This window comes from Poecilia formosa, unplaced genomic scaffold (genome assembly GCF_000485575.1).
Source record: "Poecilia formosa unplaced genomic scaffold, Poecilia_formosa-5.1.2 Scaffold6, whole genome shotgun sequence".
Lineage (NCBI taxonomy): Eukaryota > Metazoa > Chordata > Actinopteri > Cyprinodontiformes > Poeciliidae > Poecilia > Poecilia formosa.
Window position 1 is genome coordinate 2,961,012 of NW_006799945.1, and position 140,910 is coordinate 3,101,921.

The 140,910-nt window shown below is 38.8% G+C and overlaps 11 protein-coding genes and 2 long non-coding RNA genes across 25 annotated transcripts in view; 3 read left to right on the plus strand and 10 right to left on the minus strand.

Annotated features, from left to right (window-relative positions):
• The window catches only part of atp6v0a2a (ATPase H+ transporting V0 subunit a2a), a 12,541-nt gene extending 204 nt beyond the window's left edge, over positions 1-12,337 (minus strand). The window contains exons 1-20 of the mRNA XM_007567443.2: positions 11,622-12,337; positions 10,568-10,646; positions 10,299-10,396; positions 9,319-9,456; positions 9,082-9,179; positions 8,260-8,386; positions 8,088-8,170; positions 7,912-8,005; positions 7,630-7,842; positions 5,379-5,529; positions 5,147-5,286; positions 4,895-5,052; positions 4,706-4,796; positions 4,507-4,625; positions 3,086-3,296; positions 2,880-2,999; positions 2,690-2,803; positions 2,324-2,441; positions 2,066-2,237; positions 1-716 (exon numbers count right to left, since the gene is read on the minus strand). The exon at positions 1-716 is cut by the window's left edge and continues 204 nt beyond it. Coding sequence (XP_007567505.1) covers positions 614-716; positions 2,066-2,237; positions 2,324-2,441; positions 2,690-2,803; positions 2,880-2,999; positions 3,086-3,296; positions 4,507-4,625; positions 4,706-4,796; positions 4,895-5,052; positions 5,147-5,286; positions 5,379-5,529; positions 7,630-7,842; positions 7,912-8,005; positions 8,088-8,170; positions 8,260-8,386; positions 9,082-9,179; positions 9,319-9,456; positions 10,299-10,396; positions 10,568-10,646; positions 11,622-11,732 — 2,538 coding nt within the window. The 5' untranslated portion in view covers positions 11,733-12,337 and the 3' untranslated portion in view covers positions 1-613. The remainder of the gene's footprint in view (positions 717-2,065; positions 2,238-2,323; positions 2,442-2,689; positions 2,804-2,879; positions 3,000-3,085; positions 3,297-4,506; positions 4,626-4,705; positions 4,797-4,894; positions 5,053-5,146; positions 5,287-5,378; positions 5,530-7,629; positions 7,843-7,911; positions 8,006-8,087; positions 8,171-8,259; positions 8,387-9,081; positions 9,180-9,318; positions 9,457-10,298; positions 10,397-10,567; positions 10,647-11,621) is intronic.
• A 646-nt stretch (positions 12,338-12,983) lies between these two features.
• nfkbil1 (nuclear factor of kappa light polypeptide gene enhancer in B-cells inhibitor-like 1) lies at positions 12,984-16,212 on the minus strand. 2 transcript variants are annotated; one of them, XM_016679411.1, is made up of 5 exons: positions 15,790-16,212; positions 15,580-15,692; positions 14,382-14,490; positions 13,702-14,311; positions 12,984-13,657 (listed from the first exon to the last, which is right to left on the minus strand). In XM_016679411.1, exons 1-4 carry the CDS (start codon positions 16,061-16,063, stop codon positions 13,731-13,733), a joined length of 1,077 nt encoding a protein of 358 aa, XP_016534897.1. In that variant the 5' UTR covers positions 16,064-16,212; the 3' UTR covers positions 12,984-13,657; positions 13,702-13,730. The 2 variants fall into 2 exon arrangements, with proteins under 2 accessions (XP_016534897.1, XP_007567522.1); XM_007567460.2 differs by having other exon boundaries at positions 12,984-14,311.
• A 9,711-nt stretch (positions 16,213-25,923) lies between these two features.
• On the minus strand, positions 25,924-27,596 carry LOC103148620 (apelin receptor B-like). The gene has a single exon (XM_007567470.2). The coding sequence runs from the start codon at positions 27,508-27,510 to the stop codon at positions 26,440-26,442; it is 1,071 nt and encodes a 356-aa protein (XP_007567532.1). The 5' UTR covers positions 27,511-27,596; the 3' UTR covers positions 25,924-26,439.
• Positions 27,597-39,472: 11,876 nt separating this feature from the next.
• Positions 39,473-40,347, minus strand: LOC107838104 (uncharacterized). The gene is made up of 2 exons (XR_001664169.1): positions 40,217-40,347; positions 39,473-39,914 (listed from the first exon to the last, which is right to left on the minus strand). It is a non-coding gene; the product is annotated as an uncharacterized LOC107838104 (long non-coding RNA).
• A 4,393-nt stretch (positions 40,348-44,740) lies between these two features.
• LOC103148627 (TBC1 domain family member 10A-like) lies at positions 44,741-54,069 on the minus strand. The gene is made up of 9 exons (XM_007567481.2): positions 53,388-54,069; positions 50,730-50,829; positions 50,494-50,601; positions 50,090-50,196; positions 49,401-49,515; positions 49,194-49,259; positions 48,156-48,345; positions 46,578-46,732; positions 44,741-46,493 (listed from the first exon to the last, which is right to left on the minus strand). Exons 1-9 carry the CDS (start codon positions 53,567-53,569, stop codon positions 46,098-46,100), a joined length of 1,419 nt encoding a protein of 472 aa, XP_007567543.1. The 5' UTR covers positions 53,570-54,069; the 3' UTR covers positions 44,741-46,097.
• Positions 54,070-55,039: 970 nt separating this feature from the next.
• On the minus strand, positions 55,040-63,431 carry LOC103148635 (protein phosphatase PTC7 homolog). Its single transcript, XM_007567494.2, has 6 exons — positions 62,883-63,431; positions 60,199-60,378; positions 59,122-59,320; positions 58,014-58,137; positions 57,791-57,920; positions 55,040-57,677 (listed from the first exon to the last, which is right to left on the minus strand). The coding sequence occupies exons 1-6, from the start codon at positions 63,082-63,084 to the stop codon at positions 57,619-57,621; spliced, it is 894 nt and encodes a 297-aa protein (XP_007567556.1). The 5' UTR covers positions 63,085-63,431; the 3' UTR covers positions 55,040-57,618.
• Positions 63,432-65,758: 2,327 nt separating this feature from the next.
• On the plus strand, positions 65,759-70,218 carry LOC103148643 (glycine-rich cell wall structural protein 1.8-like). 2 transcript variants are annotated; one of them, XM_007567516.2, is made up of 3 exons: positions 65,759-65,880; positions 66,319-66,691; positions 66,722-70,218. In XM_007567516.2, exons 2-3 carry the CDS (start codon positions 66,325-66,327, stop codon positions 67,717-67,719), a joined length of 1,365 nt encoding a protein of 454 aa, XP_007567578.1. In that variant the 5' UTR covers positions 65,759-65,880; positions 66,319-66,324; the 3' UTR covers positions 67,720-70,218. The 2 variants fall into 2 exon arrangements, with proteins under 2 accessions (XP_007567578.1, XP_007567569.1); XM_007567507.2 differs by having other exon boundaries at positions 66,319-70,218.
• A 2,689-nt stretch (positions 70,219-72,907) lies between these two features.
• LOC103148655 (calsenilin-like) lies at positions 72,908-84,599 on the minus strand. 6 transcript variants are annotated; one of them, XM_016679531.1, is made up of 10 exons: positions 84,411-84,599; positions 81,183-81,357; positions 77,508-77,510; positions 75,924-76,048; positions 75,135-75,204; positions 74,845-74,915; positions 73,862-73,969; positions 73,679-73,783; positions 73,446-73,508; positions 72,908-73,367 (listed from the first exon to the last, which is right to left on the minus strand). In XM_016679531.1, the coding sequence occupies exons 1-10, from the start codon at positions 84,414-84,416 to the stop codon at positions 73,320-73,322; spliced, it is 774 nt and encodes a 257-aa protein (XP_016535017.1). In that variant the 5' UTR covers positions 84,417-84,599; the 3' UTR covers positions 72,908-73,319. The 6 variants fall into 6 exon arrangements, with proteins under 6 accessions (XP_016535017.1, XP_016535023.1, XP_007567590.1 ...); XM_016679537.1 differs by lacking the exon at positions 84,411-84,599 and adding an exon at positions 76,213-76,215 and having other exon boundaries at positions 78,095-81,274; XM_007567528.2 differs by lacking the exon at positions 77,508-77,510 and having other exon boundaries at positions 84,411-84,598.
• Positions 84,600-90,154: 5,555 nt separating this feature from the next.
• On the plus strand, positions 90,155-100,533 carry trim69 (tripartite motif containing 69). Its single transcript, XM_007567563.2, has 11 exons — positions 90,155-91,362; positions 91,631-91,726; positions 92,319-92,552; positions 93,175-93,197; positions 93,282-93,569; positions 95,370-96,135; positions 96,396-96,491; positions 97,084-97,317; positions 97,940-97,962; positions 98,047-98,162; positions 99,010-100,533. The coding sequence occupies exons 1-11, from the start codon at positions 90,727-90,729 to the stop codon at positions 99,552-99,554; spliced, it is 3,057 nt and encodes a 1,018-aa protein (XP_007567625.2). The 5' UTR covers positions 90,155-90,726; the 3' UTR covers positions 99,555-100,533.
• Positions 100,534-101,569: 1,036 nt separating this feature from the next.
• LOC103148700 (bone morphogenetic protein 1-like) lies at positions 101,570-117,778 on the minus strand. 5 transcript variants are annotated; one of them, XM_016679488.1, is made up of 22 exons: positions 117,442-117,778; positions 117,165-117,309; positions 114,420-114,521; positions 114,184-114,318; positions 113,976-114,093; positions 112,944-113,027; positions 112,274-112,452; positions 112,082-112,187; positions 110,257-110,381; positions 110,023-110,138; positions 108,622-108,724; positions 108,412-108,528; positions 107,657-107,802; positions 107,205-107,400; positions 106,989-107,114; positions 105,401-105,564; positions 105,133-105,313; positions 104,233-104,358; positions 103,399-103,526; positions 103,106-103,319; positions 102,177-102,427; positions 101,570-102,088 (listed from the first exon to the last, which is right to left on the minus strand). In XM_016679488.1, the coding sequence occupies exons 1-22, from the start codon at positions 117,481-117,483 to the stop codon at positions 101,954-101,956; spliced, it is 3,039 nt and encodes a 1,012-aa protein (XP_016534974.1). In that variant the 5' UTR covers positions 117,484-117,778; the 3' UTR covers positions 101,570-101,953. The 5 variants fall into 5 exon arrangements, with proteins under 5 accessions (XP_016534974.1, XP_016534982.1, XP_016534993.1 ...); XM_016679496.1 differs by having other exon boundaries at positions 117,165-117,346; positions 117,442-117,777; XM_016679507.1 differs by lacking the exon at positions 112,944-113,027 and having other exon boundaries at positions 105,401-105,561; positions 117,442-117,777.
• Positions 117,779-119,634: 1,856 nt separating this feature from the next.
• Positions 119,635-135,846, plus strand: antxr1b (ANTXR cell adhesion molecule 1b). Its single transcript, XM_007567619.2, has 18 exons — positions 119,635-119,979; positions 122,576-122,647; positions 122,726-122,797; positions 122,879-122,960; positions 123,043-123,076; positions 123,283-123,362; positions 123,463-123,531; positions 123,616-123,696; positions 123,771-123,831; positions 125,416-125,514; positions 126,982-127,051; positions 127,507-127,585; positions 127,813-127,908; positions 128,021-128,062; positions 128,136-128,228; positions 132,799-132,963; positions 133,893-133,973; positions 134,443-135,846. The coding sequence occupies exons 1-18, from the start codon at positions 119,825-119,827 to the stop codon at positions 134,818-134,820; spliced, it is 1,809 nt and encodes a 602-aa protein (XP_007567681.1). The 5' UTR covers positions 119,635-119,824; the 3' UTR covers positions 134,821-135,846.
• Positions 127,117-131,106, minus strand: LOC103148714 (uncharacterized). Its single transcript, XR_477387.2, has 3 exons — positions 130,829-131,106; positions 129,527-129,695; positions 127,117-127,581 (listed from the first exon to the last, which is right to left on the minus strand). It is a non-coding gene; the product is annotated as an uncharacterized LOC103148714 (long non-coding RNA).
• A 3,374-nt stretch (positions 135,847-139,220) lies between the features above and the next one.
• Positions 139,221-140,910, minus strand: part of LOC103148723 (AP2-associated protein kinase 1-like) — a 28,262-nt gene continuing 26,572 nt past the window's right edge. For both annotated transcript variants that reach the window (XM_016679475.1, XM_007567630.2), the window contains exon 20: positions 139,221-140,910. This exon is cut by the window's right edge and continues 1,415 nt beyond it. The gene's annotated coding sequence lies outside the window, so the exon portion shown is untranslated.

A 140,910-nucleotide genomic window follows, 5' to 3' on the forward strand; every position in this document is an offset into this window, starting at 1 on the left:
AACAGTAAGTAAATATGCAAATAGCAACAAGTGACTATTTTCATTTGGCATCGTCACAGTCAGTAGTGAGAACTTTACATTGTACAATCATTTCTGCAAAGTGCTTTATGGTAAAAGAAATCTCAGTAAAGGGTCGAAATGTTTAATGTGTTGCTGATTATGGACGCCTGCAGCTTTACCTTTATTACATGAAGAAGATAAAATGGCACCCCTTTACTCAATCTCTATGGCACTGACTTGAGCTCTTTAAATACCAAGCATACAAAGCCATTTTACACAGCACAATGCAAATAAAATACATTTAAAAATCACTCAGCAGGTGACAGAAGGTGCTGAGCAGTAACTCATCCAGAAAGTGACAAGATCAACAGAAAGAAACATTGTTTTGTACCTCCGTCTCTCCAGAGGTGTGCTGGGTAGAATAGTAAGGCAGTCAGCACAGGCCGATAGCATTTAAAAACCCATCAAGGTGACAAATGTTGCTACGAGGATGAGCTTCAGTTCAGAGTCTTGAGGGTTTGCTGTTGTCACAGAATGAATCATTCTAACGCTCACTAAACCTTCACAGTTGTAAATTCTGCCGAAGCGCACGTCCACCGCCGCTTTAGGGGGGTTAAAGCAAGCCGTCTTGCTCAAAAACCGAGGGCAGCTGGGAGAAGTCGAAGGGCAGGAATTTGACACCGGTTCCATGGTAGAATTTGTTCTGAAACTCCACCCTGGGATCAAACAGAAAAACAACCAGGAACACTTTAATGTGGGCAGAATAAACACTCATGGTTTCTACATATCTGCCGTATCAAAGTTTTCTTTGATTTAAGCAATGGAGATGATCAGATGGCTTGATGATTAAAATAGAAAATATGATGGGAACTCGTGTCTGGAAATACAAATATTCACTCTTTTTTTTTCCCTTTTCATGCTGATCCATAGCAAGAGCACACATTCATTCCTGACTTTTCAGGACCGCTTAGGTTAGAAACACAAATTTATATCAAATAAAATCCTGTAAATGCAACTATATTTAAGTTTATTATTTAAAAGACTATTTTCCAAACTAATAAGTAACTTTTGTGGTTTTGAAGGGCAGGAAAACAAGCTTCAATAACAACCACATATAATGAAGAGAAATAATTGTTATGGGTATCTTGTAATGTTGTTAGTCCAGATTCTGATGGTTTTTTCTGTTTATATTAATTAATTTAAAGCCATTCTGCATCTCTATTTGATCATCTATGTTCTCAGCATAATTCCATGTCTCATTTTTGGAGTCTCATGTTGTTGATTCTGCATCCACATACTTATCTATATATAGGTTTTAGGGCTGTTGTAAACGAATATTTTAGTAATCGAGGTACTCGAATCATTCGAGGAATCGTTTCAGCCCTAATAGGTTTTGTTGTATATCACTTTTATCAATTTGCTCCTGCATATGTAAGAATGTAGTTTTCTCAATATGTGGCTATGTGTTTTATTCATATCCTTATGTCCTACCCTAGATTTGATCAGGTCAGATCAGGGGTCTGTTAAACAAATCTTTACTAACATTTTAAAAACGCATACAAAATGCTTAGAAAAATCAACATTTTAAAGACATTTTTTAATGTTTTGTCTTTGTTAAAGCTCAAAAATCTAAACCAGAACTTTGCTGTACTTTGTTCAACCTTTCTGTTGAAATCATGGTCTTCCTCGTTTCTCAAATATGTCAGGACACGTCGAAGAATGATATGTTTCCTCTGACTCCCTTATTAAAAATCTCATCTGTCCTGAAAATGACTGAGTTTGAGTCTGGTCAATGACAGAATTCCTACATAAACTTTGTAGCACTTAAATAATGCATTGACTGACAGAACGAGATTGGATTGTTGACGTTTCAACCGGTTGGACAAGGGTCGACCAAGATAAAACTGAGTCGATTCTGGTCACCCGAACAATTTTTCGGCGCATCTTGATTATTCATTTGTGTGCCTGACTCAAATAACTTAACTTATCAATGCTACTTGGTGATTAAATAGTTACAGTTTTAGAAAAGTGCCCTAATGTACTTGCTTACTAAACATAGACTCACCAGTGAAGTCGCAGAGCATGGAGGAACGCCGACAAGCCTTCCATGACCAGCAGGATCGACACAGTGAGCATGGCGAAAAGGCCGAACACGGGGACCAGAAACACCACCCCGACTTTTGTGGTGACCTTGAAACCCAGGCGCATCACCATGGCCCACAGCACCTCTGACAGCTCTGTGGAAATGAAGTGATTTAAGATAAAGAATCGGCAGAAGGAAAGAGGCGAAGGGAGCACGCCGTTATTCTCTGGTCACACTCACGGGCGTGAGCCAAGCTGAGCGCCCACAGGCGCAGGTAAGACGCAGTGTTGGAAATGCAGCCCAGGCAGAACTCTATGGTGTGGATGGCCTGATGCAGCAGCACGTCTGCAAAGTCAAACTGCAAAGCCGTACATGAGATATTAACTTCATTTTTACGATAAAAATCAAGTTAAGATAATCTAAGCATCCTGTTGTTCTCAGAGTTTTAGATCCATTTAACAGATTCAGATGATATTAAATTTCCTCCGCAGCTGATTCTTGTTCTGTCGTCCTACTTTTTCTCCTTCTTAATGTGCAAACAGCATTAACTTGTCGAAGCGGATGGAAAAAAAACAGACGTCAATAAAAGAGTCACTGTTCTCTGACCTGCTTAGGAGCTTCTCTGCTGGTCACTTCATCAAATCCCTCCTCTTCATCCTCCTCATGAATGGACGTTATGGAGCCGTCATCCTCGCTCACACGCCTCACCCTCTCATAACCCTGAGGTGAGCCAGGAAACTACAATGAACCCCTGTGAGCTGAATTAAGACGACCCAAAGTCTTTGACTGGACTTACTCTGCGTCTGCGCAGGCCTTTGCCGCCGCGCTGCTGCCAGTACAAGTAGAGAGGTTTCCCCAGCAGCAACACGGGAACGCACATCACAGCAATCAGGAGAAGGAAGACCTGCAGGCCAGTCTGAGAAATGAGACCGACAAGATTAAACTCAAGCTTCAATGAAAGATTATAAATAAACTCGACGAGTAGACGGTGCCGGAACATGCCTGTCCCGGATACAAAGGCGTTACATCCTTCCCCTGCATGACAAACATGTTGATGAAGTGAATGAGGATGCTGGGAGCCTGGCTGGAGTTGCGTGCACTGAAAGCCAACCACTTGTAGAGAATCATGAAGACCAGGTAGCCAAAGAGACAGATCAGGAAGAGCAGCTCGGGAAGAAACAGCAGATAAACGCTGAATTTCTGTCGGAAATGCCTGAAAAGAGAGGAGAAGGCATAAAAAGTCATAGTATTAGGCTTGACCAAGGGTTACAGAATCAGTATGGCAATATGCAACTTTCCTTGGTTTTAACATGGAAAAAAGGTCGGAGGGGTCTGAATACTTTTGCGATGTGTTTTTTGTGCAATGGTTTGCGAGTAATGTGTCGACCTAACAATGGTTATTAAAATTCTACACAACAGATTTAATTGCTGAGTAATGCAGCAGCCAGCTGGGCTGCTTATGATGGTGCATCCGCTGACAAACAAGGGAATTGGAATAATCTGTTCCCAGCTGGGAAAAAAATCTGATCGTTCTGGTTTCCTTATTGGGTTACAGCACAGTTCCAGTAGATTTTACAGAAAAATGTGAAACAAAATCCAGGATGATGACTACTAGTAATTCGTCATACAACAAACACATGTGTGCAAAACTCCTATCACCGTGATTGGTGGACATTTGTGTGCTGGGTAATGCTGACTCAGGAGGAACAAGTCAGACTGGGAGAACGATGGGCCAACAGGGACATGAATCAGCGGCAGGAAAGTGCTGAAACTAATTAATCAATCCGGCATCAACTTGGTTAAAATTTGGTTGCATAATTGTCTTTATTTCACTTTATCTTTTATTGCTTAATCATTAAGTTACAGTTAGCTCTGTTTGTTTTGTCTTTGTGCATCTACCATAGAGACAAGAAACTAGAATATGTACGATTAAGAAATGACGTACATAAATAAAACTCCAGATCAGGCAACATTTTCACATACTGAAGACGTTCAATATGTCAATAGAAACGAAATTTATTAGTAGAGGCATTCATGGTGTGTCTGATTTTTTTTTTTTTTTGATTTTATATTTTGCATCATATCGCTAGTTCAATTACTGTAAGCTTTGTGTTTTTCCATTTAAAAAAACAACCAGACTATGAGCAGGGAGGAGAAGGCAATATGTTGTAGATATACACAAGGATTATCAATATTATGGGCATGATATAACACCAAAGATGGCAGTTATCATTTTATGAGTTTCAAAAACGTTTTTCTTGAAACTCAAATCATCTTGCAAATCTCTTTCTGCACAACTTTCTTGACCGTCGTAGATTTTACAACCAGTTTCCTTCTCTGCTTCACCAGCATCCAGAGAATCCCAGCTTTTGAACATTAAACAGGTTTTAGATAATTGCATGGGAAAGTGAAAAGCCTCTTACAAGTGGTTGAAGACACTCAGCACCACGCCAAAGCTCATGTGAATGACGCCGACGATGACTGACATCTTCATCTTGTAAGAGTTGAGGAAGGACAGACGATTCACAGCCAGGTTCCAAATCTGATTGAACAAGAAAAAAAAAAAGCATCTAAGTACTCAAGACATGCAGGTGACTGTAGCTTTTGAGCGTATCTACTCACAGGATCAATGCCGAATGGATACGGTCCGCTGAAAACACCACTGACATTCGGGTCTAACGTGAGCAAAGCGTTTGTTTGGACTGTTTTGTTGCTACAAAGTGAAAGAAGTGAGCATGTTATGAGGGATCTGTTAAGAAACTAAGTCTACTGCTCACTGGTTTTTATGAAAAGGTTTAATGTTGTGCTTACGTCCACTGCTGATTGGTGAACATAGCCTTCACACTCCATCCAGAGCCAAATATATTTAGAGACTTGGAGAAACAGTCGTTGTAAATGAGTCCGGTGTAGATGGAGAAAAGTCCCATCATCAGGATGATGTAACGCCCGTGGAAGAACGTCATCCAGATCTGGGATCAACATAAAAATGTAAAAAATGAATTTGATTTAAAAAAAATGATAGCCAACGCTTCATTCAGGTTAAAAGTGAGCATTTATTCCCACCTCATTACTAGAACGCTTCTTCTTCTGATTCTTCTCCGTCAGCACCATCCACAGGGCGAAGAGGCTCATTATCACGCCGTGGCCGAGATCCCCGAACATCACGGCAAACAGGAAGGGGAACGTGATGATGGTGTAAGGAGCTGACAAACCCCACCCCACAAATACGGTGAGTATTTTTTCGGGGAGGAAATTGTGGATAACTTCACTTTCCCTCAGGAAAACAAGGACTTACCTGGGCTTACCTCGCGATAGTCCCCCACCCCATAAGCCTCCACGATGCTCTGAAAGCCTGTGGTGAACTTGTTGGATCTTAAAAGCGTCGGCGGTGTGTCGCTGCTTGGGATGCGGTTTACAAAGGAGGGGACAGTGGCATCTCCTTTCCTCTGATTAAAAATAAATTAATGGGAGAAAATGAGGGATTTGGTAATGACAGACAGTAAAATGAAATAATAGAAATAAAGGAAACGACATCTGGCAGTCTGTCGTATTTAATGTGAGAAACTGTCCTTCCAAAGTGTTTGATGGCCCCTTTTGATCTGAAAACATCGGCCACAACATCTCCTTTGAGAGAAACTGATTTATGGGTTTAGTTGGTTTTAATAAACCAAAAATGCTACAAATGCCCATTTGCTTTTTGCCAAATGTCAGTTCCCATTTCTTTACATTTTACTTTCAAGCACACATATTTTCTTTTAATCTTTTAAAGTGCTCTTTATCAGCAGTTCTCCAGGCTATCTGAATGTTTTAGACTTTGGCTGCTTTTCTTCTCATTTCCTGTCCAGGACCTTATTTAAACTAAATAGTTAAATCGTCTGGTTAGCTCTTATCTCAAGTTTATGACTCAAACTGATATTAATAAAAAGATTTCCAAATGTAGCAAAGAACCTAATCTTGGCATGTGGTTCCTAGCAGCAACCTGTCCCAAAGACAAACTGTTCCCACTTCTTTGGCTGAAGAAGCCAAAATGAAGCCATTTTTTTTCTCTTTTTGCATAAACACAGTTATTCTTAAAGAGTTACAAGCTGAAAACTTGTATTAGAGTAATGATCAACTAAGAGATGACATGTTCCCAGTTAGATGCAGCAATCAATCGGGGAAAGATTAGAATCAAACAATTCTTCCTTCAATCGATGATCTCCTTAGATACTTACAAATTCATTAAACACATCAAAACTAAAAACTTCTACCATTTTTAGCCTATGAATTCATAAACAAACAGTAGCTTAATGCAATTTTTTTTTAGCTTATTACAAATTTGATAAAGGTTTAGAAGATATGACGAATAATTACAGCTATCGCTAGCTACACAATTATTTGTTAAGTTCAAAACTTACGGGACATTTCTTTTGCTATTGTGTGTTCTTGTCTTTAAAAACTGAAAATATTGCTATCATAAAAAAAAAATCAGAAGCAACAGGTCAGACCTCAAAGAAACCTTTAAATCTTTAGTGGATTGGACACCAAAACTAGTTCCAGCCCAGCGGCCCAAATCCTTCTAAACACGGTCAAAAGTTCCTTCAGGGGTCATTCAATAATATTCAGCTGAGAGCTGTGGCAGTCATTGACAGCGGTCGACACTCTGCAGCTTAAACTACAACACAGCTGAACTCACCACACGCTTCGTCAGTTGTAGATTATAGACTAAAACTTGAGACACCAACACATTTTGTTACTTGCAGTTTTATCTCCAGTGACTCTAAGAAATTTAAATAAAAGTAGCAAATTCATTTGAATTCTGCCCTCGCGCCAAAATAAAGAATTGCAGATTGTTTTATCTGATCAGTGTCCCTGTGAGGTTACGCTACAACACAATTCGTTTTTACCATTTGAGACATATTTCCAGTCTAAAGTCGGTTTCCAGTCCGGAGCTCGACTTTTCACATTTATCAACAAAAAAACACTGATCACCTTCAGTTAGTCAGAAACTCTGGAGCGAGGCTCTTAATTAACAATTACTCCTACTTTTTTATGTATTTTAACTAGTTTCCTGTTCATAAAAGAATTTAATTTAATTCCTGAGTTTTACTTTTCTCAAGGCGATCACTCTGTCTGTCCAGACTGTTGAACCTTGACTCTTTAACAAGCTCCCTTTTTTTTTTTTTACATTGCCTTAAGAGTCTTAAGTCATTTAAAAGGCAGCTAAAAATATTCTTATTCAAGATATTTGTTTAAATATTATTTTATCTTTTTCATGTTTGAATTTTTAAGCTTTGTGTGATTTTGATCTGTCAAAAAAATTTGCTTATTTACTTAAGTGGAAACAATACAGTTTCTACAACCAGGTTATTAGATTTAAGAAATTACCTCTCACTATCACCTGCGAGGCAACATAAAATATATCTTAAAAGGAAAAGATTCATTTAAGAGGCTGATGAAGTCAATTTAAAAGTTTTGATTTTTTTGAAAAGGAAATATCTTAAAACAATCACATTTTTATGGCCACATTATTCGCTCATAAACAATCAGCTCCAGGTCAGACTCACCGAACCCTTTTCTAGCGCCCCCCTCAGGTTTGCCAAGTCACTGACGGGACACCAAACCTCGGCAATCAGACACTTGTTGGTAACGTCAAAGCTGCACAGGTTGAGGATGTGATAGATAGCCTTCATCTTTTTCACCTGCACAACCCAGGTGTAGGCTGACTCAGCAGCCTTCTGCAGAACTTGTCTCAAGTAGTCATCGGTGCGATGAAGCACCTGCGGGAGACAACAGTTATTAGGATGTTCCACATGCTCACTGTCCTCTCCAGAGACGTTCGATCCTACGTTGTTGAGGTCCTGGATCCGAGTTCGTAAGCTGTCCAACACGTCTGCGCGTTCCTCGTCATTCTCAGGGTGCGGATATAAGTGGCAGTGGTAACTAGGAGCGACAAGGACAGACGCTGATGACAGAGAAGAATGCATGAGAAACTAAAACGGTAGAACAACAAATGCTTACATACCAGTCGCAGATTTTTTGAACTTTGTGTCCAATTTGGTCTCCCCAAAAGGAGATGAGAAACACAACGCTTTTGCTTATTTCCCCCTGAAATCACGCAATTCAACAGCCTTAAGATATCAGCCGGAGAAACGGACGTAAAGCACAAAAAGTAACTTTTCTAGGACGTGTCTCACGGTGTCGAGATCGGCGAGGCTCTCGTCCACTTCTGTGTAGCTCAGGATCGTGTAGCCTTTGCACACTCTCCACAGCATGCGCTCAAAGGCTTCCACCTTCACCCGCTGGATGAGTCCTGAAATAAAGCTGCACCCAGGAGAGATCAGATTAGGTCCACGACGTGTTTTCCAACCAAATTATGGCATCTAGTGCTGTGGCTAGGCATGGATCAGTTAGCGTTATTCAGGTTTCATGAGCTGCAAGCGAAAGCGCTGGAGAGACTGGAGCTTTATGCTACTCCATGGAGCAAAAAGTCGATTGGCTGAAGGAAGGTGACTGTAAAATATGAAAAGGACATACATTTTATGTCCTCTGAAAATATTTCAAGGACATAAAACATATTAAAAGTGTTAAGCTACAAGAAGCAGCATTCGGTTTCCATGCTCCTCTAATCTGGAACAAACTTTCAGACCTGTTTAGAGCTGCCTTTGACTAGTAGTAAGTGATAGTTTTGATTATGCTATTTGACAAATTGTAATACCGATTGCTTGTTTCATAATTGGTGACTGAATTATGTTTTTTTTTTTCATGATGTAAAGCACTTACAACTGCTTTGTTGCTGAATGTGCTACACAAACAAACTTGACTTGACTTGCAAGTTGCAATAAATACATATTTATAACTTAAATACTTTAATAATTTATGTGTTGTGCTAGATTTTTTTGCAGCAGAAAAATAAGTCAGTGGAATACATTTTGCATGTAGGTCGAAACCTTTGTGTATGTACCACACACATTCAGACTCTCATACCAGTGAAGTAAACATTTGGTGGTGCAGCTCACCCCAGCTTAGCTCCAAGCCTCTGCATGCCAGTGCTTCCTGTAGCCGAGTCCGTCTCCATGGTGGGGAACTCCTCATACTGGGGACCAAGAGCTTCATGCTAGATTTAAACAAGAACATGCCGACATTAGAAGGCTATTGCCATATATTAATCACAGATTACATTAACTATACAATGCCAGGGATGTGTTATTGATCAGAAAAGGAGATACGAGCGACTGAGTTACAATGAGACTCACTCTGGAGCGGCTATGTATGAAGGTCCGGGTGATCTTCAGCATGTGTGTGTATTCTGTGAGCTCCAGCAGGTTCCTCTGAAGCTTGTCTTTGTTCTTCGCCACCTCGCTGAGCTCCATCTCCAGCCTCTGAAGCTGCTCCTGCACAGAAGAGAGAGAACGCCAGCTTAACTTCACATTCGGCAGCACAATACCACGTTCATATCAAATTTGTGAATTAGTTATTTGTCGACAATTCAGGCCTAAACCTCTGTGGCTGTAAAGAGGTGTGCAGGTGATCTCTAAATCTCCAGAAGAGATCCACATCTTAAGCAAGGATAAATTAATATATCATCTCTTTATCTCCTCAACTATATTTCCCAGAATTCTCTAAAAATGTGGGTCTGTATTGAACCAAACGACACTCATTACTAATAACTGTGTCGTAATAACTACCTGCTGTCTTATAATTATGCAGTTGTACGTTTTCTTAAAACTCTTTATTTCTTCATGTCTTGTTGTTTTCCCAACTCAACTGAAAAAAAAAAGCAAAACTATGCTGCTGGATTAAAAACTGGGTTTATTGTTTTTGCTCGTCATTCCTTCAAAAAATAATAATCCTGGGCATTCAAAGGCGCTACTTTCCACTCCTAAAAGTGAAAATAATTGTCACAAGGTGGAAAATTGCGAGATTAAGTGAATTTTCCACTACTGGCCTTGAAACAGAGCTCAGTTTTAAGAAAAAAAAAATGGGATGATTGGCAACAAACCTAATTATGGGTTGAAGAGCTAAACAACAACTTCCAGAGGAGATTCCTCAGTTACTGACAGAAACCAGTATGTTTTTGTCAGGTTTAGATGAATTTCAGAGGCCAGACTAAATCTGAGGCTGAAGCCATAAAAGTCTGAGTATTTTCAGTCACAGCAGGAAACTAAATATAATTAACGTTATGATCTTAAGGGTATAAAAAAGAAGCTGTATACAAGCACTTCTGTACACTTACCATGATCTCCAGGACCTGTCTGGGTGGAGGAGCAAGCGGACTCTCGTCTTCTTGAGGCACGGCGATTTTAGCCTTCTGGATCTCCCTCAAAAGGAAGCCTGTGTGTTTTAAGAAAATTGTCACTTATAGGAAGAAATAAGGCACATCACAACCACTCACTATAATACAAAATACAGTCAGCCAGCAATTCCTTGCTCACTAAACACATAACGTTTTGTTAAGGATGTACGCTCAGGCTGCTTCCACATCCCAGGTACACAGAGACTTACCCAGGATTCTCTCCATCTCCTCGCATCTCTTGATTTCGCTGACGAAGCGCCGCTGGAATGAGCTGACACTGGGGTTGAGCTGAAATCAGAGGAGCACCATTAGTCAGGCGAGGTGGCAGCACAGCACGCGTGTGGAAATATAATTACCGCCACCACAGTGGTTTAAAGATTGGTGTTTAACAGCTAAATTTAAAGATGGCTAAAAACTACGATTCCACAGCCAGATTTTAATTCAATTCAATTTATTTACATAATGCCAATTCACAACAAATGTCATTTAGAAAAATTTACCAAAAAAAACAATAAAATTTCAACTCAAACATGCATAACACATGGAGAACATTTATTGATGGATAGGCCTACGAATGTCAGGGTAACAAATTCTGCTGGATGATCAATTCTTCCAGAAGTTATTGCGATAAATGATAATGTTGTTGTTTTGCGACGATTTTCAGGTAATATAATGGTCATGGCATAATAATGCAAGAACCGATCCTCAGTGATAATTAAACTTTAAATTCTAATCAACATTTAACACTGGAACTGGAAGACGTTTTAAATATCCAAAATAAATCAACAAAACAGCAGAAACAACAAATAAAATGAATTATGAAGTGTCTGTAAACAAAATGGTCTTTTTTTTAAAAATGAACCAAACTGAAGACTTCTGTTGTCGAGGTTTCAGTAAAAAAGAGAGAAAAGATTAAAAAAAATACAAATCATGAAAATGAAAAAAATTGAGCTTGTTTTTAATCTATGATGCAATTGACTGATTTATTGCTTATTGTGACAGGTTTAGATCAGCCACGAAAAAAAGACAGTTGAATGGATGGATGATAAGCAAAACATATGGATGGATGGATAAAACTTTAAGACAGTATAGAGTAAAAAGTGTGGAAACAAATATTTTTCATACTCCATTTCTAGATAGATAGATTTCTAGATTTCTAGATTTCTAGATTTCTAGATAGATAGATAGATAGATAGATAGATAGATAGATAGATAGATAGATAGATAGATAGATGTGCAAACTGTGGCTCTATTTGTACTCACATCTCTGAACTCGACCAGCCCCAGCTCTCCCAGCTCACTGATGCAGTCATATTCAGAGCCGGACTGCAGAAACAATTGCGCCAAGCACATTTCCTCACTCCGAAACACCATTTTTATTTTTTATCTGCCACAGACAGTCAGACAGACAGGGCTGATAATCTTCCTGTGGCCGATTGATCCTGAACACCGAGCTGCCTGCTACAACCCAACGCAGCACATTACAGAATTCAACCAAAGTAATCCCCTTCAGACAATTAACTTACACTGATTAATTACTGTCTATTAGCGACGACTGGTTGAAAAATTGAATTATCCACATTCCGGCTCCTGGTTTCTTTACCCCTCTTTCAAAATAATATCCAATAAGAAAACGTCCAGCGAACAAAGACAGAAGCTCGCCTAAGGAGTCTTATTTTCGCGTCGAGCGATGAAAGAGAAAGGCGTCATCCTGAAGCCACTTCACCTTATACACCTGCCGCTACAGCGCGGAAAGGGGGGAAAACGGTAACCAAGCAACGCTAGTCGGAAAGAACAAAAACGAGCAACAAGGTTAGTAAAAATGAATCATCAACCCGGCGTGTAGACGAGCAAAAGACAGCTTCGCATGTTAAACAAAAATAAGCCCCAGTCAGAAATAGGCTACGGCCTTTATTCGCTCCACGGCAATTGACACAGATTGCGTCTCTGGGTTGCCAGGTACAGTCGCCGCCTCCGAAAGTAAGCGAGTTTTTTGCTGTGATTTAGAGTGCCGCTGTGCCAGTAAGATTTTATTTATCTGAATAAACTCGCCTTCCACAATGTTTTTAAACGCAGTACCGGCTTTAAATGGTAATTTATCGACAACATTTGCAGATTAATTTTGCAGAAGCAGAACCGTAAATCCTAAACTCAAAGGCATTGTCCAAACTAAGAAATATAAAAGGTAACGCTCTTCCACAATAAAAAAAAAGATAATAAAAAAATACAATTAAACGGTAGCCTTCTTATTAACATCTCTGTTGTTTCATATTCGACTTAATCCGCTTTAAGAGCAAAAGTTACGATCAGTTAGTGAAATCAATGTAGTTCATTCCTTTGTCTTTTTTAATTTATGCGGGATTGGCCATAATCTTTAAAGGGGGATGTAGCTCACAAACCTGGCAACCATCATATTTTCTTATTCGGTTCCATCGCCGTAAACTGGCCGACTACAGGCTGTTTTCTTTTTAAGATGTCTTATTCGAGATACTTTCAAAGTAAAAAAAAAAAAAAAAAAAAAAAAAACAAGACAAAACACGTATATCACTCTGCCTAGATGGATAGTAATATAACGACATTGAGCTGTGAATATTTTTGTTTTTCTGAGAAACGATTCAACACAAATGGTTTTTAGATTTTTTTTAATATATTGCAGTCAGGAAATAAAACGTGTTTACAAATATTGCTAAATCAAAAACAAAACACATTTTTTATTTAGAGAAACAGAGCTCTGCACTAAAAGATAGTGTGGAAGTCATCCTCAGTCTTCAATATTCCCTTCACTTTGTGTAATGTAAAACAGACCCTCAGCACAATGCTACCACCACTTTGCTTGACACTTGGTAGTATTTTCACTAGTGATGAGACTCCTCCCAACACTCTCCTTGTTTGTATGAAGTCAATCTTGTCCAAAATTATTTAAAACTAATTTTGCAGAACTTGAAGGACATTCCTCCAGTCCTAACTTCAACTCTGAATGAATGCTTACAAGTTGGAATCATATCAAGAAACTAATACATTTAAATACAATTTCTAATAGTATGAATAATCAAATATCCTGCCAGGAACTTTTTCAAGTCAGTGTCTGGCTTATTTACAGCCATATTTGGTGGGAGTCTCTGTAAATATCTGATCCTGTATGTATGATTTCAACCTGTTCACTCATATATATGCTGCATCATTTTTGCATCCTAAAAAGATAAATCTTTAAGGCATGAAGTGTCCCATCTTTTTAATCTGCCTGTTTTAATCTGAGTGTTTTTTCTTCCAAGGACTCCCTCATTTTACACCAACAATTTCTCTGTGAATTTGAACTGACACCAAGGACTATGTTGCCAGTAAATATGGTGCATGTGATGAGTTTAACAACTTCTAAGCTTTCAGACTCTGAGCCAGGCTGTTGAGTTCCTGCGACAGAGCCGTAACCGTGTCCAGAATCCGCTTCTTGTCCTTCTCCTCCAGTCGAGCCTCACACCGCTGGGCAAACTTATCAGGATGCCACAGCGTCTGCTGCTTCCGGAGAGCCTTGCGAAACGCCGCCTGGTCCTTTCGGTCCACACCGTGCAGCATCACGTCCAGCATCTCCCGGACGGTGCCCCTGGGAGCCGGCCAGGGGATGTCGCCGTAGCTCAGCTTCGTGCCTGCCGACGCCGAGGCGGCTGTGCTGAACGTGGCGGCACATTTCTCATCATACTGCCGTTTCTTTCCCCGCCGGATCTCTTCCTCTTTGCGTGCCGCTCGAGCCAGGTACTCCTCGTGTTCTCTCTGCAACCTTTCGTGCAGCTCCTTAGTGCTTTCCACTTTTTGTTTCCTCTTCTCTTTCTTCCGCTTGGAAGACGAGCTTGCCAGTCTTTGAGCTTCGACGTGTTTCTTGTTAAAATACTCTCTTCTGATACGATCCGCCCAGTCCCCAAAGTCTTCCTCTTCTTCGTCGACAGGTAGGTAATCGTCAGCTGCCAAAGAAAAGCGTCACAGTTAAAAGCAGCAAAATATCGCATCTTAAATTTAGCAATAAACATGTACCGTATGCTCCAAAGGCTTCAAAACATTCATCCTCGCATGCACCGATGAGCTTCCCCATCCAGTCCTCCTCAGGATCTGCCTCAGGTGGATGTCTCATGCTCCCTGCAGCCTGAACAAATAAAGGGAAAGTACATGTAAATATCACCTAGCTGGCAGAAAGACCAACTCAGGGAGTTTGAACGCGATGGTGAAAGTTATAAAATGTCATCTTCTGTTATACTTTTTGCCTATTCAACTTTCCCAATTCACAAACTTCCTAAAGTCCAGTTATTATTATTATTTTCTTCCAATCTGCACCAAATGGGACATTGCTCACATATCTGGTGCTTTTTACAACTAGTTTTTACGTGCAAAACCCTCACTTTATCGAGTTTAAAGCAAGTTAGGTTGCACTTCAGTTATTTCGCACTTAATAAAAGTGAAGGGATTTTATTTCACAGTTTTCTGGCAAATAATGTTCATCCACAAAGTCTTTGAGAGCCATCATCCTAAACTTCACCAAGTCACTATTTGCTTAAGGAAAATCACAAACAGCAGCATCTTTCTTTTGTTGTTGCCTCTTGTTGTCCTTCACTGGTCCAGGAAGTGTTTTTGTCCTCCCTGCTGTGAAAACATGTTGCTGTTGACTTGTCTCCTTTGCTGTTTGGAGTTTTTGTTGTTTTGTACCAAACTTTCTTGACCAGGAACCCTTTCACACCAATATTGGGTGGATTTGTGCCTGCTTTGACTTCTACATATTTAAAGTATGTTTCTATTGCTTACTCACAGTCAACTGCAAAGAAATGTAGTCATGTATTTGTATGGTATGTGAAATGAATGAAGTGCTTTTGTCGTGTTTTTAATATTAGTTTATTAAAAATGTATGTTCCCAGGCTCCCTCTATAAGCTTTAAAAAGCTTCTTTGGAGACCTGATTCACTCACTGTTATTTTGCAATTATGATCTGTGGTTAAGTGTGGTAAGATAATGTGTTTGTAAGTTCATCACGGAATTTGTTAAATTAAGAGAATAAACTCAAAATGAAATTTGGTCCTACATGTTGCTACTAGCAACATAAACCAAAATATATGCAATCTGAATTAGAAAAACCAAGTATAAGATGTAGTTGTGGAGTATTTCATGCTTGTTTGGGCATATATTAATCATTAAAAATAACGTTGTATTTTAGATTAGTATTAAAGTTTTACTAAGTTGTTCACCTGTGAATCATTCATCAAGTCCAGCACGTCTTGCGGTGTAAGCCCAGCTTTGTTTGGGGCATTCAAAGCTTCTGGGCATTTTTTCTTGAGAGGTACGAACAAGTCCTCATAAACTACGAGATAAAAACGGGAAAAAAAAGCTGAAATTAAACCAAACAAAAGCCAGCTGTGAGTATTAATTCTGATGCAGGCAAGCCTCCAGTTCCTCACCAGTTTTCCCGTTTACGAACGCCATGTTGGCGGCGATGTGCAGCGCCGTGTTTCCCCATCGGTCTCTGTGGAGAACATCGGCTCCTCGTTTGAGCAGGAGCCGCATCACAGCGTCGTCTTCCAGCGAGCAGGCTAGCTGCAGCGGGCTCCTCCGCATCTTTCCTTGGGAGAAGTTCACATCAAGGTCCGGGTGCTTTCGGAGGTACGACTTCAGCTTCAGTAGATTGCCATCTTCCACATACCTCCACACCCGGGCCTGTCGGTGGGACACCATTCTGCCAATAAACACCTAGAATTACCTATATCTATTTTTGTATTCCTACATTCAGGGAGACTCTAACCAAACACAGAACTAGGCCTCGGCTTCAGTTTACTGTTCCGTCCGTTAAACACCTCCGGGTTTTCCAGAAACATCCACATCAAAGTTCCGGGGATGTATTTTTTTTCCCCCAGGTCACCACTGGGTGTCCCTGTTAGCCTCGTTTTCTAAGGTTAACCCCCGCTTTACTGTATGCCATTTTGTTTTAGAAATAGACACGTTCTTGAAAGCAGACTGTACTTCATTTATTTCAAACCAGATATACAGTTTTAGCGATCTAAAATGGTATTCTGTCTGTCATGATATTCCTATTCATTTGTTAGTCCACACTTTAATCACGTTTCTCTATGCGAAGAACACTATGTGTATCTGAAACTGAATTTTTGCAATGAAAAACCTGTTGATAAAGGAGGCAAGTTTATTTGAGATATCTAAAATCATTTTAAAAAAAATCCCAAAGTTCCTATCACCAGCTATTTTTGAGTAAGCAAGAAATTATTGATAGTATTTAAATTGTTTAAAAAGTTAAAATTCATCTTCATGAATCACAAGCAGCAATGTGATTACCCTTACAAAGATACACCAACTAGAGTTGCGGGCAAGCGGTGGAGTACACCCAGATCACCAGACTATCACAAGGTCAAGAATGCTTACTTAGATTCGGTTTTTTAATACTTAGACTCCTAAGAGAGGAATTTTTCCTGCTATAACTGATACTTAGAAAAGTATGACAAACAGAAGTTTGATTGTACGTTACAGCACCATTGTGGTTCTAAAATTTCCCACATAATTACTGCGGCACAGACTTGTGACCCCAGCTGTCGCTTGTTGAACTATGCAAACACTGCTATTAAGCCAATTAAACAGAATCGTAATAACATGACAAACTAAATTTATACGCAATTTACTCTCATTTCATTAATTTATGACTACTTGAATAGCCGTTGGTGGGATAAAATGTGACCTTATCAATGCATTCATTCTGAAATTGTATTTCATTTATGGAGATAATCTGATTACGTTATACTTTTGAATCAAAAATCTGGTGTTTCATGATCTGAAATTTGGAGAACGTTGTATTGCTAACATTAACTGCTCTTATTTTTGTGTCTGAATTGAATTAGTTTGCTATGAAATCTGCATTCTAGCTTGATAGGATTAGGCTCATGAAAATAAAAAAAAAACCATTAAATTAGCATGTGATAACACCTATGTGATGCAGCTCACACTTTCAGGATGCAGTTGCTTTCTCAAATTAACACCAGTACCTTATAATACCACAGGAATCCAGACCCTGTATGTTCTCTTATATGCTTTCTGTGGGATTTTACAGCTCAACTTTCAACAAACCACCTGCCAAAGAAGTGTGAAATGAAAAGATAAAAGCCTAATTTTCTCAATTTTTTACAAGTTATAGACTGAAAAAAAATGTTCAATTGACCACCAAAGCACTTTGTAAATCCAATGTTACATGATTCCATACGGTGTTTAAGTTTTATTTAATGACCCTGGACATCATACTGATGAGTATATTGGTGCAGAGAAACAGCTGTAACAGCTGCCCAGCAGCTGACTGACTTCTTAATTTATCCTTCAAGACTGAACAAAGAGCCTCTATTTACAAGAAGCTGGGACTTTATTTTAACATGCGTATTTCATGTCACTCAAAGAACCATTCTTTTTTTTTTTTTTTTTTTACAAATGAGTACAGAAATAGACATATAATAATAACAAATTCTAGGATTTTTTTTTAACATAAACACAATTTGTTTCAGGTTTTGTCTTCAAATGTTCTGCTGAAGTCATTGCAGTCATCTTCAGCATCTGTTAAACTAAAGATTAAAAATGGAGTATGATTTTTGTTTTATAAGAACAGTAATAGAAAATAGTGCTGTGCAGAAGTCAGGATATGAGATTAAATCATTGAGATGAGTTTGACCAAATTCTGATCCTGTTTCATCTATTTATGCTTCATTAGTTTTAGCTGATTAAGTTGTTCATAATGATGATGAATGCTGCCATGTCTGATGTTTTCAGGATGCTGTTCTTCACTGTTCCAGGTTTTACTATTATTTATTTATGTATGTAAGAAAAGCAGTTGGAGACTTCATGGCAGGAAGGATTTTTGCTTTAGAAACTTCTTTGGAAGTAAAAAATTTAAAAAACAATCTCGGTTTATTCAGTTCTTTCAACGGTACAGTATTAACTACAGTGATATAACAAGAACATAAATCAACATGAGAACCGTTTTACTTCTCCTTTAACATAAAATTCTTCATCTGAAGTTTGCAAATGACAATATATTTCTTTCTGTCATGTTAAATCTATGTTTTTGCTACATTGGTCAATTTAATGATCGTTTGTTTAGCACTTCCTGCCATAAAAAAACGTTGCCACGAAAATAGGAGGATCAAACACTGTAATATTTGATTGGGCCAACTTTAACCAGGTGCTTTACATGTTTCACTCAGGGAAAGTGAGACTTTATTGTACCCTGCGCAGAGAACAAAATCAACTCCTTTCCATGTTTTACAATTGGTCTGGTGTTCTTTTATTTAAAAGTTTAATGTTTTCTTCTCTTAAATTAGAGCTGATGTGGCTATCCAAAAAACTGTGGTGGTTAATCAAGTTATAAAGACAATATATTTCACATAAAAGTGATGTAAAGTAAACAGTTGTGATTCTTTACTTTGTGTTTAATGAGAAAGGCTGCGTCACAATTTGTGGTAGAAAGTCCTCCTGATGTTCTAAAGGGAAAACCGGTTTGTCTGATGTTTTCTTTCTCGGTGGGATTATACTGTCTACTCTGGCCGCCCCTCTTTTGTTCTGTTCACAGATGATTTGAAATGAACAAAGTCCGACTGCTGAGGAGGAGCAATGCCTTGTGGGAACCTATGGATAAGGCAAACATTCCTATGCCTTATGAAATTTACCCAGGATGTTTTTCTTTACGTTACAAAAATGGTGGAAAATGAATGAGTACTTATGAAAAATATTGAGTGTTTGTTTATTGAGTGACTACAAATATTGTATCACACACTTAGAAGATAAGCCACAGAACAGACCTGAAGGCAGTACAACGCTGTGGAGCATCACTGAACCCACACTTCCCAATCATGAATACAATTAGCTATGATTATTGATATGTAGCAAATCACAAAGAAACTTGGACAAGGTGCAGAGTCAGTTTACAATTGTAAATCCTGTTCATTGTGTTTAATATACAAATTGAAGACTATTAAACCCAATTTAATGCCCCGGTGTACCATTTGTTCATTAGCAGGCATCCAGAGTTAAAATTTCCATTTGTAGTAGCTTTAAATTGGCTAAATTTGTTGATGAAAAGCTTGTAGGCACTGGCATCAGTAATATTCCTTAACCCAAAAACATTTCATGTACTAGCATGTAGTTCTTAACCAAACATTTGTCAATTTATCAGGACCCTCTGCAGATAATAAGCATGACATCTAATTCAATTCAGTTCAATTCAGTTCTTTTATATAACGCCTGCAAATGTTGTCTCAAATTACTTTACCAAAAAAAACGTTTTAATTTAATCACACATTCATTTCAGTTTATTCTATCTATCAAACAGTACATTATGCTCAATTAATTATTCAAAGTAGATAAGAAAGTTTACAAGGAAACCCAGCAGACTGCTTTGACTAATTGATATCTGCATACATTGAATCAGAATCAATTTACAGAATCAAAGTGCAAGTACTGCAAAAAAACTGTAAAAAATGAAGGGATCCACAGACTCTAAATCTACATCCTCTTAGAATATACATATAAAACATAGTTGGACCCAGTTTAGAGCCCTGTGGGACACACGTTGATTCACAAAATTACTTTTATCCAAATAAAAACAACCACCAGGTAGGCGGTTTGGTGTTTTGCCCCAATGAAACAGTTCACTTCTCTTGCAATGTGGTTTTGTAAAACATCATCTGATGGAAACATTTTGTTGCATAACGTCATAAATCTCTAAAAATCCTTCTGAACTGAACTCCAAACTTATCTGCCTGTTGATAGACACTATAAAGAAATGCTTTATGTCACTGACAGGAAGATGGACTCTCCACAGTGTGACTGAGTAAACACCAGAGTGTTTGTGCACAAAGATTTATGCCACTGTGAAATTATTTAAACAAGTAAATTATCATAGTGGCATCCAGACATAGCGGACAGCAGCAGAATCTTCTCGTCAAGTTATAATAAATGTGGATGTAAAAGTATAACGGGTGCTGTTATACTTTAGTAGTAAAGTTGCACATGTGTAAGATCCAAGATAATCAGCAGGGCACATTGTCATTCTGGACGAGGCCAGATGGAGATTTATTATTTTGTTTTTGCCACTTATTACCTGTAAGGCCGACATCGTTGCAGCTGAGACCCTAAACTGGTTCGGGCCTGTTGGACATGACAGGGTCTCCATTTAGACCTGAGGGAGGTTAGGAGGCACAAAGGCGAGGATAGAGAGAATGAAGGGAGTCTCTGTGCCTATTGAAGAGGATGATCCTCTCCAACCTAAGATCCGGAGACTCCTAAAGCTTGGACTCTTCCGCTCCGTCGGAAACTACGTGTCTTCACTAACGATTGCTGCCTTGTGTGAGCGTCTTTGAAAAGATCTGCAATCTATAGAGGCAGGCAGGGAGAGATGCCTCCAATTAATCATTTCTGGAGGCTTGACTCAGTTTGTTACAGACCACGTTTCTACCTGAATATTTAGACAAAATCACGTTGAACATGAAGCATTTATCTGCAGTTATTCATTGCAGACAGGGTTGAGAGGTGAGCATCTTGCAAAAGCAAACAGACGTCTCTGAAGGACAGGATACCCATATCAGGAACTGCTACCCTGACCACCCTCGGTCTACCTTTCCTGCTTGGCCTGCTGGATCCGTTCCAGGCCGTCAGGCCAGCTTTCCTCTGGGGAGGTTGTTCTGGAAGAGCCGTGTGGCAGGAAGCTGAGGGTCCTCCAAGACCCCTCAGGGGTCAGCGTCTCATCCTTCCCCAGCAGGGTCGGACCCGGCTTCAGGTCCGGTCTGCAGACCGAGTTGCTCTGCCTCTATTGTTGGGACAGGGGATAAATATGCGCACGCTTCCTTTGTCTGTTTTCTGCTTGACCCGGTTTATTAGATTCTGATTTATGATGACGGGGACATGTGTTTCTGACATAAAGTGAGACTGGCCTCCACCCTGCACTGAAACCTGCAGCTTTTTGCTTCCCATTGATATGATAACGAATGATTTAAGGAGGGCTAATAGAAACTCCTTTAGTTTCTGCCAATACATATTTAAGTATCAAGTCTGGCAACGAGGGGCCCACTTTAAGGATGTTTTATCTTTGTGCAACTTTTCCACATCAGCACTCTACCGCCTGCAGCTCTGTTGCGCCTTCGCATTGCCTATTAATAACCTTAACAATACTCAACTAAAGAGCATTTTTATTTTCATAACAGAATAACTAATAGTTCCACTCTGGTTTATCGGTTTGTGTGTCAAATCTCCTGAATTTTCTCAAAGAAGAAAGTGTATTGATCTAAATTCTATGAAGAAAAAAAAAGAGCTTTTCGTTTGTCTGAAACCTGAAATTAAGTTAAAGTTATCACAAGGAAGACTCTTTTTTTTTAATATGTGTTTGTAAAATCTTACAATCTGTTTTTTACTTTGAAGAATCAAGTATAGTTGCTATGGAGACCTCAAGATGCCACAGTTCTCTAACAATAAACTACGCAGCTTTTTTGACCTTCCACATAATCTGCTGTCACTAAATATTCAAACCTCAATCTTCTTCCTCTCCATCTTGCTGATTTAAACTGCTTAATCATTACTCTGTCAGCAGATCTGAGGCACATTTAGCTAACTGGCTGCTTTTTTGTTATCATTTAGTGATTTTTGAAGACTGATGTACATCAGCCTTATTTAAATTCAGATTTTTAGGCTTGTGTCAAGATTGTTTTTCTTCCTCCTGAGGTCATTAGCAGTTATCAGCTGCATGTTAGATACTCAGTACTCTTTCTCTAAGCTAATCCTTTAGTATTTGATTCATAAAAAGTAAGTACAAAACACCTTTGACAGAATAATGGTTTGAACAACCTCCTTAATTTAAGAGTTTATTTTCCACATTTTGTAAAATGTGTTTCTAAATTCTCAAAACTAAATTCTGACTTACTTTATTATGATTGCTCACACTGAAAATGTCTTTTATCAACGGATTAATGAAAAGCTTTTAATTAATTGAGCTGAAAAACATAATTACAAACGCATTTACAGAGAGACAGACAACACTGCTTCAAATCGATACAGAAAATCAGTTTTTGTGGCCTCCACAGAGTGACAGAGCAGATCTAATAAAATCATATTTTCCTCCCAAAAATACCTTTGTGAAATTTTCCCAGCAAGGATGAAAAACACACAAAAACACAATTTATGTTCACAGATGTTTAAAGGCTTACCTGTGACCTGCATGCCCCATCTCAATTTTCCACAGAGAAAACAAAAGAAAACTTTGTGATCATTTCTAAACGCTTAGACAAATACTCAGATCACGTTTGATCAAATGGCACAAATCACTTCTGTAGAGCTGCAGTTTGTCCACTTCATGCCATGTGGTCACATTGGCCTCATAAAACTTGTAAAGCTATGAAAATAATCTGGTCAGATTATCTTTCACAGCAGGGCTCTGTCTTTGATGATAACAGGTGGAGAATAATGTCACAAGACATCCTGTAAAAAATGTCTGCTGCATGGAGTTGCGATACACAAGCTACTTCTTCGAAGACTACATGCTTTGTTTCCTGGTGCGTAATGGTTTGCACATGCAACCGTAAACTTAAATGTGTGTTGTCTGTTCCATGTCTTTTAGGAATTTATGTTATAAACCAACACAAATTTGTGCAGAACTAAGAAGCGGAAGAAAACCTGGAGGTGCAAGGGAAATGATGCATTGTTTGCAACATTTTTTACAAATCAAAATCTGAAAAGTGTGGTGTGCATTTATATTTATTTCCTTGGGTCAATGCTTTTTACAACCATTCCTTTTTTTAACAAAACTTTAAGTTATTTGGGGCATGTATCTATTAGCATAACCTTTGCCAATTCCTCTTTGCAATGTAGTTTAATCTCAGTCAAGCTGGAAGAAGAGATTCTGTGGACATTGTTACTCAGTTCTTGCCACAAATTCTCAATTGGATTTATATCAGGATTTTGGCTAAGCCTTTCTAACTTATGCACATGATTCCGTCTAAAGCAACCCACTGTCTGTCAACATGTTTAGTGTCGATCTGCTGGAAGTTGAACCTCCATCGCTGCCCAACACTTTTTGCAGTCTCAGGTTTTCATCCTGGCAGCTGCCACAGTGTTTCACAGTGGGGAGGACGTGGCTCTCCTGATAACAGATTCTCCCTCCTGGCTGTGAATTGTTGCAGATCCTCCAGAGTTACTAAGGGCCTCTTCGCTGCTTCTCTGATAAATTCTTTCCATGTCTTTCCAGTTTCTTCAGCTGTGTTTTTTCAGAAATTTTTCTTTAATAAATATCAGAGTTCTTGACTGAACAGAGATTCATTTACTCACCGAACTGGATTTTATTTATAGATGAGGAGTAAAAAGAGTAAATATACACACCACACTTTCTTGATTTTTATTTTTATCATGAAAAACTTTTTTTTTTCATTTCCACTTTACAGATGAACTACTTTGTGTTGATCTCACATGCATTCCTAATGCAATGAATTGAAGTTGGTGTTTGTAAAATGAGGCCCTGTAGTGCCAGATTTTAACATTTTATTTTAGCAAATATGACTAAGTTGAATCATATGTATATTTTGAATTTAGAAATAGTTTATAACCTACAAAAGATTCTTTGCAGGTTACTTTTTCATATTGCAACTGGGACAGAAATGAAGAGAGAAGAATGACAACTTTGTTGTTCCCAGTTAACAAAGATATTTTTACTTAATCAAAATGGAGGCTCAGCTTCCTTATTCATATTTACTGAAATAAAGCACGTGTATCCATTTCCATTATTCATATAAAGCCATGCTACCAGGTATTACCAAGAGGAGAAAAAAACAGCAACACCCACTTCAAATCACTGATTAAGGATTAGCCCAATCCCTCTGTCTCCTTGCTGTTGGTGATTATATCCTATAAAAAGCTTATTAATGTCAACTTTGTTTAGTCTCGAAATGTGCTTTAAAGATAAACCTGTACTGTATTCCTGGCTTCATGAAACAATTTGCTTTAACATCACGAGATGGGGGATTGTGTAAAATATATCTAAGTGAGGTTCAAGTACAAGATTACTCAAATACTGGTGCCTGTGTGGCTGCACAGTGGCGCAGTTGGTGGAGCTGTTGCCTTATAGCAAGAAGGTTCTGGGTTCGATTCCTGGCTCCAGTCTTTCTGCATGTTCTTGCAAACTCCATGCAGTTTGCAAGAACATGCATGGGTTTTCTCCAGGTACTCCGGTTTTCTCCCACAGTCCAAAAACATAACTATCAGGTTAATTGGCCTCTCCAAATTGCCCCTAGGTGTGAATGTGTGAGCATGGTTGTGTGTCTCTGTGTTGCCCTGCGACAGACTGGCGACCTGTCCAGGGTGACCCTGCCTTTCGCCTGGAACGTTAGCTGGAGATAGGCACCAGCAACCCTCCTGACCCCAATAAGGGTGTAAAGAAAATGGATGGATGGATGCTGCCTGTGCCTTTAAGCTACTGGTAATTTACACAGAAAATAACAAATTACTAACACAGGAAACGACTCTTGGAGGCTGTGCATCATTTATGGTCAGATCCTACCTAACAGGAAAGTAACGCCGCGTGAAGAGCACAAATATTACATCTTTACATTGTCTTACTTTGCTGTAAGTGAGACTAGAATCTCTTCACATATTTTATAACTGGCATGTTTTTCACTCATTGTTGGCACTGCCTCCATTAACCATTTCCTAGCTAAGAAATCTGAATTTTTGTTGTGTAAATGACCAGTAAATGTAACAATGATTTAAAGGTTGATAAAAATACTGCTCATGTACACTGCAATGACATTTTTACACTGGACTTGATTTAAGCAACTAAAAGACTCTGGACCCTCTCCTTCCAGCCGTTAATGCCGTCCTCCAGGACCAGCTAAACTGGGAGTCCACTAAAAGCTACAGACTATTTTGGTCATCATTCGAGGAATGCATTTTGGTAATTATCACTTCAGATTTTTACATTGTTTGGGAGACTACCAAATACTCCTGTGGCTGATCCGTTTTAGAAACGTTTGTCCTCACTGGATTGTTTGTGCGAGTGAGTTGTTAGAGGAGAGGGAAACAGAAGTTGAGGGTGCATTTCCTGCAGACATGTGCTTTGATTTCAGCTCTCCCAAACACAATAGGAGGGGAGACGGCCTTCTCCCAGCAATGCCTCAACAGGAAGAAGCATATTTACCGGACAGGAGAAAATACATTCCAGTAAGACTTAGCAAGCCACCAGAGGGAACAGAGTGACACCAGAGAGAGTGTTTGTTTCTTCAGAGCACCTTTTCTTTTAATACAAATCAAAAATAATGTATTTACAAAATTCTTTCATGTTGTTGTCAGGAGGAAATTCAGAGACATTCACCATCCACACACACAAGCACACAACACATAACCTCACACTGAGATGACTGTCAAAGTAGTCACCTTTTAATTGGACCTTTCACCAACCTGAAACCATTTGTCAGCTGCCATCTGTTTGTCTGTCTGGTCTGTCTGCAAGCAGCCAGATCCCCTAACACTCTCCCCCCCCACCCCCCCTCTCTCTCTCTCTCTCTCTCTCTCTCTCTCTCTCTCTCTCTCTCTCACACACACACACACACGCAAATTTACAATTTACAACATCTTATCTGACTCCAACACCTTCGCTCCAGACTGGCACTCCCTTCCTACATGCTCACTTGGAGACGTAACGTAGCCAGACATGGGGACGATACCACCGGCTGATCCGGTGGAGATCACTCCTCAAGTGCTCACTAACGACAATAAGAACAGCGGCGGTCGAGTCCAGTTCAAAAAGTCCACACAAGAACAAAGAGAAATTCATGAGCATTCCAGGATTTTCCTCAAATAACACAGTTTCATGCATTTTTCCTTGTTGTTCAGTTTCACTGGCCTGCCACTTGAAGAGAGTCTGGAGTTTCTGTGTGATTCAATCCCCCCAAACAACAACATTCACTCCTCTTTAGTCCACACAGTCAGTGGCCTGGAGGGTGGGGGCCTACTGGGCAAAGGTGACACCCTGAAACCGATTGCAGATGATGCTGCAAAGTTTTGTCTTTCAACCTCTTCCCCCGCTGTGGTCACACCTTTGTGGCCAGTGACTGAGCCTCTGTCTTCTGCGAGGACATGGAGCTGTTTGGACTGGCATGCAGGAATTTCTTCAGGTTAAGGAGGCACAGGCACTGAGATCTGAAGCGCAGGTCAAAGAAGGCATAGAGGAAGGGGTTGAGGCAGCTGTTGACGTAGGCCAGGCAGGTAGCGTAGGGGTGAGCCAGCAGCAGGAAGCGCAGGAAGTCGCAGGTGGCAGGGACCAAGTCTACGTACGACAAGGCATCAGCGGTCTTCACAAGGTGGAAGGGCAGCCAGCAGACAGCAAACACCACCACCAGGGTGGTGATGATCTTCAGCAGTCTCCTTTTACGCTGATCCTCCTTACGCAGGGTGTTGAAGTGGCGGGTGACGGTGCAGCCGATGAAGCAATAGCACACCATCATCGCCAGGAAGGGGAGGAGAAAGCCAAGAGCAGAGGAGGAGATGCTGAGACCAGCGATCCACAGGTTCTCCTCCTCCTTAACGGTCACCACCAGGCTGAAGTCCATGGCACAAGATGTTCGGTTGGTTTGCTGATCGTACTTGGTGGTGCGAAACAGAAGAGTGGGGGAAGCCAGCAGGCCAGACAGCACCCAGATGACAGCGAGCGAGGCTCGAATGTGTCGACGGGTGAGCAGCTGGGAGCTGGACAGGGAGTGGACGATGGCCAGATACCGGTCGAAGCTCATGCAGGTGAGGCAGAAGACGCTGGCGTACATGTTGAGAAGCACCACGTAGCTGCTTATCTTGCACAGAGCCACTCCAAAGGGCCAGTGGTAGCCCATGGCGGTATAAACGGCCCAGAGGGGCAGAGTGACCACGAAGGTGAGGTCTGCCAGTGCCAGGTTGCCAATGTAGACGTCAGCAGCTCGATGCTTGCCCTGAGCCCTCCACACAGTGAAGATGACGATCCCGTTCCCTGAGAGGCCAAGGATGAAGATGAGCATGTAGAGAACCGGGATGACGGAGTACGACGGCGCCCACTCTGAATAGTCGCACATAGTGGAGTTCTCTGTCTCCTCGTAGTCGTAGTAGTCATAAGAAGCCGTAGTGAAATCCATTTTCTTCTTTTCTTTGACTTAATTTGAAGAAGAAAAAAAATATTTGTGTAAGGCAGATAGATCCACTGGAGCTGAGACACTGTGAAGTCTGTTGCTGTGTGTGAAATCTACATACCCTTATATACACACCCCCATCCGGGTCGCACCCTCCCACAACTCCTCCCCTCACGCCGATCTTTCCCTCTCAGCACTCAGTTCCCCCATGCATATGTCTCTCCATTCATTTCATTAGTAACTTTACTGGAAAACACACTATTAAGTCACTTTAAAACTTTAAAAATACATTTTGGGTTTTTAATTTGCATTTGAAAAATTACTCCCCAGTGCTGTGCTTGCATAGGAATTCGAAATGACAAAAATGTAAACTCTCTGGGTCCATCTTAAAACATATTTCTGTCATTTGTGAAACTGAGAGCTAATAGGACATGTCTGGACAGCAGGCAGATAGTAAAGCCTGCACAGGTTTCATAAAGAACAGACATTTTAATATCAATAGGGGGCTGTTTTGTTACTGGAGCACCCTCATTTACCAGATGAAAAGGAAAACTGTCGGCATTTCTTTGCCTGTCCTGTTTCCCCTGCACATGTCGAAACATGCTAAAGAACAAAAATGAGAAAAAAGATGCGACTTTAATAGATATCATGTCCTCTTTTGATCACCTCCTAATGAAAATACTAAATAAGTTTGACACAGCTTTGGTCATAGATGTATTTGTGCTTTCAGTTTAGAACTTATTAAAATATTTTTTTTCTGCAGGTCTGCTAAAATAGATAAAAAAATAACCAAATACTAAATATTCTCCTATTATACAAAAAACTATCATGTAAAAACCTTGAAAAAAATTATGCAGAAACTTACACGATTTGAAATATATAGTTTTTGTTGCTTTATGGACTAAAATACTGTTTCTCTTGTCTGGCTTGTTCAAATCACTGAAACTGCTGCATTTTAAAAACATTTTTTAACCTTGTCTGGATAGATTAAAAGAGGGTGTGAACTACTACTATTTCTACTTAACCCTATAAGAAAACGTGGTAAAGCACAACATAATGTGTATTTTTTTATTTCTGGTATCAGATACAAAAAAATAAATAAATTTAATAAATAACCAAAACACAAACCCCTGGAAAGATGGATTTCTCTCTTACCAAGCTAAAATCTGAATTTTATTGTTCCACACTTGGCCCTCAAAAATTAGTACGACTTTAAAAATTACCTAGATTTTTTTTTTAGATGCCATTAGTTTTATTTCAGATTGTTTTTTATCTGTAATTTCTAAACCAAACAACCTGTGTTGCTCTATATTGAGGATGCTGAGAATCATGAACCGTTCTTCTCTCAGGCTAATTCAGACACAACTATCAGGCAGCACAACTGAGTCATTCTGTAAACAATGCCAGTGGGTGAGTGATTTAGAAGATAGCAGGATATTTGTATCCTGAGGAAGAACAGTTTATTAAGGAGAGAGGAAAAACTCCTGTTTGAGTCTGCTAATCAACAGCAGGATATCTGAGCTCCACACTGCTAGCAGCATAGCGACAAACACTGTTTTGATTAGGAAATTATGAAAACATGAAAACCTGACTCGAAGAGAATTGCAAAGTGCAAAGTTAAACAATGTAGCATTGATTGTTTTCTGTATGAGTTTTATTAAATCAATCTATGAATTCTTTGATTAGCTGATAGCTTGAGTGGAGCTGCTAGCATGCAGTCATTAGCTTTACTCAAATGTAAACCAGATTCTCCAAATTTCTTTCTGCCCACTGCATGTAGGACAGTAATAGTGTTTTCTTTATGACAGAAGTTGAAATATGGATCTGGGAATAAAGTAAAAAAAAAAAAAAAAAAAAGATAACATAAGAATTTTTCTGGTAAACCAGTGGGTTTAGCTGTTTTGTTACAAAGCTTAATGTTAGCATAACAAGACTGAGGAATGATGGATGACCTGAGGAGCTGGATCCTTATCCCACCTTATCTACAGGTAATTAGCATGGTGGGAAATTAGCATAAAGCTAGTTAGAAATTAAGTTTATGCTAATAACCAAAACACAAACCCACGGAGCTGGTCTTCTCTCTTATCAAGCTGATAAAATTTATGCTAATTTCTAACAAGCACAAAGCTAGTTACATTCTTTATTGACATTAGTTCTGTAATGTCAATAAAGATCTTTCTATTAATCATTAAGAAAGGTTGCACACAACACTCATCAAAATTGGTACTACTCTACCTTAAAATGCAAAGAAATCTTATTTTTCATAAAGCAGCATATGCATTTGAGTTTTCTAGATTCATTGCTGTTTAATGAGGGGGAAAAAAACACCTTTTATCTTTGTTAACAGTAGTTTCTCAGTTTTATTTTCTGGTCCAGATGGGACTTCTCAAGTCTTCAGCATGCCACATCTCTCAGCGGAGCGGCAACAGTGGCGCCGGGGAACCGACCTTTAGACACAACTACTGTATCACTCAACAATCTTCCCAAGCCATCCCCCCTCTTCCCTCCACCCATCATCCTACTCCTTCTGGCTCTCCTTAGTCATCCTCCTTTTTCCTCCAATTATGAAGATGAGGATTTATTCCTGTCGCCTCTGCTTTCACCAACGTCACTTACTCCCAGACAGCTGTTGTTGTTGCCTGTTCCTGTGATTTGGGCAATGTGAAATCAAATTATTTTTTTCAGTGGCTCCATCCGGACAGCAGAAGATGTCTCAGGGCGCTTTGGCAAAACCGGATGAAAGCAGACCGAAGTGGATCACAGCAGGCTTCCTATCTGTTCTCTGGTGCGACAGGGGCCTGTTTTTAGCTCCCGTCTTTGATGGGGAAATAAAGCACAAGTGCCCTGATGATTAATCCATCTATAAACTTTTTTCCCCCACAGTCTGCTCATTAGAGCTACTGTACATAAATGCACTAAGGTTTAAGTGATGTTGAAAGGCTACTTGTGCAAGAAGAGGAACATATTTGCTCTGCAAGAGTGACAAGTCCCAGTTGGACAAAGCTGGTGTTGTTTTGCAGAGCGGCCGTCCACCAAGTCGCCCAGCATGCCACCAACTCTGCTTCCACAGCATTCAGCTCTTGTTTTCTCTCCTAATTACCCACCTGTGTGTCATATCAATTACTGTTGTTGTTTTCCTCACATGTGGCCTCATGTTGCAAGCCACACACCATTCACACAGAGATAACCTATACGTTTATGTTTGTTTTTTTTTTTTGCTTTTTTTCCACCAGTTGCTGCATTTACGTAAGACTTAAAGGAAAGACTTTTTACACGAGGACAGAAATGAGCAGCAGCAGCAACTTGTGTTGTAGGGCTTTGATCTATTATTGTGACAGAGTTCTCTCTTGTTTATGAGGCTTTTTTTTAGTGAATCTTGTCACAGTTGGGGAGAGTGAGGTGTGTGTTCTTGTTATTTAGGCATTTGTGGGGGTCTGACAGTTGTTTGATGTGCGTGTTAAGCTGTCAGACCACATGTCCTGTTCAGAGGCAGCTGGCTCTTCGAAGTGTGTGTATGTGTTACTTCAGATCTGGAGAACTCTGACTTGAATTTATCTTAAAATTCATGATGTAAACACCTGAGCCAATACTAACAGCTCTCATGCTAATCGGCCTCCTGGGCAAAAATAACAGTCAAATCAAGACTAAAGTCCACTTTTAATTATTGGCTGCTGTTAAAGCCAACACCTCCAGCAGGCCTTAAATGTTCCACCATTTGGGCTTCATTAGCCAATTCACTACATTTCCTTCAGTCGATAAGGAGAACGACACCACGTTGTGGAAAAAAAGCCCCAGGCTCAGAAATGTTCAAACCTTTTCACCACTATATTAAAACAGACTAACTCATGAGGAATTGGAAAAAAATTATATTTCTGAGGCTGCTTCTCAGCAGGGAACCTGATCAGAGTTGAAGAGGATGTATCTGGAGGAAAAACAGGGTGATCCTGGAAGAAACATTGCTAGAAGCTGCAAAAAACCTGAGACAGAACTGCAATGGAACGGATTAAATCAAAGTATACTAGTGTGTTAGAACGGTCCAGTCAAAGCCCAAACCTCAGATCAGAGGTTCTGCTGTTTACAGGACTTCTCTGTGTAATCTGAGTGAGTTTGAGCTCAAGGACATGTACAATCTTCTGTCTCTAGATGTACACAATTGGTACACTGCAAAAGCCTTGCCAAGTATTTGTGGTTTAGTTTCTGGTGCAAATATCTTAGTATGTTTGAAACAAAACTAACTTACAAGTAACTTTTCCAACAAGAAATAAGAGGTTTAAGTGAAAAATTCCTTAATGTTGATGGAAAAAGTACTAGAAACTTGTACTTTCGAATCTTATTTTCAGTGTGGTTAGATATTTGCACAAAAAAGTAGACCAAAAATACTTAGTAAGAGTTTGTGCTTTTGCAGTGCAGAGACAAAACTTGCAGCTGGAAAATGCTAAATGAAATGCTAACGCGGGGAAGCTGCGTACAAATGTATGACATTCTTTTTTTCTTTATCAATATTTGTAAAATAAACTTTGAAAACCATATAGCATTTTGCTGACATCTTCAGCTACATGGAGCTAAGTGTCGGATCTTTTATGTAACGTTCTAATAAGATTCATTGAAGATCTGGTACGACAGAATACAAAAATAACTTTTGCAACACGCTGCAACTTTAGAGCAAATCTCCTCTCAGATTCCCCTTTAAGTAATCATCTTCTAAATCTGGTGTTGACTCATCCACCTCCAAAGCCAGGCCAGGAACAACGCAGGTGAATATATTTGGACCACACTCTGGGGGGCCTGCAGACTGCTGCGGACCAGAAAATTTATGCCACCTAGTCCTTGTGCACAAGCGGAAGTGGAAACCATAAATTGAACTTTACTGCTCACCCAGGGAGGGTGCCATTGTGTTTGTGTTTTTGCTGTAAACCATTCAGTTTTAAGAATGAGCTTTGTGTTCACGCCGGAGAAAATAGTTCCTGCTTTAAAAGCTATCGGCTGTTCAGGTTTTGAACACCAGAAGATGAGTTCCAGTCAGTCTGGTTGCATTTTTGAAGATCCAAGCATCTTTGTGGGAAAATAGCTCGTAAGTTCAACTCAATAGGAAGAAGAGAGGAAAGGAAAAAATTGCATATTCTGGTATGTTCACAATCACAAGGACACCAGAAGGTATTGTGGTCTTCTTCTCTCTCCTTTGACCTCTAAACAACGCAGCAGCAGCAGCAGCAGCAGCAGCAGCTTCCCTTAACACCCCACTAACCTCCTGCCCTGCTGACTGCGACTCAGTTGATCGGGGGAGTCTGTTGATAGAAACCTTCCTGCTTTCAAAATGTTGTTGTCATCTGAGCCAAGTGAAAAATATTTACCGCGAATGAAAGCGAGGAAAGAAGGAGGGAAAACAGTTTTTACATAAAGGTAAAAATAGCTGACGCTTTCCGTCAGGGTTGCCAGTAAATATCTGAGGTTTGCATCACGGCGGGGCGCCTCTTAGGAGACGAAGAGGCGCCCCGCCGTGACAAGTTTCAACTGGAGAGGCTCATTTATCTGACGAAGAAGCAGAGCGGAGACACAAATCATGTCAGATACACTTTGCTTGCACTCAGAGTAGGTGCCGTCAGTGTTTGCGTTAGCTCACTTGTCTGACACGAGATAACTGATAAGTCAGGAGGCTTGTTTATTTGATGATGAGACCAGTGTCACTTTGTGAGATCTGAGAACAAATACAACAACCGGCAAAGGTTTGGAGAGGAAAAAAACAGCTTGCAGCAACATTGTTGTTCCATATTTTGGTTTAATATTTACTTATTGCAGCTTATTGCAAAGTCCTGTATTTGAAATTACTGTATAAATTTTTTACTTCAAATTTAGTATCGCCAGCTTGGATAAACATATTTAAAGGAGATGATATTTAAAACCCCTGGATGATAAAAACTAGTGAAAAGTGTTGGCCTTCTTTCGGATTTCTACTATTTTTCCAAGTTTAAATATTTCAGATTATCAAACTAATTTAATATCAGACAAAGATAACTGGAGTAAATATTAAAATCAGTTATTTTTTTATTTAAGTGGGAAATTGACTATCCAAACAAATCTGCCCTAATCTGGAAGTATACTTATTTATGTTCACTGTAAGGAAAGGTTTAATATCGGATCTTTAGCATCACAGCTTTACTTCTCTCAAAATAAAATGTGTTTAGGTGAGTACAGTTCATATGCTGTGCTGTTATATATGTTTTCTTTACTTACTTACATTACATAAACATATTTTTCAGTTGTTTCCACATTAAACATGGAAAAAATGCTCACAACAATGAACTCTTGTCCACATCTCTTCTCCATTGCACGTTCCTATCCATTCAGTCATACCTTTGACAAACTCATATTTTTTTACTGAATGTTTTGTGAATATTACATAGCAAAAGCAGAGAAATTACTTTGAAACAAACAAACAAACAAAAAACCCAAATAGGAATTGAAGCATTAATTAAATCCCGTTTCGGTGCCCTGAATGCAACACAACCGATGGGAGGGGTGAAAACCCTGGAGAGGTCGACCCGTACATGTAACATAAACTGAGTTATACAGATCGTTACGTTTCTCCGAGCTTCACATGGTTTTTGAAACATAAGACGTCAGTATAGTTTAAAGGCTGCGAGAGGCACACAAAAAGGACACGCCCCCCAGAAATCCTTCATCTTAATGCACAATGAGAAGGCCGTGACTGAAGTGGATGCAACACAATAAGCTATTGTAATTTCAAACCAAAGGTCCTGCTGAACATATGCTTTTGTCATTACTCTCATTTATTATAGCCAATGAGGTCAGCTGCTGATGGGAGTTAAAAAAAACTTTACTGTCTCCTGCACACATGGTGATTAAAACCAAGTCCATTTTCTTTTACCGTAAAATAAAATGTTTAACCTTAAATATATATTGAGATGGGGTAGCTGAGATTTGGACCTGATGGGTTGTTAATATTATTTAGTGAGTTAAAAACAGAATAAAGTTATAAGAAAAAAAATTAAAATACTGGGAAAGACTGTTTTAGTATTACTGGATTCTCCAGTAGAAAAGCTCAAACTACAGGAAACATAATAAAAAAAGGCACCACCAAAGAGATTGAAACTAAAACCACATTTTACAACAACGATGCATGAAAAGAAATCATGAAGAGGTGAGGGTCTGAATAAAACAATAAGCTGCAGACAGAAAACCTGCAAATCATACCAGCATATCTTCCCTGTAGTTAAATGCCTCAGTGAAATCATGAATGTTGAAGATGCTGGAGTGCATTTCTAAAGTCTGATCATCAGCATGGGTTTCTTATAAATCAGTTTTAAATGCTAGTTGTGTTGTTATTTTTGCAGGTTTGAACAAATATAAAACAAACAACTGCAAAACGATTTCAACAAACAAGAGCTGCCTGAACCTGGTTCAAATAAATACCGTATTTTCTGGACTATAGAGCGCACTGACAAATGTTTAAAAAAACAAAAAACAAAAACGAAAACGTACATATATAAACTGCACCGGATTATAAGCCGCTGGTATCTCCTCCGCTCTCGGTTTTCCATAAGGACGCAGCAAAGAGCTAGATTTATTAAGGACCCAGCTCTCCGTTTCCAACGCCGAACCATGGATTCGTTCACACCGAGTTTACGTACAGCGACTATCGATCTGTACTGCCAGATCGATAACCTTCAACTTAGAAGCTGCATCATATGAACTTCTTTGTGTTGTTTCTATGATGAGGGGCTGAGTTTGAAGAAATTTCTCCGTCGTGCCTGCTGCTAGCATGTGCTAGTTCTCAATGAAAAGCAGCACTTTCTTCTTTGATTTCCAATTTTGACTTCCAATGAGTCACTTCCTGCTTCAGAGCCCCCTGGTGGTTGAAGAAAAATCCACAGAAAAGCCGCACCGGACTACAAGGCGCATGGTTCAAAGCTTAGGAAAAAAGTTCAAATAAATAATCCGAAAAATCCTGTACATATTTCATTAAATGTCACTGCCTTTCTTGCAGAATTGCCAAAGTTAATTTAAATTGGCTTGTTCCATTTTTGAGATGTTAAAGCAAATATTCAGTAAGATTGAAGAAGAGGTTTTTAACATCAAACTCATTTTGATGTGCAATTTAGTTTAATTTTACTTTTTGAACACCAAATTCTGTACAAACTTCAACCACATCTCCTTATTCTTTATTACACCCACTTTGCAAACATAGTACAAATATATAGCAAAAAAGACCTTTGGCATAATGCTGCCACTACCATGCTTGATAATTGGTGCTGGTTTAGAGTTTGACTCCTGAATCTATGCAACTTGTTAATGTTTTAAAACAGCTGAATCTTTCTCATCTGAGCATAAACTTTTCTCTGGAATATATTTTGCTCGTCCAACTGCAAACATTAGTTGAGCTTGCAAGGTTCCAGTTTTAGAATTGGGGTGTAAAGTCGGCCTCACCTAGGAAACAGACTCCGGTGTTGCAGCAATTTCTAATTCACGGCAGGTTTGAGGTGTGTTGTTTTGTTCACGTTCAAGATAAGTTCATATATATGACAAATCTGACTTTTGATGTTTTAACCACTCAAAATTGGTTAAGATTTACTAAAATCACCTCAAAACCTGAACTGTTTTGCAGTGTGTGACCTAATTTCAGTTTGCCACGCTGGGGCCGATGTTTACTTTGGCGTTATCATAACCCGCTGATGCTTCTTCTGCACACCATCAACGTCTTATCAGGGCCTCAGCAGCTCTCCTTCGCTCTCACAACCACACAAACACACTCAGCCGTACTTGGGCACAAACTTACACAACTACAGCGCTTCCCCCTTCTCCTCCTCTCCCACTGTGTGTATCCTCTTCAAGCTTCCAGCTTCCTTGCTGAGGAAAAAGAGGACTAGATTGACAGGAAGAGAGGAGACAGTGGGGATGTGACACAACAATGGCAGGAAGTAACTTCAGATTGATGCAGATGAATGAAAAACACCATCGACAATGCAGAAACGACTTAACAAACATCCCATGCAGAGGTAAACACGTAACACAAACAGTGCCAAGGGACTTTTACAAGCCGCGTGTCTCATTATGGACTAAAACAACAAAACATTTGGCAACTTAAGCCACCAAACAGGGAGAATCCAGTTCCAGAGGTTCCACCAGTTTTACTTTGCCTGACCTTAATCGACCTGGTGCAAACTTTTGAATTGTGATGTGCAATTGCATTTTGTGGCAGTAAGTTTTTTTTATTTCTTTTTTCTTTAACAACTGATTCCAGATTCTTTACCCCTAAAGCATTTACAGTCCAACAGTGTAACAGAATGGCTTTATTTGGAATTAGCTGCTTCATAATGTGATAAAATAATAAACAGTCATTTATTTTCATTTATGCAAAGAAAATAAATGAAAAAAACAAAAATAATCAAAAGATTAACAGTGGTAAAATATATTTACATGTTCAAAGGAGAGGATATAAACTTATTTTTACACCCAATAAATTACGATTCATGTTAACTTGGTTTTAACATTCTTTCTTAGTTTGTTATATTCACATCGATAACTAGACAGCAGCATTTTTGTCAAAATGATGTTTGCTAATAAGTCTTGATTTTAAAAATACTCCACAAAATTTTTGATGAGGTTAACCCTTAATGTCGACTATCTTTGGTCCGTTCCTAAACTAATTGTGATGTGTGTTTGAGGCAGTTGTTTAATTTGAAAATCCAGTTGTGCACAAATTGTACCAGATTTCCTTTTCTCTAAATTACACCCTCTTTGCACAGACTGAAACAAACCCATGACATGATGCTGCCACCACCACAGGTTTAGGTCTGAACGCCTCCAGACATATTAACTATCCACTTGGATTCTTTTTGGACAATTCAAATCTCTTTTAATATGAAAAGACAAATATTTCCTTATTTTTACCTCATGTTTTATTAGCTTATTTAATAACTGAGTCAAATTTCTAAATTACTTGTTTTGGTGCTGTGTTTGTAATTTGGCTTGTTTTATCTAATCGGGTCTCTTTTTGTAAATTAAATCTCATTGGATCTCAATGAGACAACCTGCATAAATAAAGGTCTAAGAAAAATACAGAATATTGAATGCTGAATACCTCACCTTGACTTCTCCAAACATACTTCAGTGTCATAAAACACGTCACGTTTTGCAATATTTCATTGAGCCTGAACATGCAGATTTTGGATCGCTTTCTTGCTTGACCCTCTATGCACTCAGTCATAAAAAACATCCATATCCTTGTGTAAATGGAAAATGCTCACTTTTTTATGATCAAGAGCACATATTTGGATTTTGAACATTATTACTAGCTCTAATATTCCAAAATTCATGACCCTGATACATTTTTGGCTCCTGAAAAAACTACCAATAATAAAAAATAATAAATAAAAAATCTTGAGTAACAGATTTTCAGCTTTTGAAATTCAAGGAAATCTCCGCAAAGCATTTTAGTTGGCAGGATGCAGATAATTTTATTTTCAGGAGTTGGCAAAAAATGTGGTTGAAATAAAATCAACAGATGGAAACAATTCCTTAATGATTGGGAAAGGGTTGGATTTTGTCCTTTGATATGCACTGCTTGTCCCTGAGGGGACAAAGCAGGCACTGAAAGTTAAAGCAAGGAAAGGAAGGAGTGAAATGTAAACAAAAAGCTCTATCTGTGTAGGCTTCCTCTTGATAGTATGGCCAGGCACGTACAATAACAAGCAGAGCTCATTCTCTGCAGAACCAAGCCCTTTCACTTGGCTGAGTTTTTATTCCTTCATTATGGCAGCAGCATCTAAACTTTCCATCTCAAGCTGTAGGTTTGTTTATCCTCCTTTATTATTCGTAGATTCTTTCTGTTTTGCACCTCTAATCAGGCGTTTCTTGGAAGAGCAGTGCTGGACATCTGATTCAGGAGGAGCAGGTTTTACTCTCATAAGAAACCCCACGACCTTTCAGAGCCTTAAAACTGCAGCAGTTTTTATGTTTATTGGCTTCAGCTTTAATTTGTATTCAAAGAAACACAACAGCCTGACCTTCTGTCTAATGAGCTTAGGGCTGTAAGAGAAGGCACGGCTTATTTTTTTCTTTACAGGATTGCATGTTTTATAGCCTCAACATCCCACTTAATGATTTCCCTCATGTTTAGCCTTTTATTGTAATGTTATGATGTTTATTTCTCTTTATTGTTTTAATGTGATGTAATGCTCATGTTTTAAAGTAAGTTTTTGGTGGTTTTTCTTCTAAACAAATTGTGTTCACACCAACTCTTGTTTTAAGACGACAGCAGCGAGCTTTAGACATCAGCTCTAGGCTTCGAGTCCAACTAGTCAGGTCTTATATTAAATAAAAACTCAAAAATAGTTATCTGCTGCAGGTAACCTGAGAAATTCTGGACTCAATTTAATTGATTTTAATATATTTATGTCTCCATACTGAGGTAATCATGGTTTGAGAATTAAAATGCATGTCTCAGTTTTCATCTCCAGAAAAGAGAATAAAAAAAAAAAACTTTATCACTCTACTTCCACAATTATGATTCGGTTTTTGTGCAGCAGTTTGAATCATAACTAAAACTAGAACATTTGCATTTCTTGCAAAAATGCAGTTTGATTTCGGTAAGATGAATCTTTTTTTCCGAAATATTTAAAGTGAAGTGCAAAAAACTTACTTGAATGCAGGAGCATCAGGAAAAAAAGGCAAAACGGTGCAAATTTTCTTACAAAGCAAACTTCAGGTTAAAATTTATGACAAGAGTGTAAAATTGGAGCAGAACCAATGCTTTTAATGCCAAATTGTGATTGCGTATTATGCTGAAGAATCTAAAGCTGAACTGGCACTTTGTCTCAGCCGTTGTTGTTTCTAAAGTGCTTCATAAATAAGTAAAAGTTGTAGAAGTAATGAGATGTAATGGAAGAGAGCAAAACTCAAGTCCAGGATGGAGCAGAAGGGAAGACTAAAGGAGGAGAAAGGGAGGATGTGATGTGATATGAAGATCTAATCTATTAAAATGTGAGATACAATAGCATATACAGAATAATAAAGAAGAACAGGAACACCTTCGACCTATTAAATCACACTTGGCATAATTTGTCCAGCTGGGAGTAGACGTACAAAAAGATCCGGGGGATCCCCAGCTGGAACCAAACCAGCGGTTCACTATCATTTCCTGCTACAATTTAAAACCCAGAGTCCAAAAATCTGACGGATGTGAGCTCATTAGGACCGCAGCTACCGTCAACCTGAGAAGGACCAAGAAAGAGCGCACAAACTTCCTGCCCACCGTCCACAAAGAAAGCATCTGTCTGACCTTTGACACCTTCCGCTCCGCTTCCTGTCCCACACGTGCAGCCGATGCCACTTCAAACTTTTCACCGCAGCTTCTGTCCCCAAAACACGTGGAAGGTCACAAACAGGAATGCCTGCAAGGTTTGAGCTCTCAGTTACTCTGAGTAAATGTCTGTGAGGATTTAAGAAAATGTTTTCCTGTCTGAAAAACATGGAAAATCTTTCAATGATAAGGATTTCAGTTTGAGGTAGTTGCTCTTTTCAAGATAACCTCTCAGTTATACGACACTTAAGAGTTTTTTTTTTTCTCTAAATTGTTAGTAATCCTACTTTCATGCTCTACTTTTATTTTCTCTAAAATTTCAACGGCTTCCATTCCTCTTTGTAACCATGTAACCTTAATTGCTCAGAAGAAAATCCCATAAAGTTTACTCACGGTGGGTTTTTAGTTTCAAAACCCCCTGACCTTTGGCCCCTCTAATCGGGCTGGGGGCACGATGGGGGGCGGCAGGTGGGGATAAAGCTGCAGACCTTCAGTCCTTGTTACCGAAAAGCTTCAAAGGAGCTTTACCGCTCACGATGCCAGACTGTAATCTCCCAGACGCTTCACACATATGGCATCATGAGATCATCCACCTCGATGTGTTCACCACACCCCCAAAAACAGCAACAGAGAATAAACAGAACTCACATGCAGGGTGTACTCTTACTTACAGTTTATTTGTGTATGCCGTGATAATTATGGACCAACATTAATAGATACTTTTTAAAATCTGGTGGTAACGGACATTATGTGTAACTCAAGAAGAGGAGAGTTTTTTTTTCTTTAGAGTTCTCTATGTTTTCTGCACCTGGAAAGAAGAGAATAATCAAACAAGGCAGTTTTATTTATAGTGACCTTATATTATAAGTAGACTGTTTGAATTAGGTCTTCATGCTTCTGGTATACTGACATGATGCAAAGATAGAGAAGGCTTCAGCGTTTTTATATAACCTTAAAGAAGTTAAAAAAAGACAAAGTTTAAAATATAATTAATGGGACCTGGAGAAAATGAAGAGCCTGCTGCACTGAACCCCATTGAAAATCTCCTGGCTATTCCACCAAATATTGATTTCTGAACCCGAGTTAAAACATTAGTATTGTTGTTTCTAAGTGAATATGAACTTGTTTTCTTTGCATTATTAAAAAAGCTCTGCATCTTTTTGTTATTTTGACCATTTCTCGTTTTCTGCAAATAAATACTAAGTTGTTGCTTGGAGTTTCAGAGACATGTCAGCAGTTCATAGAATAAAAGAACAATGTTCATTTTACTCAAACTTATACCCATAAAGACTAAAATCAGAGAAACTGAAGATTTTGCAGTGGTCTCTCAAAAAAGTGATCAACAGGAAATTAAGCAAAGAAAAACAAAACAAAACAAAAAAATACACAGCTTATCACAGCTGATAGAGTGATTTTAATAGTTCATATACATTCAACAGCCCGGATCTCAATCCTATAAACAGGTTGTGGGTCGATCTATAAAGACGAGTGAGACACTTGCCACCAGTTCTCTAAGGAGGAACTGACCAAACAAGCTATTGTGAAAAAGGTGTGGAAGATTTGACCCAGGTCAAATGTTTAAAAGACAATTATTCCTGATACTGAGCAAATATGTGTAAACTTTTCAAATAAAAAAATGTTCTCTGACATTTAGCAAATAGAAATAATTTTGCTGATGCTAATTAACCTAAAACAAGCAATAATAGCGATACAAATATGCGCATGTGTCCTTTCATGTAGTGCATGTAAACTTGTGAATTATTGCACCTTTTTATTTGTTTTCCATTTGTTTTGCATTAAAAATATTTTACAATGTTTTAAAAACTGGTATTTTTAGAGGAGCGTGTTTGCTTTTGGGTGCCACTGTGTTTTGAACTTTACTAAAGTTAACTTTTAACCCCAGTGAAGTATTTCTGCTTTCGCTGACTTCAAAAGCTTATTCATGATCCAGATCTCTATATCTGGACATTGTGGATCATATTTTGCTGCACCAACAAATCTAGCAGCAACACGTTGCCTCAAATATGACATCCTAGTTTGGCTGTTTATGTGTTATTAAGATAACACATATCATATGTCGCATGCATTTCTCCAGTAAATGTGCTGAATACATATGAAGATGGCAATTTAACATTGATTTCCTCGACTTTGGTTAGTACTGTCTTGCTTAAATAAGCAAAATATTTCCTAAACAAGACTCCAAAATGACTCCAAAACCTGTGTATGCAAGTTTGGTACACTAGAAATTAACTCTTTCATGCATGAATTATGATCCTTTGTGTCAGGATTTTTTTTTTCCAACATTTTTTTTTGTATTATTTTCTTTAAAAAAGGTAGGAATTTTTTTTTTATAAAAAAGGTTTTTATTTTATTCTATTTTTTGATGATCAATTATAATTTTCTCCAAATAAAAAGTTGTTATTTGAAAAATACATCAGTAGTATTGTTCTTTAGGGGTTATCTGAGGTCACAATATTTTTTTTGGAAGGAGGGACCAGGTGAGTTGGCATGCTTGTTTGTCTGTCGGCCATATTGGATTTAACAAAAATAATTTCTTGCATTTGCAGGTGACGGCCAGTAGTTGATGGTGTATTTTATTATGGATTAGTGTCCACTTCAGTGGTCTGTGTGCATTTATAACATAGAAATCCACAAGAAGCACAAGAGAATGACTTTTAGATAGCTGTCCACTGTGGTGACCACTATGCATGAAAGCGCTAAAAAAAAAATGTTTTCAATTTGACCTTTTGGAACTAATATTGGAAAAAGCAAGAGCTACGAGGAAAGCAACTCCACAGCTCCGTTCAGTTTGTTTCTGAATGTGGTTTTGGGGGTAATGTCTGGGTCACGTCTCCACCCCCATCTCTGCAGATTAGCCATAAAGACTGCCTCCCATTCAACCCCCCTCCCAGGGTTTTGGGTCTAGCCAGAGATGTTGAGCACTGCAAAAGTTGAAAACAGACAGGTGGGGGTCGAGAATGGGTTTGATTAAGGGTGTGGTAGGGACAAGAGAGGTTTAAGACAGTTTGTATTGTTTGCATAAGCAAAATGCAGAGAAGTGAAGATGATGAGAGGAGATGAACAAGGATGCCACATTGACAAGCATCCTTTAGCAATATGTGTGTAAAATTCTTTACAGGAATTTAAAAAAAGGCAACAAAGAAGTTTTGAAGGAGGAATTTCACAGAAGGAAGCATGGAAGACATTTATAATCACTTCCGGTTGTTGGGTGTGTCAACATAAAATCTTGTTTTTAATATTGTTCGATTCGCACGTCACCAAATGTCTCGAGAGAAACTGCATGAAAACACTGGGAGAAACCTTCAAGCATTTAAACGACAGGAGTAATCCAGTAAATCCAGATAAACTCAGCGGTGCTGGAATGTCGCTGATGGGAGGGAAACTTAAAATGTTGGCTGTCGCGTTGCTGGACCACAGCTGAGGTTTGTTGGTGGACCGGGCAGAATAAGAAGGCCTGTATGTGCGCGGAGGACTCCATTCAGGGACCAAAGGCTGATGGCTGCGTGACGAGCTTCAGACGGCGCTGTGGGAATTTAGCCTATTTGAGATGCAAATGCCTCAAAGAGCTGAAAGAGAGGGAGGAACAGGTGTCCGAGGAAGTGTGCTGCTGCAGCACTGGTGAGGGAGGGAGGGCGCTGAATGATAACACAGAAGCCATTCAACTGCTGGCTCCTGTCTTTACTTGACTTTTACCCCTTGTCTTAATTTCTTTTTTTTTTTTTTTATCAGCAATGCATGAAAAGAGATGGATGTGGGGTGAGCTGTCATAACAACTTAAATACCAGTCAGTGGAGAAAAGATGAGTTGTAAATTGTAAAAAAAATAAATAAATAAAAAACATGATGTTTTCACAATGGAAAATCTCTTTAATGGGACAATATATAAGATTAAGGGGGAACTGTGTGAAAAGCTGCAGAATGTGAGAATATGTCTTATTCCAGGTTGTGGGACAAACTAAAAGATGCAATCAGTATTTTATCTGTCTGTTCGTGGCCAAAATGTAAAAATGGTGTAAGACAGCAGCTGGCCTTTAAATGAATAAACAGCAAAATTCTTGCAAAGCATCATCTTTAAATGCACAAACAAGTTTCAGATGATAATGCTTCAATGCTGTTTTTCTAACTCCACTTCACCCAGAACTACAACTTCAGCACATTAAAAATCAGAATGTGCTTTTTGCAGGTTCTTGAAGTTGGTAAATTATACATTCTCCAGTAGGCAAGCTGGAGCACAAGAGTTTTGAAAATGCATAAAGTGTACGTGCTGAGAACGTGATGGCAACTTATCCAAGTTTGGTACAAGCCAGACTCCCTGTTGATTGGAGAAGCGCACACGTCTCCAAATTGCAAACACAGGAAATAGGCAAAAGCACAAGACAATACTGAAAAGTCATATATTCAATTAAACCTAATTCTTATGTTTGTGGTGTAACTAAAAATTAAATAAATCAGTGTAAAACGAAGTTGATTGGATAAAATAAAATAAAATTTTTGATTAAGAGAATAAAGTCTGCATATAAATTTTTTTTTACTATTCTGTTTTCTTTTCCCATACAAATCAAAACCTTGGTAAATATTAATACAAAGTAGCATTTCACTACAGAAACTATACTTTTTCCTGTAATGCTGCTGGCATTTAGACCTCTTTAAATATTCCTTGGTACGGAACCATATTATGTCGATTTGAATCATATTTTCTATGAATAATTCTCAGATGATCAGTAAATACCACATAAATGTTAAAATGGAGCTGGAAGCTTTATGCTTTGTCCAGCAGATAAACATTTGGCAAAATGTAATTGATGCTCTGCACATGAATAAAAACACCAAATGCTTTAAATTTAAACAAAAACCTTCACTTTTTCTTGGAGAAAAGAACCACAAAACCACACAAATGCACTTTTTAAATTTGTTTAAAATTAACAGATAACCTTAGTGGCTTGTACAATAAAATTTCAGACATAAGACAATGGATATTTTGGTACATCAACTTACATCCATTAAAACAGCTTGTTGGACTGGCAAATGCTGCTTGCATAAAACTTCATTTGAAACTTCGTTCCTCATTTGACACCATATTATAACAACAATAATGATAATGAGGTACAACACTAACATCTATCTGATTATCAAAGGTTTATGGCTCACCAGATCAATAGTGACTTTGCTGTTGCAGATTACAAATAACAGCTTTTTATCAGTTCTTGCTTTTAAATACAACTTTTTAAAAATATATAATTTTAAACTGAAGGAACTGCAAACTTTAAAGAAGCTCTACATTCTCATACATTTGTCCCCTTTTAACAAATTAATGTTAACACTTTGAGAAAACCAAAACCCTCTTCTCAAATATTTAAAACATATAAACAACAAATCTTTGGCATACTGACACAAAACGCCGCTGGTGATGAACCTCGTTCCTCCGTCTGAATGTGAAGTTTTACCCCAAGAGCGGCTCACTGCTTTGGCTAAAAAAAACAGCGTCAGGTCGCCCCCGTGTGGACAAGAAGAGCAATTACTGATTCATAGAACCAGCACATGAAAATGGGCCAAGCAGACAAGCTGGCAAGTGTTTGTCTGTGAGTTAGTGTGAATTGCTGAGAGATTGGAAACGTAGTGACTCGTCAGGGCAAAACCGAGGAAGAAAAGGTCATTAATTAATGAGGGCCAGCTTTAGTCCTCAAGGGCCACACCTGCCTGTTTTAGAGGAGTCTCTACCCCAACATAGCTGATTCAAATGGTCCAATTACCTCAAAGTATGGTAGAGGTACTCCTAATGAACTATTATTTGATTTATGTTTGTTGAACCAGAGAAATAACTGAAATATGCAGGATGACCCTTACGAACTGACTTCGGACATGTAGAATGAATGAATACCTCTTCCCATGAATTGCTCATTACTGATGTGCATTTCAAAATGATTACTTCTACAATTTAAAACCTTGCCCCCTATGCTTACATAGGCAGCAATATTTTAGCATAAAATACATTTAAATACCTGCAAAATCCAAAGAAACCACTAAAATTTAAGCTACTTAAAACCAGAAGTTTCCTGGACGCTATTTGGTCTAGTGAAATGTCTTAGCCCAACACCTGAGAAGTCTGTGTTGTGTCTATAAAGAGTAAAAAGCATTTTCCACTGCTTCTGCAGGGATTTAATGTTTATCCTGTCACTAAAACTGTGAAGTGGTTCATGCTGAAACAGAGTGTCGTGGAATGATTCATGCTATGAACTGGTGTAAACCTGGTCTGGTTAAAGGTACGTGTCGTGCTCGGCGCTGCTCAGACTCTCTTTGGACCCCTGGGTGGTCGTGTGATGAAGGGTTGAGGACGGATCACTGAGATTAACGATCCCGTCTGGTGGCAGGACGGTCGTCGTGTGCCCGTTTGCCTTTGCGGCCTTTTTACTTCCCTTCACTTCGTCTCCTGGCACCGCTTCTGTTTCCGCCGCCAAAGGAGACTCAACGATGATGGTAGGTCTCTGTCTCAGCTCCTGCCGGCTCGGAGGCTCGGCAGACATTATGGCCTTGGCGCCGTGCATCCTCGGAGGGGACTTGCAACTTAGATCTCCGCGACTCTCCTTCCAACGTCGCAGCTGAGCTTGGTGTTCCTTCTCAATGTTCTTCTCAGACACCGGTAGATCGATGATCTGAAACACACGGGTAGCGGCGACGTCTCAGATTCAGGAAGACGGGCGATCGAACGAGTAAAGGTTACAACAGAGCAGCCCTACCTCCTGCACCAGGAAGCCTTCACGTGTGTACTGAGGCTGAATCTTTTTCAACAGCTCCATCGTCTCGTATAAACCTTGGCAGGTCTTGACTTTCTCTTGGGTTCCTAACATGCATTTCAGGAGAACCAGGCCCACTCTGAAGAGGATCTTCACTCCTGAGAGCAGAAACACCAATCAGAACACAACACGTAATTACATCTGCAAATGTAGATTGGATAAAACAAAAACTCTTACAAAGTATGTTTGGTCTAGTTTCTAGAGCAAATATCTTGGTACTCTTGAAATAAGACAAAAGTAACTTTTCAGCAAGATATAGGAGTTTATACTACTTAAAATTAACTCCTATATCTTGCTGAAAAGTTACTTGTCGGTTAGTTTTGTCTTACTTCAAGTGCTTTAAGATATTTCCATATCAGAAACTAGAGCAAAAATATCCAAACAGTGTTTCCATGTTTAAAATGACACAGTCCAGAACTTCAGTATAAATTTTGGTTCAAACGATTATTTTATTCCGAGATGATTGTAAAAGCCACAAGATGTTTAAATCAACTCTGTTTTTTTTTTGTTTGTTTGTTTTTTTGGCTCTTCTCAAATTTAAATCTCAAAACTGTTTTAAATAATTTTTTTTCAGTGAACATTTCAGTCCAGATTTGACCACAGCTTAAACAGCGTTTGCCTGTGACCACAAGGGGGAGCTCTCTTTCTATAGGATTGACATGCGAGTAGGCACTAGAAATAAAATATCTTCCTCTCATTAGGTATTATTGCCAACCCGAGAGTAAAATGGCACCCTGGGTGGTGAGCCGTATCAACCCCAAAAGGATCTCTGATGTCCTCATGCAGCTGGACTCATGGAATCGCACTTTAAAATCTGAGTTGTTTCACTCAAATTCATGAAATTTCTAATTCTGCAAAAATCTTCTAATCACAACTGAATCAATGTTACACAGTTTAATCTTAAATGTAAAGTATTGTTTTCACTAAGACTTTGTTAAAGACGCTAATAAAGGTTTTTGAGTTGAATGCAAATAATTAATTTGGGTAATTTTTTTTTTACTACAAATGTACAACCCTTTAAAGTCTTGGGTGTTTTACTTTAAACTGAGGTTGTTTTTCCTGCATCTATTCAGGAATGTAAAGAAGAATTTTCCATTTCGGTGAAACAACAATTGGGTGTGGATGACTGACGCTAAATACAGTGACATTTACATACTGCTTTTGAATATTTCTGCATTTCTAAAAGTCTGAAACACAAAAGAAAAACATTTCCTGGAAAACTAGACAGATTACCTGAAAACTGAAAACTACGTTAAAGTCAAGACAAAATATGCTGAACTTTAGTAAACAATAAAAGCCCTTGTTAAACATTACATCAGTGTGTTTGCTTGCTCGCTCGCTCACTCGTCATTTATTACTAAGACACTAAAAATGCTCTGAGGGCGTGGCAGCAAATTCATCTGTGACTGTTTTCACACAAACAGCCAAAACGTTTTCACTCCAAGTGTGATATCATTACTGCTACCTAAAGGAAAACAAAGCGTTACGTTTCTTTAACTTTTTTCTCCCGGGGGGCCTCACCCTCACAGAGGAACATGTCCCAGACCCGCAGCACAGAGGACCAGGGCAGGGTCCGGGAGAAGGCGCACATAAACCACTCCGTCATGTACAGGATCGGCTCCAGCTTGTGTTTCTTTAAGTGGCGGTGAGCCACGGGAGACACCCCCCGCAGCAGAGCGTACAGGATCTCCCCGTCGAGCTGGATCGCCTCCTGTGGAGGAGACGGGGGAACAGCAGTGAGCAGGCGGGGACAACAGATTCCTCTGTCTCCGCCTAATCTGATTGTCTGCTTATCCCTGTCCTTGGCTCAGTCACCACCTTGTGTTATTAGCTTGTTAGCTTATCAGTATCCAGTGAGAGAAAGAGTCGCCTGACAAGTCTGACGGCTTCTATGGCCGCACATACCGTAGCATAGCAGCATAGCAAAAATGTTCTGAAGCTGGTGTTTGTTTCACTGGAAAACTCTGACTGCAACTTAAAAACATGTAAAATGACAAACTCATGTCTTTGACGGCAAAATGTAATGTTTCAGTTGTTGACTGTGTGTTCTACGACTTTGTATTTTGGGGTTTTTATGACGTGCAGCACTTTGAAATGAAAATTTGATTTAATTTTTATTTCTGACCTACATGCGTATTCTGTGTATTTCTAGTAATAAGCGATCATCTCTTTGTCAAATCGCAAATTTCCGGTACAATGCAAAAAAACACAAAATCGCACCAAATACTTAATGACTTGTTTGAAGTCAATAATTCCTTAATATTGACTAAAAACTACTTGTTATAAGTGAAATAATCTGCCAGTGGAACAACACATTTTTACTTATATTAACATAGGACAAGTGTCTCATCAATATTAAGGACTTATTGACTTTAAAATGAACTCCTATACTGTACTGAAAAGTTACTTGTGAGTTAGTTTAGTTTTATTTCATTTGTACTAAGATATCTGCACTGGAAACTAGACCAAAAATACTTGATAAGATCTTGAGTTTTTGCATAACGATGGACATGCTTTCAGGTAACGCCCCGCTGTTCCTCAGGTAGCTCTGTGACATACCAGCCCCGTGCTGTAGTATCCAGGAAGGTATTTTTCACAGATCTGCACAAGAACCCAGAAGGCATCCTAAAACAGAATAGTGACATCAGTGTCAAATATGAAAACCAAATATGGGGGGGGAAAAACACACACACTTTAAATAGATTGCTTGTAGATACTTTTGAAAGAGAAAAAAAAAGGGATCTTGAAACATTAGAGGATGTTCACCTCAGCTGGCATGTGCATCAAGAGGACGGCAGCAACGGGAGCCTGAGCCTGACAGTAACCTTCGTCAGGTCGGTGGAGAGTGTAAGCTTTCAGGACGCGAAACAGATCCTGCTGCCTGCAGGAAAAAAACATGGACGATATCATCTTTGCAAGCATATCCGCTCAATTTTCCACATTTCTTCATGTTACAACCACATGTTTGGTGCTTTTTATTTTTTGTTGCGGTAAAAGTCACGTAGTATAAAACCATCTGGTCAGATCAGACCATAAATGAGCTTCTTAGCTTACAAGTGTGGCAGAAAACTGACAGCACACCACCTGCACAGTGAAACACGGTGGTGGCAGCATGATGCTCTGGGAAGGTTTTCCCACAGTGGAGAGGGACTGGATGGGAGTATGGACAAAATTAAATCCAACTCCCAACAGTTTGATAAGCCGAAATAAACACCTAGAGCTACAATGGGGAGGCTCTGGTCCAGTCAAAGTAAAGACAAGGCAAGACTTGAAGGTTTCTATTCACAGAATCTTTCCATCCAGCCTGATTGAAAGATTTGCAGCTGAAAATACAGCAGAAAAAGCTAAACAAATCCAAGACACACTTTTCAGATTCATATATAGTCAATCGTATAAAACCTCATAAAAAATGCGCAGCATTAACACCAATTCATACAGTAAAACAGGCAACTGACCCATGACCTCCTCTGGCTGCGAACATTTCATGAAAAGGAAACTGGCGATGAAGATCCCTCTCGATGACATCGACCCATTTAGGATCTCCTGGCTGAATGTCCAGCTCCTGAAACGCATCGGTTCGTGACATGTTACAACTTTAAACAACCTTTAATGTTCTTGTAATCTGAAACAAACAAAAAAAAATGGAAATGAAGGATCATAATCTCATAACTGCAGCAGATCTAGTCAAATGCAGACATTAAGTTTATACACGAGTTCCTGCAAAAGTTCCTCATCGTAATGTTGATTTTTCCCGTGCAGAATAATAAAAAAAATGACGTTGCATGGCATAAAACGATGTTCTTCCAGCTGGGTTGATTAATACATGTCATAAAAAGGCAAGCATGAATCGTGCACCGACCTCAAACCGGCCCTTGTTTTGCTCCCGTTTTACTTTGGCCCCAGTGAGGTAGAGCCAGGCTCGGCCCCGTAAGGAGGGAGGGATCCCCTTCTGACAGCGCTCTTTCACCTTTTATCCAACAAAAACACATCCAATCACTCAAAACTCACGCATGAAGTCATGAGAAACCCTTTTCTAAAACAAACAGAACTAGATTTTCTCATAATCTCTTAGCGGATTCGGTGTGCGCATCGGACCTTGTTGTGTTTTTTGGCCATCCACTTGTCCCAGCTGTTCAGCATCTCCAGCCATTTAGCTTCGCGTTGCCTCAGCACCGCAATGGGGACTTCTTCCGCTCTGAGGAGACACAATCCGTACAAAACAGCGTTCAGACAAGCTGGCTGCGGCTCCTCTGTCCTCTGCTGTTGCTATATCAGGAGAATCCCGGTCTTCCTCGCACATGCAGGAAACTTTCCTCAGGAATCTGAGCGAGGTGGAGGGAAAACAGGAAGCTGAGGGGAACCTTTCCCCCAATTCAGCTCATCGCAGTTTCATGCACAAAGATATCTTCCCTTTGGAGCGGTGCAAGTGAAAACCAGCGTCATCCAGATACACACTTACAGCTCTAATCAGAGGTTTACATACACTTACAATGAGCATGGATGCTATAAGGCTCTTAATGATTTACCTTATCTTTTCTTTTGCCAGCTTGTTAAAGAACATTTAACCAAATATCACGTATTGAGTTCATTTATCAGATTCAGCTCTTCATTGTCCCACATGGGGACATTTATTGCACAATTCAAGGACGGGTAGGACATAATCAACACAATTATCACACTAAATAACAAGGATCATTGTAAAATGTTCCAAGCTCGGTTCCAAGTTGATTAAAAGGTTTAACTATGTTTGGGACAAACATCATTTTGATCCTGTTTGGGTCCATAATGAATATAAACTAGTGTTGATAAACAAAACATCTAAGATGCTTGCTCCATAGTCATACTGAATGTTAAGAGACTACAAAAAGATGAAATGCATGAAAATAACTGGTGTATGTAAAGTTCCAAATCATCTAGACGGTATTACATTCTATCATTAATAATAATAAAAAAAACAAATAAAAAATGCAGAATACTGTGTTGCCTATGACAGACCAGACTGCCAAGTCTGATTTATTATTGATCGTTCAGGTCTATATTCAGTTTAAAAGCACATTTTTAAGCTATATTTGTATTTTCGGTGAAGCCTCCAAATGTCAACTTTTCAAGAGAAGACTGTTTCATTTCAAACTGAAAAGCTTCTAATTATTATTGCTCTTGTGACTTTAAAAAGAGGGATGTCTGACATGAAGCAGTCAAAAGGTTTCAGAATAAGAGGACTCGTGTAGAAAACAGACGCCTGAAAGCTTTGCAGCTCACGTTAGTTTGCCTTCACACTGAGGGAGAGAGCTTGAACAATGCATAGATGAACAATAACCAAGTGAAAGGGAAATACACCACCCTGAGCTGCACTACAATTATCCTCTATTGTTTGCATGAACATGCAGAGGGAGGATCTGCCACAATGTTCAGCCTACAGATATAATCTGATTTCCTGTCCTTCCTTAGGCCATTATGATACATCTTCCATTTGCTATCCAGAAACACAGGAGTAATGAATTAGTTTAAACATGATGTTTTTGATTTTTCTCGTCCTATAATTCATTTAAAAATATATACATATTGAAGAAACAAAACTTGTCCAGGAAATAAATGGGGAAATGCTATATTTTGGAGTTCTTAAGCCAAACTTTGGAAGATAATCGCAAATGTAAAAAATCCATTCAATATCAGAACAGAAATCCAGAATGCTTCTACAAACATTAATGAACTCTACTGTTGGGTCACGACAGGCGCATTAGGACATTTTCTTTACATTAAGCATGCAACGGTCAACTCTTAGTGATATTATTGTAGTGGAACCGTTTAGGAATCTGCTGTAAGTTAGCCATTAGCACTCAGACCATCAGTGTTTCACAACCCTGGTCCTCGAGGCTCATGTTACCCCTAACCTGCGTGTTTTAGATGTTTTCTTGCTTCAACACACCTGATTTCAGTTGACAACTGATTAACAGGCTTTTCGCTGAACTGCATTCATCTGAATCAGGTGTGTGAAAGCAGGGAAACATCTTAAACATGCAGGGCAGTGCGCCTGGAGGAGCAGAGCTGAAAACGCTACATGACCAGATGTAATGAAAAGTCCAGCGTGTCTAAAAGCATTCTTGGCAATCTAAGTTTGGTGCAAAAAGTAGAGGCTGTCTTTCAGGAACTGAATAAAAAAATCAAATCCTAAAGCATACGATGACATTTTGGACAATAACTTCTTCCACTGTTGCAAAAAATATTTGGTGATACCTCATTTCTGTTCCAACATGTCTGTGCACTAATGTGCACAGAATGGTCAATAAAAACATGGATGACTGAGCTTAGACAGGAAGAACCTGACTCATATACACAGAGTCTAGACCTAAACCATGATGAAACACCTCAAGAATTAATCAAGAGTGAAGCCTGGCCTTGTCCAGCATCAGTCTGACCTAACAAATATACTTCTGAAAGAATGTAGTAAACAATTTCTCATAAATAGTCTCCTAAACTACATGGAAATTTATTATAGCACAAATAGGAGGACAGACATCATATTAACCCAGATGTATTAAGAATTTTTGGACTCTAGTTGTTGTAGCCAAAATATATATAATCTTTTAAAACACGAAATTAAGATAGGCTACATATCAGTTTAAAATACACAAACAATAACCGTTGTCTTTTTCGAAGAATTATATTCCCACAAGGGGAAATGATCTTTTTTAGCTTCCTCATTCAATAACCTAACTGAAAGTTGGCTGACAGTCGTGCTGAAATGTTACTCACAGTTCTCCGGCGGACTGCTGAGCTCCTCCAGTGAACCCGTACTTGTCCACCTGCGTCTCTTCGGGGATGGAGCCGTTCACCTCTGGCTCCAGTCCATTCGAGCTGCTCTTCCCGTTACTGTCCGTCAGCTTCTCTGTGTTGCCCTGAAGTTCCAGTCCATTTCTCTGCTCCGTTTTTGCCATTTAGACGGCATTTACCTCAGTAAAAGCAGGCGGTCTAGAGAGTGATCTCAAAACTTCAGCATGTAAGTTTAAAGCTCTCCATGCAGACGCCCGCTGGGTTAGCTAACTGCTACAGGACAAAGCTAGCTCGAAGACTAGCTGGTCAACACCTAAACAAACTATTGAGAGGTTATTTTCTTTGCTAAATCTCCGTTTTTGAATCCAAAATGAACGTTACAGGTACACAAACCGATTTCCACCATGTGGTTAAATCCCCAGAGCCTAAATCCAACGACCAGCTCCAAAAACAGAGGTTAAATTAGCTCGATTATTTGTAATACTATCGCCGAAGGTAACATGCTATTATCATAGTGCTGTCAGCTGACCTTTTCTTCTGAGTCTCACTGCTGTCAGCAAGATTGTAGGTTAGCTTTAGGCTACAAGGAAGAGAAACTGGCTGCCTGGAGCAAGTTAGTAAACAAAACATGCACGGCATCCAGTTGCTCTCGCCTTCCACCTACTGGTGAAGCACGAATATTACAACACAGTAATTGTCTGTCCTTTTACACTACAGATATCACGTCTAAAAATGAAATTGTAATTTCTTTCATAATATTATACTATTTATATTTTCTCCCAGTATGAATATATATATTTTTACAGTAAACTGTGCAAGTTGGCAGCTAGTAGTACTATGGTAACAGTAAAGACATAATTATAGTAAGTTTAAATTCTAGTAGTTTATATACAGTGAACTATTATCACAAACCATAAGCTGCAAGTTCTCAAAATCTTATTACAAAACGTTACAGGAAAAGACCAGTAGGGTTCAGGTCAGTAACTTGTAAATCCAAGATGTACTATCTAAACTCCTGAAAGTTTCTTCAAAGTAACCTATAAAGCCCAGGTAATTACCCCTTGACTTCCAGACAAATCAGTGGAAGTACCATATATGTCCTATGAAGTTCTTTGCAAGTTCCCGAAAGTTATGAAGAAATTTTTATAAAAGTAACTACTGAGCCCAAAAAGAGTTCCTGTAGATTTATGAAAGTAAATCTTGAGTTTGACATTATTGAATGTAGTGAAATAAAAGACTAAATAGTTATATAAAAACAAAAAATACATTTAAAACAAAAGTAAACTAAAAATCTTCATCTGATTACCTGATTTGAGTGACGCATCTTTTTCAAGCTGTCATTTTGAAAACATTTTTAAATGGGTGTTAAATTATATTTTTTATTTATTCTACCCAATAATAAGAAAATGTAAATAAAACATAAAACTGTTCATTATTCTGGCATTTAGCAAACAAGGATAATATTGGTAATCCTGATAATAGAAATAATTTTGTCTGATCCATTACCGGTGAGAAAAATAGCTATGCTTCAATAGTGCATGTCAATATCTCCTAATCTCTGTACTGTACTTAAATAATGTACGGAATATGTTCAAAGAATCTCATACACCTTTAGAAAAACAGCACAATTTTAGTATAAATACTAGATTCTTTATTTAAATATTGTACATATTTTAAAACATACCAGTATTTACATAAATTAGACCAGCAATATTACACTGTAGACCTCTAGGCGTATCGGTCACACTCAGGCTAGAAAGAAGACAATCATACCATCAGACTGCAGAAGCACCTTGAGAACGGCTTAACATGAGATAAACACGAGAGGCAGGAGGGGAGGGAGGGGACACTTCATTTACATCAAACACCAGGGGAAAAAAATAGACACCAGCAGACGCAAAACAAGCTCGCAATGACAGGAAAGGCCTCTTGATTTACAGGTCTGGCTTTTAAGGCTGAAACTGTGATCATCCTTATTTATGTGAAAAGAGTAAAATGGTGCTGGCAGCAGAAGAAATACAAACCGAACCGGGCAGGCAGCAGGAAAGTGATATTCAGATAACCTGTTTTGTCTTGACAAAAGAGGATCGGTTAGATCCAGACGATGAAATTTGATCATGCATGACACAAACATTTTTAATTGTTCTACTGCTCCCTTAACAAATAGCACAATCTGATTAAAGTTTAATGCATAGCACACAAAAGAATCAGCTGGGACTGTACCGGCAGAGTACCAATATTATGATCCCTGGTTCTTACAGTGCGTCTTATCGGGCAAAATGGCTTTCCTTTTTTGGTTGCTTGTGTTGTGCTTACAGCTATCCGGTCACTTCAAAACACGCCAACCTAAAGCCTGCGACGAATGTGAGACAACGGTAACATACTAAACGTCACTACCAACGCCGCTGCTCGCTGCACATGGATAACTTACAGTACTGCTTTTTGAACAAAGCACTGATAATATACATAAAGAAAGTGGGTCTTTGGTGCACATGCTTTAAAACTGACCACTAAAGATTTTGTCGAGGAGTTTGGATGAGGCTTTAGACTAAAGGAGAAACTTGAATGGATAGTGCAATCTGTTTTGTTTTTATAAGTCCAGTGTATGCATTTACTCCCATGCATGTGCCCTGTGTTGCATTAATGTGAAAACTGCAGAGTGAGACAAGAGTAAAATATCCTATCCTATTATTATAAGAAAAGTATTGAGTGTTTTACTGCTTTTGAGTAGTGATTTGACTCAATGATGAAGCCAATTAATTGCATGTATGTAAATGTAGATATGAGCTAAAAATGTAGTTAAGACAAATGACAAAATCAGACCAAATACAAAAACAAAAAAGCAAACATATTGAAACATGTATTTGTATGCTTTAAATATTTTTCAGACAAAATAATGCTAAAAAAAGTATTTTTTTCTTTCAATGTACTCCTGACCCATCATTGCAACTACAAGCATTCCCAGCTGCTCTGAGATAAATATCAACATTCAAGACTTCTCACACATACCACACTCGTATTTTAACGTCACTCCAACCACTCAGCGGATGAAAAGACACGGCAAGCCGTTTCTGTATATATCAAAATATCATTGATATGCAGCATTAGGTCTACTATTTATTTCTTTTGCGTTGCTAGTTCAGCATTTGGCTGTTTTTTTGTTTTTTTTTTTAAGTTTCCTGTCTTACCAGTACGACAGATTTTGCCACCAGCTGGCAAAAATAGTTAATAGTATTACATTTTCCTGAACTACTGCTGTAAATTAACCCAGTGTGAGGAAATTAAGATTGCTCTCAAGCGTATTAGATGAAATACACAAACTGCTTGCCGTACTGATAATCCTTGCAAATATTTTGTTCGTTTCAGCAAGTGTGGAAGTGATTAAATTAAATACAAGATTATCACGTAGGCAAAGAAATGTGTTCATGAATGACTTTATATCCTACATGAGTTACCACAAGTTTATCATTCAACTGACAACAAAAATATAATCCTAAAAAATAACCAAAACAAAATATTTACAACCCACCACGATGTGCGCATCAGCAGCTTCCTCGGCTAAGTGACAACACCAGCTTAACCTTACCGCAACATTTTAACAAGCGTTACACTTTCGCTTTCACAGGTTTCTCGGACATTCCCAACCCCGAGGCATCAAAAAGCAACTCCCAAATCGTCCTTCTCAACAACACTCATTTCCCACACAAGCATCCTCAAGCTAATATATGTGCTTACTTTAACAGAACATGGGAGCAAAATAACAATGTAATAAAAGATTGACAGGGAGGTTCAATGACCTTCTCACAATATATCTGAATGCATGGCTTACTCCTTAATAATGTCACATTTATTGAAGCATAAGGGCCGCTGTTAAGAAAAAACAACCCCCTGTCTGTTCTGCTTCAGTCCCCTACAGTTTGTCCGATGACAACGTGTGAGACACGGGGAGTGATCTCAGCTCCTGCTGCATCATGATCAACATGAACATACTTTAGCTGCCTGCTGCCCGTACGCCACTCAAGCACCAAATTAAAACAGCGGAAGAAAAGAAAAAGAAGCAAACGTGGAGTTCGGCCACACTGTAAGGAGTGCGAGTTGTGTGGGTGGGCCTCCCCCCACCCCCACCCGTCAGCCTGCGGGGCATGATGGGAGGGCTGCAGGTGGAAGACTCAGGCAGGCGGCAAAGAAGGATCAGTCCCAGAGTAGCACATGTTCAGTCTGTATACTCAGCCACTATAGACAACAGCACCGTTATATCATCTGGTTTTCCTCCTGCAAAAAAGTGAAAAGTTTTCAGTTCAGAGAGTCCTTTAAAACCCTGTTAGTTTCGTTTTACAGTCTTTATTAACTTGTGCACTGTACGTGCTGCAAATTAATGTCCTCACCTCTTACATTCAGACCATTGTCACAGGCAAACTGTGCAAAAGGAGACATGTAATTTGGATCGTAAGCTAGGTCGTGAGCTTGCTTAGCGATACTTTGTGCAGTCTGCAGTACGCTGTCGTAGTTTGAAGTCTGAAAACGAGAAATGTAGAATCATTAAAATGTGCAAAGGGTTTTACTGTGTGTCAAAAAAAATAAATAAATAATGTCTTCCAGAAGTGACACCTTGAGTTTTTTTAGCTCCTGAAGAATCATGTAGTCTGGCATGTTGTCAAAGAGGCCGTCTGTGGCTGTCAAGATGATGTCACCGAGCTGCACGTCGAAAGATGAGCTGTCGGCTGCTTCAGGACTGGAACACAACAAGAAAAGGGAAAAATATGTAAAGAGGCAATATTGATAAACTGATAACAGAGCATTTGGAGTTACTCTAAACAGGAAGTACCCTGTCCTGAGTGTCTATGCAAGAAGTAGTGAGACTTCTGCTCACTCACACCATAAAAAGGGGTCATGTTTTATATCCTAACAACACAAGGTACATGGAAGCTATCTAAAGAGTCAGGTAATGACACGCTGCAGCTATAAATCTACATTAAAATATGTTTAAAACCATTAAGAACAATACCTTGCAAAAGTATTCATTCACCATTTTAGGGGACATTCCTACACGTTATGTTACAACCACAATCTTCTGCAAATTTTTGGAGTATTTAATGTGACAAACAGCACAGTTGTGCAAAGTTTGCACAAATAAGTTCTGAAAAGTGACAAGTGCATTGCAGACCAAAACTGTGTACAGCAAACTTTGAGTGTGTCCCTAAAAGCTTTGTACATATGTTCATTCTTCTTTGCATAATAGCTCAAACTATCAGATTGGGAGAAAATCCTGTCCCAAATCCTTCATCCGCCCAGACTTTGACTGAGCTATTGCAAGGCATCAATTTGCTCTCGAGTCCGCTTCACGCTGGAATGTGAACCTCGTCTCCTCCTCTAACTAATACTCATCCGACCTGTCGGCTGAGATGGACGGCCGTCTCTGAGAAGTTTTCCTGTTGTACTGCAGTCTTTCCATTGTTTTGCGAGAGCTTGAACAATGCTCTTTAAGATGCACAAAGTCTGGGGTACTGTTTCACAGTCCAACACCAGTTTGACCTTTTCACCTTTTAAGGGTGCAGACAAACATGTGGAATGTTGCACTGCATCGAGATTCTTGGTAGTTAGTAATTTAGGATTTTTTTTGTTATAATGGCACTCTGTTACATTTCACCTACTACTGAACTTAAAGAGGCAAACTAAAATATGCTTTGTATGAGTCTTTTAATGTAAAACTACCAACCTGTCACTGAGCACAACTCCCTCTGCTCCCGGGGGAGCGATGGACAGCTGGAAAGGCGTGTTAAAATAGTGCTGCTGCTCATCTGAACGATGGACCACCTCTCCTCCACGCACCACAAGGAAGCCCGAGTCTCCAAGGTTACACGTGTGAAGCTGGTGACTCCGTCGATCCAGAACAACAATGCAGGCTGTACTGCTTCCTACAAACACAGGAATAAGACAATCATAAGGTTAGAAGTGTGCAAATAGAGGAAGCTGTTGTAAATGAACATTAGATAAAAAAAATATATATATTCAAATCAACTGTGAGTCAAATCAAACTGGATTCTTCTATTAGTTACTGCAATTGTGTTGAATATTACTATTATTATTGGGTAAAATGGAGACAAAAACAAGGGCACAGACTGTGCTTGCCTCTCCCAGATCACACTAACCTTGATGAAAGAGGGTCGAGTACTAACCTTGTCACAGGTTCCTAAAATATAATTAGAGTCTTTGACAAATGTCACAGCAGTCATTGGACGCTCACACTGGCCCAAAATACTGAGCCTCAAAAGAAATGTGACCTTGGTCACATGTTTGACTTGACCCTGCATTTCAAATCTTTACAACCACTCAGCCTTATCAATTACAGATGGATATGTGACCTATTTAGACCTCCGCAAGTGGAAACTTTATAAACTTTGCAATTTCAGTCCCCCACGCACCACAGAGGGTCAAAAAAATAGCCATTTAAATTATTTAAATGTAGGCATAAAACAAGAAACAAAATGACACAAAAAGAACACAAGCTATGAAATTCATCTAGAAAATATCTGTGAAAAACACTGAAGCACCTATAAAACCTGTGTAATCTGCTAAAAGTTAGTATTGCTATTCCTCCAACTTTTAGAGGAATATAGCGAGATAAATTCAACTGTTTAATGTAAAATGCTATGCAGGCCTCTCAGCAGCACTGCTACGGTCTGACTCATACTGCAGCTATTTAAGTATAGCTTCAGCGCAGCTCACTCCACAGATTACTGCACAACTCCCTGGTGTACCGACTGTTCAGGCGATTCTGAATGCGAGTACTCACCCAGCAGTGGGACCTTGTTCTGTAGCAGCTCATAATAGCCAGAGGTGAGAATCCCCACTGGGTTAGAGGGAGTGAAGCGTCCCTCCTTCACCAATCGCTCACACGTTCTCATCAAGGTGGCAGAGAATTGAGACGGGTCAACACCGTAATCACGCCAACCGCCTACGCCATCAGCGACACCTATAAGACAGAGAAAAAAAAGAAGAGAATTACAAAAATCTGATCTTTTATACTGGAAATTAAGTCAGAAAATATGCCTTTACAAGGCTTTCTTATATTCATGTTCCCTTAACTGGCTGACATCTGGTTATTTTACAACCACAAATTTATTTATTTTTTTATTTGGATTTTAGGGCTAGACCAAGTCAAACTTGTGTATTACTGTAAGATTAAAGAAAATGAGACATAGTTTTAAAAAATATCTAACAAGAATCTACTTCTCTGAATCAGAGCTGTGCAGAACAACCTTTTTGCAAGTTGCTTAGATTATGTCTCTAAAGTCTTAACAAGTCCAGAGGTGGAACGTTTTATCCACTCCTTTGCAAAACAGCTTCAGCTCGTTAGATGAGATGGGGAGTGTCTGAACAGCAACTTTTATGAACTACAAACTAAATGGCTTCATTGTCGCTCTGGGAGTAAGTAGATGTTTTTCTGCTAAAAAGTCAAACACCACAACAGTCTCTTCTGTCTAGAAATTATATAGTTGTCCTATATTTAGCTCCATCCATCCAGAAATCAACTCGGAGAACAGCTGTATTCATACTGAGATTAAAATAGCACAAGTGGGCTCTAACCAATTAGGTGAAAAGGTCCCCCCTTATTGGGGTTCTACATGTGTATAATTGTTTACATTGAGACATTTGAAGGAAAACGCACCATGTGAAACTGAAATCCTTCAGGCACAATTCTACTTGACACACTATAGACCGACTTTTGTAAAACTGCCAATCCAAAAGTACCTTTCATTCTCCTTGGTGCTGACTGGATGTACCACAATGAGTCAAAATTAGGAAGACTGTGGATATTAGCTTCTGTGGTAATTCAAGGATGGATTCCACTGTGCATTAATGCCTATTAAAGTATATTTATGTTCAAACTATTAAAATAGGCTGTTAGACGCAATTTTAGAAAGGGTTTCAAGTATTCAGTGAAATTGGTCATTCGAAGGAGGTTGTGGTATCGTGCTTCACTTTACTGGATTTTATTTTGTAGTGTCACAGTAAAAGCAGCTGGGGAAAAAAAGCACATCACACTTGTCATATTCTTACTGGAAAATACATTTTACAATTTTCTTAATCTTTACAATTATACCCTACTTTCTGTTGGCCCGTTGTTACACCACACCTTCAAAAAACAAAACAAAACAAAAAAAAAATAGATGGAACATATTTCCTCTACTTTATCTTGCACAAGTATTAGCAACTGTTTTATGAAAGCAAAACTAAGCTAGAACGTGGGTTTCCTCTAAAATTCACTCACTGTTAGCGAGAACAGAAAACAAAGCTCCAACAGCAAAACAACTCACATTACCCACCTCTAGTTTTGCGCATAATCTGATTAGCTTTTTTTGCACTACTACAGAAGTCCATAATTACATGACTGCACATAGAGGTGGGGAGAGTAATCAAAAACTGTACCTCAAGTAAAAGTAGCACATAAGTAAAATGTAGCCATTAAAAAAAATAACTCAAAAGTAAAAAAGTATTTTTCGAACTTTACTCAATTGTAGCAATACTTCATAATAATATTTCTCAAGTAGAACCAAAACGTTTGCTGTAAAAATACTCCTAGAAGTATTTTTTTTTTCTAAAAAGTTACTGAAGTAAATGTAACTTTACAAATGTAAATACACTGCTCAAAAAAATAAAGGGAACACTCAAATAACACATCCTAGATCTGAATGAATGAAATATTCTCATTGAATACTTTGTTCTGTACAAAGTTGAATGTGCTGACAACAAAATCACACAAAAATCATCAATGGAAATCAAATTTATTAACCAATGGAGGCCTGGATGTGGAGCCAGACACAAAATTAAAGTGAAATGTTCCCTTTATTTTTTGAGCAGTATAGTTCCTGCCCATCCCTGGCTGCACATTGCTTTAAACCACGTGGTCTGTGCAGTATTCGGCTCGTGTTTACCCTCGTGCCGGTGAGGACAAAACGCATTGAGGTAGCAAGCTGCTGCTAGCAATATGGCTGCCTCCACGCTCAACCATTCTGACCTCTGCAAGACATTGTAGTGCTCAGTCCGATGGTTCTTTAATTGAGCACTTTGCAGTCATATTTAGGCGTAACACAGTTTATTTAAATCCCCTGATATTATGTATTCAATTCTCAGCTTTATCGCTGTGTAGCCATGGTGGAGCTAATCTAGGTGAAAGGTCATATGGTGTTTTGAAGATAAAAGATACACACAATTAGAACATAACTGGACTCCGGTTTATTTTTTCTATATATGACATCAGGTGATTAGTGCATGCCAATATGCTACATTCTGCTAGCTGGACACGAGATGAATTTGTCAAGTTCCTATAAAAGCTGCAGGGGGCAGATAGAGTGGGGGCTGTTTTGTTTTCATCCGAGTGGTCTGCACACGTGCGGGCTGGACCACTGAAGGTCACCCGATCACAGTCGTGAGCCGACACCTATTTGACAGAGCTTTCCATGCCCGTGACCTTACCCAAAACATCGGCGGTCCTGTGTCGCGCTATGAAGCATGCGTCATCCCCGTAGCACATCCCTTTTTTCAGGATCCCTTTACGAAAGTCTTTACCAAAGCCATAACTGGCGGTGATCAGGCTGTAGTCCCGACCGTCTGTCTGAGAGAGTCCGCCCAGGACAGCCCTGGCTACCAGTCTGCCATAAGACAATACAGATAACATCCCCCAGCAAGGAGAATCTCTGTCCTGATTAGAGGCCGAACACGCTGTTCCTTTCTTTCTCTCTCCAACCAGCCCGACCACCTGCCTGCAAGTCCTCTGATCACCGGCTGTCCGTCCTTATCCGTCCATTAGCCTCCAACAGGCCCCACCACAGTGAAAATAAAGTAACCGCGGCTGATTCTCTGAACCGTCACCCTTCGACCTGGCTGCTTAGCGTGCTGTTTATGTCTCCGGTGTGCCGTTCTCGCTCACTGCAGTTCCTCCACTGGGCTCTCTCCTCACCGACATGTTGCTACCGGACACAAAGCTACGAGAACATACGGGTTTCTGACCGTTTACAACCGCTGCGGCGTGCGTCACAGCTGCGTGCCTACGGTTGGCTCCTCCCAATACGCATGCGCCGCAGAGGAGAGGAAAGGAGCAAAGAGCAAAGGTCAAGGACAGAGGAAGAAAAGAAGCACGAAATTATATTTCGTGAATACTCCAAAATTCAACTTATTTCTGATAGGAAATGAGGCATTTTATTTACATGCAAGTTGTTTTTTGTTGTTGTTGACTTTATTTTTTTTGTTGACTTTACAGGGTCAACAAAAAAAATTCTTCCTTCTCACATTTTGCTACAGCTTCAACTCAGGACTCAGACCTCTAAATGCTGATATGACTTCCAGTTAGAAAAAAAACAACTTATTAGGTACCCATGGATATGCACTTCAAAAAGGATGATGATGATGTTCAAAATAAAGTATCCAACTTAAAACCTCTGTTCTGAAGTGTATTGACTTAGTTTTTGCTACATTTCTCCTTTTCTTCCCTCTCAACTTTCTGTCATTGTCACAAGAAAAGGCTTAGACTACGGTAGTTTAGGTAATTTCTCACTGGTCACTGGAGAACTAACTGATAACTTGTTCTCTTTATTTTTCTACTACATCATTTATTTCAACTTAACTTTTGTTTTCTGTTGTTTTTCTTTCTATAGAAGCTACACCTGGTCTGGTGTTATGATTGGCTTGGATTCATTCCTGGAGGAGGGCATTGGCTGATGATGCTGACATCATTTTACCAGTCTGCCTCTCCTGCTGTTAAACGTTTTCTTTTCATAAACAGAAATGTGTGGTTATAATAGACATATTTGTCAATAGATTAATTTTTACCTTTTGAATCCAACATAAACATTTTCAATTCAAGAAACCAACAAACTGTTTATTTCTAAATCCATTGTCTCCCTCTAGTGGACTATGGTTTCTTGCTGGTTAGTTGTATAATTGAGTTTTGAGTGATCTTGTTCTAGCTGTGGCTTCCCTATTTCTCACATGTACAATTTTTAATACTGGGAATGTAAATACATGGGAGTAAAAAACACCTGGTAGCAGGCCAGCCAGTTGTGGAAAACAAAAGGTCCAGAACAAAAGCTGGAAATCACCAAAGTGCACAAAGACAGATGTTTGAATGGATCTTAAAAGTGCACACACTCCTTGCAAAATGTTCAGGACAAGAACAAAATGAGATTAACTTAAACCTTTTCCACAGATGTTATGACAAAACAAATCAGTTTGTTTTATTATAAAACAAACTGCTAAAATATAAATGTAAAGAATAAAAAAATGTGCACAGTCCCAGTTGTCCAAGTGTGTACATAACTAGAAGAAGCTTCTTTAGATGTTATAGCACTCTATCAGCATTACCCATCCTGACTTTGCAATTTTTGCAAATTTACCACATCCTGGAGATTGTGATGATATCTCTTGTCCAAAGTCTTCTTCAGATTTTTTGTCAGTTCCAGTTCTGGACTCCCATTCCAAAACTCTAACTTTTTATTCCTGCAGATTTTTATCTGGGATGTTTGAAAATCCTCAAAATACTTTTGGAAACAATTTAAAAACTGGTCTGCATATAAGGTTGTGAAATTCCAATACAGATTTTACACTGATTAATGAAAATAATAAATGTTTGTGTTTTTTTATTTTTATTTTTTTTTTTACATATACCATTTTTTATTAAGATGTAAATAAAACATATGGATGGTTTGAGAGATGTCAGTGTAATTTTCTACCAGAAATAAATTTCTTGGTTGGATGAATTTTATTTGTAAATAATTTGGCTGTGTGACCAGATTTTCACATGTCGTCACTGCTATTCTGACGACGTATCTCTGAGGATGAGCTGCAAGTTTGTTTGTTTTGTTATAAACAAATCACGACATAAATGACTTCACCGGTGTTGTGTTCTTGCTTGTAATACAGTAAACTGTGAGAGAATGGGCAATAACCGGAAGTACGTCCGTTCTGCGTAACGGAACATAACGGTTGTCAGGATGACCAAGTTCTAACACAGTTTTCTCAATGGTATCGCCTTCAGACCGTAATAACACTTGTCAGTATTTCATATATTTTTGTAATATAGCTCTGTAGAAATGAACTATGTCGAAAATATTCATTAATGTTATATATTAATACTGATTGAACGTTTGAATGTTGACAGAGGTTGACCAGAGATGCTGCTGAGCATACATATTCTGATCTCTGTTGGCATCATAATTCAAACGTTAAACACTTAGTTCAAAAATATTTCTAAAACTCAGCATATGTGGCTTTTTGATGGCTTTATTTCATCGAAGTTACTACAACTTATTCCCGCCTTCTCCCTATTTTCCCCAAATGGTGCGCCCCGTGACAGAAAACAAGCGCACCCGGAGAACATAAACCCACCCAGATCAGAAGCAGCGGCTACAGGCGGAGAACAACAAACGCAGTGTTATTGAATTACGAAAGAAGGGCAACCACCAGCCATCAATTTACCGTAAGTAAATCTAAGATGTGTTACCCTAATCGTGCTATGTTTGTTTTCATGATTTGCCCCTAATGAGGAAATAAATCGATGCTGTCAGTTTTGTTATGATAAGGACATAATACATTATGCAGTGGTGGTTACTCAGTGGTACGTCCTTAGCAGTTATTATATGCTGTATTTACCAAACACAGATCTTTCTGTTTGTACTCAGCCAAAGCGTAAAAAAGCAACGAGATTGATCTGCTTCGAGGTAGCCTACTTAAAACTCAGTTATCACATTAAGGCCATGTATCAAATTAGGCCTACACTTTCTATGGAGTCCAGTTATTCAGGGTGGCTTAAATATAAAAACATCCCTTCATATTGTTCAAAATGTTATAAAAAAAATAGAGCGAGCTATATTTGTTTTGTAATTTCTAATTGCTTTTTTTTACTTCTCTCCTTAAGGCTGTGATGGGGTGGTTATTAAAAATTGGACTTCTGTCCCTGATTATTATGTTTCTGCTGAATTTTGAATCAACTTGTGCTAAAAGAGGCGGTGGTAGCAGCAGCAGCAGCAGCAGCAGCAGCAGTGGAAAGAAATCCACAACGTCCAACCGAGGAAGTGGAACCCAATCAAAGCCATCAAACTCTCAGCCCGGAAACTACCCTGGACAGCAGAGCCCCAATCGCAACACCAATCCATATCCTTCTGGAGGGAGTTACCCGTACCCTGGAAGTAAGAATACTAATCCAGGTGGGCATAACAGGCAAAATCCACCAAGTTATCCAGGAGCAGGGAGCAACCCAAATCAGTATCCAGGAGGGAATCCTGCAGGAGGTTACCCTGCAGGAGGTTACCCTGCAGGAGGTTACCCTGCAGGAGGATACCCTAATCAACCAGGAAGAGGAAATTATCCAAATCAAAACCCAGCAGGAGGCTACCCTGCAGGCGGATACCCTGCAGGCGGATACCCTAATCAACCAGGAAGAGGAAATTATCCAAATCAGAACCCAGCTGCTGGCGGCTACCCAGCTGGTGGATACCCCAACCAAGGCAGAGGAGGGTATCCTAACCAGTACCCTGCTGGAGGGAATTATCCCAATCAGTACCCAGGTGGTTACGGCGGTGGATACGGTGGTGGTTACGGCGGTGGATATGGTGGTGGATACGGTGGAGGAGCAATTGGCGGTTACCCTAACTGGAACCCAAATAATAAAATCCTCAGCCCAAGGTTCGGTGGCGGAGGTTATGGATATGGTGGCTATGGCATGGGAGGATCTCCTTTCTCTCGTTCTGTGCAGGGCATGGGAATTCAGCCCAAATCAACAAGCTTTGCCAAAAAAGCCATGGTAGCAGCAGGTGTCGGTGCATTAGCTGGAATGGCCGTTGGTTATGGGCTAGGGCGCTTCCCTCGACCACATTTTGCCTTCCGTAACCCCGAAGAAGAATACTATTACAACAACTACATGTACCGTCGTTATGGGACCAAGTCAACGGATGAGAAAGACTATGGGCGGGACTATGTCTACAAGCCTCCTCCACGGGCCAAGACCTACGAGAACTACATGAATGAGTGCATGAATCGCACTGACCTCCTCAAAGACCAAGGCTCATCCAACAGTGGAGCAACTGATGAGGATAACGACACCGTGAGCATTGAGGAAATTGGGTACCCATCCCTGATCAACCAAGTCAAGTCCCGCCGCTGCGTGGAGGAGTACATGAAGTACTCTGCACAGTTCATGGAGGAACGAAAGTTTGAACAACAGCAACAGCCAAGAGGTAGCGCTCCTATGAGCAATGGGGTGGTGCAGCTTTTCACATCTGGCTTCGTGCTTCTGTCAAGCATGCTGCTACTGCAGTGAGGAAGAAGAAAAGGATTCCTTTCAGCCACATCCCAAATAGATTTCCCCTGCTTCCATTATAGCTGTAACAGTAACAGCCTGTGTATCGAATCTTTACAGTCGAAACGATAGCTTCTAGATTGTTACAGTCAATTTTTCTGCCAAAGTAAAGTAATCTGGATTAAGTTTTAAATACACTGCTTTTCAGAATATATTTAATTTACTGCATTTTTGTTTTTAATCCTTAATGCTTGGTAAAGAGCAAAGCAACTGATGGAATTGATGGTATGAATTATTAATATTGAAAATAGATATGCTGTATTGTTTGTCAAAATCTGTTTGAGTAAATTCATTTGTGGAGTGATTTCTAAATTATGTAATTAGTGTAATGTACATCTTTAAGAGGAATCCTTTTTGACAGAATATATTCACATTTTAGTTGTTGAGATTTCCCTTTTCTCCTCTCTTGCAAGACTTTGCTCTTACATAAGTTTGTGTATGGAAGAAAAATGGAGGTCACAGCTGTGAGGAAATGGTCCAAATAAACCAACTCTTTGGACTGGAAACACTTGACTGCCCTCCTGATCCCACTAAAGCCAAATCAACACTCAAGGGAATAAAAAAAAAGCAATTTTTGCCGAGAGGAGTGTTATAAAGAAAGAATACATACATATTCAATGTATGTATGCATAACAGTGTGAGACGCACTGAGAAATTAGAAAATGCAGGTTTCAATATATAATTAGCCCTGATGATTTTCTGATCAGTGAATGCAGCAAATCTAAATACCTGGTCAAGCATTCTTTTATGTGCAACTTGATTTTGTGGGAGGAAGTTGGATGTATTGAACAGTTTTTGTTTTCTTTGGAAGCCTATGATGTTCATTCCAGCAGCAAAAGAGAGATTGAATGGTTGTACTGGTCATTCACCATGTTCTACCTTTTTTTCCTTCTGCTCAGATGAATATAAAAAACACAAATTGGACATTTTGACACAGTAAATGGGTAAATTGACTTGAAACAAGCAAATACCCGAGTTATAAGGCTGCGAGGTTTTACAGCAAAGTGTCTCTCATGAAAGATGCCGGATGTAGAAATGCTTTCAAGTCTTTACTCAACTTCCAAATTAGGTTCACATTCGCAATAGAGTAAACACAGTTAGCATTTACCAGAGCTAATGGCTAATATTAAATACTAAAGATGATTTGAAAAGTCAACTCCACAGTCATTTTGTCTTTATTTTAAAATACGGAAATCTTGTTTTACAGCATGTCTTTGCTTCTAAATCTAGAGAAAAATCAGCTAAATTGGTATCAGTAGATCAAGGTTTTGCAAAAACTGGAAAGCGGAAATAAATTTGTAATCTGCACGTCTTTATAAATTAGCTACAAATTCAGAACATATAGCCTAGAATTATGAGATGTTTCCCCTATGAATGTATGTGTGAACTGTGTGGAAACTGTGTCAACTCTCATTACAAGTAGTAGTTGATTTCAAACCCCCTGCACTGCAAAGGTCTGAAGACTTTCTGTAAAAATGACTTTCTTTCTCAGCTTTATCCATCTCAGACATCTTGTTTGACTTCTGCCAGCTTGCTGTAACTTCCTGTTCTTCATCTTTTAAGTTTTTGATAAAAAAATAAAAAAAGGAGAGATCAGTTTGCAATGTCACTATGCTTCCTGCAGCTATCGTGAATGCTTTGTGCGCTGTTCGGTAATAATGTTGGATGCTTTTAATCTGCACATTTAGAACATTTCTAGCTTCATAGTTGCCCCAGGTAATCCCTGAATATTGTGTATCTTCAGAGAGAAAGTGGAGGCAATGTTGCTGAGAAAGTTGTATAATATACCCAGCATGAGTCGTTAGTTTTATAGCATTATTGTCCCTGTGCACATGGATATATTTATCCCGGTCTACCTTATTGTTGGAAACCTAAGTCATCGGCTGTTTGGTCTTGATTTTGTACAAATATATTCCTGAATGCATCTGGATTTTTCCACACAGTGACAGTCATTTTTCAGGCCTTGCTGACTTTGTAAATTTATTTGTTTTTACTCTAACTTCTATTGTCACAGTTTAAGTACAGAATCTCATTAGAATATATCTCAGTAGGCGTTTCTGTCCTCAAGATGAGTTGAACAATGTTGTTAAATGATTCCATTTTTACTTTCTAAAAACCAATTGTTCTCTGTTTCCATAACTGTCTCTATCCCTGTGTATGATTGTTTTTTTTTCTATTCATCATCTTTTTACATTTAATAAATAAATTCTCTGCTTGACTTTGACCAGTTTTGGTGAGTAAAATCTATCTGAATAAAACTTTGTCTTCAGAGCATGTAGATTTCTTCTGCTGAATATCTGTAAAGTGCACTTATTTCCCCTCTGGATATTCTTTTGTTGGGTTATCACATTTAAATGTCAAATGGCAATTGTTTGTCATCATTTTGACTCACAGGTGTAAACATTTTATCATAGCTTGTCATGGATGTTTATGTCTTAAATAAATTCACTTCAAAAATTATTCCTGTCTTAGTATACAGTCAGATCTGACTTAATGTCTTTTATATCTCATTACAAAAGGGTTATGAGCACTGAAAGAAAACACATTTACATGAACCAAAACGTTACTTATTTTAATATCTATTGATTTGACTTTTTTCTATTTTTATTTATTTATTTTACTATAGATTAAAGAATCGTTATTTACCATCCGTAGTTCAGTTCAGATTTTGCAAATAATTATAATTTAAAAAAAAAAAACAGAGTACATCTACATATATTTAAAGCCAAATATGAGTTGAAATGAACAGCAGAAAAAAAATTTGAAATAGAAAATTTGTAAGAATTCTATACAGTGTCAAAGGAAATGGGCCTTTAGTTGCATGGATTGATGGAACGACAAAGCAAAAAAAAAAAAAAAATCTCTCTTGCACTATTTGTTTGACTGAACAATTAGTTGTGACAGGGATGTTCATTATTTGGGGACTAAAGTGTGGAACTTTCTATTTACTTGATGTTATTCCCAGAAAACCATTTACTTTTATGAAGCTGGTCATTGTTTTAAATGCAATCACTGAAATACTGGGGGACTTATGTTTGTAGAATGTACACAAGAATATACAGTGATCATAGAAAATCTGACTGTTGTATCAGTCCGGAAAAAAACTTATGCAGCCATTTTCTTGCGTACGTAAAACAATCAGACCACACAATGCAAGAAACAGCAGGAAGGATTCTTTATTGAAAGCTTTACTTGCTTATTTCACTTCAGATCAGGGCTCACAATAAGCGGTGATTAGATTAAATGTCTCTGATCCAGCTTACTGTAAGAAAAGGCACCAAAAGTCCTAGTCTGAAAAAAAAATGTGTCCCTGTAGCAGGAGCAGATCCTCTAACAAAGACTCTCCAGAGAGACTGGTTGTTGTATCTTTGGGTTTCCTGGTAATGAGGCTGTTGATGTTGTTCTGTCTTGTGGTTGTGGTGGTTTCCAGTCCCGTGCTTTGGTTTGCCGAGGAAGCCCAGCCCGTACCCTGTTCCCGTTCCTCCCAGCATGCCTGCTGCTGCCGCTCCTGCCCACTTCAGGCCCTTCTTGGAGAGGCCTCGGCCCTGGGAGGGGGACGCTTTGTCACCATCGCCTTTACCGTGACCTCGGGAGCTGCCTCCTCGCTTGCTGAGCGAACCGGGGCACAAAGCAGCTGCGAGCAGCATCACTACCCAGAATGAGAGAAGCTTCAGCCGAACAGCCATCACTGGAAAGCTGCAAAAAAAAAGTGTCACAGTTTGAACAAACTTGAAGGATGTAGCCTTAAAATTCAAAACTACTTTAGTTAGGTTGGTACTGAACTCTTTATTTGTTTCTGTGGATGACAGAGGGGACATAAGTCTGTTGGCAGGTGTTCAAACTGGCTTTTGATTTATTGTTACTACACAAACAAAGTCATACGCTCCCCTCTGCTAACACAGCAGAGATCCAGAACCGTCCACCACATGCTCTGTCAACACTGGGATTAGCTGAGGGTTCTGTGATGCAGATTTCTCCTTTTCATATTGGAGTTGTCTTCTTCTTATCAGCAATTAAATATTATATCACATATAGTGCATGTAATATAAGAATAGAATAGTTATGAAATTTAAAAAAGTGAATAGAAGAAGCTGTTTACAGCCGTCTGTAAACAGCTGTAAACATTCAGACCTCAGACGTGGTGCTGCTTTAAAACTGAAAACTTGAAAAAGGAAATTTTTACCATTTTCTAATAACTTTAAAATAGAAACATCTTGAGAAATTAGAAGTGCTCTTATTTCCCATATTTGTAGTTTGATTCTATTGGATTTAGCCTTTGTGATGACAGGATGAGTGTAATAATTGTTTTTTTTTTTTGTTTTTTTCATTTAATGGGGAAAAAAAAAAAAGATACCTTACCTTTCTGTCTTGTTCCACAGATTGGTTCTGATGCTGAAGCTGTGGACTCTTATCAAGCAACACTTACAGTGCAGCAGAGCAGCACTTTGGCTTTCATTATCACCTCCATACCATCACCCAGCATCCAGTTAAGCCCCGCCCCCCAAAACAAACTCATATGTTCAACAACGGGCCTACAGGACAGCCTCAATGCTTCTGCTGATGCAGGTGTTATCCACCACCCCATTATAGGATAAATGAAAAGCTGCTCCATGATGTGGGCTGAAATATATAAAACCATTTAGTAAAATAAATAATTATTTGAAATAAGTTAATATCTTTAAGGCCAGATTTACATGACAGCTTGTGAGAAGCGATTAAAACACATAACTTCCATCAAGTCGCCTCATTGAGGGCGAGTATATCAGACAGCAAAATGGACTTTAGACCCAAGTTTAGCGAGTCAATCAGCAGCAAATACTATTGCCCTGATCTGAAGTGTTTTTATTTTTTTATTTTTTATTTTTTTATTTTTTTAAATCTTACAGAACAAGATGGACAACTGCTGTCTGGAGGAGTCAGGAATTTAAATATTTTTCAAGCCTGGATGAGTATTGGAAAAAATAACATGGTGTAAAACAATATTTGTATTTCAAAAACTGACTTCCTCTCTTTTCCATCCATCTAGGAAATTAGTTGCACATGAGAAGCATGTGTGCAAATTTCCTCCCAAAAACACAGTTTAGAAATAAAACAGGCAGATATGCTTCCCAGTTTAAACATAAAAAAAATCCAGGCAGGACACCACAGCAAAGTTTAATCACCACAGTGTTATTTCATAATAAAGTATTCTTACGCACTTACATTTTAAAGAACATTAAAAAAAACAACAAAAAAAAAACAAAAAACAACAACAAATCCTTTGTTTGCATCCAAAGCGTTTTTATCACATGCTTTTACATTCATGTGCATCTTGAAATGAGGGCGCTTTTACATAGAAATAAACATTCTCATGCAAAGAAACAGCTTTTAAAGTGATGTGGTGGATACTGCACAGTTCTTTGCATGTTCACATTTTACAGGAATGGTTGCCTAGTTTATTTAAACATGTGCCCAAAGTGTTTTCTTGCCAAAAATCATCTCCGTTAGAATACAATTGGCATTACTTCAGCGTAAGAGCTTGAAGGAGGAAGCATCAAAAGGTCCAGTTTTCTTTACAGAAACTAAATGACGTTCTCAAAGAGCTGCATGGAAGCCATTATATTTTCATCCTGTTGAGAGAAAGAAAAACAACATGGATTTAGACGATTATTACCGAGTCAATTTTGTCAGTCTGTTGATCACTTTACCTTTTGGCAGGTTTCTATGAATTCATCTATTGTCACCACTCCATCCCTGTTTCGATCCATTTTCTAACAAGTCAAAAAAGAGATTTGTTCACTCAAGAAATGGAATAAAAGTGGGCATTAGAAAAGCATTTTGATGTTAAGCTAATTTTGAGGGAAATCAAAACTCCTCTGACCAGAAATAGATGTAAAATTTGGATGCAATGATAAAAGAAAAACATGTTGTTTTAGTTCACCTGGAAGAACTTCTCCACATGCTCAAACGGAGAATCATCTCGTACGCTGGGTAAGGTATACCTGCCCATCATGTCATATATGGAGGTCATTATCGCTAACATTTCCTGCAGGAGAAAAATGAAACAACAGATGAGCAACAAACTACAGTGTATCTAGTTTGGGAACTTTTTTGCAACTGTTACCTCCTTTGTAATGTAGCCATCTTTGTTGATATCATAAAGATTAAAAGCCCAGCGAAGTTTCTCTGTAACAGAGCCTCGAAGCAAAACAGACAGACCTAACACAAAGTCCTGTGAAGGAGATTGAAATGTTTTTCCTTAGTTGTCTATAAGCAACAAGGCCCTGCAAAAGAATTCATCACTCTTGGACCTTTCCACCTTTTGTCAAATTACAACTCTGTACTTTGATGCATTTTAGTGGGATCTTATACAATGGACCAACACAAAATATTTCTTAACTTAAATCACTTCTAAATTGTGATTTAAGTATTTTATGCATGAAAGTCTTAAAAGTGTGGCAGATGTATGTGTGCAGACCTGCCTCAGAAGGAGTGGCCATCTGCTGCATCCGACTGCTTAGAGGCAGCAGACTTTAGACTGAGGTAAAAATTTACTTGCAGCATGACAAAGACAATAAACATACTGTACCTCCACAGAGACAATGAAAGGATACAGCTGCAAACACACCTGAATAAAATGGCTGAATTATCATGAATTTACTAGTTGATAAAATTGTTTTGAAGCAGATCCATATCCAAAATCCTGACATTTGAGACTTTTGGTTTAGATTAAAGCGTAATCATGTTTAATTAAGAGTGGCCTAGTCCAATCCAGGCCTTAATCCAAATCAGAATGTGTGGAAATAATTTAAAGCTCTCAAAAGTTCTCTATTCAATCAGACTGAGCTTGAGCTATTTCAAAGAAGACGGAGGGCAAAAATGTTTTATATGTTCCAAGTCTGTGCAAAACTAGTGGAACCTACAGATCATACGACTCTCTGCCACACAATTTGCAATTATTTACTGCTTTGTGTTGGTGAAGCATATGCAGTTTCTCTAAAACATGTTGAATGTAACAAATGCTTGCTTTAATACTTTTGCAACATCCTGGATCACTACTTAAATAGCTGTGAATTTAATCAAAGCTGCAGCCGCTGACACACTCACCACAAATCGAATGGAACCATTTCTGTCTATGTCGAATGCGTTGAACAAAAAATGAGCATATCTGGTTGCGTCTGAAAGAAAATACGATATTAAAATTCAAAAACTAATGCCCTGGTTTGACAAAAAGTTATGTACAGTATATTCTCATGGTACGGAAAACAAAACTGTTATGCTACACTGTTGGGTTAGGAAAGGAAATGAAGGAAAAATTACCATATGAAATGCACCTTTGGAATAATTATTTTAGTGTTTACATTTTGCATTTTAAAATTCAGATTATATATGGTTACCTCCTTGAGGGAAGAATTGTGAGTAGATGGTTTTGAATGTTTCTTCGTCTACTAACCCGCTGGGACATTCCTGTTGACAGGGAAACAAGTTTCTATAATGTGTTTAGTCAACAACAACAACAACAACAACAACAACAACAACAAAACACAACCCAAGAATTTAAAGAAGGTATGCATTATTATTATTATGTATATTTCACTTACTTGATTAATCATCACTGAATTATTTTTACTTTTGAACAGATTGACCCTGCCTCCTCTGGCAGAAATGTATAAAAAGTTTTCAAATAAATTGATCTGTTATTGAAGTGGCACAATCTCCCGATGAAATGTTTAGAAAACTCCTTACTGTGAGTTTGGCACCAAAATTCACACATTAAAAATTAATAATTAGAACCAAGAGAATTCATACAGAACAGATTTAACTTTTACATTAGTAACCCATAACTTCAAAATGAGGTGACTTCCCTTAGCCACTGTTCATAATAGGCAACACAAGAGAACATACAACATCAATCACATTAGGCAGATAGAGGTTTATTTTCACAACTCATAAAGTGTTAAGACAGCTAAAATAAATGCTGAAACCACTAACTTTAAGGGTGCTAGATATATTTTAATCTTAAAGTTTTTTGTTGTTTTTTGTGCAGATTTTTGTTCAAAGGTGTCAAAAATTGTGTGGAATCTGGTAAAAAAAAAATAAAAATACATTTTAAAAGTTCCCCACTCAAAAAAACAAAACAAACTGAAATGTAATTACACACAAATATCTAAAACCATTTGCCCTACATTTTTGAAGCCTCTGTAGAGCGACTGCAGCTCCTTCCTGGTGAACTGCGTCTGGGCTTGGAGCTGGTCGAGGCCCTCTGGCTGGTGCCGCACCATGGAGAGCTCAAGGTCACTGTCGCTGGTGTCTGCCGGACAGAATCAGACAAAACAGGGGGAGGACAGGAGAAAGAAAAGAGGGAGGAAACAGCGGTAAGACCAGAAAGAAAGAAGAAAGAAAAAGAAAGGAAGGAAAGAAAGACTCGGGAAGAAGGCAAAACACTGGAAAACCAAAACGAGAAAAAGCACCCACCATCTTTTAGGAAACATAACAGGAAGTTGAGAACGATGGCGGAGAGAGAAGAAAAGAGGGATGAGAAAATGGATGAGAGACAGAGTGGCATCAGACAATGAACAGTTTGAGACGAGAGCAATAAAATGAGATTAAATAATTTCTTGAGTTTGAAAGAGTGGGGCAAAATTAGGGGAGCATGTAAAAAAAAATTATGCTGATATGAATGAAAATAATTTATGAGTGCATAAACACAGCGAACCTCCTCATTGTGGACACCTGGCAGTCACACACTGATACTCTGGCCTAGGTCTTTATTTTGGATTAGACTTTCTTTGCATTATGAAGGACAAAAAGTGTCACAATTACATAAACGAATAGGGTGGAAATGCCACTTGCTCCTGTTATTAATATGATTGGCAACTTGTGACTTGCCACACAGTTTAATCAATCATTCACTCCATTTGAGAAACTGCAATGCAGGACAGCAAATATTTAGTGCCAAAGTATCACAATAAAATAGATAAATAAGTCAAAATGATTTGCACAAAATAAATAATGAATTTGCAACTTAAATCTTGAAATTTAAATAATTAAAGCATCAATCACTCTGAATTACTTAACTGAAAGTCCTATTTTACAGCACTAAGCCATAAATTTAATTTATTTGGACAAGGTGAACATCTTAAAGAAAGTGTTTCGTCTGCAGGGTAACCACTCAAATGTTAAAGACTACTTTATGAACAACAGTGACATAAGGAAATATGAAATAATAATATTTTCAGTTGATCTTCACATTTTATATTCAGTTTTTCCATTTAATTATCTATGACTTTTTACAATTTATTAAAAATATACATACTTTATATAATTTTACTTAAAACACTACATATATAATGTATTTATTTGACATTATTTATGAACCACGGCGATTTGAGTAAAAACTATGCATATACAATCAATAAAAGTATTTATACTTCATAGATACTGCAAGTTTCAATTAATAAGTTTTACATTTAGATATTTCTACATTTATTGTTTGGCACATTGAAATAATTCTGACTTTATACACCTATAATTTATGGAACTGATTCATGTCCTGTTTTGATTACAATATATCTAAAACATTTCATGACATTTCTTTCACATCTGTGACCTTGTATCACTTTTGGCACATGATGTTTGCTAGGTGACAAGTAGATGTCCACAATGTAAAAAAGGTCCAGTCACACTAATACAAACTAGAGTGAAGTTTAGGTGGATTACACTAATCAACGGGAGGAAATTAATCTGATGATGATGATGGAGCTACTCACCGTCTTTACAATGATTTCACACATGAATAGACAAAGAAGAGGTGAGGAAGATGGTGAAGGAATGAGAGGGAAAGAAAAGAAATATGAGACAAAAATGCAACTTTTACCAGGCGTGCACATTAAACATGTGCAAATAAACAAATGTTTATAATTAAGAAAACATTCAAAATGTAGAAATACAAAGATACATTCTGCAGGAGACTTAAGTGGAAATGTTTTATTAACAAAACATTTGGTTTAAATCAGAAAAACTCTATAAATGTAATAAGGTTGTATCGTTACATTGCAACTCAGTTAAGAAAGACTCAAAATTTACCCTAACCCTCTTACCTTCCAGTGACAAAGGCTCCCAAATCCCAAACTGTTTGAGAACAACAAAAAAAAGTCCAACAACAACAGCAATGGCAATGACTCCCATTCCTTCTAAACCCATTATTCACAAATATTAGATGTCAGCTCTGAAAATGCTGCTGGAATAAAAAAATGTAAGCATAAAAAATAAATATATTAAAAGTAGTGTCTCTTTTTCTGAACTGACAAATCTATTGATCCACCTTTTTGTTAGAAAAATATCACCTGCTGCCTACCATCTCCTTCATCCATCTAGCTCCATCAGTTCATCAGAGACATTGCACCAGCATCAGCAGATACGAACTGATTCACGCCACTGACCAGCCGACAAAAAGGATAACGCATGAATGAGGAACATCCTACTGCCCAAGTTTGACAAGTTTGACCGGGGCGCCTCAGTAAAAATAAAAGTCAGAAACTCCGATCACCAAAAAAAAAAAAGTCCAAAGTTGTCCTAATTTGCAGAAACATCCATCTGAGCCTCATTTCCAGGTTTAGCTCCAGTTGTCTGCTGTGAAGCAGGTGTGTACATGTGGTGCCACTGAGCATAGGAAGTTCTTTACTAATGGCCTGTGACTTTATGAGCCCCGTCATTTCAGTGATGCAAACTGTAAAACCAGGCATTGATCCACATCTGCTGATGGCTGGGATTTGAGTAGCACTTAGTGCAAATGAGCCTGTGTAATGCTGCCCGTATCTCCACACTTGGTCAGTGATAGACTCAGTAAGTAAAGTGGTTTTAATCACATGCAAGCAAATACCAGACGTTTTTGACTGGGTGTTTTTCTAATGTGATTAAACTGGATGGTGGAATATCCAAGTTGTGAAGGTTTACTTCGGAAAAGTGAATACAGTGCTGCATTTATTACCAGAGGTTGAATGGTTGTATAAATAAAGTATTTTAAACACTTGCACAGACGTTTTGATCAGGTAGGTTGGCAACACAGTGCAAGTGAAGAAGAATAGTTCGCAACTGATGAGTCTGCAAAACTTAATGGACTCAGTTTAAGCATCGGAGAGTGCTAATCAATCGATGGGAGATGAAATATTGGTCAGAGAAAGTGTACAGCATATGCATTTTGACGCAGGATTTATGTAACTTTGAAGTTTCACCAGTATTGGTCAGCTAACTTGTGAATCATCCAGTAAAAAGTATGCTAAACTAAAAAAAACCCTGCCAAAATCCCAAAGTATATAATATTTTTATAGCATTTTAGTTGCACAGATGCAAAAGATCTCAATCTCAGTTTTGCTACATTTATACAGAATTTTGAAGATAGTGCCACGTCTTAGCTGTCACATCTAACCACAGCTATTGCTTTGTCGAATGTTCTCACCATCCTGTTCTTCTTCCACCTAAGTTTTCCATATTATCTTTACCAGCTTTATTTATAAAGTATTACTAAAGCAAAGTGCTGCACATAACTGCCTGCATTAAAAGGAAAAACATAAAAAATATGACACGAATGATAAAAGATTAAACACAATAAAACTAATTGAAATGAACAAGGCCAAACTAAGTCTTTACTGGTTCTCAATACTGTTGAGTTTAGCTGCTTTGTCTTTCAGCCACCTCAAAAGAGAGATACAGTAACTGTTAAATATACAGGATCTGAACTTATATATGTAAAAAATAAAGCAACAACGTGTTGTTTAATGTACCTTAAGTGCTGACCCACCTGTTCTTCTATTAAATACAAATGGAGAGCCGTGAATTAAACATGCAAAGATACAGGCAGAGCAGTCTGCGGCCTCATCACCAGGATTTAATGACTGCAGAGAAAGCAGCATTAAGGCTAATCTAGTTTATCAAGCAGTCGCTTCTCATCTCATAATAAACTTTCCTTTTGCTGAACTTTTGGGTTTCTGGTTTTATTTTATTTTCACAACACTGCCTTCCACAAAAAAAAAAAACTCAAGAATTCAACATTTCAGTTTCAAACAGATTTAATTAAACCTTAAACTGAAAAGGACAAAAAGCAAAATAATGATTTGTTTCCTCTATTTTCAAACGGACAAAACAAACCTCTAGGGCTTCCAAAACTTTAGCCTTTTGGTTTTTACTAGCATGCTTTTCTTCCTATATCTGGTTCTGGACTGGTTCTTTTACTCTGTTTCAGTCCAAAAGATATGGTTTTCTTTCTGTTGTCTTCCAGTCAATTGGCCTTGAAGATGGAGAGTGAATTAATAGATGCTCTTAAGTTTACAAACCAGTAGATGGCGACAAAGTAATTATAATGTGAAGGAACGTTGTCACGCAAAAATAAAACTTTACATTAATTTTGTGCAGTTCAAGTTCCAGATTTGTAAATCTACTTGTAGTTATATAGTTTTTAGTTTTTGAAGACACTTTAGAGGCTAAACTGTTAGCCGATTAGCAGCCCTGCGTTGTTTTCTTGAATGTATAATTTCTCGCTGCTTTTAAGAGTCTTGTAAAAGTATTTATGATCCTTTAACTTGATCACATTTTGTCCTGTTACAACCACAAAGTTTCACACTTTTTATCGGGATTTTACGTGACAGACCACACTATAAGTGAAGTGGAAGGAAAATGTCGTAGTTTCCAGTTTTTTCACAAATGACAAAAACTGAATCAATGCGCAATATAATTCCCTTTAGTGGCAATTACAACCCATATTTGTTGGTAATGTCTTCACCAGTTTTGACCAGTAGGACACATGCAGAACAAAGCCTAGTTTGCAGATGTAACGTGACAAAGTGTGGAAAAGTTCAGGGCGTAGAAACACTTTTGCCAACCTCTATAAGTACTGAAGATGCTGCTAAGTAAAATTACATGGAAATAGCAAATCAAGGCAAATGTGATATTTATGAGACAAGGGGAGACAAGTCTGTGTCATCATGTCTGCAGAGAAGCATGGTGTCAATAATTTAAATCAACCAAATGGGAGTGGCTTGGTAAGGACACATTCAAATAAAAATGAGGAGCATACCTTTATTTTTTTTTTGCTTAAAAGGAAAGAATAAAAATGAACTAACAGCAGTGAGTTAAGAATGTAAACTGAAGTTTGTTTGCTTTTAATTCAGGAACTCTGCAATTCATTTCCTGACAGAAATAAGTTATAACTTAGAAAAGGTTGGATTAGATACCAGAAAATATTTTTCAAAGCCCTTAATACTGAAAGTGAAGGAGGATGGTGAGCAATGTTGAATTTAAAATAACATCTGAAGCAGATCCTGCGACATTGATGCATTGTGTATGAAGGTGTGCACCGCTACTGTAATATTCCTGCTCTGCAGTCTGGCCTGTGATGTTTTATCATTCAGGGCATCAGTCTGCTCTTATGTCCTCCCTTGTGTCTCTACCTGGCCCTTGCTGCTTGGTGCTGGCGATTATCCACTTGACGAGGCAGCACTTCATCAGCGATTTGCGTGAAAGTCGGGGTCTCTGCCACTTTGAGCCCTCTGTTTGTCCCCCCGGGCTGGGATCTTTGCCGTTGGCGTCAGGGAGCAAATCGCCGTCCACAGTCTTCTTCTCTGCCTGCAGAAGAGAACCAAACTAATCTCCTGATTTGGTGTGACTCTGCATTAGCACATTAATTGACTATTATTTAATTAAAGGTTGCTTTGATGTGATATTACAGAAAGTTGCCGAGGAACCCTGGTGATAACAGCTTCTCCATTATCTTTCTTACAATTAGCAGCAGATAATATTCTGATGGTTCTGGCTCTGAAATGCATAACCGCTCCCGTTCTGCAGAAAATCTCTCAGTACTGTCTTCAGCTACCCTCATTGCACTTTTACAGAAACTAAACTAACGCATGTTGAAAACAGCTCTTTATCACACCGCAGTGAATGATTTAGTGAACAGAGGGAAGAGATATTTAAGAATAAATTAAAATTCCCATTAATGACATGTGCAATTCAATAATTTATCTTCCTTTACAGAGACTGAAGCAACTGAACTCAGTTTCTTTATATGGTTCTAGGTCTGTCATGACAACACATTTTACTGGACAATAAGTTGTCCCAAAAGTTATTGCGATAAGCAATACAATTGTTGTTTTGAGTCCGTTCTCATGTAATAACGCAAGAGCAAATTCTCAAAGGTCAATAAACTTTAAATTCTAGTGAACATTTAACACTGGAACAGAAAAAAAACATTTTAAATATCCAAAATAAATGAACAAAACAACAGAAACAACAAATACAATCAATTATGAAGTTTCTGCAAACATAGCTGCCCTTCAAAGAAATGGTCAATTTGAGACGAATACACCAGACTGAAGATTTTGTTTAAATTTATCACGCTATATTGGTTTAGTGCTTACAGGTCTACATGGTCCAGAATCAGAACAAATCTCAAAGCACTTTGGGAGAGTCAGTGCAAAGCTTCGGCTACTACAGCCACATCATTACACACAAAATCTGGGTGTAACGATGGACTCAGTGTCATGAAGTGGAGTGTTTAGTGGTGAGGAGAAACGCGATTGGCCCCAGGTTGAAGTGCAAAGATGACGGTTTAATGGAGATCAGACAGGACACAAAAAATCCAGGCAGCACAGGTGAGCAGCGGCAACAGCTCTGACTCTGTCAGCAACTGGCACATGCATTCGACAACTGAAGTAAAACTTCTGATAAAAGACGAGGACCCAACAGGGAACAAGAGACACAGGTGGGTATAAATACACAGGGACAGTAATCAGGGGAAACAAGGGACAGTTGGGAATAATCAAGGGGTAGATGAGACACAGGAAAAATCCTCACACTCTGACCTGAACCTTCAGAGACACATAGGAACAATTACGAAGTCAGCCTTGTGTCATTTAAAAAAAACATTCTGGTATTAAAGGACAAATACCCCAATAAGATCTTGGGAAACTCATCCATGAGTTTATTTTAGTCACATTGATTACTGCCACAGTGTCTTCTCAGATGTGCCTAAAAGAAAAATCAATGAGACAGCTGCAGCTGATTCAGAACACTGCTGCTTATGTTCTCACCAAACCAGTCCTCACGCTGGCTCCCTATAGCTCAAAGAATAGACTTTTATTAGTTTATAAATCACTGAATAGCTTAGCACCAAAATACAGTATGACTCTGTTGCTATTGCATTAATCTTCCAGATCTCTCAGGACTTCTGGTTCAAGTCTACTCTGCGTCCTCAGAACAACATACGGAGCCGCAGCATTCGGTTTTTATGCTCCTCTGATCTGGAAAAAGCTTCCAAAAAAGCATCAAAACGACTGAAACAAATCTTCAAATCAAAGCTAGAACTCCACTTGTTTAGAGTTGCTTTGGATTGATGTTAATCATTTTTATCTGGATTCTAATTGTTCATTATGTTCCCATATTATTCCACTGCAAAATAATGTATTTTTCTTTGATTGTCGCTTTATGTTTTTATCATATAAAGCACTTTGAATGTCCTTGTTGCTAAAAATGTGCTGTATGAATGAGATTGCCTTGTCTTGATTTAAAATAATAAAGCTAATGTTATGATAAAAGACAAAACTGCTGTTTGAGCGTCTTGGTCCCTTTTTTCACCCTGTCTGAATACAGAGACAGTGCAGCATCCAGTGTGGTGCTCAATAATTTACACACCTTTAATCTGCATCAATAAAAGATCAAAGTTACAGCTGCTGTGTTGAGGTGTGTGACGACTCCGGCTTTGTGAGCGACGAGTAAAAGCGATGCTTGATGAACCCTCCAAATCTTCATGAAAGGTAACCATCATGCACCTGTGCAGACGTGCATTCATGCCACCCACACGATTACTCTTAAAAATGCATGAAGAGCAAAGTGAAGTCTCATGCATTTATGCAGCGCAGATCCATGTGAATAGTCTGAAAAGCATCTAAATGCCTTAAGTTTTGCAATCAAAATTTATTTTCACGTCAGCAACATGTTTTGATGTCATGATAATGTTTGTGCTTAAATGTAGAAAGTTACATTCTATGTGCTACAGAAGAAATCTATATTTTTCTGCAGCTGCTTTCCAGGAAGCTTTAGTTTAAAATAGAGAAAGGTTTATCATCAACAGACGTGTTGCACTGTGACATTCTCCAGGAAACCATCTGCAGGGTTATGAACTCAGTGGGAAATGGACCACTGCTGATCTTCACATATGGTGCAGCATGGTTTTGCCCACATGGAGTTTCTGTCACGATCTCTGTCGCCATATGCAGACTTTCAGTTTCTCATTACATTTCTTTTTTATTATTATTTTTGCCTCTGCATTCTGACATGTTTTCACTTCACTAATCACGAATTGGCATTTTAGTCTTGTTTTCAGATACTTTTGAACAAAACATCTGCCCTTGAATGAAATCTCGAATGCAACACTTTTCTTCTTGCAACTTTAAATTCGAGCACATCCACAATAGGTTTACACTTACAATGTTTTCTAACTTTTTATCGTGAAAAATGCACCACTTTAGGTTGTATACAAATAAGTTTGCGCCTTTATTTTGAAGTGATAAATCCCAAACCAACACAGGGCTCTCATAAATAACTAAAACACCCATTCACATGCTGCTTGAATCTCAATCGGTAACACGTAAAAAAAAAAAAGTGATAAATTCCTCCTGTACCTGCATTGCGTCTGGATTTCAGATGCTCCTTTGAAGAAAAGTCGCTTACAGCAGCCCTCCTCCTCCTGACGACCCTCACTGAACTGCAGCAGCAGCTTCAGCTTCATCAGACAGACAGCGGATATTTAAAGGAGGAGCAGAGCCGCTCACACGCCGGAAAGCTGTGACAGTCATATGGTGAAGCGCCAGAACGGGACAGGAGGAAGGGAGGCGTGGATCAGGTGTTTACATCATGACAGATGTTATTAAAAGAGCCAGATTACAAGCTGTGTGGGAGATGTGGGTGTAGACTCAGACAGTGTGAGACTCTCTGAGGAAATTAAAAAAAAGGAATTGCTGTAATCTTGTCTACATTAAATAAGACAATTCTCATTGCTCCGACAGTTTGCTAAGATTGACAGCTTTTTGTTTTGTTTTGCTTAGCCTTGTTTATGTGCTTTTGTTTTTAGTTTAAGTTGAAGTCGGGAATATTAAAGTACTCATATAAGAATATTGGAGCATTTCATGCTTTTCTAGACTGCAAAAGCAACAATTTTTCTCTTTTTTTGTCTTATTTTTTGTGGTGTTAAATCTCTAACATAACCATTTTATTTTATGCACAATTTCTGAAAAGATAATTGATGTGAAATATTATTTTTTAAGGTTTCTATTATGTGGATTTTCAGTACTTTATCATAATTTCATAACTTCTGTTCCTGTTTTTTTATTGTTACATTAGTGAGCATTGGAAAGTGTTTAAACCTCAGATCGCAACACTTTAAAACAGAGTCTTCGTGTGACTTCCGACAAAAAACCCACCAAGCACACTTCCCTTCATTTTAACTTTGAAAGGAGAAATTGAATCTGAATCGGGGAACATTCTGTGCATACAGTCAGGGTTTCATGTTATCTGGAAGAGTAAATTAATCAGAGTACAGGAAGCTTCCAAAAATACTCTGAAACTTTATCTCGAACTGTGAAAGTGGAGGATATTTTCTGCAGTCTGTCTATAACAAGATGAGGACTGTGAGCTTTGGTAACAAGCTGCAGGAAGAACATTATGCAGCCATATTTGACTTTGTGAGCATAAGTTAAAAACGTAGGGGTAAAACTAGATGTGTCCTTCAGTTTCAATAGAAATGTTAATCAGTAAAGTTTCCTCAATGTCTAGGATTAACCTTTTCCTTGTATGCATGACTTGAAAACAGTGATCCACACATTAAATGTTAGAAACGTCATTGATTAACACTTGAAACTTAATTTTGTGATGGTTGTAAAATAATCAGAAGGCAGTAAAAATTTTATTAAAAGTTATTAAATTTAACTTAAGGATTCCAGTATGACAACTAGGACCGACTCTATCACTCAAGCAGTGATTAAACAACCAGATAATGGAGGCGCCAACAGGTGTTGTATGAGGTAAGAAAGTAATATTTTTATTTGACATTTTTACAAAATGTCTGATAGATTATAGCTACATTTCTGAAATGCAGCTCAACCCTCACAAGGACAACATGACTGATTATTTGGAGAAAAGTAAGACTTGAAGAGCTTCACTAAAAATAAAGTATTTTAGTTCCATGTGCCTGTACACATTGGAGTAAAAACGCTGGCCCAGAGAAAAAGATATTAAGGGTTGTCTGAATTACAGCTATAGCCATAAATTGGATTTCTCCACTGTGGCAAATTTGAGATTGTTGTGATCGGTAGTTTTCTGTGTCTATTTTTGGGTTTTTTCTGTGTTTATTGTGATCCTGTTCCCTGTCAGTCTCTGTGATGTCCTGTCCTCCCTGTCTTGCTTGATCCCAGCTGTGTCTCTCCTGTGATTACCCTCCCAGTGTATTTAAGTCCACCTGTTGTCTCTGTCTCTTGTCGGGTCCTCGTCTTTGTTAGCGTCTAATGTCGCATGTTGATGCTCTCCAGTCGTACTGATAAGTCCTGGTTTGCTTAGCTCTTGTTTTTCAGTCTTAAGTTATCAGTTGCTACCGGTATTTAGCTGTTGGCTAAACTCTCTGCCGTGCCGCCTGTTCTGGACTGTTTGAGCTTCTATCGTTAAATTCATCATCATCTTCATCACAACCTGGGTTCTCTGCGTCTCTCCTCACCACCTCTCAACCACCACGCATGACAGAGATGAACTGGGATCCTTAAATCCCTTGACAAAGTGCCGGTTTGTTAGGTTCCCATGCTACTGCTCTCAGACATTGGAAATAAATCACCATATAAACTTCACTTCTTTAACTCAGAGTAGAGACTTTGCCATTACAACTTCTGCAAATCTAATGCCAGATTTCAGTATTTCATCTTCGTCAGTCCAGCAGCTTTCAGCTTTCTTCTTGTCTGCTTTGCACTGCTGTTGTTTTTTCCATTCATACTTTTTTTTACACTTTCTCAATTTCAGTGTCTTGTTATTGGATTTTATTAGGTTGTGACTGTGAAAGAGGAAAACAAGTGTTTTGTTTTCACTGCTGTTAACCCAATCTGTAGATATTTGTATGCAAAACAAGCATTTATCACAGCCAGTAAACCCATTTTGGTTATCAGTTTTAAAACACTGATAACCAAAGTTATTAGAGGTAGAGGGCTGCTGTGAGATTTACTGCTCAACATATACATTTAATGTTTGGCTCCAAATGTTTTCTTTTTCTATTTATAGTCAAGAAAACAATGTAAGGCTGTGTAATGACATCTCTAGCACCATTCTCCACAGCGAGGGACGTGTTCAAACTCAATAACGTCGAGATGTGCGTCCTCCTACAGTTTCCTCTCTTTCTGCAGACAGCAAGGTTATTTTTAGCCTCCAGTTTCCCAGGTGCCATCCACACCAGCTCTGGGTTTAATTCAGGGTTTGTGTTGTGCAGAACAGATGTGCTCTGGGAACGTATCCGAGTGTGTCTAAAGAAGATTTTGTTTTATTTCCTCTCTTCTCATAAATGTTGGGCTTTTCTCTGAACCGACATGCATGACTGCATCTGCACATATGGCTGCTCATTGTTTTTTTTTTTGGTTGTTTTTTTTTTATCAGAAAGTACTTATCTCATGAGATTAAAACACTCAGATGTAACTGTATGTGTTGATATTTTTGCTATTCATCCAGGTTGATTAAAATGTAGATTAAAATAAGGATATTGATTAATTGAACTGGAGATAAACTGCAGACTTTTTTCACTTTTAAGTCATTTTCACTGCTGCCATAAATAGATGTGCAGCATTGCAACACTTATCCAGTGAAAACTGAAGACAACAATGTTTTTTTTTGTTTTTTTTATTTTGCTCATTGTCTGGTTGATAAAATCTTTTTAGCTTTGTCTTTATTGAATTTTATAATTCAACCCAAAAGACAGACCTCTCCACTTGCCTTTGTTGGCCCACTCTTGGATTTTTTTTTCCCCAGGAGGATGATAGAAACTATAATACAGGAGCACTTTGATTCCTTAATTAACTTCCCAGCTCTAATCCCCTCCCTATTTTCATTACGTTCACAAATGTTGTGCTAATCATTAGCGTTAGGCAGCACTGAAGGTCACAGGTTAATCAAAGTACGTGCTGTTATTTCGTTCCCCTTCCTGCAAATCCACAGCGCACGTGCGGTGGAGCAGATAAAACTTTTATATCTTACTGCCTGTCTCTTCTTTCCAGTCACTGCACATCATAACTAATGCAACACACACTGCATGTGCGACCTGATTTTCTGAAAAGCTTCTGCAATCTATGCATCAGGTTGGAATAAAGAGACAGAATGAGCATGTTTGGCTGTTTTTAAAAGCATGAAGCGTCAAGATGATTTACGCTGGATTTTGTTTTAACTTTGTAGATATTGTGCATAACGAATGTTGCATCTGGATTGCGTCTGTGGTAAATGGATGAAATACTTTATTCCAATGAGTTTAGGAGAGAAAAGGTCATCCCAAGATCAGTTGCCTCTTTATCTGAATGCCCCCTTAAAACTTTCTGATTGTATTCCTGCCTCAGTGCAACGCAAAGAAATAAGAGAAACTATAAAACAAAGTAACAGAACAGCTGTTCTTTATGTTGCAACTCAAAAATTCAGGACAGTGTAAAAAAAAAAATCCTACCTCTGATTTTTCTGAGCCACTTAAACCTGAAAGTTTTCCGTCTCTTCGTTTAAAAATGTGCAACAATTGTTGGATACAAATGATTGTTTTATATTCTACCTGTGTGAGAATGATTACAATTGGAATATCTAAACTAATACAGAATTAACTTTCTCTGATCTCCTTCAAAAAGGAGTTGATACTTTAAGTTACATTTATGTCCCTTATGTAAACAGACTCAAAATCTGTGAAAAGTCAGTTTCGAAATCAGTTACCTATCTCAGATGATGACTTATGCTACATTTAAAGAATCAAGGAGGATGATTATGAATAAAGATATTTATTTTATCAAATTAAACATGCAGTATGAGAGATATTTAGTTCAAATCACTATTAAATAAATTACAAATCCTATTGTAGTTCTCAGTTTTAACACCAGAGGGCGCCACTGAGCATGCCATCCTTTCATAGGGGCTGTAGTGAGCCAGCGAAGGGGTTGTCCTGCAAAGTGTACACTTAAAGGAACTTCCTCTTGGACAGACGTGCGTGAGGAAAAATAATAAACACAAAGCACTTTCTGAAAGTTTCTAGGATGTGAAACAATGTGAAACCTGAACCAAAACACACACCTTTGAAAAGAGATGGCTTACAGTTTTATGGTTCCCTGTGGTTGTTTCAGGAACAATATTTCTGTTGATAATGTCTCCACCATGAACAGAACTCAGTCCAGATATGGCTGAATCTGAGAGAGAGGGACAAGTTGTTTTAGATGTCCACAAATCACAGATAATTGATCATTATTGGCAGAGATGTGCTTTGGAACATTGCTATTTGATCAATCAAAAGATCAAAATTTAAAGCTTATAAATTAACATTTATTATTATTATAAACAGCACACCAGAAAACATACAGATGATGTTTTGCAGGATTAATCAAAAATCTGCCTAATCAGCTTAACAAGTATTCAGCAAAACAAAGCCTTATTGGTGTAGTCTCAAGTTAGCTGACAAAATCTGATTCTGAGTTTACTTCCCAGAAATATGTTTACAATAAACAAACACTGACCGACTGAATTAATTTACAGAGCCTGATGTAACATCTTGCAATTCTGGTAATTCTGCCGGGTTTTTTTTTTAGCTTGTTTCAGAACAAACTTTATTTAACTGAACCAACGCGATCGAAGCCTCAGATTGTGTAAACCTCACGCAATGTCGTGCAAAAATATTAATACAGGAAGTTGACATTATGTAGCATTATATCCACAAACTTCTCTAAAGTTTATTGGGATAAACCAGCAAGTGGCATGCTAGTAAAATAGAAGAAATTGTTTTCCAAGACTTTTTACAGAAAAAAAAAAAAAAAATCTAAAAAGTGCGGTGTGCATTTGTACTTATCACCCTGAGTCGATACTTTGCAGAGCTGTCTGGCTGGTCTGGTTTTTATTTATTTAGATTTATCAGAGAAACAGAGTTGGACTTTTCTTAGATTTATATTTATGAAACAAACCATGCATTGTGTTCCTTTCACTTCACAATTCATTTACCTCATAAAACCCTGAAAAAAAACCCCCAACAAAACACACAGACATTTTCAGTTATATCATGATAAAATGCTACAAGTTTCCAGGGGAATAAATATTTTCGCAAAACTCTACATACGTTAAAGTTCTGCAAAATTGACTTGTATAACTATGAAGTGTTTTGTCATTTCTATGTACAATAACATCCACACAGGAAACTATGATTTCATGCAGGATGTCTCTTTTTTTCCCCTGTGAACTTCACTTCCTGCAGTCCCCCCATGTCATTGTTTGACTGTTTTAATGATATTGTTTAGTCTTGGTTGAGGGTGGAGAGGGCTGTAATAAAAAGATTCAGGAAACCTGACATCCAACATCACACAGAGCTATTTCTGCTCTGTTAGTGGGACTAATACAAATGCACACACAGACACGCATGTCGCACAGTGAGTGGATTTACTTTTTTGTGGGTTATAGAGTTCAGAGAAACGGGAATTTCTGCACAGACTTCAGGGATCAAACAGGCCAAGAAAAGAATATCTCTGGCCCGCCTCAGTTTCCTGACTATGTGACGTCTGAGAGGGGAAGAGGGGGGCGAATGAGATCCCCTTTGCTATCTGTTCCTGAGACTGAGCCTGCTTCTGCGCCTCCCACTTCATTTTCCCAGTAGTCAACAGGAAGACTGGAGGCCAGAGAGAGTGGTCGCAGTCTGCAGGAGAGGAACGTCCAGGGTCCAGCTGTAGTGAGAACAAAGGCAAAGGAATGAGCAACAGCCAGAAAGAAGTGAAGAAAGTCCAGTCAGTTTATCTGCAAAACTTGGAGAGACTTAACAAAGGGACAAAGTCTGAGAAAAAGAGTTGGAACCCCAAAGAAGGAGATTTTTCTGTGAAAGCAGCAATGGAAAAGCTGCGACCTTCTCCCATAGCTGGCCAAGTTGCCAAAAGCTCAGCAAACAGAATCAGCAGAGATCTGACCTGCTCCATATGCTTGGATCTTTTCAAGCAGCCAGTTTCCCTGCCTTGCGATCACACTTTCTGCCAGGGCTGCATCGAGGGCTACTGGACGGGGCCGCGGGGTCCCGGCCAGGGGGGCACGGGCTCCTGCCCTCAGTGCAGGAAGGTGTACCCCGGGAAGAGCTACCGACCCAACCGCATCGTTGCCAACATTGTGGAGAGCTACTGTCACGGTTTGGAGGAGAGCGGGAGCACGGGATGCCTGGCAGATGCGGGGTGTGCGGAGAGGGCTCCTGCTCCTGTCCCACACTGCAGCAGGCACAGGGAGGAGCTGAAGCTGTACTGCGAGGAGGACCAGGAGCTGGTGTGTTTGGTGTGCGGCGTGTCCCAGGAGCACAGGAACCACACCATGATGTGTGTCCAGGAGGCTGAGCAGAAATACAGGGTGAGTTCCTCTATGATCGCGTCTTCAGGTTGCTATTATTCAAGTTTATCTGGAATAGTGGGGTCCAGGTTTGCATGCAATACATCTGGTGGCAGATACTTTCTAGGCACCAGTGCAGTAGATCAAGTGAAACATGTATTTTCTTTTCCTGTCAGGTTTGCAGTTTGTTGATTTCTCTGATGCCCCCCTCCACCCCACAAAAGCCAGTGAAAGTTGTGCCATTGTGTTTGCAGTGAGTCACAGTTGTTTTGCTGCGTTTCTCCTGCAGGGATTTCTCAACAGCTCCATGGATTCCTTAAAAGTGGAGCTCAACACGGCGCTGCAGTGTGACAGGGAGGCTGAAGATGAAGTTAAAAAGCTCAAGGTGGGATCAAACACAAACGAAAACAAAATCTTATTTCCAATCACCGATGTTCCCTCATTTCTAAGTCTTTCAATACTCAGAGGATCATAAATTTTGAGGCTCTGCATCCAATCCAAAATTGCTTTAAGGTATTCAAATAATGAAGGCTATAAACACAGAATAAAGCTTTCTTAAGTCATCTCACACTGCCTTTGCAAGTGTTATGAGTTAGCTCCTAAAATTGCTCACTTTTTTGTCTTTTCACAAATAAAAGTCTCAAATCTGAAACTGAGACTCAAAGCACATTTACTGAGTCTAAGTGTTTTCCATTTGAACTAAAGATGACCAAATGTAGTCCAGTTTTGTAAGAAAACTTTGAAACTGGCTGTTAGTTTTGCACCAGTAGCCTGCACGGCAGATGCTAACGTTAGCATAGTTAGCAGCTAATGGTTGCCAACGGTTAAAAAAAAACATTTTCCCTGTGAGAAACAAAATATTTCAAAGTGCCAGAGGCTTATTTTATGCTTATACAATATTTCTGACGCACACATAATTTGCATAAAGCCTTTCTCAGTTGAGTCCCTTGCTAAAGTCTGCCATCGTCCGTTCCCAGGACCACACGGCCGATCTGAAGCAGCGCATCGAGGCCCAGTTCAGCGACCTGCACCAGTTCCTGTACCAGGAGGAAAAACTCCTCCAGGTGAAGCTGAAGACGGAGGAGCGCAGGGAGCTGATCCGCCTGGACGAGCACAAGGCCCTGCTGTGCGTGGAGATCTCCCGCCTGCAGAGGGCCGTCCACGAGATAGAGGACAAACTCAAAGAACAGGACCCGTTCATCTTGCTCCGGGTGAGTTCAGCCGTATGAAATTCATGCACAGTGGAGAACAACTCATCTGGAAGTTATTACCAGCATGATGAGTCAGCCGCGGGGCCGCTTAGCGTGGAAAAAAATGCTGAGCTCTTGGTTTCAATAAAGTTTTTTTTTTTTTTTTTCTAAATCTGTTTTTATATGAGGTGGACAAAGGTCTCATTTTTGCCAAAACATACACTTCTGCGAATCATTTTAAACGCCTCAGACATTCCAGATTTGATTGAGCAGAGTTTGCGTTTCATGTTTGTTAGAGGCCTTACACACGCTTGACCATATCAGATGAATATCAGCAACCACTTAAAAACAAAAGACTCTAGGGCTCAGAGAGTTCAGACAGGACGCAGGCCAGTAATCTCACCCTCTCATCTGGAGAATAAGGGACTTTAGCTCAGGCACGTTGCCACTCTATCTCTGGCTTCAGCTGCGGGACTTTCCCCAGGCCACAAAGATCCCGCAGGGTGGGACTGCATGAGCTCAGACGTTGATGTAATGTGGAAAGAAAGATTTCTCTACTTTAAAATAAAAAAAAACTAATTACCGGTCTCTCTCGCTCTCTGTGTGTGTGTCTTCCTGTGCTTCTTGCTGCTCCTTGTGTTAGAGCATCAAAGCCCTTCCCCAGAGGTGAGTGTGAGAAACTTTTGGATGTGTTTTCCTTGGAAAGATGTGACTTTATTCCCTCCTTTCATTGCTTGATGTTGTTGGCAGGCCTTCTCTCAAGTTTGAGAAACCGACTTTTACACCACCAAGTCTGTGTGAGGGCCGCTTTGCGGGGCCTCTGCAGTACAGAGTTTGGAAGTCTATGAGGGGAAGCCTTTATCCAGGTAATGCATGCAACACATGGGCTCCTAAACTACTCACCTGCACAGATATTCATCTTGAGAAGCTGAACTTACAGTGTCACACCTGCTTAAGGTTTTCTTTATGTGTTGCAACAGCAAAGACATGTTTTATTGGGACATTATATAAAGAATTAGCTCAGAGTAACACATACTTGTGAAGTGGAAGGAAAATAATTCATAAAATCCACATTTCTTTTGCAAATAATAATCTTGAAAGTGCAGCCTTTTGTTGTATTTAGATTTTTGTTTTTTTTTAGCAGAGCCGGATTTACAAGAATGTGGGCCCTGGGCAGGAGCTAGTTTTGGTGCCCTAGTCAGTTCAGAAAGATTCTTCTTCGAATACAAATTACAATACACTAAAAGATAGTCCTATACATAAATTGATGCATGATTGGTTTTACATGNGAAACCTGAACCAAAACACACACCTTTGAAAAGAGATGGCTTACAGTTTTATGGTTCCCTGTGGTTGTTTCAGGAACAATATTTCTGTTGATAACGTCTCCACCATGAACAGAGCGCAGTCCAGATATGGCTGAATCTGAGAGAGAGGGACAAGTTGTTTTAGATGTCCACAAATCACAGATAATTGATCATTATTGGCAGAGATGTGCTTTGGAACATTGCTATTTGATCAATCAAAAGATCAAAATTTAAAGCTTATAAATTAACATTTATTATTATTATTATAAACAGCACACCAGAAAACATACAGATGATGTTTTGCAGGATTAATCAAAAATCTGCCTAATCAGCTTAACAAGTATTCAGCAAAACAAAGCCTTATTGGTGTAGTCTCAAGTTAGCTGACAAAATCTGATTCTGAGTTTACTTCCCAGAAATATGTTTACAATAAACAAACACTGACCGACTGAATTAATTTACAGAGCCTGATGTAACATCTTGCAATTCTGGTAATTCTGCCGGGTTTTTTTTTTAGCTTGTTTCAGAACAAACTTTATTTAACTGAACCAACGCGATCGAAGCCTCAGATTGTGTAAACCTCACGCAATGTCGTGCAAAAATATTAATACAGGAAGTTGACATTATGTAGCATTATATCCACAAACTTCTCTAAAGTTTATTGGGATAAACCAGCAAGTGGCATGCTAGTAAAATAGAAGAAATTGTTTTCCAAGACTTTTTACAGAAAAAAAAAAAAAAAATCTAAAAAGTGCGGTGTGCATTTGTACTTATCACCCTGAGTCGATACTTTGCAGAGCTGTCTGGCTGGTCTGGTTTTTATTTATTTAGATTTATCAGAGAAACAGAGTTGGACTTTTCTTAGATTTATATTTATGAAACAAACCATGCATTGTGTTCCTTTCACTTCACAATTCATTTACCTCATAAAACCCTGAAAAAAAACCCCCAACAAAACACACAGACATTTTCAGTTATATCATGATAAAATGCTACAAGTTTCCAGGGGAATAAATATTTTCGCAAAACTCTACATACGTTAAAGTTCTGCAAAATTGACTTGTATAACTATGAAGTGTTTTGTCATTTCTATGTACAATAACATCCACACAGGAAACTATGATTTCATGCAGGATGTCTCTTTTTTTCCCCTGTGAACTTCACTTCCTGCAGTCCCCCCATGTCATTGTTTGACTGTTTTAATGATATTGTTTAGTCTTGGTTGAGGGTGGAGAGGGCTGTAATAAAAAGATTCAGGAAACCTGACATCCAACATCACACAGAGCTATTTCTGCTCTGTTAGTGGGACTAATACAAATGCACACACAGACACGCATGTCGCACAGTGAGTGGATTTACTTTTTTGTGGGTTACAGAGTTCAGAGAAACGGGAATTTCTGCACAGACTTCAGGGATCAAACAGGCCAAGAAAAGAATATCTCTGGCCCGCCTCAGTTTCCTGACTATGTGACGTCTGAGAGGGGAAGAGGGGGGCGAATGAGATCCCCTTTGCTATCTGTTCCTGAGACTGAGCCTGCTTCTGCGCCTCCCACTTCATTTTCCCAGTAGTCAACAGGAAGACTGGAGGCCAGAGAGAGTGGTCGCAGTCTGCAGGAGAGGAACGTCCAGGGTCCAGCTGTAGTGAGAACAAAGGCAAAGGAATGAGCAACAGCCAGAAAGAAGTGAAGAAAGTCCAGTCAGTTTATCTGCAAAACTTGGAGAGACTTAACAAAGGGACAAAGTCTGAGAAAAAGAGTTGGAACCCCAAAGAAGGAGATTTTTCTGTGAAAGCAGCAATGGAAAAGCTGCGACCTTCTCCCATAGCTGGCCAAGTTGCCAAAAGCTCAGCAAACAGAATCAGCAGAGATCTGACCTGCTCCATATGCTTGGATCTTTTCAAGCAGCCAGTTTCCCTGCCTTGCGATCACACTTTCTGCCAGGGCTGCATCGAGGGCTACTGGACGGGGCCGCGGGGTCCCGGCCAGGGGGGCACGGGCTCCTGCCCTCAGTGCAGGAAGGTGTACCCCGGGAAGAGCTACCGACCCAACCGCATCGTTGCCAACATTGTGGAGAGCTACTGTCACGGTTTGGAGGAGAGCGGGAGCACGGGATGCCTGGCAGATGCGGGGTGTGCGGAGAGGGCTCCTGCTCCTGTCCCACACTGCAGCAGGCACAGGGAGGAGCTGAAGCTGTACTGCGAGGAGGACCAGGAGCTGGTGTGTTTGGTGTGCGGCGTGTCCCAGGAGCACAGGAACCACACCATGATGTGTGTCCAGGAGGCTGAGCAGAAATACAGGGTGAGTTCCTCTATGATCGCGTCTTCAGGTTGCTATTATTCAAGTTTATCTGGAATAGTGGGGTCCAGGTTTGCATGCAATAAATCTGGTGGCAGATACTTTCTAGGTACCAGTGCAGTAGATCAAGTGAAACATGTATTTTCTTTTCTTGTCAGTTTGTTGATTTCTCTGATGCCCCCCTCCACCCCACAAAAGCCAGTGAAAGTTGTGCCATTGTGTTTGCAGTGAGTCACAGTTGTTTTGCTGCGTTTCTCCTGCAGGGATTTCTCAACAGCTCCATGGATTCCTTAAAAGTGGAGCTCAACACGGCGCTGCAGTGTGACAGGGAGGCTGAAGATGAAGTTAAAAAGCTCAAGGTGGGATCAAACACAAACGAAAACAAAATCTTATTTCCAATCACCGATGTTCCCTCATTTCTAAGTCTTTCAATACTCAGAGGATCATAAATTTTGAGGCTCTGCATCCAATCCAAAATTGCTTTAAGGTATTCAAATAATGAAGGCTATAAACACAGAATAAAGCTTTCTTAAGTCATCTCACACTGCCTTTGCAAGTGTTATGAGTTAGCTCCTAAAATTGCTCACTTTTTTGTCTTTTCACAAATAAAAGTCTCAAATCTGAAACTGAGACTCAAAGCACATTTACTGAGTCTAAGTGTTTTACATTTGAACTAAAGATGACAAAATGTAGTCCAGTTTTGTTAGAAAACTTTGAAACTGGCTGTTAGTTTTGCACCAGTAGCCTGCACGGCAGATGCTAACGTTAGCATAGTTAGCAGCTAATGGTTGCCAACGGTTAAAAAAAAACATTTTCCCTGTGAGAAACAAAATATTTCAAAGTGCCAGAGGCTTATTTTATGCTTATACAATATTTCTGACGCACATATAATTTGCATAAAGCCTTTCTCAGTTGAGTCCCTTGCTAAAGTCTGCCATCGTCCGTTCCCAGGACCACACGGCCGATCTGAAGCAGCGCATCGAGGCCCAGTTCAGCGACCTGCACCAGTTCCTGTACCAGGAGGAAAAACTCCTCCAGGTGAAGCTGAAGACGGAGGAGCGCAGGGAGCTGATCCGCCTGGACGAGCACAAGGCCCTGCTGTGCGTGGAGATCTCCCGCCTGCAGAGGGCCGTCCACGAGATAGAGGACAAACTCAAAGAACAGGACCCGTTCATCTTGCTCCGGGTGAGTTCAGCCGTATGAAATTCATGCACAGTGGAGAACAACTCATCTGGAAGTTATTACCAGCATGATGAGTCAGCCGCGGGGCCGCTTAGCGTGGAAAAAAATGCTGAGCTCTTGGTTTCAATAAAGTTTTTTTTTTTTTTTTTCTAAATCTGTTTTTATATGAGGTGGACAAAGGTCTCATTTTTGCCAAAACATACACTTCTGCGAATCATTTTAAACGCCTCAGACATTCCAGATTTGATTGAGCAGAGTTTGCGTTTCATGTTTGTTAGAGGCCTTACACACGCTTGACCATATCAGATGAATATCAGCAACCACTTAAAAACAAAAGACTCTAGGGCTCAGAGAGTTCAGACAGGACGCAGGCCAGTAATCTCACCCTCTCATCTGGAGAATAAGGGACTTTAGCTCAGGCACGTTGCCACTCTATCTCTGGCTTCAGCTGCGGGACTTTCCCCAGGCCACAAAGATCCCGCAGGGTGGGACTGCATGAGCTCAGACGTTGATGTAATGTGGAAAGAAAGATTTCTCTACTTTAAAATAAAAAAAAACTAATTACCGGTCTCTCTCGCTCTCTGTGTGTGTGTCTTCCTGTGCTTCTTGCTGCTCCTTGTGTTAGAGCATCAAAGCCCTTCCCCAGAGGTGAGTGTGAGAAACTTTAGGATGTGTTTTCCTTGGAAAGATGTGACTTTATTCCCTCCTTTCATTGCTTGATGTTGTTGGCAGGCCTTCTCTCAAGTTTGAGAAACCGACTTTTACACCACCAAGTCTGTGTGAGGGCCGCTTTGCGGGGCCTCTGCAGTACAGAGTTTGGAAGTCTATGAGGGGAAGCCTTTATCCAGGTAATGCATGCAACACATGGGCTCCTAAACTACTCACCTGCACAGATATTCATCTTGAGAAGCTGAACTTACAGTGTCACACCTGCTTAAGGTTTTCTTTATGTGTTGCAACAGCAAAGACATGTTTTATTGGGACATTATATAAAGAATTAGCTCAGAGTAACACATACTTGTGAAGTGGAAGGAAAATAATTCATAAAATCCACATTTCTTTTGCAAATAATAATCTTGAAAGTGCAGCCTTTTGTTGTATTTAGATTTTTGTTTTTTTTTAGCAGAGCCGGATTTACAAGAATGTGGGCCCTGGGCAGGAGCTAGTTTTGGTGCCCTAGTCAGTTCAGAAAGATTCTTCTTCGAATACAAATTACAATACACTAAAAGATAGTCCTATACATAAATTGATGCATGATTGGTTTTACATGCTCCCCAAAAATTACGATATCTTAATTTTCAAATACTTGAGCGTGGCTTATATTCATTAAAATCCCAAAATATTAATACAATTAATTTGATATAGGCCTATGAATTTTATCTAAAGTGCAATGCAAAACAACCATTCATTTAAAAAACAAACAAAAAAAAGTCTTTGGTCTGACAAAAACAAAAAAGTGGCTGTAGACTCCTGCAAGCCCTTAAAATCTGGCCCAGTTTCTGAGTTTTCCAACTAGAAAAATCAGAGTTTTCAAATGTATCTTTTTTTTCTTTTATTTCTAAATTATGCACTAATATGTAAATTTCTTTAAAATAAAGTTTGACGTCGCAACGTGACACAATGTGAGAAAAGTTGGCGGATACAAATACCTTTGCAAGGCGCTGTGTCATATCAAAAAAACGTCCCTCTGCTTAGTTCCAGCAGCCATTACGTTTAACTCCAGTACCGCCAACCCGTGGCTCAGCCTGAGCTCCTCCCTCACCTGCGTCCGCTACCAGACCTTCAACCACACCGTGGAGGACAACCCCAACAGGTTCAACGCCGCCCTGTCGCTGCTCGCAAGTCAGGGCTTCACTCATGGCCGACACTACTGGGAGATCGAAGTCTACAGCAGCACGGTGTGGACGGTGGGGGTCGCCAGGGAGTCGGTTCCCAGAAAAGGAGTCATCAAGGCCCTCCCAGCCAACGGCTTCTGGACTCTCACCCTCTCTTATGGTGTTAGATACATGGCCGGCACATCCCCGCCGACCGTCCTGTCCCTGGAGGAGCCGCTGGCCCGGATTGGGGTGTACCTGGACTACAAGCGGGGCCTGGTGTCTTTTTACAACGCAGAGAGCATGACCCACCTCTACACCTTCAGGGAGACCTTCACTGAGACGCTGTACCCTTACTTCAACCTCGGCTTCCTGGATAAAGTGCACGAAAATGAGCCTCTCAAGGTTTTCTTACCAAAGATTTAATAGCAGGAGTAAGAGAGAGCAAGTGAACATGCCTGAAGTTAAAAATGAGGAAACTAATTGTTGCTATGAACTGACAATAATGTGCAAAAGTCATGAGTTACACATGACCGATTTATATTTTTCTTGCAGTAGGCAAGACTTTCTTGTAAACTTTTTAAGCAGTCTCTACGAAACCTGTAAGATATATCCAAAAAAATAACAAAATCTAAATTATAAAATAGAATTTCAGCAACAAAAATCTGATTTTATAGGAGATATTTGCTAAAACTCCATCATACAGTGGATGGTAAACTGAAGGGTGATGGACCTCTTTCAGAGTTTGAACTTTTTCCTCGTTGAAAAACTTTGGATTCTGTCAATCAGCAGCTGATAATTGTTTCGTTCTACGCTTTTCTTATCATTTCTTAAACATTAGCCAATTAGCAAAATGTGGCCAAAGTTATAGAGAATTAACTGACAATCAACAGCATTTCAAAAGATAACAAGAAAGTCTGACTCTTTGGAAAGAAAATGTGATGAAATCGTTTGGTTTCAAACTTTTATGCAGTATTATATATGCAATAAACATTTGTAAAATATCGTCGATTAATTATTTTCTTTATGTATCCTAAACAATCTGACTTTAACACTACTCTGTATTATGAGTAGCATTTTCTGAAACACACGGTTGAGTTTGTAGGAAGTTTTCCCGCTCCGTGTTTTATTTTTGAGAAGCTGTGCTTCAGACTGTGTATAATCACCTGACTGAGAATGGATGAAATAATCTCTCTCCTGCTCATCTGTACATGTGTATTTTAATTTTGAAGAATTATAAGTGAAAATGTAAAACCTTTGTTTCTAAAAACACGATTGGCTCGATGGTTTGAATCTATGCACTGTGAAGCAGTTCCACTTTTAATTGGTGCCGTCAGAATAAATTGAAAGGAATAAACACCGCATGAATGTCAGATGGAAGTAAATGAAGAAAGAATATACAAAACTTTTAAATAGCTGTAGTTTTTTTTCCCTCTCTGCCTGTAAAAGTAACTCAGGTTTTAAATCTGATTATATCTATATTTAATAATCTGATTCAAAAACTGATTCATGCAAAGCTCGATTTAGTCCACCTGCAGTGAGATCCACGTTTCTCAGCACGCTTGGTAAAAAAAAAAATAAATAAGACGGCTTTAAATAAATTAATCTTTTATGTCAGTAGCATGATCTATATCTGAAATTTTTAGAGAAATAAATAATTTAACATATGTATTTAGCAGATGCATTCAATGTGAGGGCAAATTCCACACTGCAAAAAAATATTTTTAACAACATTTCAGATTTCACATTTGCGTTCCCAACAAATCCTATGCAAATAAAGGTAATTGAAACCCAGTAGAGTGTTAAAAATGGGCCTAATCTTTGACTTCCTGTTTCCATTTGGTGTTGGGACAAATTTCTCTCAGCCACTCTTCAAAATGGGAAAGAAAGTAAGGAATACAATTGTTGATTTTCATAAATCAGGAATTAGCTACAGGTAAAAGTCCAGCAGTTACATATGCACAGTCAGAGAAACATTTATATGGAAAACAGTTTGAGGTCCTAAAAACTCTGCAGCTTATTTTCAAAGCTTTCTGTTCACATCGTTAAGAGTGCAGCAAATGACTGCGGAGGCTGCTATAATTATTCACTGAAAGCATGTTGCTAAACATTAATTACAGACGTCAGACTGTATCATTTTCAGCAATTGCATTTATTTATTTTTTTTTACTGCACAATCCATAAAGCTTTTTTTTTTCTTTCTCACAATTTGCAACTTGTGTTCCCTTCAGCAGCTTCATATTTTCTTTGTATTTGCAGCAGATGATGTCAAGAGATAAAAAACAAAAAACAAAAGGAGATTGGAACTTTTGAGTAAATAAAATCTCTAAATGTCTTTGATTATAAATATCAGTAACGTATGTTTCAGTCAACAAAGCTGACTCAGGCATCTGAGTCGCACTGCATCCATTCACGTTAAAATGAACAAAAACAAAAGAAAATCCAGAAGATGATTTAATTCTCCCTTCAGTGTTCGCAAATGCTTAAAATTACATGATATTCGTAAAAGTTGAAGTCTCCTTCGGATGGTTTTATAAGTCTAGACTCACAGCAAACTATATTTCAATATATACATTTTATATCTCAATCCAGTGTGTGTCTGTAACCAGTTTCTAAAAAGTGAGGCGGCCGCTATAAATCCGTAACTTCCTCTGAAACTAAACAGCTCTGAATGCAAAGACGGATTTCTCCGTATGGTTTCAATTAGTCTTACAGATGTAAAGTATGCAGGGTGGTGTTTGTGGTATCAAGCCGAGCGTTTACCCGTCGCCTGAAAACGGGTGTGACCGTCCGAACGTTGGGAGATGGGAGTCTGCGATTGGGGCCTAGCTGCTGGTGTGTAGCGTGTCCTGGAACTTCGTGCTGGTGTAGCGTGCATGGAAGCCTTTTTTACTGATGCTGTCGTCTGAGTGGAACTTTAAAACGATGGCGTCTCCGGCTGAGTAGACGTCCTCTGGGGCCTGAGGGAACAGAAAACACACACGTGTGCCGTTTTTAAACCCGCTTAGGCATCGAGAACGGGATCAAGAAGATTATTAGAGATCCTACCCCTGATCCACAGTATCGGCCCAGTCTGGGGGACTTGATGTCGGCGCCGTCGTACAGCTCCAAATAATCGTAGCTGCAGTCCGCCTCGTCCTCGGTCTCAAACACTTTGAAGATGATCTCCACGCCGTAGCCCTTCTCGGCGGTGAGCACCCACAGACAGTCGGAGCCGCCGGGGTAGTTGTTATCTCCAAACTGTGCATGAGAGTACAGGTCTTTTGTCTTGACCTCGGCTTTAAGGCTTCCTCCGCATTCTGGGAATCCACAGCCACAAAATTAAAGGGTCAAGACGAGAGGCTCGTAAAAGGGTGGAAAGAATGCAAGAAACACTTAAAATGTCACATTTCTGGCGACTCTTTTCCCCCAGCTGCAATTTACCATTTCAGGCTTTTTTTCAGTACCTTTTTAAGAGACCCTTGGCCGAGCATTTTCCCTCAAACAGCATCTTCTCAGCAGTGACGGTATATTTACAGTTTATTCTGCAGCCCTACATTAGGTCACCGCACTTACGTGTTTGTATCCATGGAGCTTTTATATTTTGTCGAACTCATTAATGTATTTTAGTGATCAAAATAAGGCAGAGCTTTCAAAAGCCTTTTAGAAATGTGTAGTGTGCAGAAATGATCCTGTTATTTTGGTCCTTTGAGTCAATCAACACTTTGTTGGTTCAAATAGTACTGCTGTCCTGCATGTTTTAGATCTTTTCTTTTGTTTTACACACCTGAATCAAAATAACAGCTACCTGGATGTCATCATGGTGGTAAGGTCCCAAAATATATCAGTTTGTGGTTGTAATATGAGAAGTTCAGCAGGTATTTTCCCCCCTCATCTTAATAATTTCACACAAATCTGTTGATAACTTCTTGATTTTCATGCTGCTATCTTTTTAACTAATTGCCAATAAGTGGATGTGAGTAAATTACTTTCCCCACCTGCTCTGTACGAAGCCTCAAATCCTCTCTTTTGCACCGAGTTGTCAGAGAAAAAATGCAGGAACATCTTGTTGCCGCTGGATGTAACCGGGTCGGGTGTTTTGGTGCCACAGAAGCGGCCCAGGGTCGGGGCGCGAACGTCTCTGCCGTCGAAGATCTCCAGGTGATCGTAAGCACACTCGAGATGAGCCTCCATGTCAACCTCGTTAAAAATCTGAGAGGGAGATTTTCAAACGGATTGTAAGTGGGTGTTTTCATTCGTACCGAATCACCGAGTCCGAGTCGCGACCTACGAGTTTGATCCGATGGCCCGGTGTGGTGGACAGAGACCAGGTGCAGGCCTTCTTGCTGGGATACTTATTGGGCCAGTTGGGGCTGCTGATTGTGCCGGACACGGTGTTTACGAAGTGATCGCAGCCAGCTAAACAAAAACGAAACAGCATGTCAGGGGAAAATACTGGATCGAGTAGTTTCTGATTGCAGAAACACCTTTCCCTAGGAGAGCTTAATTATCATGTGAAGTAATGGGAAAAACCAAGAACGCCTCATAATTAAACAGGTCATAAATGCTTCTTTATTCGTAATAACATGGAGTAGTTGTTTTCTGCATTTTGGGGCTCTCTTTAGTAGAAAACATTCCTCAGTTTACTGAGGTTTACCAGTATTTCTTTCTGCACAACTCACTTATTTATTCATCATTTATTTAGTTTTTGCTGTCAAACAAATATTAAATTAAGTGGAAATTGTTCTTTGAAAAGCAGCTCATGCAAAAGACAAAAATTCTGGTTTGATGTAAATTCGCAACATTAGGCAATTGAACTGATTTTCCAGTCTCCAGATAAAGAGGGCTTTGAAATTGAATTCTAACATACATTTCTGTACAATCCATATTTACAGTGTCTCAATCACAGCTCAACACTGAGAAAAAAAATCACACCAGAATGGAAATGTATGACGCAGCATCTGTTGCATGAAGACCAGAAGATGTTTAAAGCAATTTAGCAACAATAATCTAATAATTACAATCCAGTTGAGATCTGCACTGTGACTGTAAATGCTTCATTTTGTTTAACAAAAACAGTATAAATAGTCATCTTAGCATATCAAGTTGATCTGAACTTGCCTACCTTCCTTGCAGTCGTGCTTATTGTCGTGCACCATGAACCCACTGCGGCACTGACACCTGTAGCTCCCAAAGGTGTTCACACATTCGTGCTGGCATCCTCCGTTACCTTTGGAGCACTCGTCTATATCTGTGGAGATGTTCAAAGACTTTTGCTGGATTTTTTTTTTTTTTGTCTTCAGCACAGAAAAATATGTACAATCAGGCTTGGTGTAAACTTGAAGTGAATATGAAACAAAGCCCAGACAGTTTCTACCTAATGATAAGATGGGATTTGTTGTGTAGTGAGTTTATTATGAACCAGTATTGCGAATTCAAAAGGTCAGACTTGGTGACGTTTTGGAGTTTAATGGGGGAACAGAAGTGATGATTTGTTTCGATACTTTTACTATTCAGAAAGCTGAAGGTGTTCAGTTCGGTTTGGTGCTTTCTGACGTGAAAAACTTTTTTAATTAACTTCTTTTCTTCCATATAAAGTACAGGAATTGTGTTGGTGTTCAATTTTTATCTTTTATAGTATAAAACATATTAGTAAAAGTCTATAAAAACAAAAAAAGGAGTATGTTTATCTGATGAACAAAAGGAAAATGTGATAAATGGTACATGTTTTTAAAATAAATATATTTTCTTTCCTTTGTTTTATTTTATATAGTCTTGTAAAACCACAGCGTTTATTTTTTCCTCTTTTGAGAAAACTCATCCATAAAATGCAATATTCTCTAGACTAAATACTCATTTTCAAATAAAAGCAGTAAGGAAGTTTGAATCTGAAAACACTAAGTTGATCCCTTGCTAAATAGTGAATAATTATAAAATATCACACAAATCACAGGCAGAGTACCTGTGTAACGTTTCTGTGGTATTTTCTTGCATCAGGAATTTCTTACGTTGACTGGCTGCTCACCAGAGAAGAAGTGGGCCTTGAAGCCCCTCTTGGACACGGTGTTGTCCGACTTGAACTCAATCCTCATGTTGTTCTGAAGCGAGGTGATAACGTCGGGTTTCTCTGTGCCGCAGAACTTCCCGTGGATCTTGGAGTCGGCGCCCAGCCCACTGCGCACCTCAACGTAATCATACTTACACACCTGTTGCGAAACAACCACAATCACTCCGTCTGAGCGAGAAACGGCAGAATCAACAACACTTTACATGCTGATCTGAGCCGAACCCACGTCGTTTCCTTCCGTCTCAAAGCCGTCAAACACCAGGGTGATCCGGTACTGAACCGGCGCCACCAGTTGCCACACGCAGTTCTTGTTGTGGGGGTAGTCTCTGGGCCAGCCTGGGGTGCTGAGGGAGCCATTGAGGCTGGTGATGAAGCCGCCGCAGGCAGCTGCTGGAGGGAATGAAATGAGAAGAAAGGATTTCAGAGGAAGAACTCATGCATGACAAAGTGAAAACAGTCGCATACGCTTCAGCGATGGCGAGGTTAAAACTCCTGATAGAACTGATAAAAACATATCGATTAACTAGATGTTAAATGGGAAAGCTGGTACTCAGTGCATTTTACTGAGTACATTTTGATCAATATGGCTGTGTCTGTTTCTGTTAAACAGAATTTATGTAAATGAGAAAAAAAAAATTTTTGTCTTACATGTTCGAACTAACATAAACGGCTCATGTTTAAAACACTTCAAAATTCATTTTTCACTTTGAATATAATAATTAAAACCACATGCACACTTTTGAAATGTAGAAAATTAAATGAGATTTTAAAAAAACACTTTGAACCTAAACATGGGATAATTAAAATGTGTTTTAATCTGGTTAAAAAAAATATTGATTTAGTAAACCTTCTTGTCTGGAACAATTCTGTAAAAAAATGACGAGGTCAGCAGATTGTGACTTTATTTTTTTTTAATACCAAATTAATTAGAACATGTTTTCAAAACTAGATAAAGAAAACTGTACGTAAAATATCCTAAAATCAATTCCTTGTTTATTCCTTAAGCTAAAATCCAGTGAGGATCTTCGATTGAAGGAAATATTTAAGATTTACTGAAACAATAATAAACTTCACTGTAAGTGAAGAAATAAAAAAAGGAACTCATGTAAATAACCCTTTTTGTTTTAAGGTAATTAAAAAACAAATAAATGTACATGCTGAGTTTGCAGAAGGGATTTTTTTGTTGTTCGGATGAAGTATTGACTCTTGAGATACTGCAACAGGTCAATACTGCCCCCTTCTGGTAAAAATAGTAAAAGAGGAGAGTTTCATCAATCTTTTGGATTTTAAGACAGTGCACTACGTTGCTTTAATTAAAATATTAAATTCTTTGTTTAACTGTGGAACTACAATGGCTGACAGAATAATATAGCAGGCTACACTGACAATAATTTTGTCACTTTTTTGAAGTATTAAGTGGTAATAAGTATTCTTTGGGATTTTATGTTATTGCAAAACACAAAGTAATGCACATATGTGAAGTTAAAGTGTGATGTTTATTTTCATTCAAGTGATTGATTTTACTTTATCTTTTTGAAAGATAAATTAACATTTCAACACATGGGCCACTTTTGAAGACAATAATGTCTTCACTTTGATTTTGCTCTGACTGTAACGCCACTTTGAAAATAATACCGAAGCGAATAAAAGAAGAACAAAACTGTGCATTGCTTCATATTAGCTCATCAAAACCTTGTTTTGTTGAAACCTTTTCAGGGTTATGAATACTTTTGCAAGGTATTGAGAAAATTCCTCCAAATGAGACCTTATGTCCTGCTTTGTTAGTAAAGACGTGATCTGTCGCCTGCTCTCACCCTCACAGCTGCGTCTGTCTGCTGCCAGCTCAAATCCAGGGTCGCAGCCGCATCTGTAGCTGCCCAGCGTGTTCATGCAGCGCTGCTCGCAGTGCCCGTTGTCAGCTCTGGAGCACTCATCCATCTCTAATCAAAAACAACACTGGAGTCAGTGTCCATACGTCCTCCTCCGTAAAAATCGTGTGGACACTTTGTTGCTGGAAGGCAATCTCTGACCTTTTAAAAAGCTGGCAGCAAACCCTGCCTTGTTGACTGAGCCGTCGGAGACAAACTTCAGCCAGAGCTGGTTGGAGCTGCTCTGGAGGTTCTCCGGTTTGTCGTAGCCACAGAACCGGCCGAGGAGTGGACTGCTGTCCGAACCGCCATCCCTGACTTCCACGTAGTCGTAGGCGCAGGCGTCGTGTTTCTCAATCTGCAGTCAGGATACGAATGAACACCGCTGCTGTTCGGGTTGCTCACAGACAATGCAAGAAATATCTCTCGACTCCTTACGAAGCCTTCTTTGATTGTTTGAGATAAAATGTATTTAATAAGCTACTGCAAGTAGACATTTTTGAAATCTTAATGGAAATCGCATGTCTTGCAAATTCAAATCAGCACAATGTTTGTGATCTAAGTGTTTTTCACAGAGATATTCAACCTTTCTCGTATTGTTATCTGACTTGTACCTCAAATGACTGAAAGGTGAGGCCGACTTGAAATCCTTCTGCCACTGTGATCTTCCACACGCACATTTTGTTGGACTGGTAGTCATCAGGATAATTGGGGGACTGGATCTGGCCGCTATCTCGCGCCAACACCCCGCCACAGATGGCTGCAGAGAGGTCAGATCAAGGACCGAATCGGTTCAAAGATGTCAAAGATATTCAAATGCCAAAAGCGAAACTACAGGTAAATGGAGACAGAATCACCAGCACGATTAATGTACTGAAGAGCAAATTATGGTAATGATTTGTAGCAGGAAAATAATAAAGTTGAAATATGCTTAATAAATGTTTAATAACAGTGTAGATAAAAGCAGATAGAGAAAATGGTTAGACACTAGCATTCCAGCAGGGGGCAGTATAATGCCTGACAATTTTAGTTTGAACAACCATTCATTCATTGTTTATCCCTTCGATTGTAGATAATGTCCAGCTGTCATTTTACAGTAATGACGAGGATTCTCAATTCATATTTTTAAAACCATTTTAACAAATAAACATACTGTATGAAAAATGGGGCAAACATTTGCATCCCTTTAAGTTTGACATCCCTAAATAAAATTCCTTAAAAGTGTGGAAATATAAAAATGCATGATAGGCCATTTTTTATTTAGTTAGTCAAAAAACTGACGCATTGTTGGCTCTGTATTTAGTCTGGACTTCGTCTTGGTAAACTTTTGTTAAAATGGGTTTAAATATATATCGTTCTTGTGTTTTACCTTCATAAGAAGCAGAGAAGCCTTTGCCCACCCAGCTGCTGCTGCTTCTAAATTCGATCCAAAGACGACTGTCATTGGAGATGATCGGATCTGGAGTCGTGTCGCCACAAAAACGGCCTGAAGAGAACATTTCAAGTTAGTACAAAAAAGTCACAAAAAGCCTTAAACAGCCACTGAATATGGAGTTTATAAAACAGGAATCAATCAGACCTTTTAGGGGAGCTTTTCTCCAGAATCCGTCTCGAATTTCTACGTGGTCGTACCAGCAGAGATGACTCCTGAAGAGATCCATGGAAGTGAAATTAAGGACAATCTGGGACACAGAGGAGAGATGCTGAGCATAACAGCATGTAAATATATCAAATTAAAATGTATACATCATTTCTAAAACCCAAAAGAGTTAAAATGCTGACCCCAAATTTACACACCAAGGACGTATGAGACTCTGACCTAAATTAATCGCTTCAAACTGAGATTTCAAACTCCAGTTCTTTAGCATTTCTGCTTTATCACACATGAATCAAATAATTGGTTCAGTAGCAAGATCCTGAAGAACTCGACTGCATGATAAGGAGGTAATTTGATCATTTAATGTGTTGAAAAAGGGACATTCCTGAAACTTGCAGGATGCTGGACTTCGAGGATGAAGCATGACTGGTAAACATTAATTATTTTTACAGTAACAACTTAAATGTTTGGATATTCAGCGACTCCCACATTTATTTGGACCTTTTCTCATCTTTAAAAGTTGTAGAATAGACCAACACTTATGTTAGGAAAAATCTAACCTTTTCAGATTATTTATTTAGTTGAGTGAACACAGGTAAGACAGCATTTTTTGCAATTTTTTTGCATAGTATGGTAATGATAAATATTATATATTAGCTCATTAAATTCCATGATAATGATTGTCATGGATCATTTTTCTACTTCTAAAAAAAGATACTTTAATTAAGATATAAAATAAAAATTACAAAATGTAAATAAACTGTTAGAAATAGCTGCTACTGATATTGTGAGAACGATATGTCTACGTGTATATTTTGATTGTAAAAAAGTATAACTATGAGCTAAGCAATACTCAGACCTCGTGTTTGGTTTGGTGTTTACGGTTTGGCTGTTTATTCTGCTTCTTTTTATGTAGCATAGGTTTTGTGTATCCTGGATGTAAAGTTAAGTGGAAGGAAAAAGTGCAGAAGAAACTGGTTCACTTGCAGCAGTAAAAACTTGCACTGACTCTAAGAAAACGCAAACCACAACCACCTAAATCAGCAGAAATAAACTCCAAAGGTTCATCACTCTCAAGATGAGTTCCACCTATTCAAATGAATTACTGAAAAAAAATCTCATTTTGCTCATTTGTTAAGATGCACCTCATTGGTGCAACTGTAAAGGTCTCCATTACATCAGGTCTACCAACATGTTAATGCTGTTATTTGTATTTAATTTTCTTACCATTTATGTTTTTATAAGTAGGTCAAATTATACAATGATTGAAAGATATGGTTAGGTTTTTTTTACCAACGTGAAATAAATCAGGCATATTGTGTATCAAAGAGGTTGAATTATAAAATGCATGCACCCATTTTGCAGGGATAGGTGTAGGTTTACCTTTTCTCCTGGGGTGACAGAAATCCTCCACACACAGTGAGTGTATGCTGAGTATCCGTTTGGAAAACCAGGAGAAGAAAGGTTTCCAGCACTGTCCTGCAGACTTTCCCCACATTCTGCCAAAAAAAATAAATAAATAAAAAATAGAAAAAGGAAATAAAAAATTGTATAAAGATGACAAGTCACAGACAAAATTATGATTTATGGGACTTCATATCTTTATTTATGTCCTACTTGCACATTTGTAGAGTTTGCGGGCTTGAGCGACGTCTCCTTCGCTAAGCCTTGTCCTCTGTCCAATGGAGGGTCGAATACCGTTGACATCGTAACGAGGCAAGATGGTGTCCAAGAAGATGCTTCTGTTTCGCACAAAGTACAAATCTGTTCATACTTGCAGAGTTTTAATACACAAGAACCATGCAGAAGTTAATTATTGCCCAAAAAGCACAAAAACTACAACCCTTCAATAAACATACGGATAAGCTGGGTTGATGTTCAGCTTATAGAGGTTCTCCTCCATGGATACAAATTCCAGTATTTAAATAAATATTTTGTACTAAATCAGACTTTGTAGCTTTGTATTGTATTTTGTAAAGTTGTAAAATAGAACTGCTTTGTTTTCATTTCATTTTATTAAGGTTACAAAACTCTATTCACAAGCGCAAAAATATTTACGCCCGGAATTTGTCAACTACTTTGTCAGCACCGTGATACTTTTATTGGTTGTAATAATCCCTTGCTGGGTTTACAGCGCCTGCTGTTGCTCGGTTGCCGTGGTGATGAAACGATGAATGACAGGCATGTGTAAACAGAGCGCTCTGAATGGGGCCGCTGGCCGGTGCCAGCCGGCTCAGTGGAGCCCGCTCCTGAATGCCAGAGAGAAAAGCCACTCCAGCCCCAAATTGTTCAACAAAGCCTGAACTGGTTGGACTTTTATTTAAAGTGGCAAGCCGCCACGACCCAGAGCCCTGGCGCAGTGACGGGGGGTAAAACACCAAAGCAGAATCAGAGAGGAGCAACAGTATGCTTAAGAGAGAAAACATTTCTGTCACAACACGGCAGGTTCTTGATGAACTGACGGTGAAAAAGAGGGACAAACATCAGGTCTCATATATGACTTAATGTCTCGTTAACAGAGCCGTTTGCAAAACAATTTATCCACCTTGAACGTTTTCAGCTTCAAGTGAATGATTAGTTTAATTATTTCTATGTTACAGACAAAGAAAAACGTGAAGGAATTGTGAAGGAAAAGAATCGGGACAATCATGGCAAGCAAAGCACGAACGATGACAAGAGAAAATCAATTTGTCTACTTTGAATTTGTTTTCTGTATGATTTCAAGTGTTTCATTTGCTAAAATAAAACGTAGAACAACAAACTACTTTTCAAATTAATAAAGTTCCACAAACCCAGCTGTTCTCTGAAGGCCTCACAGGTTTAATAAAAGACATTAGTGAGCAGTCAGGATCATGAAGGCCAAGGAACCGAACAGAAAAGTCAGATATTGGGTTGTAAGGACAGAATAGCAAAGTTAGATTCTGAAACAACGCCGACTATCTTTTAGAACAACTGATAATTTCCTTGGCACAACTCAAAATCAACCAAGATATGTCTGTCTGACCTGACCGACAAAAATATTCATCACAGAACCAAAGAACTTAATGCTGAATAAGTTTGAAGAAGTGATCCAAAGCCCAGATGTCACAATCTAGTATGATGGTTAAGATTTAGGTCAAAACACTTCACTGTCAAATAAACTACTTTTGCACAACACTGCAACCATTAAACCGGCTCATCGCTGGAAAAACTGTTTTTCTTCTAATGTCAGGCAGGTGAAGGCGTTTATTGATGATTGACAGTGAGTCAGAGGCAGGATACAGAGGAACGAGTGAGACACCATTAAATCAATAAATTCCTCAGAGAGCTGGTTTTATGACTTGTTAATGTGAAATGTGTTAAAATGAAAAGAAAACGTATGCTCAGCAAAACCCAAATAACAGACAAGTGAAACATGAGGCGGTGGAGAAAAAGAAAGCAGAGGGAAAATTGGCAAACCCACCTGGAAAACGTGTTCCTTGCATAATGCATGATGCTGCCAAAGTCATAGCCCTCTCCCAGAGAGTCCACCTCTCCAGGTTCCATCTTCAGGAAGTTATAGTCTTGACCTTTCAGTGGGAGCAACAGAGCATCAGCAAGCTGCGTTTACAATTACAGAAACTCCTGTGCAGTGACACGGTTACTACCTTAGTACCTGGCTGGATGTTGTCTCTGACGATGCTTACGTGCTCGTCACGGTCAGGACGAGTGTGTTCGTGCCAGAAGCCGATCACGTGGCCGAGTTCGTGAACCACGATGCCGAACTTGTCGCAGTTCTTCCCAATGGAGATGGCCTGAGGCCCGCCGCCTCTCCTCCCCACGTAGGAGCAGCATCTGTTCGGCAGCAAAACGTCCACATCCATCCTTAATTGCTTCTGAATGTGAATATGTGATGAATTTCCAGAAGGGCATTGCTTTTTTGACATTTAACGAGAAGAATCTGTCAACCCTATGAGCGCAGTTTCACTAAAAAAAACCCCCCAAAAAAACAAACTTGAAACATCATTGGTAGCCCACATCCGAAACAGATATTATTGTCAGTAACCCCAGAAAAACCAGGGGAAAACATGTCGCTGGGAGAGAAAGTGAATCAAAATGACTTTAAATGTCTATATTTAGCATGGGAAGAGTTGTGCCCTCTTGTGGCTGGTGAAGGAAAAGCAACTTAACATTAAATAAGCACAACCAGCAAACCAAGAATATTAGAAGTATTATAAAAGATAACACATTAAACACTAAATTTTCTGTTTTACATGAAGGGTGTCCTTAGCGCTACAGCACAGTAAGCATTCGCAGTAAGTTAGCAAAGTAACATTTTGACATACAGAGATGTGGGAAAAGGACAGCCAGTCTTTTGTAAGATGTCTTGGACATGCCCGTGTTGCATGTCAACTTCAGTTTGTACAACACTAATAAAATCAAGAGACGTAAACAGCAAAATGCGAAGAAAACATATTATAAAATAGAATAAAATTTGTCAGATTTGGATGGAATGAATTAGAAAATCCCAACGGGATTTACATAGAATCAAAAACAGGTGTAAATGCTTATAATGTTGTTTTTTTTCTGGACGTTTGCTCTGTTCAAACCAAAGACATTTGGTCTATTGTGCTTCTGACTGCTGAAGAGAGAGTAAACACATGATGAAAGAAGGTAGACGTGCAGGAAATACCTCAAAAATTCAGAGCTGCGAATGTGGAGAGGATTGAAGAAGTTTCCTCCGAATCTGTGCTAGAGACCAAAGACTGCAAGAAGCATCTCACTGATGTTACTTCAACCGAATGGGTAACAATATCAATTAAAGTTTTGACTTATTTTAAGCTACGAAATACACCTTTGTTGAAAGATTTTGTTTATTAAGTGAAACCTTTTTTTGTATTTCCCTGTAGTTGAATATTTAATTTAATATTCAATAGATGGGGAAGTGAGTGTTGAATTCCCACATGTTCCATATTATACTTGGATATTGATTTATAAGTCAGCGGTTTATGATCTGTTTATTCAATTTTTTCCCTAAATATTGAGAATGTTTATTGTTTTTTTCTCTATTATTGCTCATTACATACAGCTCTGCTCCTCATAAAGTTTTAATTTTACAATCACTTTATTGCTTTGTCAGTAATTAGATTTTTGCTCACTAATAAATTATGTGAGCAAGTTTGGGTTTGAACAGTCAGACAGGTCTTTCTGTCTTCCCTGATTTATTCTAATAAATTTCAATAGCATCTCTGCACATGTATTTATATATTCTATTTCAAATGTAAAATAAACCGCTTTAAAAACACTCAAAAGTATTTATTTTATGAATACATAACAGCTATTTTTGTCTCCACTTGTTTAAATTAGAAACAACTCACCCACAAGGCCTGGAGGTAAAAATAATGTAGCTCTCTTCACTTGTTCTCTCTGTGAATATCACACATGTATGTTTCTCCCAGTGGCGCATCGCTTGACGAAATATGGCGCGCTGGCTGCCTGAGAGGAAAGTCTGTAATTAGGTTTTGACAGATTTAGGTTGGCCAAGGTGAACATTTGGAGGAGACGGAGGCTTTCCTCTGGACTCACCACTGAAATTCCCACTGATCACATACGGGATGATGCCGTCCGGCCAGACTCGCTCAGGTATGGAGGTGGCCGCTCGCTTCTGCCTCTGTGGACTCGGACTGCCTGCAGCTCCGTCATTGGAAGAGGAATTGCCAGCTGTGAAGAGCGTATGAAAATCTCATGTATCATCTTGAATAGTTTGATCAGAATTACCGTCTTCACAGACAAATGTGCTTTTTCTTCGTGTTGAGACGAACCTGAGTTTGTGTGGTTAACGTGTTGTTCTGTATCGACGTCCCGGCTGACTTTAAACATATGAAGATCTTCTTCGTCCAGAGCAATGTCTCCCAAAAAGGCAGCTGTGCAAATTTAAAACATAAGGAAACATTAAATAATTGGGCCCCAACTTGTTGCATCACAAAAACACACACTTTAATGTATCTGCCGTATTATCCGGACTATAGAGCGCACCTCGCTATAAGTCGCACCACAAAGGTTTTGGACGCAGTATTGCGTCTCCAACGCCGAACCATGGATTCGTTCACGCCAAGTTTACACAGTGACTATCGATCTGTACTGCCAGATCGACAGCCTTCAACTTAAAAGCTGCATCATATGGACTTCTTCCTGTTGTTTTCATGATGAGGGGTATGAGTGTGAAAACATTTCACTGCTGCTAGCATGTGCTTGTTCTAAAAGAAAATGAGCACTTTCTTCTTTGATTTCCAATTTTTACTTCCAATGATTCACTTCCTGCTAAAGAGCCCCCTGGCGGTTGAAGAAAAATGCACAGAAAAGCCGCACCGGGCTACAAGCCGCGTGGTTCAAAGCATAGGAAAAAAAGGTAGCGGCTTGTAGTCTGAAAAAAACTGTAAATGAGATTTTATGAGACAGACACAAATGATACAAGGTTTACAAAACCATAAATTATACTGGTGCAACAATAATCAAGTTTCAGCCGGTTTTCTCATTTTGAAAACACAAGCACAAATACATAAATATTCAATTAAATTCATCCTATAATGCCCATAATTAAATTTTGCTTTATCATGATTCACATTAGAACATAAATTAAAATTATTGTGGCTAGAAAGGAGGGAGGGAAGATAAACGTTGACCAAATACATGAAAGGATTGCTAAGTATGTTGTGCTGCTTCCTGCACTGGATCCATTAGGCAGACCCATCTGTGAAGAAGTTTTAACCTTCTTTAACTTTAATGCAAAAAACTGGTAAAGAAATACAGATTAATGATAAAAACAATCAAATATTGTTTTTACAATCTCAATTATACCTTTTCCACCCTTACATTCCTTTTTTTTTTCTACGGGAAATCAACAGTGTGGATGTTTACTCATATCTTCTGACAACTTCTTTAAATACAGTACATAGTCTATGGATAATCAGGGGTGATTCGAAAACACCTTTTTAAAGCCTGATCAGTCATTTATTTCCAAAGTGCTCCAGTTCGATTTTCAGGAAACTTTTTGCCACCTCATTCGCTTCAATTACTTCTTATGAGCGCCTCCTTCTGCTGTGCAAATAAGAGGATCTGGCCCGTCTTATGGATGCCTTTGAAGTCGACTCAGTCATGCAGAGGGTGACTGTAAATGACTGCCATGCCTCTCCTGCAGAGCCTGTGCTCCGTGTCCCGCGGCCAGGAGGGACTTCGCCGGCGTCCAGCCGAGGAACAGTGCTGGCATGGCCTCGGTGACCCACAGTCTCCAGGCAACTGTCTCAAAGCGGAGGAGCTGTGTGTTTTGAAGGTTCCCAAAGTCACAATGAAAAAAAAAAAAAAACGAGAGGAAGGAGAAAGGAAGCCAAACCTGCTGGAGGCCCTTGATTACTAGAGAACTGTTGGCCATGTTGGACGATGTAAACAAGTTGTTTTCTTGAATATCTTGACCTTTTGGCAAAGTTTTTTTTTATTGTTGTTTTTAAAACAATCATACCCCATCAGAATAGGAAAGTATGTGTCATTTTTTTAAATTATAAATTACATTGTATTAGTGAATTATGATATTAAAATATATTAATTCTCTTCTTAAGACAAAAAAAAAACAACCTTAAAGTCTTTTTTCTATTGTATCTGTTTACATCTCTAGTTAAGCCCAAAAGTACAGTAAATTTCTAATTTTACCAAGATGTTTCTTCTGACTGGAAGCAACATTAACATTTTGGATTAGAGTTGAATCTGATGGCAAAGAGGCTTTCCAATATGCTCTGTATTTATGCTCTCTACCAATAATAGATTATTGCTGGTCAGTGATTAAAAAAAGGCTTTGAATAATGTAATGTAATGATTATTGAGATATATTTTAAAAATGCAGACATACAGGTAAGTTGTTTGTAAAGATAAAAGCAATTTACCATTTTACTGCTTAAATAAAATCTAATTGCTTTATTTTGATAGATGTTTTTTTTTTTTTAGTTTTCAACCTCTATAGTTGTGTAAACTTTTGGTATACCATTGAAAATACACACATGTTGTTAATTTAATTGAACAATTTGAAAAAGAAAGTACGTTCTTTTGTGTTAAAGCAAACAAACCTGTATAAACAAACACAGAATAGCTCATATTACACAAAGAAAACAATGAATATCAGAATATCCTCACATTTTTGGAAAAAGTTTTAAATATTCTCATATCAGCTAAGTCTGCCAAGTCTGCCAGGTTCAATCAGTTTCTATATTTTATGTTGCACTGTAAATTAATCTCCTTTTCATAAGTTATACAAAGAAAGCTTGAATATTCAGAATCTGAATATTTTATATGTTGTAAATTTAAATATAACGTTTTATGACTTATTGCTTGTATACTTTGCAAACTCCTAAGTGAATCCATTTAAACCTAAATTTAAACCCATATGCTGCCATCACGGCAACGTGCAGGGAAGCTTCGTTTGCTGCTTCTGGTCTCAACAGCAGGGCTGCGCTTCAAACCGTCCAAAAACACCTTTTGTATATCAAATATAAACAATTTTAGAGTAAATCTCACGGTACCTGCTTTGCATGGATCCTTGTAATCGACCGCATCCTCTGGGTTGAAGAAAATCGCGCCCGCAGCTTCTCCATCAGCCGCCAGAGAGACGCTCAGACGGCACAGCAGGAGCAGCACGGCTGGTGCCGAGTCCATCATTACTTCGGACTAAAAGGAGAACGAGGCTGCTAATAGATGGATATGGCTGGAAGAGTAAAACAACAACAACAACAACAACAAAAAAAACAATTAAATAAATAAAAATAGAAATAAAAACTGAAAAAGAAAATGGAGTAAAACCTGGAGTTCCTCAGTGGGATTGATCCCTGCTGCCGCTGACATGCCGCTCCAGGAGTGAGTCTGGGCTCGGCGCGTCCAAGTAAATGTTAAACGTCACTTATTTTAGTCATAGTCCAGGAATGAGTGTAAATGGAAAACACACTTTCAATGCAGTCAAATCCAAAAAACAAAAAACACTACAAAACAATCCCCCCTCCCCTCCCAATCAATTAGCTAAACTCAAACATGAAATGCAAGTTCAAATCCTGTCGAGAGTCATGTAAGCAGAAAGGGTTTAACTACACCACCTGTAGGCTGCCAGGGGGCTGCGTTATTATAACATCTGGAAATACTGACGCAGCCATTACTGGGGCAGGCACATACAATGGCCTGTAAAACTGAATTGAACTTAGATGGAATAGTGTGGGTGCAGACAAGGGCGTGGATAATTGTGCCATTTGTGTATCCCTCTTCCTGCTTTTAAGAACTGCAATGTTTCTCCAGGATGGTTTTTGTTGTTAAACAGCTAAATTTTAGTCAGATTAGGCGAGAGAACATCTGTGAACAAAACTTCCAAGTCGGGATTCTGAATAGGATTTAGTTTCTTGTGTGAATGTAGCTCTGCTGCCACCACTGTGCTTCACAGAGTGTTTGCATCCTCCCCATGTCCCTTGTGGCAAACTCTAAACAATATTTCTATTGGCTTTCTTTCAACAAAACCTTCATTCTTGTCCGTCTCCCACAATTCAACATTTTCAGAGTGCGTGTCAAACTTTTATCCTGTTAAAAATAGTTTCCCTCCTGAGCTCCGGATCTCTGTAGCTCCCCCAGAGCGACTGTAGACATCTGGGCTGGTTCTTCATTCTACAACCCTTCCATTTAGGTCAAAAACAATGTCTTTGTTTTTGACCTAAAAAACAAAGACATTGTATAGTATAGTATTTGCATTGTTTTTGACCTAAAAAACAAAGACATTGTATAGTATAGTATTTGCATTGTTTTTGACCTAAAAAACAAAGACATTGTATAGTATAGTATTTGCATTGTTTTTGACCTAAAAAACAAAGACATTGTATAGTATAGTATTTGCATTGTTTTTGACATAAAAATACCGTAATACCGTATTTTTCGGACTATAAGCCGCTACTTTTTTCCTACGCTTTGAACCATGCGGTTTACAGTCTGGTGAGGCTTTTCTGTGTATTTTTCTTCAACCACCAGGGGGCTCTGAAGCATGAAGTGAATCATTGGAAGCCAAAATTGGAAATCAAAGAAGAAAGTGCTTTTAGAACAAGCACATGCTAGCAGCAGGCACGACGGAGAAACTCATACCCCATAGACACAAATATGTACATGATGCCTTCTCACCATGGAAACAACACGAATAAGTTCATGCAGCTTTTAAATTGAGGGCTAAAGATCTGGTAGTACAGGAGGGAAATAGAGTCACTGCATGTAAATCGGCGTGAACGAATCCAAGGTTCGGCGTTGGAGACAGAGGGCTTTGTCCTTAATAGCAGCTCTTGGTTTCCTTGTGGGAAACCAAGAGCGGTGGAGATACCAGCGGCTTATAGCCCGGTGCGGCTTATATATGTTTGTTTCCATTTTTTTAAGCTTTGTGGGTGCGGCTCATAGTGTGGCGCACTCTATAGTCTGGAATATATGGTACCAAAAGTTTGGGATGATATTTTATAACCCAACAAATCCTTCTATTTCTGAGTAAATACTGTAAAAAAAATTATAATTAAATAAATGAAAACTTAAAAAAAAAGAAAAAAAATTATAATTAAATAAATGAAAACTTAAAAAAAAAGAAAAAACAAGTGAATATGCCACATTTCTTGGTGGGAAAATATCCAATTAATAAATAAAGTAATTATCAAGAGGGATGAGTTTTTACTCTAGCTTTCTAATATGTAATGCAGATTGATTGTTGAACACTTCACTGTTGTTCAGTGGTATTTATGTTCTCGCCACCATGTGGTGCTGATGGATAAAGAGCAAAATCACTTATTAAAGAAATCAAAAAGCAAAGAAATTCACAATTTTAAAACACAAAAAGGACTGAAAAGCTATAGGTTCATTCACAAGTATCAGATCGGAGAAATAGTGTTTAATCTACCATTAAATTATTTCTCTCTGTTTTTGCAGAAACCTTTAATGCAAAATGGAAGAAAGAGGGAGCCAGAGACCCAGTCCCACTGGTTTCCATGGTCCTTTGCCAGCGTACATCTGCTGCTGCGGCAGAGATGGGACTCTAACTCAGAGGAGAACTTTATGCTTTGGAGATCAGTCTTCCCAGGATGCCTCTCCACACTTGAGCACCTTAAACGGGGAATATTTCAGCTGGAGAATATTTGCTTCTACTCTCATTCAGGCTGAGGCCTGTTTTAAATTTAGAATCATGTCCCAGTCCTGGTGTGGGCAAGCCATACTGCGTGTGGAGCTGGGCATACTGGTGGCAGTCCTGGTGGTCAGCGGCATGGCACAGATATATGAAAGAAGGGAAGAAGGGTCGTCCTGCTATGGAGGATTTGATCTTTACTTTGTTCTAGACAAGTGAGTGCTTCTACTTTCGGATAATCTCAGGAGAAGTTTGGTGCATGAATCATCACAGTTTTATTTGATGTCACAAGTGCAAAAGTTGTTGCTATAAAAAGCTACAATTTCTAATTATAGTTGGGCATGTAAATAAAGGGTTTGTGACTGCAATAAGTGAACAGTGCGCACAAATGTGAACAATTTGGAACCACGTCTTTATACTTCTCATATTTGTGTTTTATCTAAATATTTTTGGTATTTTTTTAACAGTTTACAAGGTAATTTTCCATAACTTAGAGGCTGGAACTTACATGAAGCTTCAACAAAACTTAGTGGCTGCTTTCTCTGGGTTTATCAAGATAATCCTTTCTGAAACTTGCAACATACTTCCCTGCAATCTCCATAGAACAAAGTAATAGGTTTTTATGAATAACCTAAATTATTTATGAAAGTGTCTTCCAAGTTCCAGGCACGTTATTCAGCTTGTTCCACTAAAGTTCTAGAAAAAATCTAGTGAGACTCAGGAAGTAAATCTTAGGATTCAGGAAAGTAAGTAGTAAGTTAGGTAAAGTTATACCCACTAAGTCCTGAAAATAATCCCTAAATTTCTGGCAATCAGTAATCAGTAAATTTGATGAAAATTGCTAAAAATAAATAAATAAATAAAGTATGTAGCAAATTTCAGAAAGTAACTTCTGAATTCTGGAAAAGTATCTGGAAAAGTTTCAGAAAACTAACAAATAAGTTCATCAAATTCTATGTTTTGAAAACGTTACCTCTGACTTTAAGTTTTCTTAACCCTCTGATATTATTTCAAGTTTGCATTATGCTATTTTTTCTATTGTTTACAACATTTTTGTTTGAAAACCCTACGTCTGCAATAATGCATTTGTCACAGTTAGCTAATGTGCTGCTTCCAGTTGTTTTTCTATGTTGCTTGACTGCTAAAGTGGGAGTTTGAAATATGAATTAAATATTGGAATGCAATAAAAAAAAGGACACTTTTATGTTTTGCCTTAAAAGCTTTTATTTCCACAGTATGCAGGCTTACATAACTGATGATTTATCTGAGTACATCCCCCTACTCTACTGATTATTTTAGAAATAAACCTGCTATCTTCTAAAGTGATAATAAAATCCAGCAGCATATTCCTACGTCCTTTAAACACATGAGGGTTAAACCACAACAGGGGATTAAACTGTCACGGAGATAACATGACCTTTCAGAGCGGATCCTGTGTCACATGACCTGGTTTACATCTCTCTGAAAACGCTTTTTTTTCATCTCGGACAATAAAACTCATTGCAGGGACTCGCGTTGTCAATCTGCAGACGTACTTTCCTGACAGGAGCAGCAGCGTTTCTCTCTGTGCTCTGGGCAGCAGAACCCTTGCACCATTAGCGCCAGATGTTCCAAAGATCCCTGGTTTTTGGCGGCGTCCCTCCACTTAGACTCACATCTCTGGATAAATGAAAACATAAGGACGAGAGGCTGCCCAGGGTAGGCGCTGGAGCCTCTTAGAGCTCCAAATTTCCATTTAATTACTGACGTCAATATAATACCCCGCATTTTTTGTTCACTTTTTTCTTTTTTTTACTTGCACCTGACATTAAAATGCAAAGCAGAAGAGAGTAACAGTTAAAATCTTGTGACTTTGGCTTAAGTTTGCTATTTTTTTGCGATAGCAACAGTGAAAGTTCATGGAATTATCCCACGGTTTATTTGTAATGTGTAAACAGATATGAATATAGACCTGTTGTTCAGCTCTTTAGCCATTGTGCAACATGATGTCGCTGTTGTTTGTGAAGAGTAATAAAAGGTTTGATTAATTTTGTTTTGGAAATGAATTGGGTGACTTGGATCTTCTTGCAGATCAGGTTTCAACTCCTGGTTTTGTTTGTGTTGGTTTAGTTTTTGGTCTTTAAGTAGCTCACACTGTGGTTTCCTTAAAGTGCTGTGTCAAATCCAATTTTATAATTTATAAAATTGCCCAGAGTGTTTTGTACTTTCTAGTTTTAATCAGTAGATCTCCACCTTGGCTGGATTTTCCCCCTATATTTTAAAGAACATCAAACCCGGTTTATCATATATTTTAGATCTGATGCTTCTTCTTAGGTCAAGTTTTTAACATTACTTCTTCTTTAGGTAGATTTTGTGCTGCCATGTTTCAGGACTGGATGGATAATTAATGAAAATAGAAACAGAAACACTCAAAAAAACTCCAAAACTTAGAAAGACCCTCAGAAAATATGGAGATTTTCTTATTTGTTATAATTAACCATCTTGTTTTTCTGCAAATAATTAAATAATTCAATCTGAACTGTGGTCTAAAGTACCAATCTGAGTCAAACAACTGTCAAAATTCATTACAATGCATTCTACAGTGTTTGGTTGAGTAAACAGTTGGCTAACAACTTTAAAGTATTTATTGAATAAATGATCAACTCTCAATAGTAGCACCTCAGCAATTAAACCAATTGGAATATTTAATTGGTTTGTGCCTCATTTAACTTGTCAGTCTTTTAAAAAGTATCAACTCCTTGAATGTTTTGCATAAGAAATATTCCCGTCTCTTACTTTTTCTTTTTCACTGCTCTGGACTTTGTGACTCAGGTCTGGCAGTGTGCAGTATTACTGGAACGAGATCTATTACTTCGTGGATCATCTCGCCCACAAGTTCATCAGGTTGGTGCGGAAAATCCAGCCAAATGAAATGTCACAGTTACCTTCTGTCATTTATTATCTTTATTCTAAATATCCCAGTCCTCAGCTGCGGATGTCTTTTATCGTCTTTTCCACTGAGGGACGGATCCTCATGCCGCTAACGGAGGACAGGTGGGACTCACAACAACACTCTGCTTTATGCGTCCGGCTCTGGTTTGTATTTTCGGCGTTTTCTTTTTGTTTCCTAATCAGAGAGCAAATTCGAGAGGGACTGGAGGAGCTGCGCATGGTGCATCCAGGTGGAGACACCTTCATGCACAGAGGCTTTCAAAGGGTAAATATCTTGATAAACGTGTCAAATAAATGGGAAAATTGAGTCCGAATCAGAGGACTAACTTCGGATGTTTTCCTTTCAGGCCAGTGAGCAAATATACTATGGCACCGGGTATGGTGAGAGCACTTTTAAAATGGGAATTTCTCAATATTCAAGCATGTATCAGGACACAAAGAACCTGATGTCTACACAGAAAACTACCCTTCAGCTAAATTTTATATTCTTCACATCTTAAACTCTTGAGTTCTTCTTCTACTTCTTCTTCTACTTCTTCCTCTTCTTCTTATTCTTCTTCTTATTCTTATTATTAATTTTTCTTAAGGCTACCGGACAGCTAGTGTTATCATCGCCCTGACAGACGGAGAGCTGAGGGAGAATCAGTTTGACCTGGCGGAAAGAGAGGTGAGGAAAATGACTCCAAGCTGAGGAGGAGGAGGATGATGTTCTTTTTTTCCCTCTCATTTTGCCAAATTGGACTTTAAAGTCTTGTCTAACCATTTAGGCTGGCAGAGCAAGGCAACTTGGTGCCACTGTGTACTGCGTTGGGGTGAAAGACTTTAACGAAACACAGGTGACTTCTGCCTGCCAGCTCATAAATGGATCAGTTCATTGTTGAATTGGAGTGACTTAAACTGTTTGCTGCTTTAATTGACAGCTGTCCACCATCGCTGACAGTAAGGACCACGTTTTCCCTGTGCATGATGGATTTCAAGCTCTGCAAGGAGTTATTGACTCGGTGCGCCACACACCTGATTAGATCCTATAAGAGCAGAATACAGAGTTTGTGATGAGATTAACTTCTTTTTTTAGATTTTGAAGAGATCCTGCATCGAGATCCTGGCAGTAGAGCCCTCAAGTATCTGCGAAGGAGGTAAAAAGACAAACAAAAAAACATAAAATGCTTTTCATTTAACTATGAACATATACAGTTGGAGCCAGAAATTTACATACACTGAAAAAGTAAAACACGTAGATATTTTTTCTCACTGTCTGAAGTTAAATTAAACCAAACTTTTGTTGTTTTGAGCCAGTTAGAATTACCAAAATAATTTCTATTTTCCAGAAAAACTAGCAAGGGCATTTTTTAGAGTATGTGTGTGTGTGTGTGTGTGTGTGTTAGTGTGTGTGCGTGTGCGTGTGCGTGTGTGTGTGTGTTTCCCCAACTTTCTTCATACATTTGGTGAGAATCAGGGAAAATTGTCTTTCCATGGAAAAACTCTGGAAAACATTAAGAGACCATTTAAAATGATCAGTTTATCTGATTTTACTTTTTATAGGAATATGTTTGAGTAAAATGAACTTTGTTCTTTTATTCTATGAACTTCTGATAACATGTCTGAAATTCCAAGCAAAAATTTTGTATTTGCAGAAAATGAGAAATGGTCAAAATAATGAAAAAGCTTCAAGTAATTCAAAGAAAACAAGTTCATATTCATGTAAAAACAACAATACTAATATTTTAACTCAGGAAGGGTTCAGAAATCAATATTTGGTGGAATAAACAGTTTGTTATCTTTAGATATTGCTTCAATATTTCCACATAATGTTCTTTCCTCATGATCACATCTGTATTATGAAAAGCACCAGTTCCTCCTGCAGCCAAACAGTCCCACAGCATGACGCTGCCACCACCATACTTGAAAGTCAGGGTGCTACAAGAGTCCCTGTTGTTCCTGCAAAAGTAACAAAGGTGATTATGGCCAAACAGCCCCACTCTAGTTTCATCAGATCACAGGACATTTCTCCAAAAATGAGTGTCTTGCTCCATGTGTGCATCTGCAAAGTGGAGTCTGGCTGTTTATGTTTCTTTTAGAGCTGCAGAGCCCATGTCACCTCAGGACACGTTTCACATGGATAATGATGCTCTTTGGCTTTTTTATCTGGGGTCTTTCTGCACATTTTAGACCAAAACACATTTATCTTTGGGTCACATAACCTCCTGCTCTTTCCTGAGTGTGATGACTGGACTTTTCCATAATGTCCAAACTTGCATAAAATTGTTTGAACAGATAAATGTTCAAACATCCAGAAATTGTTCCTAAGGATCAACCAGGTTTTTGCAGCTGCGCAAATTCTCTTCCTGACATCTTGCCTGATTTCTTTTGATTTGATGTCAAACGAGAACGCAATGTGTTTTAGGTGTGGCCTTAAAATACGTCTACAGGTGATCTTTAATGTGTCTGTTGACCTATTTTTGTTTAAGGTTTAATCCAAGTCATACAGACAATTATCTCTGATACTGACAAGATTTATGTTAAACTTCTGTATTTGAAGAAGGTTACAAAAAGGTTTTCTGGCATTTAGCTAATCAAAATAATTTAGGTAATTTTAACTCACCCAAAGCAAGAGATGTTTGATCAGCGTATTTAAACTTCTGGTTTTATTTACTCAAAAACTTTCACAGAGGTAAATTTTTCTTTTAGAACAATATTTCTAATTTGCCATGTCCCTCCAGAAAACTTCCAGGTGTCTGTCAGAGGAAACGGTTTCCTTCACGCCAGAGACGTGCAGAAAGTCCTCTGCAGCTTCCGCATCAACGACACAGTGACTTTCAGTAAGTGCTGCACTTCTTTGGGATTTATCTCAAACTTATTTCAATATAACTGTAAATGTTCTTCGCTAGACACTAAAACTGAGAAATAAAAAGCTTGAAAACAAAAACTATCTTCCTGCAGTAACTCATTCAAAGCCTTCCAGACTTTCTTATAATTTTGGTAAATTTAAAAAAAAATGTTCTTCACTTTAAAAGATCTTATCATGCCTAATAACAGCTTGTAATGTGTCTGATTTTTCTCTCGGTTCAGTTGTGGCTACAGTGCCACACAAAAGCAGTTGTTGCCCTTAAACGTTATGTTACAAACTCAAACCTTTCTGTACGTTACTGAGATTTTGTGTGTTGAATCAAACAACATTTTCTAAAAATAAAAATCTCAAATGTGTTTTCTGGAGTTTTTCACAAACAGATAACACACTTTTTGTGATATTTCTGACAATTCTTCTTTGCAAAATTGGTGAAGCTCAGTCAGATTAGATGGAGATTCAGTCAGGCTGAATGTCCTGCTCCAAACTCTCACCTGGATCGAAGCCTGGACTTTGACTGAGCCATTTTATCCATCCTCTAGATCCCCTGCCCTGCATGTGTTAGGTTAACTAGACTAACAGGCTTTTGCTAAGAAGGCAGTGCATTCATTTGAGTTAGGTGTGCTGCAGTGGAGAAACACCCAAAACGTGAAGGACAAGGGATCAAGGTTAAGAATAACGCATCTATTTTGTCCCATTGCAGCGCTGGTTATGTTTACATTCATTGTCCTGCTGAAAGTTGATCCTCCACCTCATTCTCAAGTCTTTTATGACCTCTAAATGTTTAGAAATACAAATTCATCCAGATGTTTACTTAAGTATTCGACAAAAAAAAAAAGACTGTCACTATAAATAGCAAGCTAAGTGTGGAAAAACTAAGGATGAGTCAATAAAACTAGATAATAAACTCCATACTTGTTACCTAAAAGCACAGCCAATACTAAGTCTTAATCCTCGTTACATAATAGGCACTCCGGTGTCTTTGACGCCACTCTGTTGAACGCATTTTGACTCTCAACATATGGATGGGCAGGGGCCAAAAATTCTTGGTGGGCCGCTCTGACGTTAGCGTTCTAGCTCGTTTGTCACCATCAGCGCCGTCGTTCTTTGCTTTGAATCGGCTGGTAAAGCACTCAGGACTTCTCAGATGTCTGCAGGGGAATGTGGAGCTCATCAGCAACCAGGGCTCTTTGCACACACTAGACACTCACTCAGCCAGGGTAAATAAGCCACAAACCCTCCCCTGCTCGCTTCAGTTTCCATCAGAACAGGAAGTCCAGGAATTTAATAACATTAAAAAAAGGATTGAAGCTTCTGATGTTTAAAGACGAGAAGAAAAATCTGAATTTGACTTTTCCTCTTCATCGCTGACCCATCCTGTGATTTTTTTTGTTATCTCTTTGAGATTGAAATCTTTTTTTTTTTTTTTCTGTTCCTGCAGTGGAAAGACCTTTGGTGGTGAGAGATACTTATCTTTTGTGTCCGGCTCCGGTTCTGGAGAGATTTGGAACGTAAGTGGGAATAATGTTCACAAGAAACACAGACAGAGTAAAATAATAAGATGAAACATCACTGCTTGTGCTCGTATTTTTGTTTATGCATGCTCATTAATGACACCAAGAAGCTGACTCACCTCTACTTTAATCTAAAGCAGAGTTTAGTAAACTGTGAACACAAAAACAGATTGAAATTTTAAAAATTTAAAAAGGCTAACTTAGCTTCTCTGCTGACATACATGGATCAGGGAATTAGGTTTCGTGTGACATTCCCAATACGTGAAGCTTAAAAAATGCATTAATCGTGATACCAAATATACCTGGGATCAGAGAGAAACATGCCACGATTTCACCCTCCTGCTGAAATGAAAATAAACTAATTAGACGACAAATATAGCACACAAACACATTCATTTGGTTTTGTTAAGTGGATCCTTTCATTCATTGCCGGAAATCTTCCCTTTTTCCAGGTCAGCCACTCTCCATGTCAGCATGAATAACGGCCTCAGCTTCATATCCAGCTCTGTCACAATTACTGCCATCACCTGTGTAAGTATAAAAGAAACCAAACTGGTTCAGATCATTACCTTAGATGTGAACACCAAACATCAGCTACGTTGTGGACTTCTCCCCAGTCTTTACTCTGATTTCTCTTTAATTCTTGTATAATTGTCGTTTTTGTCCAATATCACGTATTCATGACGTGAAGTCTTGTCATTTGTTAATTGTTAAGAATCAAAATCAGTGCAAAGTGAAAACTGAAATCTTCTTTGCAGTCCGACGGGACGTTTGTGGGCATCGCGTTGCTCATCCTGCTGCTCTTGTTCACCGTTATCCTGCTGTGGTGGTTCTGGCCTCTCTGCTGCACCGTGGTATGAAAATAGCCAAGAATAAACGGAAATAAACGGATTTGCTTTTGCAATCAGCCAAATGCTTCATGAACAAATTTTTACCTGCTAAAGTAACGGTTTTAACTCATTGCAGGTTATTCATGAGCCACCTCCTCCTGTGATTGAAGACCTCTCTGTAGGTTGATTTTATTTACACATTTAAGTTACAATTAAATTCATTTATTTTAAGTGTCTAAAACACTGTTTAGGATGACGAAGACGGTTTTCCAAAGAAGAGGTGGCCCACTGTGGACGCGTCGTACTACGGCGGCCGTGGAGTCGGGGGAATCAAGAGAATGGAGGTAAAAAATGTTGAAAATAACAACAAACGTTTATATAATATGAGAACTCCTTCTGCCGCGCTGTGCAATTACCCAACAACAGCAAGTGATGTGGTTGAATGGTAAAGACATTACAGTTTTAAGTGTGATGTCAGGAAAAGTGGGTCGTTATGTGGCTTCACAGTTTTAAAACCGGTCACGATTGTATATATTGTGAAAAATTGGTCAATTTAGTCCATTTTAGATGTTATGAGACCAAAATAGTCCCGACATAAAGAACCGGCGAGATGTTTCTTCTCCTCTTATTCGAGGAGGCGGTCTGTCTGCAGGACCACACTCAACCCGTCCAGGCGAGCTCCTGTAAAGTCTGTACAGTGCTGGAAGACTGAGAGTCTGTAGAGGAGGAGGCGATTTCCTGCCTTTTCTTGCCTTTGCTGACACAAAGATCAAAGCAACAAAAAAATGCCTATAGATGTGGTTAAAAAAAAAGAGATTTTTTTCTGTCTCATCTTTTTAAAAATCACATTTCTTGTTTCAGATGATCAATCAAATGTTGGACAAATTTAACGAGAGGAAATCATTTCATTTTTCGAGGGAAGCTAACTAAACCAACCTGGCGTAAGTGAAAAACGTTCATAGCTGTCAGTCTATATTAATGTCATGTATACTTATGAAAATTAGGATCTAGTTCTTTAATTAAATAATAATTACACAGAATAATTGAATATGTTATTAATTTTATAGCCATTTATTTATGTAAAAGTAACACCAAGACAAACACAAATAAATAAGATAAATTCTACACTAGTTTGGAATAAAAGCTTTGAGATGTAAAGTTTATCGATCTCTCAAGAGTTTGACTTTAGGGCCTTTCTCGCAGAATATTTGTCCCGCAGTCGCTCTGCTCACCTACTGGGGAAATCTCAACACGGCAGATTTGCTTTTGCCCAAAATGTTCTTGGTCTGGTTTGTTTTGGTGTGTCTTTTGGGAGTCCCTCACTCTGAATCACTTTGAGACTGAATTGGACACAAAGAAAGGAAGAAAACAGGAAAACATCTAGTCAGCCTGGTAAATCGTCACAGTGATGCTGTCAGACTGCTCGTCTTTTCTGAGGTCTGGATGTCCTGGAAATGACAGCAAGTCGTTTGTAATCTGGAGAATCAATTTAAAATGTATCCAGATCCAACAACACTGGAATATTGTAAAAATTGTTGCACATAAAAGAGGAGGTAACGGTGAAACATTTTTCCCCCCCTCTTTTCTCATTGAGCTTTCTTTGACAAAATCTTGACTTCCTTCACACCCTGTTGGATTTTACCTGTTAGTGGTTTTGTTGGTCACTTGGACTTGCTGGTCATTGTCGAAGCTGCAGTTATTTAGTCTGCCCTGAGTTCGTCCGTCACTGTGCGGTTTGGCTCGTCCAGCAAACAGTTATGTCTGGATGATCATCATGGCTGACACTCCATCCATCCAGGACCTTTACAGATCTAGAGTCAGGAAAAGAGCAGCTGATCTCTGCAGACCCCACACATCCTGGATACAAACTGTTTCGACGTTTATCCTCAGGTGAGCTGTTTGCAAAAATCAGGCGCCAGAGAAGCTGCGCTTCCATTTCAACTGTGTGCAAAACTTAATCCACAAATGTAAAAAAAAAAAAAAACAAAACAGATTTTACAATTGCGGTCTTTCCATTAAAAAAAGAAACACAATTAAAATCACTTGTGAATAAGTTTGTTCTCTTGAGAAGCCATTAAAAAGTATGCCACGCAATCATCCTCCAACTACTTCCTGTTATCCTCCTCTTCATGGTTTGCAGCTGTGGCGACATCAATTTGTTGGTCATGTGACTCCAGGGAAGCAAAAAAAAAAAGTTTCCATTGCAGTTCTGTGAAATAAACTTAATTTGATGCAGCCAGGAACACCACCATATAGCAAAACTTTTTATTGAAAACAAGATAAAAAAAAAAATAATAATTGGTGCGTTTTCGTTGAGCGAATTTATTCCTGAAATGTCAAATTGTGCGATTAAAACTGCCAATGAAAACAAAACTATTGGGAGTTTCTTGAATAGAGCAAACACCTGGCAGCCAGAGTAGCCAGATACTCTGGTGTGAAACAAAATACAATTTTTTGTTTGAGCCAAATAAAACCTTCTACTTTTCGTTCTAAATTTTTTTTGTAATTATGTCAAGTTGAACAAACTTTTTCATCATGCACTAATCTTTTATTATTTATTGGAATCTCTTCTAGCTCTTTTTATAGAACCAAAATATTTAAAGGGTTGTACTTTCTTTTTACGTTGGCTGTATGTTCTGCTAACACATTTCCTGTTTCCTGTTACCGATTTGAAAATTAAATGTCTTCCCATCTGTTTCTTATCTAGCAGCATATGTACTTCAGCTGAGAGGGAAACTAAATACAAACCCAACAAAGAAAGACAGAACAATCCGCGGCAGAATAATCGCAAAAGTTAAGAGGACACAAGTGAAAAGACATAGTAAAACATTCCACGTTCAGACTCCTTGATGTGGTGATTAACATTGTTCATAATGCTTAAATTACCCAACGTTAAACCGAAACTGGCTTCACGTTCACAGATGAAACACGTGGCAGTCTTTACCTCAACCCTCAGCGTGCAGGAAGCAAAAGATGAAAGGTGGGAATGAGATCAAACAGAAGAACAATAAAGCTGCCTTAATGGAGTTCAGCACGCAGGTCCATGCTGCATGAAACCGAGTCACTTTGTTGTTGTGACCAGCACAGAGAGCTAGACTGAGGCCATCTGGACAACAAACACCACTGAAATGTTTGCAAGGAGCTGAAAAGTTTTACTGGTCTGAGACGCTGATTTATCAATCCTTTTTTTTTTTTTTTTGCACAACAGCTTGACATAAAAAAAAAACAAACTATTCTTAATCTTTGAGAAAGAGCAGCGGTAAGGAGAACGACTGAGGGAACTCTGCCTCCCTTGTGTGTGTCTGATAAATCATGCAGAAACAGGATTATGTCTGCCTCCGTCGGGACGGTTCGCTCAAAGAGAAAGACCCTCTTCATTCGGCGAGCAGAGCTGTGGAGTCAAACAACTCAAAACACTAAAATGGAAAGTATGCAGAGCTTCATTTATGTGCTCTTTCTGCCAAGTCAAGGCATCTGTGGCTTTTTGTGTGGTAGCTGAAAGGGAGTGAATTTGACTAATGAACTTCCAAGGCTGTGTTGACAGCGCTGGCTTAGCTTGTTAAATTCAGGCTCACTCTTGACATCTTAGCCTCCTTTGCATCAAGGTAAAGGCGAACGCTGACAAGAATTGAGACGAGGCGTTCAGGAAGTCTGGCGTGGTAACTCGTTTATGCTAGTTCCTTCTCTGTTTAACATCAACTGTAAAATAAAGTTAGTGTCAAGGAAAAATCACAAATTTGAAACAGTTCTATGGAAATTTGCAGAAACAAAGGACTGCCTGCTTTTGTTTTGACTTGTGGATTTCAGCAGAATTGGTTTAATTAAAACCTTGCAGGACTTTGAATGGTTTCTGTGGAACAAAGCAACATGACACAGCAGCAGTTGTTTAATGCAACAGTGATGCATGAGTTCAATTACAGCTTCTCCGACCCCAAAGCTTTTTCACCAGCCTTTATCCTCTTTTCCTATAATTGGCTGATTTAAGATACTCTGTTTTCTCAAGACTGAAAATACTCTGAGAAAACAGAGTATCTTCAGTCAGAGGCTTCTGCAGGTCCGCTGTAATGCAGACTGCTACAGGAGGCCTTCCATCTTCAATAACTCTTTGAAGAATCTGAATTAATGATCTACAACAACATTTAATTTCCCTCTGGGATTAATAAAGTCTTCTTTTATTTTTGAATTATATTTTAATTGGTTCTGTCTGCCTATTAGGTCATTTACGAAGCATCATATTAGAATATATGTCCTAATCAGTCTCGTTTATCAGAATAAAAATATCCAGTCCTTAAGCTGATATTAAAAGTATTTTTCATCTGGTTTTTAAAAATATTTTTAATTGGTCTGATGTAATATTCTACTATGAAATCATGTTTTCATTAGCTGTAAAAGGAGGAAAAAGGCATCTGTATATAATTAATGTAACGTGTTTTGCTTGATGATAGCTCTCCTAAAGTAAATAGGCTTTCCTATAATATTCTAAGTTATTAAATGAGTCTGTATCTAGAGATTTTATGTCTGCCCTTGTGTTTTCAATCTATTTGAAGAACGTTTTTCTGGCTGTATGAAGAGTGCTCCATAAACAAAGTTCTGATCGGACCCGATTAATGGATCTCGGGGTCATAAAATCTCCATAACAGCTTTCAGTGCCAACGTTTCTATGGGGGGAAAATATTGCATCAAAATGTGTCTTGTGTCCCACCTTCATAAACATGTGAAGTTTAACTGGAACCATGTGCTGAAGTCAGACGAAACAAACGCTCCAGGTGGGGTCGTCGGTAAATAAAGGCCGTCCTGTTGAGTTCAGGCCGTATGTTTACTATATGTTACTGCAGGTTTTGCTAACTAATATCTGCAGTTTGTTGTCGTTTTCGTTTCACGCAGCTGCTCTCCTTTGCTTGTCCGTCTGTTCAGGTCCGCTGGGGAGATAAAGGCTCGACTGAGGAAGGAGCCAAACTGGAAAAAGCCAAAAATGCTCGAGTTGTGATGCCCGCTCAGGAGTACGATCCGCCTCCACCGCGGCTTTATTACCACACACACAAAACCATCCGATCCCAGAAGTGGTATTCTCCCATTAAGGTGCTCACTCACTTTTTCCCCACCTTCTGAACTGAAGTCAGATTTTATTTATTCATTTATTTTCCTCCTTTCGCTGCAATTCAGATTTGCTCCTAAATACAAACCCTGGATTTGAGTAAATGTGCTTTCGTCTTCTGAGTTTTTGTGTTTGCTCACAAAAAAGTTTCCTAAGACACCAGAAGTGAGAAAATATTTTGGTTTTAGTGCTTTTGATGATGTGTTACCAGGAAGTAGGTTATAAAATTCTGTTTCCTCCGATATTTGTCAGCTGGAAGGACGGACGTTAACAAGATCCAGACTTGAACTGGGCTAAACCCTCGGAAAGGAATCTGTGGAGTCTGTTGTGTTTTTATCCGGTTGCATTCGTTGCTTATCTGTCGCTGTTTATTACATAAAGCCTTCCACGCCTCTGCAGAGAAAAGGACTGAGCTCAGGGTTGGACCTGTTTTTCATCTCTCTCTTCTTCATAAGATTTGTTTTTCAAACGATTAATGGTACAATGAAATCATTTCAGGTTATCTGATAAAAAATAAATAACTTATGAACAACTAAAAGCAGAAAAATACATGTTTTGTTTTTAAAACTGAACGGCTGCTGGCATATGACGACTTTTCGACATTTTGGGTTTATTTGGGATAAATACAAGTTTTTATACCTGTGAAACAATTATTTTTGTCTTTGTAATGAACTCCAAGTTTAGTGTAAATACAACACAGCTTTGTTCCTAAGAGACGTTTTAATGCCCTTATGATCCTCTGTTGTGTGTGAAAGTCAACAAACTTAAGAAGTAATGGTTTTCAGATGGAAAATTAATTAAAAAAAAAATCTTGAAGCTGCAAAACGTCAAAAGAGAAAGCTCAGAAAACTACTGATCATGATCATAAGATGATAATAATGTTACAGAAGTGACAGATGTCATCTTTTTCCAGGGAAAGCTGGATGCTCTGTATGTGCTGCTGAGAAGAGGCTACGACAGAGTTTCAGTGATGCGACCTTATCCTGGAGACAAGGTGACTTTATTTTTCTACAATGAAGCAAGACAAGATGTGAAAATAAATTCAAGTTCTGTAGCAAAACAAGCAAACCTAAAAACACCCACATGGCAAGACTGGGGTAACTTCAGTGTCATATTTGAGTTAAATATAATTTAAATTAGCCTTATGGAAGCTGCCATTGGGAGATGATGAAGTAATTTGGACAATGCATTATTGTTTGGAGGAACAGGCCTGCAGAAGTCATCAGGACTCCATGCAGTCTGGCTCCCAAAGTTCACAGAGTCTGCATGGCGGAGTTTTCTTTTATGTCACTCACTAAAAAGAAAAAATGCACTCTTTCCACTTGCAAATTTTGCCAGTCGCCTTGCAACAGGAAATTTAGGAATTTGTGCCCAGTTTCTCGCCCTCATAAAGCTAATTGTCGTTTCGTCATTAGTCGTACAGCTACACATTTCCCCCTTTGCTCTCTGCGCCTCCATCACAGGGTCGGTGCATCAACTTCACCCGGAGCCCGTCCTACCCGCCTCCCCGCTACCCCATCTACAACCACTCCTCCACGCCTGTCTACACGTTACCGCACGGGTGCCAACGGCGCCCATCCGACGACTGCGAGGACCTCCACCTGCCCCCCTCGCCAACCTCCACCCTGCCGCCTCTGCCGTCGACTCCGCCCCCGTCCTCCAGCAGCTCCTCGTACACGCCTCCTCCCGACAGAGACCTGCCGTCGACGACCAACGCCAGGCAAAACTCAGCGCCGCCGTCTCCCACGGGCTCCCTGCCTCCGCCACCTCAGGGGTCGCCTCCATGCAGAGCCCCTCCGCCCTCACGCCCTCCTCCGCGACCCAACCACGAGATCAACTGAGGGCGCAAGAATCTCAAAATTTCACCCACAAATCGCTGAAATTGTGTTCGAACAAAAATACATTGACTTTGCTCAAAAAAAAATAAAAAAAAATGCATAAAACATAAAATAGTGATTTCTTCACAAGTCTACGTCAGATAGTGTAAATAATAAGAGTTGTTTAGATGTTTCTGTTTCGTTTGTCTATTACATTAAAAAGTGCTCGATGAAACAGTCATTCACTGTTTGTCAGAGTTTTGGAGCTGCTTAAAATCTTAAAGGCATCCAAAAGTTGCATAAAAGGAACTTGAACAATATTGCGTTTGTATCTCGTGAGAAAAATACAAACCTGGTGTAAACATTCGGACAGTCGACGTTTTGCTGGGATCTGAGGACTTCAGAAGGTATTTTGAACTGGCAGAGGGCACATAAATGCAAAAACCACTGATATTCCCACCTGGGAAACTTTATGCTCACAAACCATCACTTTAATGCTCTGCCTGCTGACGCTACTAGCACTATTTGTTGCCACCTTGCCATGAAATGTGTTGTGTCCTCATCAATTAACTCTGAGTTCTTTTAATTGTTTAATAATCCTGGACCGGAGTGTGTTTTCAGTAGAATGGTCGCCTTTGGTAATTGGAGAGAAATCCATCTTCTTTTGCCTGCCTTACTGTCTGATATTCTGCCAACAGATATTTTGTTTATTTGTGTCGTGCTGGACTTGGTGTTTCTCTCAGATTTAATCCACTTCTTATTCCTCATGCAGACCTCCAAGTACACAAATCCTTCTCTGTTGGATCTCACGCAGGATGGAGAAGAGGTACCACACTGAGACCGGATTACTGAAATAAAATGATTTAAGTACATGTAACTTTAATTAATTTCTGATCCCTTTGAGTGACAACCTGGAGGTTATCTTTACAGGTTTTCATTTCCTGTAAAGTTAAACGTCTTTCTCCGGAGAGTTAATCTGTGACTGACCCAGCAGCAGATCTGAAACCTTCGATTTGTTCACTGTGCAATAAAAATTAAAATAATTTGTCTGCTTGACTCACAGTTGATTTTTTTTTAATTGTTTTTATTAATTTTGTTAAAAATCTACTACTTTTAGGTTATGTTTTAGAGCTTGTGTGTGTGAGGTAAATCTCCTGAATATTCCCCGGATGTGGGTGGCTGGCCTTATGATCAGAAGGTGCAGCTGGTAGAAGTCGACTGTCCCGGGTTTTTATAAGGTGACTGTGTATTTTCCAGCAAGTCTTAAAATAAACCATTTTCACAGCTTTTCACTTGGAGAAGAAGGTCTGGATGAGAATGTAAATCGATTTACCAGAAAGTGGAATTAGATACGTTTCATCCGTCTCAGAAGAAGACACTGCTCTTTTTGAGGAGAGCATCGCTGACCCCTGACCCCGCCCTGATTTGCCCTGAATCCAGCTGCTTCACTTTCAGGAGGTTTTAAAGCGTCTTCTGATCCCAGCAAAATCTGCACAAGATTTACACATTCCTCATGTGACGGCAGCAAGCTAAATCCGTCAGGCACGAAGGATCCGGCTGCTGAGTGGAGAACAATTATAATAAAGGGTTTTTTATTATTCATCTTTAATTGGAGCACAAGTTCTCCAAACTCGGGACATCCTGGGAATTATGACAATGTCCTCCACATGTATTAGCCTTAAAATAAAATATTATCCAGTAGTATCATCTAATACAGAGAGTATTACAATAGGTGTTATGGAGGCTTGTTGTCCCCCACTTGTATGAACCTGCTGCTGAAAAGCATGATGTTCCCACATCCAATATCCAAAGGTGATTGTTTTTTTTTTTGTTTTTTTAAAGATGTGCAGGGATTTGTTCTCCAACCTTGGTGTGTGTTTTTAATTTTGGTCTCATCTAACCAGACTATATTCCCTCAATATTTCACTGGTTTGTTTGCAAACAAACTTTAAAGATGCTTCAACACAATTTTTCTTCAGGAGTGGAGTCTTGCGCACTGAATGTGAATAGAAGTGGCAACTTATTGTTTTCACTTTAAATGCTGTCCTTTAAATTCTGGTCTTTCTATTGGAAAACCTTTCTGATTATTTCTTGAATTCTCAGAACTTTTGAGAGTGACCAAGTTATAGTGAAATTATTATTATTATTTTAACTTCTTATGGCTCCAACAGTGCATGAGGTTTGAATTAAGCTCAAAACAAACTAGGATTTATATGTTTTGCAACATACCCAATCCCTGTCATAAGATGATTTTCTCAGCGAAAAACATCATCTGAAGTTATGATAATCGTAAATTATGATTATCTTATGATCTAACTTACACTTTTTTTGGTAGATGTGGATTACTTAGATTTCTATCAAGTGGTCTATGCTGTTAGCCTGATTAAAATTATATCGACTCAGAAATATTTGTATATTCTCCCTGTCACAAAGGGGAAAAAAATCTTGCTTTCAATATTAATATATTCAATAAAATGCTGAAAATATTGATCTGAACAATTTAATTTTAAATGTGAGGAAAAACTGAGCCCTAGCTAATAAAGCTAATGACTGATCCATTTGGGAAATCCTCATCTTTATTTTTTTTTTTTACTCCAATTGATGCTGCAGAGGTGGAAAATTTGGGCTTTGAAACAATTCCTTTGTTAATTTCCCTTCTAGAAATAATGTTTCTATTATTCCTCGTTCTATTTTTTTCTCTCTTTTTTTCCCTCCGAGGGAAACAAAAAGACATGAAAAAAAACAAAACGTTTTACTGGAGTTAAAATATTATGTAACAAGCCACAAAGCAGACAGTCAGCTGACTCTTATTCCAGTCAGATTTCCTAAAATAAATCCTATTTCCATGTGTTTTTCCAATATGTTTTTCATATTCAGAAATGCCTTGAAAGACACTCAGATCTGCAGTTCTGCAGGCAGTGATGAGCTCACAAAAAAACAGAAAAAAACCCTTCCAGAAACAGAGGAAGAAAGCATCAGAAATAAAATTTTAATTCTTCCAGGATGTCAGCAAATACGAATGGCGACACCTATGATAACAAAGACAATGTCAAATACTGCCAGCTGCATTTGAGCGCCATGAACTCAGTATTTTACTGACAGATGATCTCCTTTGTGACCCCTTCTTTAAAAAAAAAAGATAATGATAGCTTCACTTCAGTGCATTGTGTAACATTAGAAAGAGAGGAAAAAAAAAAGTGTCTCATGACTTTATCTCCCTGGAGAATCCTAAAAAATGTTTTGCATTGGCTTCAAGTTCCCAGCTTGGCCGACAGCGCTGTCTACCTTGGCTGCACAAACTGTAGGGATGAGCACATTCATAGATAGTTGGCTCCAAAGTTCAGGGGTTGATGAGCAACAGTGTTTAGGAAAATAAAAAATAGAAAGTAAAATTTATGTGAAGAAAAACAAAACGGCGTGATTATCTATTCTCTGTGAAATCCAGTCCACTTTCTACAGTTTCCACGCACTCGTCTCCAGAAGATGAATCTCTCTGAATGCTTTGCTGACTACCGGGAAAACAAGTGACTCATGTTACTACCCTGGAAGGTTTCTTTTGAACATCATCAGTGCCTCAAATTGGTTATGCCGTTTTATTGGGTGGTTTAAACTAGAGTAAAAGTGATTTACTGAGTCCAGGGGACACTTGGATCGGTTGTTTCTTTCCATTTTACCTCAGGAGACTTCATTCTTTAAAAATCACAAGACAATAAAAACATGCTAAGAAGAAAGAAAATACTTTTGACCAAAAATAGTGCCTTTCAGACATAGCTTTTACATAAAAAAACAAAACAAAACAAAAAAAAACGTAATTGTGCCGACACAAACTTAGCTTGCACTCAGACAATGAAATATATCAAAAGCTTAAAATGTTCCAGAAGTTTAAATAGCGACACAAATGCACTTTTTAACAAAATCTAAAATATTTTATATAATCAGCAGCCTGGTTGCTTTTAAGAGGGTAAGATGCAAAAAAACCTGCAGCTGTCCTCACTTTGTTTGAATCCAAATGAAACAAAGAGTGTCGCAGCAAAAAGCTGTGTGGAAGGATTCAGAATTTCCTGTGAAGGACAAAAATGTGTCGCCACCAGAGCAGAGCTTGCTCAACATCGGCGGCAGTGGAAACGCTGTTGAGAACATTGAAATGATGAGAAGCAAAGAAGTAGCTTGTGTCTCAAAAAAAAAAAAATTAAATAAAAAAATAAAAGAAGAACAAGATTCTGCAGAAAGTAATAAGTCTGACAGCAGAACCCTGGTGCCGAGATATTTTCCCTGCCAGATTCGGTTGTCCAACATTTCATTGATTTTTTGCAACCACATGTTAGCAAAAAGTGCTAATTTCTGCATTTAGTCTCTTTATTTTCCTGTAAAACAGACAAAAAAAAAAAAAAAAAAAAAAAAAAACATTTTCACATCACTGTGGAAAGATTTTTGCCACAACTGTTTATTAATAGCATCACCTCAAAATAAAAAGTTACATGTCCATCAAGGCAGATACGTAAATGTTACTTTAAAAAATAGTGGAGGCCTCTCAAGTATTTTTATAATGTTGAGTGTTTTTATAACACTGGTGCTTAATCCTAAACTGGGATTAAATTTGAAAAAGCCGTTTCCAGGGACGCCTGCATGGATCGCCTGATGAGCAGCAAAAAAGAGGCAAAAATGAACAAGAACAGGTTAGGACTGTGGGTAAAATGAAGATGATTTACATTCAGAGATTCATGTTAAAAGTGTGCACCCACTTTTAATTGTTTTAATATATAACTCAAAGACATAAAAACACGTAAGAATAAAACAACAGACCCAGAGGATGGAGCTTTTAAGACTATATTGGGCTGATAAAACATTTAACTTTAGTTGTTTTTTCTATCCAGTATTAATTGAGCAGGTAATATACAGTGTACACATCCAGGAATCCTAAGCCTGAGCGAAAAACAGAGTCCTTCATTGTACCAAAATAAAACCGATTCAGAAGCCTTATATTTAACATTTTATCACATAAAGAATCTAATCTGCGATACGCTGACAAACTAAACTTTTGTAACTTATTTCACGGACTAGACAGAAAAGTTAAATAACGTACACTAAACTGTGTTTTATGTCAGTTTATCTGTATAGCGTGCAAACCGGGATTAGTATAATTAAATACCGGCTACGTCCAAGTATCTGCCGACCTGCTGGGATTTTTTTGAAAACATGGATTTAAAACGTGCTTTTGGAAACAGAAACGTGGATTTGGCTTGCAGTGACATGGTAACTTTCAGCTCCGGTACTGAATGTCGACAGGAAAACTGAAAACGTTTGGAAAATCTCCTAATACTGATAATGAAAGCACAATCTGCAGTTTATATGTAAACAACAGGAAAGATTTAATAGGCTTAAGGCATGAGCCGACAAGCAAATCCTTTGGGCTGCCAAGAAACTGATGGTTTCTGGCACGACGCACTAAGAGCTGAATCGCTTTTCCTCTAAATCCACGTAAAACTTCTTAGTTGGATAAAAAAAAAAAGTGATGGAAAATATCAACATTCACTCCCCTTGAAAATGGAGGTCATCTTAACTTGGACCTTGTAATGTTTAAGTTAATCTCTTCTTTCTGGGGACTGGACTAGAAATACAAGATACAACAACACTGGTTTACAAAAGGAAAAGCTGGAAAAGCTTCAAATTTACTGGGGTTTTTTCTGATTAAAATTAGATATTGGCTCAGATATTAGGCCCACTATTATTTGTATAAATGTCCATGAGCAAATTGCAGGGAAGTCACGTTCTTGTGGATGTCAACGAATCCCTGGAAATGTTTTGTCTGGATTTTTGACCACTTTTTACTGGAATTTCTTGAGTTCATATACGCTGGGTTGGTCCCTGTGACGCATTAGGCTTTTACACATAGAATAGATGTTTAATTAAGAAATGGCCCCGGCCATGATGCTACCACCGCCTTGTTTTACAGTTCGTACAAGCTTTGAAAATCCTCTTCTTGACATTTTATGTCATTTTGGCAAAACAGCTCAGCTTTTCCCCACAAAGCATTTGGCTTGTCCAAATGAAGTTATGCAGCGAGTCAAGCTGAAATGTCTAAGTTTTAGAGTAGATGGGTCTCATTTTCTTGAC

Bases quoted from the DNA above. Each gene is read 5' to 3' on its own strand.
- nfkbil1 (XM_016679411.1), bottom strand. From the start codon at position 16,063: ATGGTGTCCCACCGACAGGCCCGGGTGTGGAGGTATGTGGAAGATGGC. The intron at 15,693-15,789 runs GTGAGGAACTGG...TTTATCTCGTAG, and splicing joins GTTCGTAAACGGGAAAACTG to TTTATGAGGACTTGTTCGTA. The intron at 14,491-15,579 runs GTGAACAACTTA...TTATTTGTTCAG, and splicing joins ACTTGATGAATGATTCACAG to GCTGCAGGGAGCATGAGACA.
- LOC103148620 (XM_007567470.2), bottom strand. From the start codon at position 27,510: ATGGATTTCACTACGGCTTCTTATGACTACTACGACTACGAGGAGACA.
- LOC103148627 (XM_007567481.2), bottom strand. From the start codon at position 53,569: ATGGCAAAAACGGAGCAGAGAAATGGACTGGAACTTCAGGGCAACACA. The intron at 50,602-50,729 runs GTCCGATGCGCA...GTTGGATAAAAG, and splicing joins TGGCCAAAAAACACAACAAG to GTGAAAGAGCGCTGTCAGAA. The intron at 49,260-49,400 runs GTGAACATCCTC...ATTCTGTTTTAG, and splicing joins TGATGCACATGCCAGCTGAG to GATGCCTTCTGGGTTCTTGT.
- LOC103148635 (XM_007567494.2), bottom strand. From the start codon at position 63,084: ATGTTATCTGTATTGTCTTATGGCAGACTGGTAGCCAGGGCTGTCCTG. The intron at 58,138-59,121 runs GTTGGTAGTTTT...GTTGTGTTCCAG, and splicing joins GGAGTTGTGCTCAGTGACAG to TCCTGAAGCAGCCGACAGCT. The intron at 57,678-57,790 runs GTGAGGACATTA...ACTTTTTTGCAG, and splicing joins CAATGGTCTGAATGTAAGAG to GAGGAAAACCAGATGATATA.
- LOC103148643 (XM_007567507.2), top strand. From the start codon at position 66,325: ATGGGGTGGTTATTAAAAATTGGACTTCTGTCCCTGATTATTATGTTT.
- LOC103148655 (XM_016679531.1), bottom strand. The intron at 75,205-75,923 runs GTAGGGCAAATG...CCCTGTCAACAG, and splicing joins TCTACAGAGGCTTCAAAAAT to GAATGTCCCAGCGGGTTAGT. The intron at 73,509-73,678 runs GTGAACTAAAAC...TTGACTTGTTAG, and splicing joins ATGTGGAGAAGTTCTTCCAG to AAAATGGATCGAAACAGGGA.
- trim69 (XM_007567563.2), top strand. From the start codon at position 90,727: ATGAGCAACAGCCAGAAAGAAGTGAAGAAAGTCCAGTCAGTTTATCTG. The intron at 92,553-93,174 runs GTGAGTTCAGCC...TCCTTGTGTTAG, and splicing joins ACCCGTTCATCTTGCTCCGG to AGCATCAAAGCCCTTCCCCA. The intron at 96,136-96,395 runs GTGAGTTCCTCT...TTTCTCCTGCAG, and splicing joins AGGCTGAGCAGAAATACAGG to GGATTTCTCAACAGCTCCAT.
- LOC103148700 (XM_016679488.1), bottom strand. From the start codon at position 117,483: ATGTCAGCGGCAGCAGGGATCAATCCCACTGAGGAACTCCAG. The intron at 114,522-117,164 runs GTACCGTGAGAT...AAATTTGCACAG, and splicing joins CAAGGATCCATGCAAAGCAG to CTGCCTTTTTGGGAGACATT. The intron at 108,725-110,022 runs GTAAACCTACAC...TCTGTGTCCCAG, and splicing joins CTGTCACCCCAGGAGAAAAG to ATTGTCCTTAATTTCACTTC.
- antxr1b (XM_007567619.2), top strand. From the start codon at position 119,825: ATGTCCCAGTCCTGGTGTGGGCAAGCCATACTGCGTGTGGAGCTGGGC. The intron at 122,648-122,725 runs GTTGGTGCGGAA...TAAATATCCCAG, and splicing joins CTCGCCCACAAGTTCATCAG to TCCTCAGCTGCGGATGTCTT. The intron at 127,052-127,506 runs GTAAGTGGGAAT...CCCTTTTTCCAG, and splicing joins GTTCTGGAGAGATTTGGAAC to GTCAGCCACTCTCCATGTCA.